Consider the following 143,561-nt stretch of genomic DNA (forward strand, 5'->3'; position numbering starts at 1 on the left):
TAGTAACAGGTTCCCATGGTGGTGAGATTCAAACTGTGGTGTAGCGCCATTGGGGCTGGGCGGGGCCCGACGTGGGCATAATCGGGCATTCAAGGGGCGGGGCATCCTCTGCGCCGGTCCTTGGGCGGGAAACGAATGCACGCAGGCGCAGGCTGCCACGCACGCCGGTGCACCTCCTGCTAGACTGCTTCCAGTTCTGCGTGCTACTGCTGAGAGGAGGGGCGTAACCACTGGCATAATGCCCATTGGGCAAGGTGGGCAGCTGCCCAGGGCATCACCTTGTGGGGGGCATCAAAATGCTGGGTTCGTTTTTGGGTATTTTAGTGGTTTTCCATTTTTGGCCTGCAGGGGGCGCAGTTTTTAGGCTAGCGACACCAAATTTTCAGCGTATCATCAGGGGTCTGTCCTTATGCTACCCCCCAAGTTTGGTGAGGTTTGGTTCAGGGAGTCCAAAGTTATGGACTCCCAAAGGGGGTGCCCCATCCCCCATTGTTTCCAATGGAAGGTAATAGGAGATGGGGGCTACAGTTTTGAGGGTCCATAACTTTGGCCCCCCTGAACCAAACTGCACCAAATCTGGGGGGTATCATTAGGGCAGTCTCCTGATGAGACCCTGAAAGTTTTGAGACTGTGCCTTCAGAAATGTGCCCCCCACAGCCTGCAACCCCCATTGACAACAATGCAGAAAACTCAATGCAGAACAAAGATTCTTGGGCAAATTTCGGGATGTTCTTGAAGGGAGGGCATTCTTGGACGTATCAGCACCAAAATTTCAGGGTATCATTTGGAGACTGTCATGATGGCAGCCCCAAGGTTTGGTGCAGTTTGGTTCAGGCGGTCCAAAGTTATGGATCCTCAAAAGGGTAGCCCCCATCTCCTTAGCAAAGAATGTGGGATGGGGTACCCCATTTGAGGGTCCATAACTTTGGACCCCCTAAACCAAACTGCACCAAACTTGGGGGGGGGGGTCCCATTAGGATAGTTTCCAGATGATACCCTGACATTTTGGTGCTGATACATCCAAAAATGCGCCCCCTTCAGGAACATCCTAGAAATTTGCCCAAGAATCTTTGATCTGCATTGAGTTTTCTGTATTGCTGTCCATGAGGGGTTGCAGGCTATGCTGAAATTCCGGTGCTGATATGTCTAAAAATGCACCCCCTGCAGGCACCAATGTCCTGGTGCAAAAAAAAAATTTGGTCGTGGTGGAGTGGCCGCCCATGGGGGGGGGCATGCAACTCAGGTTTTGCCCAGGGCTACAGTTTGCCCAGGTCTGCCTTGTTACGCCCCTGGGCGTAACTAAGGCAAAAATCACTTGGCAAAATCACCAATTAGTAACTCCCTCTCGGCACACACAAATAATTAGTAACCTACTCTCGGGAACCTGTGAGAACCTGCTGGATCCCATCTTTGCTTAGTATCCACAGTGCCTCCAGCAACAGGAAAATTAGACATTTGGTCTAATTAAGACTCCTGGAGAACTCAGTTTACTTTCCTTTGATTGGTCCTAAAGGGATTTTTGTTTTAAAGTACTGTTCTTACTAAAATGTTGACCATTTCTGGGCTCAGGCACCCTGCGATTTACAGAGGACACCACTTGGCAACAGGAAAATGATGGGATGGGGAGGCTGAAGTCTTCTCTCTCATTGTGGTCCTAATCCAAATCTGGGCTCACACGTGCTGCAGGAACAATTCTGTTCCCCCCCAGCCCTTAAAATATTCTGGTTGGATCCTGCAGGGCTTTTGTTATGTTATGATTTTGCAGTGCTGTCGAATTTTGGATTCCACAGAGAGTGGGAGATGCTAGCTCAGGGGTCTTCAAACTATGGCCCTCCAGATGTTCATGGACTACAATTCCCACCAGCCCTGCCACTTGGCCATGCTGGCAGGGGCTGATGGGAATTGTAATCCATGAACATCTGGAGGGCCATAGTTTGAAGACCCCTGAGCTAGCTTGTCAGGTGGAGTCATTGTTTCCTTTCAATTTGATGGTTGGGGTGGATTGGCTCTGGGCCATGTGTAGGATATGGGCAGGGGTATGTGTCAGGCTGGGGGGAAGTTGTTGGTCCATGCCATCTCCTACAAACGTCATAAACAGGTAGCCAGTAAACAATTTGAATGCCATGCTTGGTTACAGACACTGGGTTTGCTGGTTGCAACGTCTTGGGAGTTCTTTTACTCCCTCTTCATGTCTGCCTGCTGCTGCCCATCTTTCCTCCTTTCTTTCCACCTTTCCAACTCCACCCAACCCAGACTCCTCTAGACCGCTGCTTTGAGGAACCTCACCAACATCGGGAGTTGCCCTCTTGACTGGACCCCTCCCTGGCCTTTCCAGGTCCTCCTCAGAAAGCCATCTTCGCCAACCGTTGTAGTCATGGCCAACCAGCCTCTTTTGACAGTGTTGGGCCTCGGTTTGTTGCCAACCTCCGGGTGGTTGGTGGAAATCTCCTGCTGTTACAATTGATTTCTAGATGACAGAGATCAGCTCACCTGGAGAAAATGGCAGTTTTGGAAAGTGGATTCCAGGGCATCGTACCCTATTGAAGCCCTTCCCTTCCGTAAACCCCACCTCCTAAACTCCACTCTTAAACAGGTGTTTCCCAATTCAGCACTGGCAGCTCTAGTCCCTGGTCACACCCCATCCACAGGATCCCTGCTGACCTAGTTCTTAGCCAGGGCTGGTGAATGGTCAAGGACCCCTCCCTGTAAAACCCTTCCCTCCTTCCAGCCCTTCCAGATTGTAGTCTTGTCAACGGAAGGTGAAGCAGGACTCCTGTTGTCCACAGGTGTATATGTACATTACTCCCTTTGCTTTGCCACACCCGGTCACACATACCCAGTCTGACTAGTTCTTTTAATCTTGTGTATGGTCTCCATAGTACAATAACACACCCATCTCTTATAATGCTAGGCTTTTTGATATCACTTTGGAGCAGCAGTGGCATAGTGGTTAAGAGCAGGTGCACTCTAATCTGGAGAACCGAGTTTGATTCCCCGCTCTGCCACTTTTGCTGTGGCAGTTTATCTGGAGAACTAGAGTAGCCTGTGCACTCCAATACACGCCAGCTGGGTGACCTTGGGATAGTCACGGCTCTGCGGAGCTGTGTTTGTTGTGTGGGGGGCGGGAAGGGCAAGGAGATTGTAAGTCCGTTTGAGTCTCCTACAGGAGAGAAAGGGAGGGGGTATAAAATCCAAACTCTTCGTCTTCTCTTAATATATAATTACTCTATCCTATCCAGAAATTAGTTCCTATAATAAATGAAGAATATTAGTAGGATGTATCGTCGAAGGCTTTCACAGCTGGAATCAGCTGGCTGTTGGGGATTTTCTAGGTTGCAGGGCTGTGGTTTTAGCTCCTAGCATTTTGCCTGCAGCTGTGGCTGGCATCTTCGGAGACATGCAATGGTAAGATGTGTTTTTCTCTGTGGCACTGTGTGGATGCCAACCACAGATGTGGGCAAAACGTTAGGAGATAAAAGCATCAGACTGTGACCATATAGCCTGGAAAGCCCGGAGCAGCCAGTACATACATTTGAATAGCTAAAAAGACCGAGTTATTTTGTTCCTGGAGCACATAGACTGTTTTTGCACGGCAAAATTGCATTGGTGTGAGCATGGGACAAATCCCTGTGCATTCGAGAATTTGGACTTTCCTGTTCACAGTAGCCTTGTGCACTGTGCTAAATTGCCAGATCCAGAATCTTAACAAGTTCAGGGGACAAAATTCTGAATTAACCAATGAAGCCCAGACCAACAAGACTTGGTGCCAGATTATAGCAACCGTCAGAAGAGGAATCTGCTTCTATGGATCATGTTTCTCTGCCCAGCCCTGTAATTTTTTTTCCTGCACAAGTCACTGAAAACATTTGCAAAACATTTTCAATCCCACCTACCCACCTGTTGGTCTGCTCTCACCCCCTCAAAACAATTCCTGGCTGCCATTTTGTCATTTTGTGTGTGTGTGTGTGTGTGTGTTAATTTTTCATGGGTTCAACGGTTCAATGCTTTGTGCTGCGATTTGCCATAGCGTGTGTAATAAGTCCTTCATAGATGTCACCCTCCCCCATTAAAAAAACACACCCAGAACTGATTAAATGAACAGGGAAGATGGCAGGGACCGAGCTCAGAAAATGGCTCTGAAGAGGAATTCCAGAGACTGCAGAGAGGCATGGGAAATGTCTTAAAGAGATCGCACAGCAAGTGAAAACGTTTTGAAAACATTTCAGCGAAAGAATTGCTGGTCCTGAGGATGGGTTTTAAACGTTTTCAGCCTGGAAATAAAACGTTTTAGGGTAAAAACTATATAGAAACTCCTCAGAGGAAATGTTTTATCTCCTGCCTCAAAACATTTTAAAGTGTCTGTGTGGAAAGGACCAGTGGGTTGACAGTGCTAAGTAAACATTAATATCAAAACTCAGAGGGAAATCACCATCCCTGGCGTATGTGCCGAAATCATTTACAAAGGGCACAGCGCAAATAAACTTTGAGTGTAAATCTGTCTTCCTCTAACAATTCCTTGGCTGCACGGAAGCATACTGTGGTTTTCAGGCTGTCCCTTCACTCAGTTCTACTGCCTTAGCCAATAAGAGCTGTATTTACCCACAGCCGCCCTGGTTTGGGCTGACTAATTTGGTGGAGTGCAAAGCTAAACTCTGCCCTAGCTCTGTTTCCCCAGTTGCTACGTATGTGCTGAAACAAGAGTCAGCTCCGTTCCTTGATCCAGGCTTCTGTTTCAGATGGACACCTGCTGCTTCAGGAATTAGTGGGCTAAAAAAACCCCCATAAAGGAAACCGCTGAAGCAAATGGAGTTTGGTTGTTGTTGTGGAACTGATTCTTCAACTGTGCTGCCGCCTGATTCTCCGGCAACCCTGGACTTCTCGATTCGACAGCGTCCATCCACTATGCTAAAGAAAAGGGACACGTATGTTGGTGGTTTGTGACCCTTTTGGGACGGTGGTTTACAGTGAAAGGGCATTCAGAAGGAAGGAGGATAGCTTCCAGTTGCTGGTAGGTAGTCCCTGTAATGTCATTCCACCGCCCCATTATTAATTTCCTTCCTGCTCTTTGAAAGAAATTGTAGCTGTGTAGAGGCTCACTTTACTGTATCTTATTATGGGGGGTGTAGTGGTTAAAGTATCAGTCTAGGGCAGGGGTAGGGAACCTTTAACACTCAAAGAGCCATTTGGCCTGTTTTCCACGGGAAAAGAAAACACTTGGAGCCGCAAATAATTTTTGACATTTAAAATAAAGATAACACTATATATATATATATAGGGGTTTTTTTACCTTTTACTCCGCTCATTCTGAGAAGCGCATGGATGTGCCCGCCCTGCTGCCTGCAGGGTGGGCAAGGATGAAGCCGGCGGCTCGGCCTCACCGGCTGCCGGGAAAGCACCCGCCCCACTCTAACGGGGCGGGCGAGAGGGGAAGCCCGCAGCACAGCCCAGCTGACCGTGGGCAGTTGGTGCGCCCGGCCTGCTGCCTGCAGGGCAGGCAAGGATGGGGCTGGTGGCTCGGCTCGTGGAGCCACAGTGCAAGGGCAGAAGAGCCGCATGCGGCTCTCGAGCCGCAGGTTCCCTACCCCTGGTCTAGGGGCCTTTCCCCACTTTTCCCTCTACCACTGTCACTGCGCGCTACTCACTGCGCGCGTCATTTCTGGCGCGCTCCCGGGCTTCCCCATCAAAAGGCGCCATTTTCTCCAGCGCCAGGAATGACGCGCACTGAGGGGGCGTGACAGCGGCAGCGTTGGGGTGGCTGCTTTGTCGCCGCCCCTGTCGTGGGGAGTGCCGCGGGACCCCGCGCTACTTGGCCCGAGTAGCGCGCAGCAGAAGCTAAGTGGGGAAAGGCCCCAGGATCTGGAAAACCCAGGTTCAAATACGCACGCAGTGCTGGATTAAGACGAAGAGGGGTCCTAGGCAGTGGTGGGATTCAAGTTTTAACAACCGGTTCCGGTGGTGGGATTCAAATAATTTAACAGCTGGTTGTTTACAAGCACCATTTTAACAACCGGTTCTGCCAAAGTGGTGCGAACCTGTTGAATCCCGCCACTGGTCCTAGGCCATTCCTCTTGTGAGAATCCCTCACCCTCACGACTAGAGGAAGACGGAAGACTGTTTTAAACAAAATGGAGTAAAGCCAAGGATGATGATGGGTGTTTCAAATTCCATAATTCACAATCCCTCCTCTAACAGACATAACATGTCATTGTTAAACACTGTAGTGATGGGGGAAGGGGCACAACTGTGTGAGAAGGTGGGGTGGGAATGAGTGCTCTAGATCTGGAAAAAATACATACCAGGGCAGGGTTGGGCAAGGGAAAGAACAGATCTCTTTTTAAGAAAGAACCGGTTGTGCTGGGATCCAGTATCATGAGCTAGAGGCCAACTGTTTCCTGAAAAGGCATACACAGTACCTCAACCACATTTGTTTCTTGTAAAATTGACTCAACGGGTATAATAGTTCGAAACTTAAATCCTCCAAGGGCGTAAACCTATTAGACGGTTCAAGGTTGTTAAGCAAGGCTTCTGCCTCCGACTGACCTTGTAAATACAAGTTTATTTGGGTCTGCTTGGGAGGTTTTTGCTCATGAATACCAGGCGAAGACCGACTCCGCTTTTTATTCGGCATTTTGTTTTCTCTCAACACTGTGAGTTATCGGCTTTAGATAGTTGGTAGAAGTTCCAGGAAGGGAGAATATAAACTAATGAGGCTTATCTGCTGAAAAAGCCGTAGGAGACACCGCCCTCTTCGTTCAGGGCGTCCCTTTGTGCCGTGAGTCACAGCCACTCATCATTAATATTCTCTTTAGAGTCAAGCTCGTCTTATGATTGTTAAAAATTTAAAACTTATCTTAAAATGTGGAGGAGCTCAGGAAAGATTGCCTGCACTGCTTGTCTACCGGAACCGGAACCCCGACTCAACGGGTATGAGTGCAAAAGGAATATGTCTCCGTACAATATTGTCAAAAATATCATATACCTTGGCTGGAGACCCCCAAGATTTTGAGGTCTGCCAAGCCTATTGGTAAATCCAGCACTGCTGCCATGGAAACTTGCTGAGTGACATTGGGCGAGTCATACACCCTCAGCCTTGACCCTGGCAGCATTTAGAGACCTCCAAGGAATGTCAGGGGGGTGGGACATGGAGGCAGGCAACAGCAAACCGCCTCTAAAGTCTCTTCCCTAGAAAATCCCTCCAGGAATCGCCAGAAGTCTGCTGTGACTTGATGGCACTTTACACACATAGGACTGACCAGAGGTCCAGTAGAAACAGTGGGAGCTTCCCAAAAGCCCACGATATATTAGGAGCCAGGAATGACAATTGGTTTAACTGGGCTCTGGGGAAACACACTGAAATTCTGTTGAGGGGCAACTCCAACAAGCAACAGATTAAGAGGATACTGGAATGAGGCAAACCCAGTCCCTGGAGAAGAATCATGGCCACTGAGGCTGCAGTGATGGCCACTGGATATTAGGGTTGCCAGCTCTGAGTAGGGAAATATCTGGAGATTTTGGGGCCGGAGCCTGGAGTGGGTGGGATTTGAGGAGAAGGTGGACCTCGGGATGGTACATAGTCATACAGTCCACCTTCCAAGCAGCCTTTTTCTCCAGAGTACTCAATACACAGAGAAGCAGCAGACTCACTGATTAAAGATAAAGTTAACTGTTTATTAGAGAACTACATTTCAGATATGAAAGATGAGACGAGAGACAGGGACAGCCTTCAACTACCTCACTAGTTAAGGAAGGTGGGAGAAGGAGGCTTCCAAGATGACGGAGGAAATTAGACCTGAGATTATCAGTCTAAGGCAGAGGTCTTCAAACTATGGCCCTCCAGATGTTCCTGGACTACAATTCCCATCAGCCCCTGCCAGCATGGCCAAGTGGTAGGGCTCATGGGAATTGTAGTCTCTGAACATCTGGAGGGCCATAGTTTGAAGACCCCTGGTCTAAGGGATTGACAAGAGGTGACACAAAAGGACAGAGGGGATCTCTAACCTTACAGCCCCAAGTAGCTGACCCCCTGCCTGCCACCTTCTGGGTCTTCTTCTCAGTTCCTCTGCACTGTAAATGTTACTTCCAACATTCTGGCGATCAGTTCTAAAAGCAGAAGATCTCCAGTGATGATCCTAGGGGGGTGGGAATTAAGGCACTGGGAGCCGAGTGATGGATTTGGGGTCTCTGGATCCAGACTGACAGTCTCTGGGAATGGAATGAGACCCCTAAAGGTGGAATTGACAGTCTTTTTTTGTGGTGGTGGTGGTGAGTGCTCTAGAAAAATGCATAGCAGGGCAGGGTGGGACACGAGAAAGATCTCTTTTTAAGAAAGAGCCACCGTTGTGCGGGGATTAAGTGTCACATGTTGGAGGCCAAGTGTTTCCTGCAAAGGCACGCGCAGTACCTCAACCAAGTTCCTTCCTTGGAAAATTGACTCATCAGGTATGAGTGCAGAGACTCTGTACAATAGGAAACCAGCCATCACCCGCTGCTGGGGAAAATGATTTAGGACCCCCACCCCAATTTCCTGTCTCAGGATTGCAGTTAGCATTCATTAGGCTCCCAGACTAAGTCCCAGTCAGCTACTGAGCACATGAAGCTGCCTTCCACTGATTCAGCCCATCTAGCTAGGTTGGTATTGTCTGCTCTGACCGGCAGCAACTCTCCAAGGTCTCAGTTATGATCCTTTTTAATAGGAGGGGTCAGTGACTGAATCTGGGACCGCCTGCTTGCGAAGCAAATGCTCTACCGCTGAGCCATGACCCTTCCCAAGGTTAGGACCACATAATGTCTTCCATATGGCTGTACCATGCGCCCTTCAACCAAACATTGAGAGCAGGGTATAAAAAGTGACTGCCAGCCAGGGCTGTCCAACATTCATAACCCTTTGGATGGGTTCTGGCCATGCCTATTTTAAACAAATTATTAAAAAGAAAGGACAGAGCAACATGTTTGTGTCATCTCAAACTCTCAGGGTTGTCCTGGCTTGAGCTGCCAGGTAGAGATATCAAGTTACAGCAGGGAGCTGAATCCAGTCCGAGAGTTAAGTGTCAGCGTCAGAAGTCCAGTCCAAGGGTCAGAATGTACAGAATCCACAAGTCAGAGGAAGCGTTGCAGCTGTCACAATCTTTGTTGCATTCAGGCCAGGATATTCTGCGAACCTGCTCTTCCTGCATGTTAGGCTTCATCCTGTGAAGACTCTGCCTCCCCCTGCTGCAGAAGGTGCCTGAGCTAGTGTAACCTCAGCTTGTGGGTTCTGTGGGGCAGTACTTGGAAGGAGTTGCAAAGAACCAAATTTAAACAAAACAGTTTACTTCTTTTTACAAATAACATTAAACATCAACATTTAACATTACAATTCAAGGTCCTGTTCAGGTTGCATTTCAAGTCCTTCTAGTTACAGTCTACTGATACTGCCAAGTCCAATTCTTCTTTGCAAGTGGGTTGGCTCCTGAAGACTCCAAGGGCTTGAGGAACAGGATGCAACATGATGAAGGTTTCCAGGAGAACTCTCACCCATTACAACCACAAACAGAAGCCCTGAAACAATAAACTCCAACATTTGCAACATAGCAAAAATAAACAACTACCTTCCCAGTAGTTCCCAACAATATTGTAGTTTACCTTAACAAGGTGTTAAGGGCTTATAGAAATCAAGGTCCGAGTCTGGTAGCCTTGTCTTCTCCAAAGAGCTCTGCAGCCTTTCTGCTGCTCTGAGTCTCCACCCCCTTACTGGGTCAACCCATTCTGGGCATGGGGGTTACACTAGCAGGCACACGCTTTTTCAATAAATACACAACTCCCTCTGGCCGAATTCCCACTGGAAATTTAATCTAGATACAACCACGCTTCAAAAGAATCGGCACCTTTTCATCCAGGTTCCAACATCCTCACTGTATCATGTTTCTCATGAAGATGTTTAGGCTTGCCCCTTGGGGGGGGGGGGGTGCCTGCCGTCAGGGGTGCAATTGTTAAGCTATCAGCACCAAAATTTCAGAGTATCTTTAGGAGACCCTCCTGATGATACTACCAAGGTTTGGTGAAGTTTGGTTCATGGGGGCCAAAGTTATGGACCCTCAAATGTGTAGCCTCCATCTATTAGCTCCCATTGGAAACAATGGGAGATGGGACACCGCCTTTGGGAATCCATAGCTTTGGACCCTCTGGACCAAACTTCACAAAACCTGGGTCGTAACAGCAGGAGACTCCCCTGATGATACCACCCAGGTTTGGTGAAGTTTGGTCCGTGGGGGGGCAAAGTTATGGACCCTCAAATGTGTAGTCCCCATCTATTAGCTCCCATTGAAGTGTGTTTTTCCCCCAAAAAGGTGCATATACAAGCAGGTCCAGGAAAATCCTGTGGAAAGGGGGTTGGGGGGCACCAGAAACGGGACTGATCTGTGTTCTGTGGTTCGGCAGTGGGGAAATCACAAGGAAACCAGGATATTTCGGGTGACTATCCCAGGATTAATCACCAGTGGGAAATCACCCGCTGTCTCTGCCTTTGCTGACATGTGGGCTCAGGTGAGTTAGGTGCTTGAGTCTCTGCAGCTGGAGCAGGGCTGGATGCACGGCCTGTTTCTGCAGGCACATCTGGAGTTTTGACCTGGTTGTTGTTCACCCTGTAAAGCCTGCAGGGGCCCTGGCTGCTCCAAAGTGAGTGAGCACCCCTTTGCATTGGGCAAAGTTGGTCTTGGTTGTGGATATACCTTCTTTCAGGACCCGGAGCTTCTGTTGGCCCCAAGGGTCATGGAGTTGTTGTTCGCACTGTTGGTTCGCAACCTGGTCTGGGCTTACTGGGCTCTGCTGTTGGAGGAGGAGCAGCAGTGGCGTAGGAGGTTAAGAGCTCGTGTATCTAATCTGGAGGAACCGGGTTTGATTCCCAGCTCTGCCGCCTGAGCTGTGGAGGCTGATCTGGGGAATTAGCCTGTGCACTCCCACACACGCCAGCTGGGTGACCTTGGGCTAGTCACAGCTTCTCGGAGCTCTCTCAGCCCCACCCACCTCACAGGGTGTTTGTTGTGAGGGGGGAAGGGCAAGGAGATTGTAAGCCCCTTTGAATCTCCTGCAGGAGAGAAAGGGGGGATATAAATCCAAACTCCTCCTCCTCCTCCTCCTCCTCCTCCTCCTCCTGTTCCTGTTCCTGTTCCTGCTCCTGCTCCTGCTCCTGTTGCTCCTGCTGCTCCTGCTGCTGTTCCTGCTGTTCCTGCTGCTCCTGCTGCTGCTGTTCCTGCTGCTGCTGTTGCTGTTGCTGTTGTTGCTGTTGCTGTTCTTCTTCTTCTTCTTCTTCTTCTTCTTCTTCTTCTTCTTCTTCTTCTTCTTCTTCTTCTTCTTCTTCTTCTTCTTCTTCTTCTTCTTCTTCTTCTTCTTCTTCTTCTTCTTCTTCTTCTTCTTCTTCTTCTTCTTCTTCTTCTTCTTCTTCTTCTTCTTCTTCTTCTTCTTCTTCTTCTTCTTCTTCTTCTGCTCATCCCCTGAAGACCCATTGCTCTCCAGGGAGACGGCCCATGACAAAGGTGAGAATTCATCGTCTGGGACCATCTCTCATGTCATCACTGAATCTGCTGTTTCTCCCCTCAGGAAGTTGTCAGTGAACTCTGCAGTAGAGGCACAATGGCCTCCATCCGAGAGGTGTCCAGCATAGCCGAAGACCTGCTCTGCTCCATCTGCCTCTCCATTTTCCAGGAGCCCCGCATGCTGGGCTGTGGCCACAATTTCTGCCTGTCTTGTTTGGAGAGCTGCGTCATCGCCAAGGGTCAGCCTGAGGGGACGTGCCCTGAGTGTCGATGCCCTTTCAGCCTTCAGGATGCCGTGTGCAACAGAGTCCTGGCCAACTTGGCGGAGAAGGCCCGACTCCTCAAGTTGGAGGAGGGAAGCCAGTCCGATGGGCCTAGGTATTTTTGTGAGGAGCACGAGGAACCTCTTAAGCTCTTCTGTAGTGAGGATGCGGGGCTGGTTTGTGTGATCTGCCGGGATCTGCCACAACATCAGGATCATCACTTTTTGCCTGTCAAGAATGCGGTGAAAGAATGTCAGGTAGGAGCCGGTGGGCATCTTTGTGTGTGAGGTGTCCGTTAATGCGATCTGCTTGTTCTGCATATGGTGTTTGATACATGATGAACCATCAGCATGGGGGGAGTAGTCGATGCTCTAGTCACCAAACGATGGACATAGATATGTGCTACAGCCCTGAATAAGTCATGAAGCATGATTCTAAGCATGTTTGGAAGTCCCACTAAAACCCAGTGTGTTATTTGTGCAGTCCTAAACAGAATTATACCTTTCCTTCTGTGCAGGGGCGTAATGCCCATTGGACAAGGTGGGCAGCTGCCCAGGGCATCACCTTGTGGGGGGCACCAAAAATGCAGGGTTCGTTTTTGGGTATTTTTAGTGGTTTTCCATTTTTGGCCTGCAGGGGGTGCAGTTTTTAGGCTAGCGGCACCAAAATTTCAGCGTATCATCGGAAATCTGTTCTTATGCTACCCTCCAAGGTGAGGTTTGGTTCAGGGAGTCCTCAAAGGGGGTTCCCCCATACCCCATTGTTTCCAATGGGAGCTAATAGGAGATGGGGACTACACCTTTGAGGGTCCATAACTTTGGCTCCCCTGAACCAAACTGCACCAAACTTGGGGGGTAGCATAAGGACAGTCTCCTAATGATACACTGAAATTTTGGTGGCAATATGTCTAAAAAAGGCACCCCCTGCAGGCACCAATGTCCTGGTGCAAAAAAAATTTGGTCGTGGTGGGGTGGCTGCTCATGGGGGGGGGGCATCCAACTCAGGTTTTGCCCAGGGCTCCAGTTTGCCTTGTTACACCTCTGCTTCTGTGTTGAATAGAATAGACTCAAAAGGGCAGAACTACTTTGGATTGCATAGCCGCTTCCCCGTACATTTATTGTTCGGATTGTAATAATGCTCTCCAGAAGGATGGTGGGAATTCTAACCCAACATATCAAAGGGGCTGAGGAATGTTCGTGTCATTTACCACCGAGATCTCTTTTGTCCTGATTTTTGTTTATTGGTTGCCCAGGGTACACTGAAGACGTCTCTTGAACCCTTGGAGGACGGCATGAAGTGGGCCACAAATAATAAGTCTCGCCAGCAGGAAGAAATGGAAGAACTGGAGGTAAACCCGAGTCCGAAAGAGAAAAGCTGAGAAAGATATCACTGGAAGAGGTGGGCTTAGAGCAGTGATGGCGAACCTTTTCGAGACCGAGTGCCCAAATTGCCACCCAAAACCCACTTATTTATCGCAAAGTGCCAACACGACAATTTAACCTGAATACTGAGGTTTCCATTTAGAAAAAACGGTTGGCTTTGAGGCGTGCGTTACTCAGGAGTAAGCTTGGTGGTAGTCGGTGGCTTTGCTTTGAAGCAACCGTGCAACTCTTCCAACAGGCGAATCATGACCCTAGGAGAGTTTCCTCAGAAGCAAGCCCCACTGCCAGCAACCGAGCTTCCTCCCAAGTACAGGATTGCACTTTAGTTCTTCGCATGAAAATCAGTGGGGTTTAACAGCGCTTAACCGGGTGACCTACACTGCTTCCCCAAAACTAGGTCTTAGGTTTAATGCTAATAATTGAGCCCAGCGGCCCAGGCCAGCCTAGATGTGGGGGGGGGACACTCTGTGCGTGCCCACAGAGAGGGCTCTGAGTGCTACCTCTGGCACCCGTGCCAATGTTCGCCACCACTGGCTTAGAGGCAGAATGGAAGAGGATCACAATCTTTGGCCTGAAAGTGGCTGGCCATCCAAGTCCTGGGAGATAGAATCCTGCACAGTACACAAGAACTAGGGTTGGCGACAAGTCTGAGGAAAAACGTCCTGCCCTTTTTACCAAAGTTTAATGGGCTGTTATTCACTTGCCGGTGATGTTATTTTCCCTCTGTGTCATGAAAACCTTCAACTGCCCATTTCTACACATTATTCCTCTCTTAAAGGGGCAAGACATTTTTACTCTAGGCCAGCTGCCCACCCTGTGCAAGCTCTGTAAAGCAGCCGAAATCTTCCGTTCTTTTTGAGATTACTCAGTCTCTGATTAGTTCCCAGTTCAACCTTCCCAATGGTTGGGGCATTGTGTATGTAAATCATGGGGCAGGTTCATTCCAACTAAAACATGGGTTGGGCACAGTGTGGACAAACAATATAAAGAAGAAGAGTTTGGATTTATATCCCCCTTTCTCTCCTGTAGGAGACTCAAAGGGGCTTACAATCTCCTTGCCCTTCCTGCCTCACAACAAACACCCGGTGAGGTGGGTGGGACTGAGAGAGCTCCGAGAAGCTGTGACTAGCCCAAGGTCACCTAGCTAGCATGTGTGGGAGTGTACAGGCTAATCTGAATTCCCAAGATAAGCCTCCACAACTCAGGCGGCAGAGCTGGGAATCAAACTTGGAGAAGAAACCACCGAACCCAGGCTGCTTGAAATATACGATTGTAGGCAAAATACAAAGTGCAATAAAGAAGCGCATCCCATAAATGATACAATAAATATAAATTGCACTGTAAGGGACACACTCCCGTTAAAATTAATCCAGCTGGGGTTGTACTGCATAAAGTCCTATAATCCAACAGTTCAATGGTAATGCAAACAGGACTGCAGTAACCCAGCCATAGATGAGACTTAAAAGTCCTATTGGAAGGATGAAGTAGATTCCCCTAGGGCAGGGGTCTTCAAACTATGGCCCTCCAAATGTTCATGGACTACAATTCCCATCAGCCCCTGCCAGCATGGCCAAGTGGTAGGACTCATGGGAATTGTAGTCTATGAACATCTGGAGGGCCATAGTTTGAAGACCCCTGCCCTAGTGATTAGACAATCTCCCGGTTAGTTGGCAAGAATGTGATCTGCAGTATGGCCACATTTTCAGATGATCTTCATCACTATGCAGGTAAATCTTGCCGGTATTATACAAGAGGTTAGGGGGGGAAAGCAACCTGCAAATCCCTGCCCCAGCTAAGGACACACCTCCTATTGAGTGGTTTCTCAGCCTTTTGGCTAAGATCAAGCATAGTGACGTGTCCATTCCGGTCATGGACGTTCATGTATCAACTTGACTGTGTTTGCTCAGTAAACACACACCCTCTGCTACAGTGTTTTTTCATTAGGTACCGAACATAGTTACTATTTGATATCCTCACCTCAGAAATCAATGCCATGTGAACCACGGTGTCCTGGCCTAGTTTCTAGCCACAGGTCAACACTCCAGTCAAGTCTTTTCAGATGCCTACAAGACAAGTTACCGAGGGGTCCAGTTCTGAATGAAGCGATAAACATTCCCTGTCGTCTTGCAGCCACCAAAAGTCTCTGGAATCAGTGAAGAAGGAGGCTGAGCTGCTAACCTGTGTCTCTGTTGTCCCATGGCCATCGGCAAGGTCTAGGGTGCCCACCTCCCCCCAAGACTCCCCCTGCCCGCTGGGCTCCCAGTTGGCAGCCTGCAGTCTCTTCTGACCTCCCCTCCAGGCAGGCCAGAAGAGACTTTAGTCCCGGCCTTGGAGACCTGCTTTTATAAGCACTGAGGCCAGGGGTGGGGCTTGGGGAGCAGGAAGGGGTGGGAGGGGGGAAGGAAGGGAGGGGGGAGTCAAGGGTGGGGTTGAGGGCACTTGGAGGCAGCAGGAAGTCCTGCTGCCTCGTCCTTTTTGCGTGCCTCCAATGGAGTCGAGGCACGCGAATGAGGCAGCAGGACTTCCTGGTCATGTGGGGGGGCCGATTTTGCGCCCCCCATGTGACCAGAAGAGTGGCGCCCGGGGACAAGGGCTACCCCTTGTCCCTAGGTAGATGCGCCACTGCTTGCTGGCTCAGTCTATCTTATCATTCTGTTGCTGCCAGGTTCCCCTTCCCCTTGTGGCAGAGAATAAACTTAATCATTTCCCACAAGAATAAGATTGACACGATTTGTACACCATTGCAAGCCATCTCAATACAATTGTCAAGTTGGTGCTTGCAAACCCACCGCTTCTGATGCTTGATTCAGAAAGCCACAAGCAAGAAGAGAACGGCCAACCGGCAGCCCAGGTCACCCTGAATGTAGCTTTTATGTGGCTTTTGCAGAACTTGAGTCAACGTTTGTATGGCCAAATCTACATCGAGTTTGAGAACCTTCGCCAAATCCTAGATGCAAAAGAGCAGAGCATGATGGATACTGTGAAGCAAATGAAGGAGGACAACCAAGCCGAAATGGAAATGAGGCTGGGCTACCTAAAAGCCTACAAGTCCTCTCACGCCGAAACCATCTCCAGGGTCCGAGCTGCACTTGAGGAGTCAAATGAATTCGCTTTGCTGCAGGTGAGCCCCCCTTGAGCTGCTCACAGACTCCATAGCTCCTAGCACTTGCAATATTATTTTATAGGCACTCTGCATTTCCATGCTAACTCACTGAATGGTGCTGGGCCATATTTTTCTCCTATAATGATCAGTATTTTCAGTATCGTTGCTTCCTCTGTCTAAACCTTGCTGTGCTGCTTCCTCATTCCAGCAAGCGCCAACCTCAAGAAGACCTCTCAATTGGCAAATTGTCAGAAGGGGTGTTTCATAAAGGAGGAGATTTACTCTACCTTCACTGTATGTTCTTTCAGCTCCTTGATGTGTAGGGAGTAAATTGGCATTTTCATTGCAAATAGCAGCAGGATATTCTGGAGCTAATCTGAGCCAGGATGTTCCAGTTCTGTTCATTTTGGCCTGGCAACTCCCATGATCCCTCTGGAATTGGAGACCAATTTTCAAATGCCTGTCTTTATGTCCAATGAATTGTGTGTGATGCAGAGACAGGTTGTAGAAGGTTTTTCCCTCCCCTTCTCTAGGCTAACATCAGAGATGCAAAGTACACATGATCAATTAAACGCCTTTTGGTAATTAAAAAATTTCCCTCAAGAAATCAGTGGTTTATCGGCTTGCCGGATGGATTTACAAAAACATTTTCTTAAAGATGCAGGAGGGAATCCATCGTGTAAGATGATGCTTGGTGCCATAGACACATGCATGTTTTGTGTGTCTGTAGACACTCATTATTTAAAATTTCTGCAGATTGTCAAAATTCCTGTCACAGACTGAGACTTGTTGAGTCAGGTGACAGTCTTAGTGAGCATGAATGTCTGCCACAGTCTTACTTACAGTCTGGATGATGGATTAGGGCTGGACTTGTGGTTGCTCTGAAACAGGTATATGTTTTCATGGTCTGGTCTGAGGAAAGTTGGCTTGGTAGGCAGTTCCAGGGATTGACTCTCTGTTTCTCTTCCATTCAGGGAATCAAGGAACTGATGGCACGGTGAGTATCGGTTTTGCACCCTACACTATAGATGACCATGGAACAGCAGCAGCTGAGATAGTCAGTGTGGTCAGAGTTTTGGACTAGAAGCTCGATTCAAATTCCTGGATGACCTTTTAGCCAGTCACTTTTGCAGCCCAACTTACCTTGCAGGGGAAGAAGGAAGCACTGTGTATCCCCCCCCCCCCCGAGCTTCCTGAAGTAATTGTAGAGGGAAATGTGTATGATTAGCAATTCTTAACAGTGGCTGGGCAGGTCCCCCCCCCTCCAGGGGCAATCTACAAATTTAAGAATTTAAGAACATAAGAACAAGCCAGCTGGATCAGACCAGAGTCCATCTAGTCCAGCTCTCTGCTACTCGCAGTGGCCCACCAGGTGCCTTTGGGAGCTCACGTGCAGGATGTGAAAGCAATGGCCTTCTGTGGCTGTTGCTCCCGAGCACCTGGACTGTTAAGGCATTTGCAATCTGAGATCAAGGAGGATCAAGATTGGTAGCCATAGATCGACTTCTCCTCCATAAATCTGTCCAAGCCCCTTTCAAAGTTATCCAGGTTAGTGGCCCTCACCACCTCCTGTGGCAGCATCTTCCAAACATCAATCACACGTTGCGTGAAGAAGTGTTTCCTTTTATTAGTCCTAATTCTCCCCCCCAGCATTTTCAATGGATGCCCCCTGGTTCCAGTATTGTGAGAAAGAGAGAAAAAGGGGGGGGGGCAGTTAGAAACTTTGGGGATAAATGGGGGCAGATTTTAGACAGGCCCTTCTCCTGACTTACAATAACATCTGACAACTGACAGGGGGAACTTGTATATTTCTGAACACACCCTGAGGAAAGAATCCTGACTGTTTCCCCTAAGTGGTACACACCAAACAGGAATCAAATGGAACATTAAGTAGTCGGTTGATGAGGCATAAATGTGTGCCTGAGGACTATGTATCATAAGTACACGATGACTACGAGATTGATGATCATTTTGCTGTCAAATTGCAGAGGATGTATGGCAATCCCTGGTGTGGTTTTCAAGGCAAAAGTCATTCCGAGGTGGTTTTACATTGCCTGTCACACCCCTGGCATTCCTTGGAGGTTTTCCTTCCAAATACTGACCAGGGCTGACCCAGTTTAGCTTCTGAGATCTGACGAGATCAGGCCATCCTGGGGCTATCCAAGTCAGGGCTGTTAGGATTTGCAAGTGTCTGTCACAATCCTGATAACAAGAGGTTAACTGTGTGCATGTTAATTAGCTAGTGAGGTCAGTGTCTTGCTATCTATTCATTGATTAGTTATTGGGCAGTTAATCCGACATTGCTTATGTGAGGCAAAGCAGGTAGGTCAGAGGTTATAAAGTTAACTATGTATCTTTGTCTCACACAGACACCAGGTGTGCATCAGCACACACTGTTCGTTTTCTTTGCTACCTGTAAGATGGATTCACCTTAAGAGGTGAATGCCTAGGCCACGTGTGGGCTCACATGTGCCTAAGTTCTGCAACTAAGTTTGTACTAGAATAGTAAGGATTTGTTATGTTTATTCCATGTGTACCCTACCCTGATTTAGTTAAGTAAAGTTTCTTTTTATAATCACAGCAAAAGTCTCCTGGTCTTTCCTCTCACTCTGCTTATTACCCAAATAGGGAAACAATTCCCCAACAAGGGCATATTGTAAATATGCCCGTGTTAATGAAGTTCCCTTTCCTGGAGTGTTGTTGTGATGCCCTAATATTTTACTTCTGACTGGTGGAGGCGTGCAGTGGTAATGTTGTATACTTAAGGAGGATTGGTTGATAGTGGATTAAAGGTTAAGATTAGGTAGGTGGGAGAAAGGTTACCAGAGGCTTCCTGGAAAGTGGATTCCTATGGAACTACTGATCCCCGCCCAAGAGCAAACAAGCAGTTTGCTCAGGGTTTGCTGCAGCTGGATCATCAAGACGACCTCCTCCTGCTGTGGGGTTCAGTGGGAGCTTTTATAATATCACACTAAATATAGATTACATTTTGCATGCATAGTTCTATTTCCAGCTGCTGCTTCCTGTTCTCCAGTTCAAAGCTGACTCCAGCATCATGTGACAGATGACATAGGAATTTCTAGTTCAGCAGGATTCTGAGGCATAATGCATACAGCCAGTGCAGAGTCAAATGGCTGTTATCTGGCTAACTTCTCGTTCATGCCTTCTCTCTCTAGTGGTGTGCATCCAGCCAATCCACTGATTTCATGGAATGGGACTTTCCTACTTCTCTCTCTTGATGCCTCTTATGGGGGGTTCTGCAGTATGATTGGGGAATTGATGGAAATCACTCCCTTTCTGCCAGAGGCGTAGCTCCAAGGGGATGGGGTGTGTGCGATGCACTGTGCGCGCACCCCTTTGGGGGCATGGCGAGGGCGTTCCAGGGGCATTCCGGGGCGGTGGTGTCCCAAGGCGGGATAGGGGCGGAGGATGCACTAGTTCACCGGGCACTTTCCCCCCTTGCTAGCCTTTGCCTTCTGCAAAGAGACATCCCTTTTAATTGGCTGTACCGTGTGGTTGGATACATGTCTTGTTCATGTTCTTCTCCATGTGTGTTCCAAACACTTACAGACTGTAGGAAGCTGCCTTCCTGCTATCAGGTTAGAGCCCTGGTTAGCTCATGGCTGGGCCTTACCAGGGTTTACTTCCAGCCACACTCTTAGAGGCTTTCCCCACTACAGAAGGGAGCTAAGGTCGACTCGGTTCCCTTCAGTGGAGGGCGATTCCAGGCTGTCCCCACAGCAACTGAGTTGGCCCCCTGGAACCGAGCTAAGTGGGTGGGATCATCTTGGTGCCTGTTTCGCTCCTCGATCGTGATTGGCGCTTGTGTTACGGCGGGAAACGGGAGCGTTCTTTTCCCCCCCAGTTTTTACAATTTACAGTTTACAGTTACATTCCCACCACGACTCTCCCGTTCCGCGCATGCCACAAAAGCGGCTCGTGATTGGTTGAACGGATGAGGTGTCATTTCGATGCTTCCCCACTTCGAAGCTTCGAAGCGGTATCGACCTTGTTCTGGCAGAAAAGTGTAGTTCATAACTGCAACAAGGATGTCACAGTTCTGAGGGGGGGGGGGAACTGAGACAAAACAACGTTGAGCTCGGTAGCAGTGGGGATTCACTGAGGCGAACCTAGGTAAAAACCAGTTCAACTCTGCCAGTGGGGAAAGCCCCTCAGTGATAGATGCTGGACCTAGCACCTTTTCTTAAAGTGCACAGCGAATGAAACAAGGATGTCTCTTCTCCACCCTGCAGGATCCAGGATTGTCTCGAAGAAAGAAATAGAGAAGCAGAACATGAGGTGTCCTTTCATGACCTGGAGGCCGAGGAAGCTGAGGACAATGATATTGAAGATGAAAAGTCTGTTGTAGATTTGCCCGAAGGAAAGGGAAATGAAACAAAAGATGATGACAGGGAAGCGTATGGCGAATACCAGGAGGCTGAGGAAAGTCAGGATACTGAGGAAACTGAGGACATAATACCCGTGGATCCTGCTCTTGGTGAGCTGGAAGAGTGGCTAGATTTTGAGACCTGGAAAGAAATGTTAGAAAGCATCAGTATTGGTGAGGACTACAATGCAGACTCGTCCTACTGGTTCCCATCATCCCAGGAAGACATGCTCCAACCTAGAGAGGACAGTACCTCTGAGGCAGCTGAGGAAAAAGCAGCATCTCCGAAAGGAGACCCAACTTGGATAGTAGATGTTGTCACTTCAGTACCAGATAAAGTTGCCTCAGATCAGCCAAGCAGCTGCTCTGTCACAGCTCTGCCCACAGAAACGGGCCTCCTTGGTCAACCACCCAGCATCTGCACAACTAACTACTTCCCAGTGCCTGTTTTCCAACCAATACCACTTTACAATGCAGTGCAAAGATGGAGTTCCCCCTATAGAGGGAGGCAGAACACCAGAAGGGGCTGGGGCATGCCCCCAGGCGGGGGAGCCCCAGCTAGGCCTCGCTTTTGGTCCAGACAGGGACAAGGCAGATCCTTTCCAACTACACAGAAACCCCAACATGTTGTGGGGAGCTGGAGCTCACCCAAGAAAGACACATTCAAAACTCAAGAGGCTGGTGACTCAGGACGAGGAAGGGGTTGGTTCAGTTACAGGAAACCTCAATCTAGTGGGAGCAGCATCTCAGGTCAGAGAGGTGGAGGAGGGACACAGTCACCCAAGCCCAGAGGGGCTCAGAATTCAGGGCAAGGAAGTTCAGGGCAAGGCCGAGGAAGTTCAGGCCAAGGTCGAGGGTCTGCCCATCCACTAGGCCGAGGAAGTTCAGGCCAAGGTCGAGGACCAGGCCGAGGAAATTCAGGCCAAGGCCGAGGGTCTGCCCATCCACCAGGCCGAGGAGGTTCAGGGCAAGGTCGAGGGTCAGCCCACCACAGTGGAGGACAAGCTTCCTCAAACAAGGGAACCAATTGGCAGACATCTCACCGTGGAGGTCGTGGCTCTGGTTCAGCCAAAGGTTCTGGCAGGAAGTAGTCACTTTCCCACCCATTACCCCCAGAAGAGGCTGCATGTGAATGAGAGGAGGAACAAGAGAAGGCTGGGATGACACACCAAGGCACCTGATATTCATTATCTCATTCTGACCAGGAAATGTTTGGGTCAACATTCTCTCTGAGTCATCAGTCTGAAAGCTGTAGCATTTAGCTAGAGGTTCATGAATTCAGAACCTTTGGACCAGCTCCCTACCCACCAACCACCGGTTAATCAGGTAACAGATTTTAAAAAATGTTTTTCTTACAACTAAAAATGCTACTGGCTGATGCCATCTTAGGGGAAATGCCTATTGGGGTGCTGTGTGGTTTCCGGGCTGTACGGCCATGTTCTAGCAGCATTCTCTCCTGACGTTTCGCCTGCATCTGTGGCTGGCATCTTCAGAGGATCAGATCCTTTGAAGATGCCAGCCACAGATGAGTTTAAGTAAGGCTTTCGTGAGACGCCTTTTCTGGAAACAATTACTGTTTTAAGTGTATTTATGGAAATTGTATTCATGTTGTTTTTATATATACTGTTTTATGTTGTACACCACCCAGAGTCCTTTGGGGATGGGGCGGTATATTAAATAAATAAATAAATAAATAAATAAATAAATAAATAAATAAATAAATAAATAAAAATAGATGATGATGTGCAGTTTGGTATTAATGTGGAGCAGACACTACCCTTCAGATGTTTTTCACAGTGATTAAAACCGTCTCCCCAGTTCCATCAATAAGCATCCCATAAAAGAGATTTGAAGGTTCAGCAACCTATTAATTGACTCTAGAAAAGAGATGGGGTATTCTGAAAATATTCATGCCAAGGAAGATTCACACCATTCATTTTTATCTGAATGAACAATTGAGGTGATGCGGAGATCACATTCATACCCTCTTTCAACTCCATCTTTATCTCCTTTTATTATGAACTGAGTCCGACCATTGGTTCATCTAGTTCAGGCACTAGGAGCTGTTCTCCAGGGGCTCAGAGTAAGGTCTTCCTTAAACAGATGCTACCTGAGATGCCAGGGACGGAATCTGTGGTCTTCTATATTCAAGGCATGTACTTGACCACTGAATCTCCCCCACCCACCCCCTTTCTGATTATCTGCCCCTATGCCCCACCCAACAGCATGGTGTAGTGCTTAAGAGCAGTGGATTCAGATCGGGAGAATGGGGTTTGGTGGCTCTAATCTGATGAATTAGGTTTGTTTCCCCTCTCCTTCGCATGAAGCCTGCTGGGTGACCTTAGCTTAGTCACAGTTCTCTCAGAACTCTCTCGGCCCCACTGACCTCACAAGGTCTCAGTTATGAAAGCGGGGAGGAAAGGCAATTGGAATCCACTTTGAGACTCCTTAAAGGTAGAGAAAAGAAGGATATTCAAATTCTTCATCTCAGAAGTCAAGCAGGGTCAGCCCTTGGAAGAGAGACAACCAAGGAAGACTCCACAGAGAAAGAAAATGGCAAACTACCTGTGCTTCTCATTTGCCTTGAAAGCCCCTTGCTAGGGTTGCCATAAGTCTGTTGCAACTTGACAACACTTTGCATGCACACAAAATACCAGTGTTACAGCATGTTGGTCAACTGATGTTGCATATAAAGTAATTATCTTCCTCTTTCCTACCCTTCCCCCACCTTAGTAAAGTGCTTGCCCAGATCTTGTGGCACTGCAGCTGATATCCCCTTGAAGATGCTGCTGCAGAAGGTCAACAGTGAATGGTGTCAGTTTCCTACCCCCATAAATTCTGCTGTCGTATGGTAGGGTGGCCCTTGCCCAATTTGTCTCAATTTAAACTCAAACAGCCCCTCGCCCCCCGCTCCAAACATAGAGGCCAATTCATGCAAAAAATACTGTACAAAATGCAAAGCGCTTTTATTTACCACGTAGATGGAAAGGTCTAAAAAAAAAAATTCCAAGCATCTATATATTAGTGTAAAAAAATCTGTCTATTTTCTCTGCTCTTCAAATATGTACACATCCTGATGCAAAATACAAACAAAGAACTACAAATATCCTGGAGCGGAGAGACAAACACACAAAAAGGCATCTGACAGGGTAGTGTGGAGGAGGTACAATTAAACAGAGAAGCAATTAGAGGCAGGACTCTTGAGCGCTGCTGATTTTTTCCCCAAATAGAAATATACATCTAGATAAAATGAAGCATTTCACACCACTGAAAATAGTCCCAAAATTAGTCTGCCCCCGCAAGCCAAAGTTTGTTCCAGCAGAAAGCAATGAAATACTTGTTAAATACCAGGATTGCTTCCTTGGGAATAAGTCCCACGGAACTTAATGGGAGTTCTGAGTAAACATGCCTAAGGTTGTGTGGAACATCATAACTTCCAAAGGATGTTCAATTTATACAAGTAACACTTTAAAAAAATGGGGAGGGTGGGCTTGATTAAAGTGGGAAAACTGTACAGAAAACCCAAATTATTTCCAAACATTCTGAATGATATTTTTCAAAAGACTCCCCCGTCCCTTCCCTCCCATGAAAATAATATTCGGCTTTCTGCAATTATTCACTTAAACGAACAATACCCTTGACGCCTGACAAAAGTCAATGGTAATGCATTATTGTGGAGGAGGGCAGGCTTTTTGTAATTAAGAAACCAAACAATAGAAGGAAACAATGCATCTCCCCCTGCCTGCATCTCCCCCTGCAGCAGTAGCGTAGTGGTTAAGAGCAGGTGCACTCTAATCTGGAGGAACCGGGTTTGATTCCCCGCTCTGCCGCCTACAGGAAGGCTTTGTGGAAGAGCTTATCTGGGGAAATTCAGATGCTTGCACTCCCACAAAACCAGTTGGGTGATATGGGCTAGTCACAGCTTTTTTAGAGACTCTCTCCTGGCCCCACCCACCTCACAGGGGTGTTTGTTGTGAGGAATCCCTGAGGAGATTAATAAACCCAACTTTGAGGTCTCTCCCTGGAGGAGAGAAAGGGGGGATATAAATCCAAACTCTTCTTCTTCTTACTGTGTAGGCTATTTAGGACGAACTACCTGCAAGCCAAAAGATTGATCCAACCCCAATTACTGGGTGGGCTTGACAAGGCACAGACTCCATTGCTGTGAGTTTAACTCTGCAGATGAGAATGTTGAATTTTTTTTGGGGGGGGGGGGCGGCGGAAAGATTCTTTGTTTTGTCAGGGGCGGGGACAGCTTCAGACAGAGTTGCAGAAAAACAAAATAATCCCCCAGCACTCCAGGTTGCTTTGGGGAACGGCGGCTGCTTCTCCCTCCCTGCGCTTTGTAAAGTACAATATCTACAATTTCGCCGCCTCCACTTACAAAGAATGGGCCACATTCCCGGCTGATGAGAACCCAGAGGTCGGTGAGGCAGCAGCATCCAGTGAATGGGAAACCAGTCCTTTCAGAAAACCCACCCAGCTTCCAGTCTGGCCTCCTTTGTTTGTCAAAACAGACAAGAGTGAGGTATTCCCCAAGCCCCTGTCCCACAAGAGCAGCTATTACTGGGTTCGCCCAGTCGACGACGGGTTTGCGAAGTACCTTCAAAGCCACTTCTTCCAGCCTCTCCAAGTGTCCAGTGCTCAGTTTTTTAAAAAATCCCAGTGTGCTCAGACCAGGAGGTCCCGTTTGTTTAGCCAGTGTTAGCCCAGTCATAGTCAAAACTTGAAAAGGTAGGAGAAGTAACCCCCAGCGTCGGATACACTAAACGTTCCAGATGCCTCCATCCCCATTCTTTGTGGGACGGAACGAGCACCTGGAGAAAGAGCAGAAATCAAAGGAACGGGACAGAGGTAGACTTCCCAAAGTTGAAAAGGAGCAGCAGTGGCGTAGTGGTTAAGAGCAGGCGCACTCTAATCTGGAGGAACCGGGTTTGTTTCCCCGCTCTGCCTCCTGAGCTGTGGAGGCTTATCTGGAGGATTCAGATTAGCCTGTGTACTCCCACACACGCCAGCTGGGTGACCTTGGGCTAGTCTCAGTTCTTCTGAGCTCTCTCAGCCCCACCCACCTCACAGGGTGATTGTTGTGAGGGGGGAAGGGCAAGGAGATTGTCAGCCCCTTCGAGTCTCCTACAGGAGAGAAAGGGGGGATATAAATCCAACTCTTCTCCACGTGAGATGGAAAAAAAGACAGCCCTGCTCCCTGAAGTGAATTTCACTGTGCCGCAGCAGACTATTCAGCCTTTACTCAATAGAACAGCATGAGAGGAAGGACCAAGGGGTGTTTTAAAGCCAGGGTTCTTAACATATACCCTTAACCTCTAAGTTCCCTTGACCCAGGGCCACCTATCTCTTCCACAGCATAGTGTACAGGCCAACACGTGCAGCCTGTAAAAGGTCTGTGAACAGAGCCCTTCAACAAGATGCACACCCAGGGCAGCCCCAAAGCAGGGGCCCTTCCCAAATCTGGATGGGGCGACAGGGCAATCTATCCACCCCACCCCACCAATCCAGAGCGGTTCAATGAGGATTCTCTGCTGGAATTGGGGCTGGGGCAAGAAGACTCCATCTGTTTCGAGATCTTGTTTCTCCCCGTCATTCTGTGCCCGCGTTTCCTTTTTGATCTCCCCTTCGCCCACGTCACCCAAGACGGCTTTCCCCTCAGTTTGTGGCTTTAGAGCACAGGTGTCAAACTCGCGGCCCTCCAGATGTTATGGACTACAGTTCCCATCATCCTCTGCCAGCATCATGCTGGCAGGGGATGATGGGAACTGTAGTCCATAACATCTGGAGGCCCACGAGTTTGACACCTGTGCTTTAGAGCATTTGGGAGAGAGAGCCCAGAGACTTAAAAGTAAAAAATCACATCGAAATCACATCAGTATCAACAACATAACATAATCGCCTGCATGAATGGTAATAGAAACTGTTGAGGGCGCTTCATGATCGTCATCGTGGCAATCCTTACGACGGCTCTGTATGGCAGGTCTGCACTATCACCCCAATACTGCAGATGGGAAGTGGAAACTGAGAAAGAATAGCCTGCCATACAAAGGCAAGATCTTAGCCACAGGCTCCGAGCATTTTAGATCACTGACTCCACCAACTCTCACAGAACTGACAGGGTTGCTAGTATTGAAATGACTAAGAACTGATTGGTCCAGGATGTGACATGCTCATCCAATCAGAGATCAGGTTATGCCTCAATTGGAGGACTGAGGGACAGGGAGGAATTCCTAAGATATTACCTCACAGCCACCCATTTCCCCTTTGGGAATTCTCAGTTCAAGGGAAAATAATAGTGTGTGTGCAGGATACACCATCAGGAAGAATCTAGAAGGACCTGAACGAGAGCGGAGGTTATGTATACAGTCAAAAGGCAGTCTTGGTGTAGCTGGCTTGATGAGGATAAAGCGGATTGGGCAGAACTGGGTGAGACAGCAGCAGACGTGTCAGGATAGGAAGAAAACAGGCGGAAAAGTGAGCTGAAAAACAACGGGGGGAGTGTACTGGAAAGGCGTCTCCGCTTGGCAGTTCTGGATCGTTCATCGAAAGGATCAAGAGGAAACTGGAGACAGGCAGAAGAAGGCGAGAGACAGAACAGATGGACAGTGGTAGGCTTGGGGCGGGTGGAGGAGAGTGATGGGCAGTGCCCCACCACAGGTGCCCTGCCATAGAGCAGCCTGCTAGAGAAGATTCCGGAGCAAACTGCCCCCTCAGCCTCACTCTGCCCCTCAACAGTCTCTGAGGCACTGCCCAACTCCTGAACGTCGCCTCCTCTGCCCATCAGCAGCCTGGTTCACACCATGTTGAGGGCATCCTCTGCCAGAAAACGGTGCAGGTGCTGGAAAGACGGCCGATCCTTGGCCTCCTGGGCCCAGCACCTCAGCATCATTTCGTACACGGCCAAAGGGCAGGCGGGAGGACGGGAGAGATATACCTGGGGAAGGAGGAGAAACAAGTTACGTTTATGAGGATGAATGAATGGGAATAATGATGGGGGGGAGGCAGAGGTGGGATCCAGCGGGTTCTCACAGGTTCCCGAGAGTAGGTTACTAATTATTTGTGTGTGCCGAGAGGGGGTTACTAATTGGTGATTTTGCCACGTGATTTTTGCCTTAGTTACGCCCCTCCTCTCAGCAGTAGCGCGCAGAACTTGAAGCAGTCTAGCAGGAGGTGCACCGGCATGCGTGGCAGCCTGCGCCTGCGTGCATTCGTTTCCCGCCCAAGGACCGGCGCAGCAGCTGCGTCCTTGCCACAGCCATGCCCCCAGAATGTCCAGCCACGCCCCCGGAATGCCCCGCCACGCCCCATTGGCGCTACGCCACAGTTTGAATCCCACCACCATGGGAACCTGTTACTAAAATTTTTGGATCCCACCACTTGTGGATTCTGAGTTTCTTGGATGAAGGAAAAGATAATAATATTTGGTTGACAGATTACGTGTCTGTGAGTCTGCCTTTCCTCCTGTCTGACTGAAAGAAACGGTCTGACAGACAAGTAGGTTAACACTCCCCTGTTTCTGAGCGGAGTGGATTACAGAGTTTAAGAGGATATTGGGGGGAAAGAGAAAGAGCAGGACATACAAAACTGACTTTTATATATTTTCTGCTGAGACTGGTGGAAACAAAAAACAAATAAAATGTTTCCAATAAACAAGGGAGATCACATGTCCCTAATGAGTTACAGACTCCGCACTGTTTTGAAATTTCAGACTGGGAACAAAAACACAGGATTTGAGCCCCTTATGGTGGGATAGGCCATGTCCCATTTAATGGGTCACAGGCTGTTGGGGACCTGCCCTCTCCTCATTATATGTCCATCTTCCAATGCAGCAGAATACCATTGATAACCTCAAAGGCACAGGCTCCCTGAAGTGCAATGGCTCTGTTTCTTGTAGTGGCAAGAGCTAAGAGAAATAGCATCTCCCCATAGATAGAATTTCCTCCCACTTCCCCTGCCCACTTGGGGCCCCTGGCCAGGGCTCCTAGTTGATACCTGCTTGCCCTGGTGCCGGAAGAATTCGCCAGCGTTCTCAATGACAGCTTCGTCAGTCAGTTGGCTGTAGGGCTGCTCCTGACACAGCATAAGCACCTCCCACAGCGTGACACCAAATGCCCAAACGTCGCTGGCTGTGGTGAATTTACCCTGAGGAGAAACAGAGCTTGAGTGAAAACATACAGGGGCAGCAGACAATACATACACACCCTATCATCTCTCCTTATCTGTCTCTGTCATCATTGTTCCTCCTAGTCTCGACACTCAAGAGTGATCCAAATGCTTGGGAAAACATCCCAGACGCTGCCGAGATGATTTCCACAAACCAAAACCTTCCAAGCCTAGTTCTCCCCTGTCACACAACTCAGACCCAAATCCATGTTGTGACTCCACAGAAATGCAAAGACTTCAGTTTTCTGGAAAGCTCAGGCTTCATTTTTAAAAAGTTTCTCAGCCTTAATGACTGTGAAAATATGTTTGACAATGTATCAGCTGTGCCTGCTGAAACCTCAGAAGCCGGACAAGCAGCTGAATCACAGCTGAATAGTGCAGTGGCAGTGACGCTCCATCAGTGGCGGAGTGGCAAGGGGGAAGGGGGTGCGTTGCACACCGGGCGCACGCCTGAGGGGGCAGAAAATCGCCCCCGGCCCCCCCTTATCCTTGCGACCCCCCGCGGCATACCCCTGCCCCCTTCCCACATTTACCTTATTTCCTTTTCTTTTTCTAGTACTTTTTCAGGCTTAAAAAAGCGGCCTCTTCACAGTTCAGGCTCAAAAACGGCCTGAGGAACAACAGTTCCCAAGAGACCATGGGGCTCACAAGGTCTCCTGGGAAGTATAGTTCCTCAGACAGTTTTTAGCCTGAACTGTAAATAGGCTGCTTTTTTCAGCCTGAAAAAGTACTAGAAAAAGAAAAGGGACTAAGTGTGGGAAGGGGGGCGGGGGTGTGTGTGCTGCAGGGGGTGCCACAGGGGGTGGAAAAAACCACACTGCGCACCGGGCACAGTTTGGCCCAGCTACGCCTCTGCCCTCCATCATTTCCTACTTCTCAGCTCATCCTCCATACCAGTAACACTTCAAGTCTAAATAGTGCCTGATTCATCCACTTAAAGATCCATTGAACTCCCTGTGGGAAACCATGATGCTACACAGTTCCTCTCACAAACAAGTCCCACAAAACTGTCCTATATATGCATGTCATTAGAAAGAAAAGAACTGTGGCCAACACCGAGGAGACAAATGAGAACCCACAGCATTTTGACGACCTGTTCTACCCTTCTCCCACAAGCCCTACGAACTCACCATGAGGATGCACTCCCAGGCCATCCAGCGGATAGGCAGCACCGCCCGTCCCTGGATGCGGTAATAGTCCCCAGCGTAGAGGTTCCGACTCATGCCAAAATCAGCGATCTTGATGGTAAACCCTTCGCCCACCAGGCAGTTTCGCGTAGCCAGGTCCCGATGCACAAAGTTGAGGGAAGCAAGGAAGGCCATTCCTGAGGCGATCTGGGCCCCTATGTGGACCAGAGTTGGGTAGCTGGACGGCAAGGAGACAGAACAAGACAAATCAGGGACTTTCCCCTCTGCGATGAAAGAGAAGTGAAGGATATTCCCTTCAGGTATGGGGAGTAGTTGGCTTGCTGAATAGCCATGTAGTTGGCTGAGACCCATGACACACAGAAATTACCTCAGGAATACCATAACTTAGTGCAATATCACAACCTCTCTTTGCTGTCTTCTATCTTGGTCCACAGTTTCTATCTTGTGATCGGACTCTTTGTTTTTTTTTAGTGATTCTTACTATTATTCATTCATTCATTCATTCATTCATTCATTCATTCATTCATTCATTCATTCATTCATTCATTCATTCATTCATTCATTCATTCATTCATTCATTCGATTTATAGACCACCCCATCCCCAAGGGGCTCTGGGCGGTGCACAACATCAATATGTATACAAATAAATAGAGGTTCACAATAGTGACCACATGACGATCAATACATTAGCTAAAATCCATTAAAATCTATTAAAACAGCGGTCAACATAACATTGACAGGCCTCCTATAACCCAGTTTGTTAAAATCTCCCGAAAAAGAAGGAGAGGCCAGACTCCTCTCTAGGCGGGTAACATAGATGGGACCAGAATTAAGATGGTAAATAAATGCATAAAAGCATAAGGGTGTGTGTGTCTTTTTATTGCCAATTACTGTCTGTTTTTATTGCCAGTTTGTATTGCTGCTACTAATGAGCTGACATTGTGTTAGTCTTTCAAGAGCTGCATTGACTTTGGCTGCTGTTTGTTGTTGCTGTTTGTTTTGTGGGTTATTTGGATGTCATGTTTTAAAACATTATTTTCATTACCAACCTAAACAGGGTTATATCTTTCTAAGCTAACTGATTTCAATGGACATAAGACAGTGTAACACTACTAAGTATTGTACTGGTTATCCTCATTTAACCTTACTTGAGTACCATTTCAGTAGAAAGACAGGCTCAAAATTGCAAAATAAAAATGCCTGAACCAGAAGTTCACAAATAGGGTGGGCGGGTGGGTTTCAAAATACGCTTGTATTCTTACATTTCAAACATGGCTCTTAAAATCTGGCTTTGGTGGCTATTTTGAAACACTATAATTGGGAAATTGTCTTCATGAATTCTAAGGCAATTATGAATCCCAGAAAATACTAAAGACTACTCTGGACCCAGTGGTGGGATTCGGCAGGTTCGCACCACTTTGGCAGAACCGGTTGTTAAAATGGTGCTTGTAAACAACCGGTTGTTAAATTATTTGAATCCCACCACTGGAACCGGTTGTTAAATTATTTGAATCCCATCACTGACTGGACCCCAACATGGAGAATTTATTTTAGAATGTCCTTATTTGTTTATTTGCTGGAAAGCTTTTGGAGTCCCTATGAGAAAAGCAAAGCGTATATTTATATCAAAGGCTTATGAAGTATCAGCTTGCCAAATTCAACCCCTTTCTTTATTGAAATGGCACATATCACTTTTTTATTCATATTCCAGGCAGATTACAAAGGAGCACAAACCCACTTTTCGAAGGGTGTTTTTGGTTGGAGAGGTGGACTGCTAAAATGCTTAAACAAGAAAAACAAGAATAAAACTGAAAATAAAATCTTGCTGCATCTATATACATTTTTAAAATAAAACTCAAAAAATCCACCAACAACCGCAGTAGGGAAAACGTTCACATAAAGTTGGGTTTTGCTTCCGGCTCGGGGTGTGTGTGTGTGTGTGTGTGTAAATACCTGATGGTCGGCTTCCCGCTCGGGCTCCCGCCCATCTTATCTTCCAACTCGTGGCCGCTGAGGAACTGGTTGAGGTCCCCATTCTCCATGTACTCCGTGATCATGCACAGGGGGTCGTCCCTCACGCATACGCCCAGCAGCCTCACAATGTTGAGGTCCTTTAAGCGAGACATAATCTTCACCTCCTTCAGGAAGTCGTTCCTTTGTAGGCAGGAGAGGACACATGCAAAGAAACGAGGAGTGTGACATTGGTTTCAAGCAAGAGATTCCCACCCCCACCCCAGCACATAGTTTTGGATAATGTAAAACAATGTATTGTCGAAGGCTTTCACGGCCGGAATCACTTGGGTGCTGTGTGGTTTCCGGGCTGTATGGCCGTGTTCTAGCAGCATTCTCTCCTGACGTTTTCACCTGCATCTGTGGCTGGCATCTTCAGGATCCTCTGAAGATGCCAGCCAGTCCCAAGCGTAACTTTAAATCAGGAATGCTAAATACTGACCATACAACTCAAACTACTAAACACCAAATAAAACAATCTCCAAATTTATGCTATAGGAAGCAGAATTTTGGAAGCAATATGATTTAGATGCAGGATTGAGCCTGTGGCACTTATGAGGTTTTGAGGAAGTGCTGATGGCGCCAACATGAAATGGCTGCTGTGGGGTCCATTACAAAATGTCTGTCATGGGGCAGGGCAAATCACAAAATGGCTGCCATGGGGCAGGGCAAATCACAAAATGGCTGCCATGGGGCAGGGCAAATCACAAAATGGCTGCCATGGGGCAGGGCAAATCACAAAATGGCTGCCATGGGGCAGGGCAAATCACCGGGTGGAACAGCTCTGTCTGTCAGGCCCTGCAGAGCGGTACCACAGGGCCCTGGTCTCACTGGACAGAGTGTTCCACTAGACTGAGGCTAGCCACATTTCCTTTGGCCCAGGGACCACCAGTAAATTGTTATTTGCTGATCTACGCACTCCTGGGGGAACGTACCAGGAGAGACGGTCTTGCCCTATCTCCATGTGCAAAGTCCTTCTTTTCTACCGATTCAACAGTTATCAGACAATAAAGCTAAAGAAAAATCTTGCACGAGAACCTGAGACAGTGAGATTCACCATACTTTTCTAGGTCTGTTGGCTTAGTCTAGGGCTTAAAGGGACACAACTCTTAGGACTGACACAACCAAGATACTAAATCAATGTAAAGCAGATCCTTGAGGCTTTAACTGTATTTTCACTACAGAAGGATGGAACAAAACTTGGGACGTTTAGCCTTACAATTTAGTAGCCAGGTTGCTCTTTTGTACATAGTGGTCAGAGTGGGGGTCTAGACCCTGGGAGAGCTGGATTCGAACGCCCGTTCCATCATGAAGTCTGCTGGCTGTCCTTGGGACAGTCACTTCCTCAGTCAAATCTACATCACTGGATTGTTGTGAAGATAAAATAGGAAAGGCAGAATCATATTAATTCAGCAATTTTGGGGAAGTCTCTTTCTCAATCTAGCCTACTCCACGGGGCTGTTGCAAAGAAAAAGGGGGGGGGGGAAGACAGAACCATGTGTGCAACCCTCAGCTCCGTGAAAGAAGGGTGGGATAAAAACATATAGTCAGATAGGTGACATACAATCAGGCAGACAGAGTTATACACTTACCTAGCATTCTTAGTGGCATCAGAGCGTAGAATCTTCACTGCTACCAGCAGAGGGCGGCCTTTGCGCACATTAAACGGGAACTCCAAGCTTGGCAGGTCCTGGGGATTCTCCACTTCACACAAGTGAACCTTGAAAGGAAAGATAAGTCCAGCCAATCAGATTGTGCAGTCAAAGAAGCCAGTCAAGAACGTCAAGGAAGATCCTTCCATCACAAGCATCCCTCAATCTTCTCATCACAAACAGCAGGGCTAAGCAGTATGACCCTTGAAGCAAAAACAAGCAGGCCAGCTGCCTGTTCCATTTCATACAGGTTGTTTTCCTGTAAGCAGCCTTGCAGATACACTAGAACAGGGGTCTTCAAACTATGGCCCTCCAGATGTTCATGGACTACAATTCCCATCAGCCCCTGCCAGCATGGCCAAGTGGTAGGGCTCATGGAAATTGTAGTCTCTGAACATCTGGAGGGCCATAGTTTGAAGATCCCTGGACTAGAATAAAAGGCAGGGCACATGGGTAAATCTAAATGAATAAATTTAGCACTTTCGCTCATATTACTGAAGAATCCACGTAACATTTTGGCAAGGGCGAGTTAATTATTCTTTTCTATTGACTTCATCTCTTGGACTCCGTCCTGGCATTTTCAACATTACAAATTAGCGAGTCATAAGAACATAAGAACAAACCAGCTGGATCAGACCAGAGTCCATCTAGTCCAGCTCTCTGCTACTCGCAGTGGCCCACCAGGTGCCTTTGGGAGCTCACATGCAGGATGTGAAAGCAATGGCCTGCTGCTGCTGCAAAAGCATCCCAGAGTCACCTGGTCTGTTAAGGCACTGTTGCAATCTCAGATCAAAGGAGGGATCAAGATTGGTAGCCCATGAATCGACTTCTCAGCTCCATAAGCCAAATCTTGTCCCGGAAGCCCTTTTAAAGCTATCCAGGTTAAGTGGCCTATCACCACCTCCTGTGAAGTAGCATATTCCAAACACCAATCACACGTTGCGTGAAGAAGTGTTTCCTTTTATTAGTCCTAATTCTTCCCCCCAGCATTTTCAATGTATGCCCCCTGGTTCTAGTATTGTGAGAAAGAGAGAAAAATTTCTCTCTGTCAACATTTCATTTTATTTATTTATTTATTTATTTATTTATTTATTTATTTATATATCAAATTTATAAACCGCCCACCCCCGAAGGGCTCTGGGTGGTGTATACTGGGCCAAACATACAATGGGCCAAACATACAATTTTCTACCCCATGCATAATTTTGTAGACTTCAATTATATCCCCCCTCAGACGTCTCCTCTCCAAACTAAAGAGTCCCAAATGCTGCAATCAGTAGCAAACATTCAGAATACAAAACACGCCGTGACTTGAAGAATCCCCCTCGCTCAGAATTGTCTTGTTTCCGTCCGTCAATCCCTTGGCCAATGGGGTTGAAGCTGAGAAGCTGGGCCTGACTATTGGGGCCGTGGTGCACAAATGGACCTACCTCTCCAAACTGCCCTTCTCCCAGCTTCTCCCTGAAGAGGAGCCGCTCCCGGGGGAACTCGCCCAGGGCCATGTCCTTTCCGGCGAGGGCATCGACCGCGACAGCTGGCACTGCATACGTATTCCCACCAGTCACTCCCTGCAGGTTGATGATGTCCGCTTCGGCATAATGTGGCACGTTGTTCTGGAAGCCAGGCGGGCAACTGGTGGCTTCTGGCTCCATGTAGTCGGCCCCACACACTGCAGAAGGAAAGAGGAAAGGAGAAGGAACTCACTTCAACAGTTAACCATAAATGCTTGTTCCACCCCTAGGGGTGGCTGCTTCGTTAGGATACCCAGCAGCCATGGCTAGCTCAGAGGTAGCAGCATCTCCGCTTTGGACCAGGGAATACTGCTGAATTTCCTGCTCCCAACCTCCCATCCGTCCCCAGGAGCCGCTGCATCTCACAACCTGCAAAAGCTGAAGGTTAAACGTTGTCTGAGCAGGAGGGGGGTTAGCCATGTGGAGGATAGACAAGAGGGAGATGAACTGGTGGGGAGGGCAGACACAGTGGAAGGAGAGAGATGGGAGACAGACAGCACCCCCTGTTGGGGGGAAAGAGAAATTGCAGTAGGCAGAATGATCCTAGCTCGGGAGTGTGGCCACCCAGGTTCCCAGCCGCGCCACGTAAGGTCGGGGACCCTCCTTACCATTGGTGTTGATGGGTTTAACCCGGTTGGGTGGCGGGAAAGCAGGCCTTCCCATTGGCTGGGCATAAGTGGCCAGGAAGAGGTGGTAAGCCGGGTTGCTGAGCAGCAGAGCTGTCGGGAGAAGGGGAGGGCGGGTGGGTGAAGACAAACGGGACGGATGAGGAACAGACAGACGGATGGAGGAACGGATACGGAAGGGGAAGGCGTGACACAGAGAAGAGGCAGTGCTTTAGGGGATTCCTGTCCCCCTCGGGCCTCTCGTCCCAAAACACAGCAGCAAAAGACACGGACACAAAACAACAGAGAGTATAATGATGGAAAGGCGTCATCATCAGCACTGAGGGTAGGAAGTTTGGCCCTCCCCTGCTCTCGCTCTCATGCCCTCCTCTCAAAGGATTCTAGTGTTTCTTCCTCCGTCATGTTTCCAAATAAGAAAAAAAAAGCCAAATTGTGTGTAACGTAAATGACAGAGGAACAAGACAGCGCGTCACACACTGAAGATGGAGGATCAATATATTCAATAAATGTATTTATATTTATTATTATAATTGTCCAGTTACTGAATCCAATGATTGTACATCCAGTTTTTTAAAAAACAAGTAAAATATTTTTTCAACAACAAAAGTTCATTTTTGAGATATGTAATCCATATCTTCAGTATCTACTGAACGAAAATAGTTCATTTTTTTCAATATCTTCAGGATAATTATATTCCATATAGAAAGTACTTCCCAAACGCGACTGCAGGCTTGCTTTTAAAGATCATCGCGGAATTTTCACTGTAGTCATTGAAAACTGAACGTTACAATCGATTGGATTCGAAAAGTAACTGGACCAATTATAATGGCCATCATATATACTAAAATACATTTATTGAATATATTGATCCTCCGTCTTCAGTGTGTGACGCGCTGTCCTGCTCCTCCAAATAAGGAAACCAGGCAGTCACCTTCAACTCCGCAAGCAGGGGGAAATCACATCGTCAAATGCTCATTATTCCTCACCCAATAAAAAACACCTCCTTGCAGGTAGAAATGCAAACGTCAAGAAGAAACAACTCTAGCTAGCCTTTCCTTCAAAGGATTTCTTTCTGGGCACAGGGAATTATTTTTGTGACCAAGCCTTCAGCCGTGTGATCCTCGGCGGTTTGGAATCCGGAAAGAGTTTCACGACCTTTTTTTCTCTTTGTGCAACCTATACCACAGGTAACTTGAATACTGGGTAATCCCCAAGTAATCCTAGGGACACTCCCGGAAATGTGCTAACATGAAACTGCAGGGTTGGAGGAACATACATGCAAATGTGAAATGAGGCAAAAAAGAGAGGGATGAAAGCTACTTCCCTCCTGCAGTGGTTTACATGGTGAGTCACAGGAAAGATCTGCCAGTATATTTCATCATCCCACACTTGTGAAAAAGATGTTGATACTAGCACTCAGGGTCAAACGCACCCCCAAAAAATAACAATGTTTTTGAAATGTGGTATTTTTAGCAATGGCTTAATATAGAAATATGACATTGTATTTCAGATCGTTTGCAGTACAAAGATTCAATTAAACAGGGATGACAGGTGGCATTTGCAATGACTTCCAAAAACTCCTCCCTCAGGTGTGGTTTACTCTGACTTGAAATCCTCTGAGGGAGTGAATTTTAAAAAGCCACTGAAAACTTAATGCTTCCTTTTTTTCTATTTTTTAAATTTTTAATACAAAACAAAAATATGAAATACAAAAGAAAACACACACACACCCATAACTCTTATAATAACTAGACTCACTCAACCTATTATAATCAACTAAACTACACGCCATAAAACCATACAATGACTTCCCGCTATCTCATTGTTGAATTCTAATCTATTCTAGGTGCAGGCATCTATTTAAAATGAGACAATTTATCAATTACACATTGTATCGTTACTAATATTCTAATTCAATCTGCTGTTTTTTTAAATCTCAAAGCTTGCAATTATTTCTCTTCTACCATATTTTTTCAATGGATACTCTGTAAAAGGTTTCCAATTTTCTGCAAACGTCTCCGTATGACTGTCTCTTAATAAAGTTGTTAATTTTGCTATTTATAAATATTCTGTGACTTTCTGTATCCGATCTTCCTTTGTTGGAATTTTTTCATCTCTCCATTCCTGCGCATACATTGTTCTTGCAGCAAAAAGTTAATGCGTCCTTAATCACTACAACAACAGAAAGTAGCCACGGCTAGGTTCAATCAAGTTAGTGGAATTTACACCCCCCAAGATGGGATGGGGTTCATTGGATTCTGTTCACTTTAATTGTGGTCTAAACGTTCTCAATGCCCGTAAAGGAGAAACTTCCACATTTTAAACAAAACACAAGGGCTTAAAAAAACCGGCAGGGCAATTCATCTATTCATTGTGAGAACACATGAAATGTGAAGTGGTTGCGGAGAAACACTTAGCTACTTTATACTCCTTCGGGCATAAAAGCCAATGCAGCGCAGTCATAATGGTGAAAGGCTGAGAAGACACAGGTCCCAATCCCCACTCGGCTATAAAAGTCCACTGGATGACTTTGAGCTAGTTTCACTTTCAGCCCAGATGCCTAACAAGGTTGTCGTCAGTACAGGATGTACATAAACCATGTACACCAACCTCTGCTCCTTAAAGGAAGGAAGAGTAAAAAAAGTGGCAGATATCTATGAGTCTGTTCTGGGCCTTTAGAAGAGTTGGCCTATTGATCAGTGAAAAGGAAGGCGATCCGCTAGGAAAACTTTCTTGTCTATTTCAGACATATTCCTAAATAGTCAAAGCTCTTCAAGAAACTTTATCCCTCACCAATAGATCAAGAAACCTTCCCAAGGAACCTGATTCTTTCAGCACCAGGTATGAACACCTGCGTCACCCACTCCATAAACCAGGCTGCATCTATCAGGAAACTCCAAAACCACGGGTTTGGTACTGGGCACAGAATTCAGCATCCCCCAAGAATCTCACCTTCCCTTAAAACACAGGTGTCAAACTCGCGGCCCTGCAGATGTCATGGACTACAGTTCCCATCATCCCTTGCCAGCATCATGCTGGCAGGGGATGATGGGAACTGTAGTCCATAACATTGGAGGGCCGCGAGTTTGACACCTATGCCTTAAAAGAACACAAAGAAAAAAGTGAAAGAAAAAGGAAGACAAAGAACAACGAGAAAGAAGAAGCGAATCCTAATTTGTATGAATACAAAGACTGAATGTGACACCCCCCCCCGTCTACAGCTGAGGCAGAGATCCTGACAGACGAGCAAAAATGCTTTGCACAGCTCCACACGTAGTCAGCACAATACATTAGGAATCTGTTTTGTGAGCTGCTTCTGCAGTATTTTCTCCTTTGTGCTTTAATTGTTGATTTAATTGTTGATTTAATTGTTTAATTGGGCTTTAATTGTTGATTGAAGAATTAGGACTAATAAAAGGAAAAACTTCTTCACACAACATGTGATTGGTGTTTGGAATATGCTGCCACAGGAGGTGGTGATGGCCACTAACCTGGATAGCTTTAAAAGGGGCTTGGACAGATTTATGGAGGAGAAGTCGATCTATGGCTACCAATCTTGATCCTCCTTGATCTCAGACTGCAAATGCCTTAGCAGACCAGGTGCTCAGGAGCAGCAGCAGCAGAAGGCCATTGCTCTCACATCCTGCACGTGAGCTCCCAAAGGCCCCTGGTGGGCCACTGCAAGTAGCAGAGTGCTGGACTAGATGGACTCTGGTCTGATCCAGCTGGCTTGTTCTTATGTTCTTATGATTTTATGTTGTAAATATTTGACCAGCCCAATTTGTGGGTGGGGTCAGACCGCTCTCTGGAGCAGGTGCAGCCCTGCGCCAGCATGAGTGCCCACCCAGCCAGCACAAGGGGAAAATGTGTCAGCTGAGGTGCAACTTACCCAGAAGCCGCAGCTTGTCCTTAGACACACCCCCACCCCCAGCCCTCCATGCAAAAAGCTGTGCCGACATGGCTAGGGAGCTGACCTTAGTCAGCTTTCACTGCCCGCCCAACCCCTGTGCACCGGCACAGCCATCACCGAAGATACTCCATGTTTTTTGTGGCATATCTCCGTTATCCCTTATGAGGGATTCTCAGTAGGGTTCCCAAAGTCCATCCTGGATTGGGCTATACCTCTGTTTTTAAGTGTTTTATTGTTTTTTTTTAATGCTTTATAAGATGTGATAAGGCAGAAAGGCGGGATGTAAGTAAAATAATAGGTAAACATTGTTAATCAACTGGTAAAATTGATGTAAAACTGCATAATTTACCTACTTGCCACCATCTTTAAATCTGTACACAGCAAAACCTCAATGTGGCAGAGCACATCCTTTGCCATTTTTAAGAGGAAACCTAGAACCTTAAGCCCGGGTGCGAACGAACAACCTGCAAGGCAGATTCAGCTCCCCGAGCAATTATTTCTAGCAGAGGCGTAGCAAGGGGGGAAAGAGCCCGGTGCAATGGTGTGTCCTCTGCCCCCATCCTGCCCCAGAATGCCCCTGTCCCGCCCCGGAACACCCCCACCATGCCCTTGCCACACACAAACAGGGGCGTGCACAGTGGTGGGATCCAAAAATGTTAGTAACAGGTTCCCATGGTGGTGGGATTCAAACTGTGGCGTAGCGCCAATGGGGCTGGGCGGAGTACGACGGGGGCGTGGCCGGGCATTCCTGGGCAGGGCATTCCTGGGTGGGGCTGTGGCAAGGACACAGCTCGGCCTAAGCGCCGGTCCTTGAGCAGAACGGAGACGAATGCACACACAGTAAGGAAACGCAAGCTCCGCCTTAGCGACCCGGTGCACACCTCCTGCTAGACTGCTTCCAGTTCTGCGCGCTACTGCTGAGAGGAGGGGCGTAACTAAGGCAAAAATCACGTGGCAAAATCACCAATTAGTAACCCCCTCTCGGCACATGCAAATAATTAGTAACCTACTCTCGGGAACCTGTGAGAACCTGCTGGATCCCACCTCTGGGCGTGCACCTGGTGCGTCATGCCCCCCATGCCTCCTTGGAGCTACGCCTCTGATTTCTAGGGCTTCTAGAGAGGTGGTACAGCAATAATCCTGTTCGTTTCATTTGCAAAGGAAAGGATGAATGAGCCTTTGTAAGTATTTCATATGGTAATATGTCGGCATTCCTTGCGTGTTCTGGAAGGGCACAGGGCTGCTGCCCATCTACTGAACACACCCTTTTTCAAATAATTTTTATTTGATCAACAACAAGTTGCAAGAAAGGAAAAGAAAGTCAATAATAAAAAATAAACTAATGGTAATAATAATAATAGTAATACATTTTACGGGTGAGCAAAAAGAGTAAAAAGGGGAAAATATAAGGAGAGAAAGACGAACGAGAAAAACAAAACAGAGAACAGGGAGAGGAGGAAGGGAGGCTGTTTCCAAGATCTCAAGAGCTCGCTCACACACTGATGCTTCTGGATATTTTTTAGAACCGGTGGGTCTGAATCCAGACCTCTGCAGCCCACCTGTCAAATGTTAAGGTCCCCAAGTCCCAAGAGCTAAGAAAAACTTGTCCTGCAGCCGGCGTAGTGGTTAAGAGCAGGTGCACTCTGATCTGGAGGAACCGGGTTTGATTCCCCGCTCTGCCGCTTGAGCTGTGGAAGCTTATCTGGGGAATTCAGATTAGCCTGTGCACTCCCACACATGCCAGCTGGGTGACCTTGGGCTAGTCACAGTTCTTCTGAGCTCTCTCAGCCCCACCCACCTCACAGGGTGTTTGTTGTGAGGGGGGAAGGGCAAGGAGATTGTCAGCCCCTTTGAGTCTCCTACAGGAGAGAAAGGGGGTGGGGATATAAATCCAAACTCCTCCTCCAAACTCTAAAATAGCCCCTATCAGCAGTGTGTAGCCTGGGAGCAATCACAGGCTCAACGAGAGTGATATGCCATTCTGACGGAAGTCCAATCTACTTGCACATAAAGGTACTTCCAACTGACTCTTGGTTTACCTTTCACCTATCAAGGTCAGTCATGTCCCCTGTGATGGACAGCGGTTCTTAACGATGAAGATCTTTCGCCTCACCTGATCCTTTTAACTGGGGGCGGTGCAGATTGAACTTGGGACCTTCCGCACGCAAAATTGTGGCTCTGCCACCGAGCCCATCCTTTACTCCTTCAGACTATCTTCCAAAAGCCCCTTTTGCTTGTCAAACTCCTCTGGCTGATGACCTCAGAGCCTCCAAGTGCACAGCTGTAAGGCTCTGACGGGTAGCTTTTAAGGCTCTATAGCAGTGGTGGCGAACCTTTGGCACTCCAGATGTTATGGACTACAATCTCCATCAGCCCCTGCAATTGGCCATGCTGGCAGGGGCTGATAGGAATTGTAGTCCATAACATCTGGAGTGCCAAAGGTTCGCCACCACGGCTCTATAGCCACCCTCGAAAATGGCAGCTTTTTCAAACTCACAGACTAACATGTGGATCCACAAATACAAAAAACTCGCCATCCTTAGCATCCCGAAACAAACGTCCTTATTGATTCAACTCACTCCCTTTCCACCTCCTAAGCAGCTTTTCCCCTCCCGCCCCTGATTCCGTTTTGCCCCTTTCCACCATCCCACAATTTCCCCCTCACCGGAGTTCTCCGCGCTGTGGGGCAGGTCTGGCAGTTTCATGCGAGCCCGGTTGGGCTCTTGGTACTCCGTGTCCCCCGAATGGATGCGCTCGTAGCGGTTGGAGTGCCGGTGGGAGCCCATCGTGTTGTTGATGACGATCGTGTCGCTGGGCGCAGAGAGCCGAACGGTGAGGTCGTCATCTGAGATTCGGCGCTGAGCCTACAGAGGAGGGCAACAATAGCGACTACAGTGACAAAGACTGATAGAGTTGGCATCCAGATTCTCAGTCCAGACTTTCAAGTCTCAATCCACCAAGTCATATTCCTTGACCAACCACCCTAGAAACTTTCCATTTAATTCTTTTTCCTCTAGGACAGTGATGGCGAACCTTTTCAAGACCGAGTGCCCAAATTGCAACCCAAAACCCACTTACTTATCGCAAAGTGCCAACACGGCAATTTAACCTGAATACTGAGGTTTTAATTTAGAAAAAACAGTTGGCTCCGAGGCACGCGTTACTCGGGAGTAAGCTTGGTGAAGCAACCGTGTGACACTTCGAATGGGTGAATCACTACCCTAGGAGCGTTTACTCAGAAGAAAGCCCCATTGCCAGCAACCGAGCTTACTCCCAGGTAAAGGATTGTGCCCAGGCCAGCCTAGATGTGCGTCTGTGTGTGTGGGGGGGGGTGATTTTCCGCCCCCCTTACATGACAAACTCTTGTGCATGCGTGCCCACAGAAAAGGCTCTGAGTGCCACCTCTGGCACCCATGCCATAGGTTTGCCACCACTGTTCTAGGAGCCAAACTGGGAGAGTCAAGCTCATTCTTGAGCCATCGGGGGAGTCAGTTGGAAGGGCGAACTGTGGGGGTCCCCCATGACAGCCCAAGATCCTCCCTGCCTAGGAACTCATGCAATACTAGAAGGCCAGTCCAGTGCCCCTTTTTGCTTGACCAATGGGGGTCAATTACCTGGTCACTGACTTCTAAGAACATAAGAACATAAGAACAAGCCAGCTGGATCAGACCAAAGTCCATCTAGTCCAGCTCTCTGCTACTCGCAGTGGCCCACCAGGTGCCTTTGGGAGCTCACATGTAGGATGTGAACGCAATGGCCTTCTGCGGCTGTTGCTCCCGATCACCTGGTCTGTTAAGGCATTTGCAATCTCAGATCAAAGAGGATCAAGATTGGTAGCCATAAATCAACTTCTCCTCCATAAATCTGTCCAAGCCCCTTTTAAAGCTATCCAGGTTAGTGGCCATCACCACCTCCTGTGGAAGCATATTCCAAACACCAATCACACGTTGCGTGAAGAAGTGTTTCCTTTTATTAGTCCTCCAATTTCTTTTCCCCCAGCATTTTCAATGAATGCCCCCTGGTTCTAGTATTGTGAGAAAGAGAGAAAAATGTGTCTCTGTCAACATTTTCTACCCCATGCATAATTTTGTAGACTTCAATCATATCCTCGTGTCAGCCGCTTCCTCTCCAAATCCAAAGAGTCCCAAACGCTGCAGCCTCTCCTCATAGGGAAGGTGCTCCTGTGTCCCTCAATCATCCTTGTTGCCCTTCTCTGCATCTCTTTTTTTTCTATCTTCCTCAATATCCTTTTTTGAGACGCGTATAATTTAAATCCGGACATTAGTAACGGCATGTGCGGTCGCATCACTGCTTTATATAAGGGCATGACAATCTTTTGTGTTTATTATCAATTCCTTTTCTACGATCCTGCATAGAGTTTGCTCTTTTTCACAGCTGCCATGCATTGAAGGTTGGACATTCCCATGGAACTTCATCAACTAAGAGGCGGCCTAAATCCCTTTCCTGGTCTGTGACTGATAGCACTGACGACCCTGTATGCAGTATGTGAAGTTTCTGGATTTTTTTGCCCCTATGTTGCATCACTCATTTAGCTACATTGAACTGTGCATTTGCCATTTCTGAGCCCACCTCATCTAATTTATCAAGGTCCGCTTGGAGCTCTTACGCCAATCCTTTGTGGTTCTCACCACCCTACATAATTTGGTATCATTCTGCAAACTTGAGCCACCACGCTACCCACCTCCTACTTCCAGGGTCATTTATGAATAGGTTAGCGAGCACTGGTCCCAAAAGCGGATCGCCGGGGGGACTCTCACTCCCGACATCTCTTCCATTGTGAGAACTTCCATTTACTAACATACTCTTTGTTTCCTGCTTCTCAACCAGTTTTTAATCCATAGGAGGACTTCCCCTCTTATTCCTTCATTGCTGAGTTTTCTCAACAGTCTCTGGTGAGGAACTTTGTCAAAAGCCTTTTGGAAATCCAAGTAGACAATGTCCACTGGTTCACCCCTGTCCACATGCCTGTTTACACCCTCAAAGAACTTCCTAGTAAGTTTGTAAGACAGACGGTGCCTCTGCAAAGCCATTGCTGACTCTTTTCTCAGCAGGTCTTGCTTTTCTACATGTTTAATAATTTTATCTTTAATGATAGATTCTACTAATTTACCAGGAACAGATGTTAAACTGACTGGCCTGTAATTTCCCGGGTCCCCCCTAGATCCTTTCTTAAAGATTAGTGTGACATTGGCCATCTTCCAGTCTTCAGGGATGGAGCCTGATTTCAGGGATAAGTTGCATATTAAAGTGAGAAGATCAGCAATTTCATGCTTGAGCTCTTTAAGAACTCTTGGGTGAATGCAATCTGGGCACTTCTGACCTCACTAACTAATTAGCATGCACAACATTAACTCCTTCATTACTGTACTGTGTGACTGGCACTTGCCAAATACCAACACATTATATAATGTCTGTACCTCTTAATGTGTCAGTGTTAATACTTATGCTGTGCTTCTGTTTCTCACTGGTGGTTTCAGACTTCTAATCTCCTAATGCATTAATTACTCGATGTTCCTTTTTTTATTGTACTAGCTCACTTTGTGTAATTTAGCCTCGAGTCCTTGTGAGAGAGGCAGACTATAATTAATGTCAGTCCATTTACATACGTACAAAATTTTAAACGGCCCGCTGCCAAGCAGTAAGGCTGATTTGAACACTGACAGTTAAAACTGTGGTGCTAACTGTAACGTCCGTACCTTCCCCAAGATCTTCTGCCAATACTGCCGCCAGAGGATGAGGAATATGACAATCAACAGGAGCAGGATGATGGCGACCAGGCATCCAATCAGAATGGCGGTGTTGCTGTTGTCGTCCTTTGCGATTGGCAGGCTTGATTTCGGTTCCCCCGGATTCTCCTGGTCTTAAAGAGACAGGAACAGAGGAAAGAAGTCACGGGCTGGCCATCCGGCTCGGACATTTTGAAACAGGCCACCTCCGCGGTACGAGCCAGCCCTTCTTCTCAGGTTCATCAGCTTCTCACCGGGGATTGTGACGTTTTGGCTGACGCCGGTTTTTTCATTTATGACGGACACCAGGGCGGGGGAGTCGGGGTCGTGGCTAGAGGAATGAGGAGGGGCCACAACTGGAGGCCGGCGGCTGGCTGCCGAAAGAGGGAGGTCGTCCACAACGTCTAGAGGAAAAGAAACAGGGGGATGAAAAGTGAACAAAGGGAAGCATGACAACAGCACAGAATTGGGAAGGTGGCCAGAAAGTGGCCGTTCCTTCTAATGCTGGGGATCATTAGGAAAGGAGTTGATAATAAAACTGCAAGGATTGTCATACCCTTATATAAAGCAGTGGTGCGACCGCACTTGGAGTCCTGTGTCCAGTTCTGGTCGCCACATCTCAAAAAGGATATCAAAGAGATAGAAAGAGTGCAGAGAAGGGCAACGAGGATGATTGAGGGACTGGAGCACCTTCCCTATGAGGAGAGGCTGCAGCGTTTGGGACTCTTTAGTTTGGAGAGGAGACATCTGGCGGCGGGGATATGATTGAAGTCTATAAAATTATGCATGGGGTAGAAAATGTTGACAGAGAAATTTTTCTCTCTTTCTCACAATACTAGAACCAGGGGCCATTCAGTGAAAATGCTGGGGAAGAATTAGGACTAATAAAAGGAAACACTTCTTCACACAACGCAGATTGGTGTTTGGGAATATGCTGCCACAGTGAGGGTGGTGAGATATATTACTAACCTGGATAGCTTTAAAAGGAGCTTGGACAGATTTATGGAGGAGAAGTCAATCTATGGCTACCAATCTTGATCCTCCTTGATCTCAGGTTGCAAATGCCTTAGCAGACCAGGTGCTCAGGAGCAGCAGCAACAGAAGGCCATTGCTTTCACCTCCTTAGAATTGAAAGGCTCCCAAAGGCACCTGGTGGGCCACTGCGAGTAGCAGAGTGCTGGACTAGATGGACTCTGGTCTGATCCAGCAGGCTAGTTCTTATGTTCTTAAATGCCACTCTCCAGCCCCGGCCCACTGACCCCCAACTCACCGGAGAGAAAGGCTATCTCACTGAAGAGCATCCACTCGCCGGCAAAGTGGAAATGGCACTGAACGAACAAACCGAGCCGTCCGTCCAGGGGCACCGTGAGGGAGCGGGCACTGGGGTCCCTGACATCCAAAGTCAGTAGGTGGGAGACAGGGGTGGGCTCCCAGGCCGTGGCCAGGCTGCGCTTGAAGAGACAATCCACTTGCCGGAAGACGGTGACGCCATGGGTGTGCATGTTGTTGCAGTGGACCTGTGGAGGCAAGGTGTAACAAATCAGTAAGGTCCAGACCAAAAGTAACAGTTGAAGTTCTTTATTGAGCTGGAATTCTAGATCGACTACAGGCAATGTGGGAACTGAAGCCCCCCCCTTGACGTATCGCCGCTTTTACGGGCTCCCAAACAGTTCCCGCCAACTCCGGGATAAACAAACCAAGTTTCCCATCCCAAGCTTCCCCGAGACAGTTTCGCACAGGCAGTTTCACACAGACAGGCAGAAACAAGCAAAGCAAACAGTAAACAGTATTGATAACGAAAGTATTCCCATCCTGGGCATTCGGCCAACCTCGGCCGGAGGAATCTACTCAAGGTTACTCAGAAACCTTACACAAGGGGCAAGAAAGGTTAAAATGTGCAAATGAGAGCCTCCAAGCAAAGTCATTTCTCCGCTATCCTCATCCATGTCTGCTTCGAATATGAGTGTGTTTAGCCTAAAGAACAGACGACTCAGGGCAGACGCAACTGTCCTCTTCAAATATCTCCGTGACTGCTTCATGGAAGAGGGCAACTTCTGTCATTCCAGAAGGCTAGACTAGATCTCAGGCCCACACATGCAGAATAATGCACTTTTAATCCACTTTCACAATTGTTCGCTAGTGGATCTTGCTCCTTTGCACAGTAAAATCCAGCTGCAAAGTGCATTGAAAGTGGATCGAAAGTACATTATTCTGCCTGTGTGGAAGGGGCCTAATAGCCTTCAGTTACAGGAGGGCAGATTTGGGGTGAGCAAGAGTGCAAGACCTGACCTGGATGTTCCAGGATAGTCCGATGTGGTCAGATCTTGGAAGCTAAGCAGGGTTTGGCCCTGGTTAGTACATAGATGGGAGATTACCAAGGCAGTCTGGGGCTGCAAGACAGAGGCAGGTAATGGCAGGCCTCCGGTTTGACACTTCCCTTGAAAAGTCTACAGCAGGGGTCTTCAAACTGTGGCCCCCCAGATGTTCATGAACTACAATTCCCATCAGCCCTGCCACTTGGCCATGCTGGCAGGGGCTGATGGGAATTGTAGTCCATGAACATCTGGAGGGCCATAGTTTGAAAACCCATGGTCTACAGGGTCGAAGTAAGTTGGGAGTGTGGCCACCCTCAGGAGAAGGTTCCTAATGGTAAAAGTGGATTGGCAATGGAACCAGTTACCTACAAAAGGACTGGTGGGCTCCCTCTTGCTGAAGATAGCAAGGACAACTATAGACAATAGCAACCAAGGAAACAAAGACCAGGATACTTCTATTCAGATGCATTCACCTATTGACCTTGCTATCTTCATTGTTACTCCCAGGCTACAGACTTCTTTGTGACTCACATACCAGTCTACTCTATTCAGAGAGCCTCCCCTTTTGACCTCACAGTATATATACTCCACTTGCTTTCCATTCCTACTATCAGATCCTCTGAAGATGCCAGCCACAGATGCAGGTGAAACGTCAGGAGAGAATGCTGCTAGAACACGGCCATACAGCCCGGAAACCACACAGCACCCCAGTGATTCCGGCCGTGAAAGCCTTCGACTATAGACTCATGGGGTATTTTAGGCAAGGGAAGAGCAGAGGTGATTTGCCAATGTCTTATCTGAATCTTCCTCGATTGTCCCCCATCCAACTTCCAACCACGGCCAACCCTGCTTAGCTTCCAAACTCTGATAAGACCAGGCAAGTCTGGGCTATTCAGGATATTATGACTCTAGCAGTGGCGTATTTGCCTAGGGACAAGGGGTACCCCTTGTCTCCGGGCGCCACTCTTCTGGTCACGTGGGGCCCCCGCAAAATTGGCTCCCCCATGTGACCAGGAAGATGGCAATGGGGGGCGGAGCTGGGCGCACTTGACCCTGCACCTGTTGATGACACATGGGCAGGGTTGAGTGTGCTCAAAGACAACAGGTGCAATAATATCTCACATTCCACAGACAAAATTGGAATCAGGTTGTGCTGTCTCTATCCCTATTCCACCTGTCTTTATCCGCTCCGGCCACCATCCAGTCTCATGAGGTTTGGTGTCTTCCACCATGGTGAATCCATAAGTCTTGGCATTCCACTGATGTCCTACAGAGATTTTCAAGAAGGGTGCTGAACTATCCCCCCGTACCTTCATGTATGTGAAGGCTCTTAGGTGGTCGAATTCAAACTCCATCTCGATGAAGCCGCTGGGGAAAGAGCTGTTCTTCCATCCCACGTAGTCGTACCCTGGCCAGACACGCAACTCCTTGGTCTGGGTAAAATCGTCCAGGCCCACTACTCCATCAGTCAACTGACCGAGGCCCCCAAACTGCAACCTGGAGTAAAAAATAAAGGCATGGTGACAAAAGAAATAAACAGAGGAAGGAAACTTGGGATATGGACAAGGGATATAAACAGAGGAAGGAAACTTGGGATATGGACATTTTCCATTTTCTTCCTGTATCTATTTGCAAGACAGTATACCCAACATACAGGTTATAGTCACCATTATATGACATTTCTGACACAGCTGTACTTCAGTTTTGAAAATATTTATCACCCCACCTTTCCCTGGAGCTCCAGGTAGCATCCATTGCTCTTTCCTTCATTTATCAGTCACAACTGTTCTGGAAGGGGGGCTTGGCTGAGAGATGCTGATCATCTGAAACCACATTGCTCCAGCCCTGGTCTGTATTGTTAATCACGCTAGCTGATCCACCAAATGGTGGGACACACTAGCTCAGTGGTGGCGAACCTATGGCACTCCAGATGTTCATGGACTACAATTCCCATCAGCCATGCTATTGGTCATGCTGGTAGGGGCTTATGGGAGTTGTAGTCCATGAACATCTGGAGTGCCATAGGTTTGAGGAACTACAGTTCCCAGGAGACCTTGGGGCTCACAAGGTCTGACAACTATCTGACCTCATGACAACTATCTGACCTCACGGGAGTTTTCTTTCAGTTGACGAGGGGGGATGAAAACTTTAAATAAGCGGGTTACTGGGGGATAACTGTTATCCACAGGCGACAGAACGAAGCTGAAACTACGGGCACAAATCATCACAATTTAGAGCCATCGATGCCCCAGAATGCAAAAACAGGTGGGGACTGTTCACTCACTCACTTGCTGATGGTGTGGCCGTCATAGGTGGAGTCGTTCAGGTAGGCCGGTTCTGGGATGAGAGGCACAGTCTGGCCTAGGGGAGCTGTATAAGACTGAAGACCATCTGTAGGGAAGGGACACAGGTCATCACATACTCAAAACAGTGGTCTTCCTCTGGAACACAACAGTGTGAAAGGCCTCACAGAGCAAAAGAAACACCAGCAATCCTGGGACTCTTGTATCTTCGGGATAGCATCACCCCATACGTCCCGGTACGGCCTCTTCGCTCAGTGGAGGCCAATTTACTGGTGGTCCCCAGCCCCTCGATGATGCGGCTGGCCTCCACGCGGGCCAGGGCTTTTACGGCTCTGACCCCGGCCTGGTGGAACGCTCTTCCTCCAGCTGTCCGGGCCCTGCGGGACCTTGGTGAGTTCCGCAGGGCCTGTAAGACGGAGCTATTCCACCGGGCCTTTGGAGGGACCGGCCGCTGATGGTGCCCCCCCCCTTTGGCTTTTTACATCTGAGCCTTTTATCATCTCATAGGACTCGCCATCCCTCCCTCTTAGGAGAGGATTTTATAAAACTGAGGTTGTCGGACGCCACCTATAATTATTCTATCTCTTATAGTTAGTTTTCATTGTTTTTATCGCTGCTTTTATAGGTTTTAGCTACTTTATGATTGTTTTATGACTATATTATGATTGTCTGTTGTTCACTGCCCGGAGCCCTCCGGGGATACGGCGGTATAAAAATCGAAAGAACAAAAAAATAAATAAAATAAAGTACAGAGGAAATTAAATATGATGTACATGGCAGGTGTAGCGAGGTTAGAAAGAGTATGGACTCCTGCCTCAGCTTTGAACTTGCCAAATGTCTCAATTCAGACATCATGCCAAATCATGGTTAAAGAGGCTGAAAAGAGAAGCCATTTATCTGTTAACACTTATATGTTGACATTGTTAACATCGTTAACATCTGTGGATCCTGCCGTCCCTCCCCTCTTTTAGGGGGATTAGTTAGTAGGTTGCCTCCTGTTGTATTATTTATTCTATTTTGATACTAATGCGCTGCTTTTAATGGGGTTTTAATGATTCAAACTGTATAGAGCCATTTTATTAGGATTTATTTAATTATCTGAGATTTATTGATTTTATTTTGTGCTCTATCCGTATATTCATGTTCACCGCCCTGAGCCCTCCGGGGGAGGGCGGTATATAAATATAATAAATAAATAAATAAATAAATAGTTCCATCACAAACTTGCATCTGGCATTCTGTGGTCAACTAGATAGATTCGGGCAAACATGATATTCAGCGTGCTATGTGAATTTACATACTTATAGCCAGGGGCGTACGGCCCATGGATACATGGGGTACCCAAGTCCCTGGGCACCAGCCATTTGATCACGTGGGGGCGCAAAATCTATCGGAGGCTGCAGCTCGCAGCCTCTGATGGAGGTGAGGGGGGCAGCAGCTGGAATCAAGCCAGGAGCCTGCTGTGGGCAAGGAGGCAGTGGGCACAAAAACAAGGTCTTGCCCTTGGGCACCGTTTTATGCCCATACTCCTCTGCTTACAGCCACCAGAAGCCTGTAACTGATAAATGGAGTGCTCGGGAGACCGTAAACAAAAACAGCTATCAGCTCAAAGCCCAGGTTTGCTTGAATGTCTGGAAGTGCAAGACATGGTTTGGATGACAACATATGGCTAACAGTGCAAACCACGGTTTGTCATGATGCCTGAACTCAACTGCTGATAGCTTGGTTCAGATAGAAGCTGTCCCATAATAAATCAGACTACGGATCCATCTGCCTGTTCTGAATGGCAGCCTCTTTTGAGGGGCTCAAGCAAAGACAGGCTCCCCCAATCCTGCCACTTGAGACCTTGAAACTGGGGATCCCAGAGGCTGAATCTGAGACATTTAATGCGATGCTTATGCTGTTCCATAAATGTGCACATGGCCATCTGGAATTACCACAACGCTCCCTAGTTAAGGACTTGTTCTCACCCACTTGATCAGAGCGGCATCAATAATCTGCATGCATGCCCTGAATCTCCGCAGTATCATTTCACACAATCCACCTGCAAGCCACCCTGGTAATTCAATGAACACACCCGTAGGAATCAACTTGAAGGTTAAAGGCATGGAATGAAGCAAGAGGTGCTGAACAACAATCATTAAAGTGGGAACAGATTTATTTATTTACAAACAAGCAATAAGAGGAAACAGCTGAAACGCAGCAGCCCGAAGGGTGCACCAGCTCCTTTTCTTACCTCTCCATACACAGCCGTACAGCTCAACACGCAGGCAGACGCTCATGACCCGGTCGGCACGCGGGTAGAAGCGGACGTAGCGTGTGATGATCGGCGGGCCCAGGTCTTTCAGTACTACATCCTCTGTATTTTCATTACCTGAAATCACCTGAGAGGAGTGGAGGATTAAGGGACATTACTTTTTTGGCATTTTCAGGAGAGGGGACAGCGGCAGGTTTCGATACTGAGCAGAGTCATGATGTACCAGCGACTTTTGTTTTCTCCGACGTGCTTCTGGGGCGTGGCGCAAATGATCAGCCCCAGCCTATTTGTGAGATGCAGGGGCAAAAAACTTGTTATATGGGAGACATCTGTTTGGATCCCCCAATTTTTAATTTTTTTTTACTTAAAAGCTGCCATGGGAGACTTGAAGTTTGATCAGATGTACCCATATTTTTTCCAAGAACTGGTTTGCTATTTTAATTACCGTATATACTCGAGTATAAGCCGACTTTTTCAGCACATCTTTAATGCTGAAAAAAACCCTTGGCTTATACTCGAGTATATATGGTAATTCCAAGATGGTGGCTGGAGCTGGGGCTGCTGTGGGGATCCAGTAAGCATGTTGCCGCTTTTTTTCTAACTCACCAGAGAGCCGTAAAAACAAACTGTAAGGACAGCCTGCATAGCATTACAACTAGGTTGTGTGTGTGTGTTAAAAGTAACCGAGGCATTTCTCTCCTAAGGGTTATTGGTGCGTCACATTCTAGATGAATACAATTCTTCATACAGTAGTTTACTGCCGAATACTGATGTTGCTGAAGACAAAGACTTTCTTTGGAGCAAAGTTTAGGCTGGCATGGCTACGAATCCCAGAATTATTCTACATTTGGAGGAAAACAGTGGTTCATTTGTGTTCCTAGAGTGCTGGAAAGCTGCTCATCCCTAATGCAAACTCTGTTAAGCAACTCTATCTCATCTTGCTCCCAAATCTTCTGTTTTTAGCTGCTATTGAGTCAAGTTCGAAGGCTTATACTTGAGTCAATAAGTTTCCCAGTTTTTTGGGGTAAGATTAGGTGCCTCGGCTTATATTCGGGTCGGCTTATACTCGAATATATACGGTATGCTTTGTGGTTTTTATTCTGTATTGGTTTTGTGTTGCCGCCCTGAGCCCTGTTGGCAAGGGCGGGATATGTATGAATGAATGAATGAATGAATGAATGAATGAATGAATGAATGAATGAATGAATGAATGTCTGGGGGAAGAGGGCAGAATTTATGCAAAGAAAACAGTGATGTGAAATCATGATGTTTTAATCCCTTCCCAAAGGAAGAGATTAAAACCTCATGATTTCACATCACTGCTCGGAGAGCCCCATCACTGCTACTTTTTATTAAAAACATAGATTTCTGGAAATACCCAGGAAACACTCGCCTTTTATCACTAATGACACTAATAACTCCATCAGACATCACATCCTATAAATTGCGCTGTTGCAGATTCCTTGGATGCCACACAGCCTGCCAACTTACCCTGCCCCAAATTTCACTGGCTGCCTCCCACCATACTCCATCCGTTGCTCACCTCATTGCCCCACCGGTCACGCCACGGCATCCAGCGGTGCCCGTCGCGGCTGTAATGGAGCCGATACGTGCGAGCAAACTCCTTGCCGTGGCCGCTTGCATGACGGCCCTGCGTGCCCACCAAAGTCAAAAAGTGCAGCCGGCGCAGGTCGATTTCCAGGTACTCGGCATCATTCGGGTAGACAGGACCTGCCGGGCACCACGCCCCGTCCCCTTCACTCAACCCCAGCCTGTACAATAGAAAGAAGGACGGGTTACTGGACCATTCGTCATTAATAGGTGTAACTGGCCTGTTACGGGTCCTTCCTTTCATGAGGAGGAAATCGCCATCAAGCTTCTCGGGCACTGTTTACCATCAAATCACAGAGCACGAAGAAGAAAAAGCGGCAGCGAGGTATTTGTAATGCAAGTGGGAATACTGCTCCGTGCAGGCTGAAACCTTCATGTGACAAACCTGCTTGAAGCAAGAACTTCTTTAAGCAAGAACTTCTTTAAGCCCGACATACAAAAAGTATTCATGGCTGGTTCGTTAAGAGACAGTTTGAAAACCAGATGATTACATTAGTGCATAGATACAGGGGTTACTGCTTACATACACTAAGGTGACCAGATTGTCACCTTTGTAAACCGGGACCCAGGTGGGAAACAGGGGAGCGCCCCAGAAGGCAGTGCGCTCCTGCGGCCGCGTGCGCGGGAGGCTGCCGCACTGCCTTCCGGGGCACGCCCCCGAAGGCAGTGTGGCAGCCTTCCAAAAATCGGGACGGTTCAAAAAACCCGCAGGAAGTGGGACAAATTGTTTTAAGGCGGGACTGTCCCGCCAAAAGCGGGACGTCTGGTCACCATAGCATACACAGGCACAGGGAGTTAAAACTGAATGCAAGAAGAAGGTCTTCTGCAAATCTGCATACATGCTATGCAGCCGCCAAAATCAATACTGGGCACACAATCATTTCTAATTTTTTAGCAAACACTGCAATGACATTCTTAAGACTGAGTGGGGGGGGGGGGGAATGGTGAAATTACGTGCATGTGTATGTGATTTGAAGATTACCAGCTCTCAAAAAGAGGAGTCAGTATCATACATAACTCCATGACCAAAGGATGCAAATAAAAAATGCAAGATATGCAAATTGTATGTGCAAATTAAACTGAGCAGCAACATATTTACTTATTTACCAGATTTATGTCCCACCTGCCTGCCCCCACAAAGGTCATCGAGGTGGCTAACAAATTAAAAACATGCATACAAAATAACAGCCTAAAAAGCATTAAAACCAAGAAAAACAATCAACATAAAACCAGACCTAAATATACATACAAAAACATAGATGCAATTAAAACACTGGGCAGGAACGAGGGATTATTGGCTGAGTACGCACCAGGTATCTGGTACATGATGGGGGCAAACGGCCATCACAGCAAGATTTCTTAAACAGATGTATTTCCTTGAACCCTGCTTTCACTTTCCATTCTTTCTGTGGCAAGCAAGACCTCTTCTAGTGCAATTTTTAACTCTCTTTGTTGCCAGAGCGGGTAGATTTGCCAGTGAGGACAGCTTTGCTCCGGACTGCTTCCCTCTGCACACGGTAAGCCTACCTAGCTCCACCTTTCCCACTCCCTCGCACTGCTGTCCATGCCTTCCCCCTTGCCCCCCTTTCCATGGTACCAGCTACTTCCTGCTTCTCTAAATGTCCGTATCAAGATGCTCATTTCGAGATATCAATATCTTGATATAGTAATAACAAAGAGTTGGCTTTTGCAAGGAACAATTCAAGCAGGGTCTCTTTTGGGCTCTAACCCAGCTCCCCCACTCTGCTTCTGTGCTCCCTGATGATTGGGAGGGCTTTTTAAAACTTTTTTTTTCAACCGACTCTCTATTTTAAAACAAGCCTCACTCTTCTCCTGTGGCAGCAGGAAGAAAGAGAGAAGGAGAGCACAAGTGTGTGTCTGTGTGTGTGGAGGAAAAGGAGGGGAGGGGGAGAGAAAACCAGCACTAAGACACGGTTCCCTTCTTCAGCAGTGGGGGGCCCAGGGAGTTGTTTTGCTTCTTTCATAGGTGAGGAGGGGGTATTTTTGGGACAACTACAATACTGATATAACTGCAGCAACAGAAATATTGCTATGGAAGTAATTTAAAAACTTTTACAAAGCCAACATGGATTATCATGTGTGATGAGATCTGTGCCTTTAAGTTTGGACATCTGTGCCTTTAAGTTAAAAGAAGCAGAGGCCCAGCAGAGCTCAGCAGACAAGCTGAATGGCAAGGAGGGAGTGCTTCCTCACATGTAAACAGAGAAATGTGAAGAGACCCCACTACAAGTCCACTGCACACTGAAAAGCCCCAAGGCAAGTGTTCTATGTATAATGGGCCATTGAGGTGACGCCAAAAGAAACAAAAAGTTTTGACCCACTGACAGAAAATGGCAATAGAAGGGGACAGATGACTCTCTCTGAGGAGAGAGTTTCAGAGTTTTGGTGCCAGGACTGAGAAGACCCTCTCCCAGGTCCTCCGCCTAATCTCAGAAGGTGGGGACATGTGAAGCAGGATGACTGCAGTGATGGGATACGTTCATAAAACCGATGTACCTTGATTTTGTACTACTGGCCGCTGACTGTAAATGAAATGACTTTGGACTTTGGATAGGTTCATAGACAGTCCTTCATGTATGCAGGTCCCAAATCAGATAGGGCTTTAAAGGTCACGACTAGCACCTTGAATTGTACCTGGATGGGAAGCCAATGGAGATAGGCTGGAGCGATACAGTCCCTACAGCTTACTCCAGCAAACAGTCTGGCTGCAGTATTTTAATTGTTCGGGGGCAGCACCATGTAGAATCCGTTGCAGTAATGTAGCCTAGATGTAACCAGGGCATGCACCATTGTGGCCAGATCTTTTCTGGCCACAGCCAGAAGGGGCTTGGACAGATTTATGGAGGAGAAGTCGATCTATGGCTACCAATCTTGATCCCCTTTGATCTGAGATTGCAAATGCCTTAGCAGACCAGGTGCTCGGGAGCAACAGCCGCAGAAGGCCATTGCTTTCACATCCTGCAGGTGAGCTCCCAAAGGCACCTGGTGGGCCACTGCGAGTAGCAGAGAGCTGGACTAGATGGACTCTGGTCTGATCCAGCAGGCTTGTTCATATGTTCTTATGTACCAATTGAAGCTGGTAAAGGCATTCCTGGCCATAGCTACCACCAGCTTATCCAGAGGTAGGACTGAATCCACAAGCACCCTCAGACTAAGGACTTGTTGCTTCAAGGGACTGCATCAGTGTGTTATTAAAAATAATGATAATTTTTAACATTGGATTAAGAAAGACAGGTGAGGAGTAGTTCAAAGGCGGCCCTCACCTGCTGTGCTTCGCGGCAGTCGAGTCGGACCACGCGCTGGAGGCTGAGAGGGCATCGTCTGGGATGGTTCGGTCTTGCATCCCCAAGGCATAGCGGCACTTGGCTGTACGGAGAAGGAGAAGGAAATATTAAAGTGCACGTTCTGAAGTCAGCATTGCCCCCTCTTCATCCTCTGGATGCATATTCAAGGGCTGACCCCCCTGCGCGAACAACAATTATAATAGTTGTTATCAGTACACTGGACGTCATGCCAAAAACCCTGGACACAGAGGTGGGATCCAGCAGGTTCTCACAGGTTCCCGAGAGTAGGTTACTAGTTATTGGTGTGTGCTGAGAGGGGGTTACTAATTGGTGATTTTGCCACGTGATTTTGGCCTTAGTGACGCCCCTCCTCTCAGCAGTAGCGCACAGAACTGGAAGCAGTCTAGCAGGAGGTGAACCGGCGTGTGTGGCAGCCTGCGCCTGTGTGCATTCGTTTCCCGCCCAAGGACCAGTCCTTGCCACAGCCCCGCCCAGGAATGCCCCGCCCCCGGAATGCCCGGCCACGCCCCCGTCGTGCCCCGCCCAGCCCCATTGGCGCCATACCACAGTTTGAATCCCACCACCGTGGGAACCTGTTACTAAAATTTTTGGATCCCACCACTGCCTGGACAGCACTTGAACCACCTACATATTGATAAAATCTCCATCTATCTAAGGCCACTTTGCTTGGATCTACATATATACTGTGCTGACACCTTATGAAAACCTAGGTTCTTGGGAAGAACCCAATATACATGAAGGCCAGCACCAGCTGAAGATCTGGTGGCTGTGAATAACAACAACAACAATAATGATCACGATTCACCAACTATGGCACAAACTTGCTGAGGTGGTCCCAGTAGTAATTGGTACCCTGGGCGCTATTCTGAGGTCGATTCCGCACTTGCATTATCGGTAATTCCTAAGTTCGAGCTGGCGTTTCGATTCCTAAGTGCTCCGCACAATCACTGGGATAGATGTGGTTTTGTACCAGCTTCACCCCGTGTAACGATCAAGTTTCCGACTCCAGTTGGGAACGACTACTTTTTCATGGGGAACCACTTAACTCCAGTAAAGCGCGGAATCTCTGGTGCCAGGAGTCCCCCATTCAGCCAATCACAGCTGAGTGTTTCGGCATGCGTGCAGCTAGCCATTAATCAAAAAAAACGCCACCTTCGTCCCTCCTCCATTCCTGTGGCAGTTTCTTTATAACGCGGTGTGTGGGGATATATTGGCATCATGGCCGTAGAACAGTAGCCAATCGAAACGGAGCGGCGAAGAGGCACAGGATGATTCCACCCTCCGAGCTGGGATCAAGCTGGTTGCAGTGGGGAACAACAATGGCTTCGACCTAGGTCAGTACCCTTTTCAGGGAACTGCGTCGAACCTATTTTACTCGGGTGCGGAATCGCCCTGAAAACACTTGGGACATCTTCAAATCAACAAAATCAATATCTGTGCAATTCAGAAGGCAGCCTTGCTGGGATCCACACAAATACTACGCCGATACATTCCAACTTCCTAGGCCTCTGGGTGAGGCTCGGATTGTAATGAAAGGCCAACAACCAGCTAAAGATCTGGCAGCTGTGATATCAAACATAATAATAATCATAACAATAAATCCAGCCTCAGCTTCAAACTCAGGGGCTGCGTGCACACACACAAAATCTACCTAGTTTGATTTTAAGGGGCAAGGGAAAGAGAGGAGAAGTCAACATGAAAAGAGAAAGCATTTTTGGTTGCCAAAATGGCAGCCAGAAAAGATTAAGGGAAGGGAAGTGGAGTCAGCCGGATGGATGGGGGAACGAGGGATGGCAGGTGAAAAAAAGTCAGTGAAGGAAGGAAGTGAAGTCAGTGAAGGAAGCAACAGGGGGGAATGAAGCTGGAACCTCGAAGTAGAAGATGTCAGGCGTTTCCTTCTCTGCAAGTCTGTGCAAATCTCTCTTATTTCTCTCTGTGAAGGTATCAATGCCTTTCTCTTGGCCTGATCCCAGTCACAACTTAGTCATGTTAAGCCCTACAGGGAAAGTTTTTCCCACGAACATTAACCCTCACTAGGAGCAGCAGTGGCATAGGAGGTTAAGAGCTCGTGTATTTAATCTGGAGGAACCGGGTTTGATTCCCAACTCTGCCGCCTGAGCTGTGGAGGCTCATCTGGGGAATTCAAATTAGCCTGTACACTCCCACACACGCCAGATGGGTGACCTTGGGCTAGTCACAGCTTCTCGGAGCTCTCTCAGCCCCACCTACCTCACAGGGTGTTTGTTGTGAGGGGGGAAGGGCAAGGAGATTGTAAGCCCCTTTGAGTCTCCTGCAGGAGAGAAAGGGGGGATATAAATCCAAACTCTTCTTCTTCTTCTTCTCTTGGGATCAGAACAAAACATCCTGCTTTGTGCATAAAGTGCCTTCAAGTTGCAGCTAACCAGTGGTGGGATCCAAAAATTTTAATCACAGGTTCCGATGATGGTGGGATTCGAACAGTGGCACCGCCGCACACACGTACCTCCAGTCCCTATTGGGCAGGGAGGTTGCTTTAGTGACCCCTTTTCGGCACTCAGAAAAAATTAGTAACCACTTCTAGAGAAGTGGTGAGAACTGGTTGGATCCCACCTCTGCAGCTATCTTATGGCGATCCTGCAGGGAAGGGGTGTCAAACTCATTTGTTATGAGGGCCAGATATGACAGAAATGGGACTTGATCAGGCCAGGGCCTGTGGGGGGACGTTGCTTCCTCGGCTGGCCCCAGAATGGCACTGGGGGTTGCCTGGACTGGCGAGTCCACAGCGGGGAAGGGTGGCTGCCTAGAGAGGGCTTATCAGGTCCACGAACCAGTTGAGGCAACTCCCACCCTGCTCCTGACCAGGCTAGATCGGGAGCGAGGGGAGTTGCCTCAGCTGGCTTGTGAGGCCTGATAAGTCACCTCAACTGGCCCCGGGCCATGTGTTTGACACCCCTGCTGTAGGGTTTTAAGAACATAAGAACTAGCCTGCTGGATCAGACCAGAGTCCATCTAGTCCAGCACTCTGCTACTCGCAGTGGCCCACCAGGTGCCCTTGGGAGCTCACCTGCAGGAGGTGAAAGCAATGGCCTTCTTCTGGTGCTGCTCCTGAGCACCTGGTCTGCTAAGGCATTTGCAATCTCAGATCAAGGAAGATCAAGATTGGTAGCCAAAGATCGACTTCTTCTCCATAAATCTGTCCAAGCCCTTTTTAAAGCTATCCAGGTTAGTGGCCATCACCACCTCCTGTGGCAGCATATTCCAAACACCAATCACACGTTGCGTGAAGAAGTGTTTCCTTTTATTAGTCCTAATTCTTCCCCCCAGCATTTTCAATGAATGCCCCCTGGTTCTAGTATTGTGAGAAAGAGAGAAAAATTTCTCTCTGTCAACATTTTCTACCCGGCGCCATATGGAGGTTGGCAAGTCTGCAGAATAACACCCCACAGAGTCTTTGCATCTGATTCCCTCTCATTCTCAAACAGTGGGGCTGGACTGCCTTGAAAAAGGGTTGCACGGCCTGGCTGAAGAGGCGCAAAGGATCACCCGGGAGAGGAGATGCCGGGAAGCTCCTCTGAGCTGGGGCCGCCTCTGTAGAATGTGCAAAGCAGCCACGAGATATGCAACTTGTGGCTCAGCATGTTTAAAAATAGCCAAGGGGTTAAGTGATGGGAGACTGCTGAGTTTTGGGTTGGGGAGGGGGGGGACAGTCGTGTGGAGCTGCAAGTGGTTCCCAGAAAGTACAGTTAATTTGGAAGAGGGTCCCATTTCAACACACCGGAAAGAAACAGTAAACACTACAACCGTACAAAATAAATTACATCAGCGATCGCAGGATAAAAGCATAGTTACAACAGCAACAAAACCAGATAGCAGGAAGTGGGCACTATCACAGGAAGTGGTGCCAAACCTCCTCATGGAGTTTAGAAACCTCCAGGAATTACAATGGATCTCCAGACTGCAGAGATCAGTTCTCCTGGAGAAAATGGATGACTTGAAGGATGGCCTCTAGGCATCACACCCTGGCTGAAATCCTCCCCTCCCCAAAACCCACCTTCCCCAGTCTTCACCCCCAAATGTCCAGGAATTTCTCAACCTGAAGCTGCCAGCGTGTTGTTTAAGAGCAGGTGGATTCTAATTTGGAGAACGGGGTTTGATTCCCCCACTCCTCCACCTGAGTGGCAGAGGCTTATCTGGTGAACCAGATGTGATCCCTCGCTCCTACGTTCCTGCCGGGTGACCTTGGGCTGGTCACAGTTCTCTCAGAACTCTCTCAGCCCCACCTACCTCGCAAGGTGTCCGTTGTGGGGAGAGGAAGGGAAAGGAGCTTGTAAGCTACCTCGAGTCTCCTTACAGGAGAGAAAGGTGGGGTATAAATCCAAACTCTTCTTCTTACACTACCTTTCCCTTTGTTAAGTAATGTCTTTCTGTAAATTCTCCCACGAAGCCAGCCATCCTATAATCCAGTGATGGCGAATCTATGGCACGGGTGCCAGAGGTGGCACTCGGAGCCCTCTCTGTGGGCACTCGCACACAGAGTTCATCATGTGGGGGTGGAAAATCATCCCTCACACACACACACAGACATCTAGGCTGGCTTGGGCCACTGAGCACAATGTGCGCGCACCACGGTGAGCAGGGAGGACTCGGCTGGCGGGTCTGGTGCCTGTGCTCTGGGTGGCTGCTGCCCGGGGGGTGGGGGCAGAGGAGGCAGAGATGCTAGAGAGGCACAGAGCGGTGCGTGCGGGACTTGCTGGAGGCTAGAGCAGGCTGGCCCCTGCTCGAGCTGGTGTGGCGGAGGAAGAGGGAGCCAACCGGTTTTTTTCCAAACTAAAACCTCAGCATTCAGGTTAAATTGCCGGGTTGGCACTTTGCGATAAATGTTTGGGCACTCGGTCTCAAAAAGGTTTGCCATCACTGCTATAAACTTTCCTAAACATGCTTTTGTCAAAATCTGCTTTCTCTCCAAAAGAACCATCTGAGTGGATCAGATCAAAGTTCATCTCAGCCAGGAGTCAGGTGCCTCTCCTAGGGTTGGCAACCAGGCCACGAATGCAAAGGCCAACCTTTGTACCAAGCACTTCGCAGCTTTGCGTTTCTAGGCAGATCCCGATCATTGTTTTACAATCCCTCTGATTTTATTGCTGCTGCTAATCTTCATTAAGTGTGCTGTCACTTTCTGATATTTAATTCCACATGGAGGTATCTGATGAAGAGAGATCTGACTGGAATAAAACTTGTTATACTTTTATGGTGCCATTAGACTCCTGTTTACTCTTTTGATATTTGTTGTCGTCCCTTTTAAACATATTGCTATTGCTGTTTTAATTGAGCTGAAGTCACCTCACAGCAGCGTGGCTGAGAATGTGGGGCTTTACCAGTTTAAAGAAATAAGAAATAATCATGCAAAGAAGGGGTTTTTAAGCCTTTAAATATTATTGAGGTCTGTTTCAGCACAAGTGTTTCAAAATGCCCCCGTCTCCAGCGGATAGAGGTTTTTCCATTTAAAAAAATGGTTTAAAACAGAAATTAGAATGTATTGTCGAAGGCTTTCACGGCCGGAATCACTGGGGTGCTGTGTGGTTTCCGGACTGTATGGCCGTGTTCTAGCAGCATTCTCTCCTGACGTTTCGCCTGCATCTGTGGCTGGCATCTTCAGACATCAGGAGAGAATGCTGCTAGAACACGGCCATACAGCCCGGAAACCACACAGCACCCCAGAAATCAGAATGTTCAGTCTCACTTTTGAAAAATCCAAGAACAGAAACACCCGGCTTCCGGTATGAAGGTGTTTTATACTGAACCAGGCGTTTGATCCATAAAGATCAGCACTGTCTATTCAGATTGGCAGTGGCTTTCCAGAATCTGAGGAGGAGGTCTTTTAGATCACCCACTGGCAGATGCCTTTTAATGGGAGATGCTGGGGACTGAAACTGGGACCTTCTTGCATGTTAAGCAGGTGTCCTACCACTGATCCACAGCCCTGCTTTAAATAATAGGCCAGTAATAGGCTATTTTCCCACCAGAGGAAACTGAGTACTGGTACACCACTAACTTTTCCACCAGAGGGCATATCAGTTTCTCGCAAGAGGGGAAATAGAGGATGCCCACATGTCAAATATTCTGTAATCTTTCGAGTCCATCAGCATCTCACTGGAATACTTAGTATTGTCTGAAAGACAGAGAGAAGGGCAAATTCTATGCTAGGCTGTCACCAGAAAGTTGCAGGAACTTGGGGCAACAGCTGCTTCACACATGCAGTTCCTCACTTCAGACACCATATTGTGTCCAGTCTTGTTCCTGGGGTCCAGAGGTGGGATCCAGCAGGTTCTCACCAGTTCCTGAGAGTGGGTTACTAATTATTTGTGTGTGCCAAGAGGGGGTTACTAATTGGGTCTGCTTTTCTGTTAGAAATTCCATTAGGTCCAAAAATCATAAAGTCCTGTTGTTTCCTATGTGGCTGGTTAGCGAAGGTAGAAAACGGGATAATTCTCCCTGTTGGGCTGTTTTAAAAACATGTTTTAGCAATATGGTAAAGTTCCATGTTTAAGGAAAGTATCCTTCTTTTGATTTCTAGAAACAAAATTAAGTATTTGAAAGTATTAAGTATTTGACAGGCAGTCAGTTAGAGGAGAAGTAGTTGTTTCTGTTGGCAGTAGACGATAGGACTTGCTAGAATGAGTTTAAATTACGGACAGAAAGATACCAGTTGGAAATTAGAAACTTTTTTTTTACATTAAGAGTTTTTTACAGTAACAGAGAAATTATTAATGCCCCACCCCCAGAATGCCCGGCCACGCCCCCGTTGTGCCCCGCCCAGCCCCATTGGCGCTACGCCACTGTTTGAATCCCACCACCAAGGGAACCTGTTACTAAAATTTTTGGATCCCACCACTGCTGGGGTCCCCCGCATTTCATGAGGAATAGTGCCAGCAGCAGGAACACAGGGAGACAGCGAAAGTCCTTTCCTCAACTTGGAACACTGCTCAGATAAAACTCATTCAGAATAAAGGGTCCAATAACACAGCACCTTACACATTTTCTACTCCTGTGTTTCGACTAGTCAAGACAGGCTGAAAATATGCAGGAAAAGTCAATCAAAAAGTATCAGTGAATGCTAAATTCTTTCGGGATTTCTACTGACAGGGAGAAAAAAAAGATGATTCAACTGTTCATTACGTGGGAGATCCGTGAGTGGTTCTCTCAATGTACTTTGCAATTTCTAACAGGTAGCAAAGAGGTTGCCCTTTTCCCTCTGCTGGTTTCCTGACAGAAGCCAGGCTCGTCAAGTTGTTGGTAGCTCTGAAAAGCCTGGCACCTCAGTTTTCCCCTCCTGAGGATAACAACAGCTGGGAAAGTGGGAAATTTCTACTGCAAAAATTGTGATTGGAAAGGATTAAATTTCCCACCTCAGTGTAAAGATGTCCAAATCATCTCCCCACCCTGGTTTTTCAAGGTGAAGAAGAGTTTGGATTTATACCCCGTATTTCTCTCCAGAAAGCAGTCTCAAAGCACCTTACAAACTCCTTCCCTCCTCCCCACAAAAGATACCTTGTGAGGTAGGAGGGGCTGAGAGAGTTCTGAAAGAACTGTGGCTGGCCCAAGGTTACCCAGAAGGCTTCATATGGAAGAGTGGGGAAATAAAACTCAGTTCACCAGATAAGAGTCCCCCACTCATGTGGAGGAGTGGGGAATCAAACCCGGCTCTCCAGATTAGAGTCCGCTGCTCTTAACCACTACACCATGCTGGTTAAAAAAGCTGGTAGAGGTTCTGCCACAGATCTCCTCCAGAGTATATAATTCAGCCACATCGGGATAGGATAAAAGCTGGACTTTTAAAAGATTATGAATGGTATACAGAAATAGTCTAAAAAGAAGTTTCTCTCCCTCTCACATAATAGGCTCATCCAATGAAACTTATTGTTAATGTAACCCCCATGCTCAGAATGGGTTGACCCAGAAAGGGATGGAGACTCAAAGCAGCAGAAGGCTGCAGAGCTCTTTGGAGGAGACAAGGCTACCAGACTTGGACCTTGATTTCTATAAGCCCTTAACTAAACCTTGTTAAGGTAACTGCAATGTTGTTGGGAACTACTGGGAAGGTGGTAGTTTATTTTTGCTATGTATGTAATTGATGGGAGTTCGTTTGGGGACCTTCATCATGTTGGATCCCATTCACCAAGCCTCTGAAGTCTTCATAAGCCAACCACCAGCAGGAAGAATTGGACTTGGCATTTATCAGTAGATTGTCAAGCTAAGGACTTGAAATGCAACCTAGAAGGACTGTAAATTGTTAATGTTAAATGTTAAGGTTAAAAGTGTTATTTGTTAAGGAAGTAAACCATTTTGTTTTAAAATTTAGTTCTTTGCAACTCCTTCCAAGTTCTGCCCCACAGAACCCACAGTTAGAGGTTACATTAGCATACAGGACAGAGAAAAAAAATTGTACTGCAAGAAAATTAACACTGGCTTAAATGCCTTTTTAAATGCCTTTGAAGGCAGACAACTTTTTGGAGTATTGGAAACAGTTGCTGAAAGAAACCTCCATGTTCAGATGCTGCCTACCCCCTCAGCAGCAGATGCTGGAGCCTAACTAGAAGGGAGGGATATTGCCTTCAGGACCTGTTTATGAGCTTCCTAAGGGCATTTGGCTGATGGAAACTGAATGCTGCACTAGACAGACTCTTGATAGGGTCCAGAAAGGTTCTGTTTATGTCCTGATGATCATACAATGTCATGCAGAACTTTGTTCTGACACATTGAACGTAAATTAATAGTGTTTGACAACTACTTGTTGGTCTAAGGCTTAAAATAAGAAAAAGTGGAAATATAACACCTGGGTGGTTTCCTCACAGGGAGACGCTTGCGTGATTGCCACATTCGTTCATGAGCTTTGTGTTTTTAAATGTCACCGAAGTGAATTCATATGGCCCACCCCTTGGCATGTTTGTTTGTTTGTTTGTTTGTTTTTTCAACTTGATATACCGCCCCATCCCCAAAGGGCTCTGGGCGGTGAACAACACAAACAGTGTACATAAAATCATTAAAACATAATTATCATAAATATCAATTAAAAACAGCGAATACTTCCTAACCTAGGCATCCCACAAAAGTCAGTGCTTACCATAACTAAATCTCCCCCAGGAAAAGAGGAGAGAGAGGAGATGATAAAACCCGATGATATTAGGACTCACATGGAACAAAGACCCATATGGAACAGTAGCGCACACTCAGCCGGGCTGGTCTATCCAAAGGTCTCGGTGGAACAACTTCAGTCTTACAGGCCCCCCATGGAAATCACCCAAATCCCCGCGAGAGAGGGCTGGACAGCTGGAGGAAGAGTGTTCCACCAGGCCGGTGCCAGAGCCGTAAAGGCCCTGGCCCAAGTGGAGGCCAGCCGCATCATTGAGGGGCCAGGGACCACCAGTAAATTAGCTTCTGCCGAGCGCAGAGGTCGGACTGGGACATATGGGGTAATGCGGTCCCAAAGGTACGAGGGTCCCAGGCCGCGCAAAGCCTTAAAGGTCAACACCCACACCTTGAAGATGATTCGGAATTCCACTGGGAGCCAATGCAGGTCCCACTGAGAAGCAGTTTAGAAGCAGGTCCCACTGAGATCAATAAAACATCGGGCGGGGGAGGGTGCTATCAAGTCACAACTGACTTATGGCAGCCCGAAGGTTTTTTAAGCAAGAGATTTTTTGAGGTGGTTTACTGCTGCCTCCTTCTGCCTCACTGTCCGGGTATTCCATGGAGGCCTCCCATCCAAATTCTAGCCAGGGTCAGGGCTGAGTGCGTGTGACTGGCCCAGGGTCACCCAGCACATGTGGGGATTTGAACCTGAGATTTGAATCTGGATTCTAGTCTGATCCCTTAACCACTACATTATGCTCCCAAGTAATTTAATCAGTATGTTTACATCCCGCTTTTGATCCAAGGCGTGCAAGACAGCAACACGGAGTTCCCCGGCAGTCTCCAGGTACCAATTAGTCCCAGACTTGTGTACTTTCAGCAGATCGTTATATCATGCATTTAAACAACTTGGGCCTTTTATCTGGAGCACAAAAACCATTTTTGTCGCTGACAAAGACTTCTACCAAATTCAGTAGTGCTGCATGTTGCCACAGGAACAGAAATCTACTCAGTGCCCATTTCTACGTGCCTTGTTATTTCAGCCCGCCTGTCCTCCTTTATCCCAGGCCGTTTAGCTTTCCCTTCCGTGCGTGCATTCCTTTACTCCTGTTCATTGCTTAATCAGTAAAAGGAGAGAGCTCAAAACTGTGTAGAGACTGTGTGCTGGAAGCTTGGGAAAGGGGTCATAGCTCAGGGGGCTCAGTTTGTGCCTGGGCTTAGTCCCGCTTTCAATATTGGAGTTAAATCCTAGAATATGTGAGAGAATGCTGACTTTGCAGGTTCTTATTTGCATGTTCTGAAAATGAAAAGAGGAACGCTGCTTCTGTCAGACAAAATGGCAACCGCATGTATCACAAGGCGCCTGTACATTAAGCTGACCAGCCGTCCCACTTTTGGCGGGACATTCACGCCTTGAAAGAACTTGTCCCACGTCCCGCGGGTTTTCCCCAATGTCCTGGGTTTTGGAAGGCTGCCGCACTGCCTTCTGGGGCGCAAGGCAGTGCGGCAGCCTCCCGCGCGGCCGCGGGAGCACACTGCCTTCTGGGGCGCTGCCGTTTCTCGCCCTGTCACAGGGTGGGAAACGGCAGCACCCCAGAAGGCAGTGCGCTCCTGCAAATGCGCGAGTGTGTGTGTGTGTGTGTGCGCGCGCACGGGGGGCTGCCCACCCGTCCCGGTTCACGAAGGTGACCATTTGGTCACCTTACTGTACATAGCACATTCTCCCCGTATGTGTGCTAAAATGTAATGACTGAGAAGGTTTCCTCTCAGCCTAAACCACTTCACAGGAGTGTTGTGAGGATAAAATAGATGGCAAGAGAGCATGTAAGCTGCTTTGGCCCCTCTGGTACTTATTGTGCAACCCTCTATCTCTTTCTCCTGCCTGAAACATTTTTTTTAACAGTAAAAAGGATTAAATCGGGATGTGGGGTGCTGTTAGGCTTGGGGACTAGTACTCTTCTCAAAATAGCCATCTTGAGATGTACACAGTGGTGGGATCCAAAAATTTTAGTAACAGGTTCCCATAGTGGTGGGATTCAAACTGTGGCGCAGTGCCAATGGGGCTGGGTGGGGCACAAAGGGGGCGGGGCATTCCGGGGGTGGGGCATTCCTGGGCGGGGCTGTGGCAAGGACACAGCCACTGCGCCGGTCCTTGGGCGGGAAACGAATGCACGCAGGCTCAGGTTGCCACGCACGCCGGTGCACCTCCTGCTAGACTGCTTCCAGTTCTGCACGCTACTGCTGAGAGGAGGGGCGTAACTAAGGCAAAAATCACGTGGCAAAATCACCAATTAGTAACCCCCTCTCGGCACCCACAAATAATGAGTAACCTACTCTCGGGAATCTGTGAGAACCTGCTGGATCCCACCTCTGATTATAAGCCACATTTGTGCTCCCTTCTGTGGAATTCACCCCCACGCTCAGCATCACACCTTTCCCTTCTGTCCCATTGATGATTCCTAGTCTTTCTCACCTGGATCAAAGTGTTCTTCCAGCTCCGACGCACCAACAGAAGCCAAGAACAGCAAACCAAGCACTGTGGGTCCCATGGCGCTCTCTGGGCTCACAGGTTACACCAGCAGCTGAGTCTTCATGCCTTTCAAACAGAAGAAAACGGCAGTTAACCACACGTGGGTCCCTTGTGCAGGGCTGACAGCCTTTGCCTGGCTGACTCAACATGAGCAGGCAGTCCGGTCTCTCTTTTGCCTGGCACTTTCCCTTGGCCCCCAAGCTATTAAATAATTCACATTCCACGCACCAGAGTCAACAGCATCCTGCTATTGTCCTTATTTCCCGATCCCGGCCAGAAAAGAACAGAATGACATATTGGCAGCCAAGTGACACATAATCACATGGAAAGGAAACCTGTGGTTGAGCACATGCTGTGGTAAAGGAGATCCCCAGCTCGATTTTATACAGCGAGTCCTTTGACAGGCCAAAGCCAAGGAAAGTTTATTTGCTGTCGTGTTCGAGCAAATGTTAGGTGTGACTGGACTTCTGTCCTGTTTTTTTCAAAAACACTTGGTCAGTTGGCCAAGTCAAATGTTGACAACCGGTGCTCAAGTAGTGGTTAGAAAACCCCCCCATGTTTAAACGAATCGTTCATTCAGAAACAAACAAAAAATGCTAATGAATTTCACAATTAAAAAGGTAAAGTTTCCCCTTCAGTCGTGTCCGACCCTGGGGTACCAGTGATTTTATAGGCAAGCTGCTTTTGTGGGGTAGTTTGCCATTGCTTGCCCCGGCTATTCTTTACTCCCTAGCTATGAGCTAGGTCCGTGGTGGCGAACCTTTGGCACTCCACATGTTATGGGAATTTTAGTCCATAACATCTGGAGTGCCAAAGGTTCGCCACCACTGAGCTAGGTACTCATTTACTGACCAAGAAATGGATGGATGGCTGAGTTGGACTTATGGGAGCCAGCTGCTGACATTCCTTTAACCTGGCTGTGGGTGGTTTCGAACTCCTGACTGTGTGAGTGCCAGTGCAAGCACTTAACCACTACACCATTACTTAACTCCTAATTCTGCAGGCAGCTACTCCATTTAAATCCCAATGAACATGCATGGAAATTAGGTAAGGTGAAGTAGGGTGAACTTTACAACCCACACAATAAATAAAAAACCGAAAAGACTAAGGAGAAAAATTAACCCCGGTTTTGTTCAGGAAACAGAAACAAATCATATCCCTTAATGAATAACAACATCACTAAATACATAAAAAGTAAAACACTCCTCTTGTTAATAGTGAATCAGAAGACCAAGCTTGTTTTGACATACTGTCTTTGGAAGTGATCCAAAACACAATTCGGCATATTCCTATTGTCAAAATACGTGCCAAAAATTCTGTACAGGGTTCTCTCAGCTTTCATAAATCCTTTATACAAATGTTGTAAATTTTTACACGAAAACAGAATTGATCTTTTGACATCCTTCTTTTAGCCTGAGAACAATGCAAGATATATTTGAAGGTGCTCAATGTTTTATTCAGACTGGCATTTTAACGCTGGGTTTTAATTAAGATGTTTTACGTTCGTCTGAGGGGGGATATGATTGAAGTCTATAAAATTATGCATGGGGTAGAAAATGTTGACAGAGAGCAAGTTTTCTCTTTTTCTCACAATACTAGAACCAGGGGGCATACATTGAAAATGCTGGGGGGAAGAATTAGGAGTAATAAAAGGAAACACCTCTTCACGCAACGTGTGATTAGTGTTTGGAATATGCTGCCACAGGAGGTGGTGATGGCCACTAGCCTGGATAGCTTTAAAAGGGGCTTGGATAGATTTATGGAGGAGAAGTCGATCTATGGCTACCAATCTTGATCCTCCTTGATCTGAGATTGCAAATGCCTTAGCAGACCAGGTGCTCAGGAGCAGCAGCAGCAGAAGGCCATTGCTTTCACATCCTGCAGGTGAGCTCCCAAAGGCACCTGGTGGGCCACTGTGAGTAGCAGAGTGCTGGACTAGATGGACTCTGGTCTGATCCAGCAGGCTAGTTCTTATGTTCTTATGTTCATACTATGTTTTATTCTGTGAACCTCCTCAGGCAGGTTTATTAATTAAATTTATTTATTTCATTTATACTCCACTTTTCTCCCCAGCAGGGAGAGCCAAAGTGGCTTACATCGTTTTTCCCTTCTCCATTTTATCCTCACAAAAGGTAGTTTGAGAGGGAGTGACTGGCCCCTGGTCACTCACCAGCAAGCTTTCGTAGCACAGAGGAAATGGTCTGAACTTGGGTATACCAGATTTGACCCAATGATCACTACACTGCACTAATCCACCCCGTGTTTCCTGGAGATGCGGCATAATTTTTTTTTTTCTAAATCAATCTATCAATCAATCTTCGGCTCACTTGTTCAGACCCCCTTCCCCGACCCTTGTTTGTGGACTGGAGAGAAGTTGGGAGCTGTGGGCTCTCTCCTGCCTTTTCACACACCTTTCCTTCCAGAAGAAAAAGACATTGTTTTTGATGTTAGTTTGAAAGGAAAGCGCTATTTGCCAAGTAGGGCGTAATGGCCAAACTGAAGGGGAACTTGAAAGGGGAGCCAGGGGCCAGAACAGACAATGGAGAATGCACCCCATTTCACTTCCGGTGTGTAGAATGGGAGATCATCTGAACTGAGCCACTTGGTTCCACGCTCATCACCTGCCTACAGGTAGACCTGAATCCTGGCTGCTCTCTTTTTAGCAATTTGCTAACAGTATCCCAAAACGCATGGCCTAAGATGGCAGGAAATCAGGGATCAGATCTCTGAAAGCTTTTTAAAAAAAGTTTGAGAGAGTTTGCACAGAACAGGAGAATCAACTGGATCTGGCGAGCAGTGCTGGGGTTGGGGGGAATCACACAATTCCCCTAAGGAGTATTTTCCTGATCAAACTGAACCCAACCTGCATGTATCTGCTCGCTTGGAGATGGAAAAAAAACAAACACAAGTACTTGCCTGCTTTTTTCCCAAGCAACCCCAGAATGGCGGAAGTGGAATTCAGGTCAGGAAAACCACAAGAGAAAAAGCAAAAATATCCCATAACCAGCAGCATTTCCCTAAAGCAATGCTAGCTTTGACCATTGCAAACATAGAAAAAGTGACCATCATACATTCTCCCAGTCTCGTCTAAATTTGGCGTGAAAGTGTCTGCAGCTCATAAGTGACTTGGATCGCCTCATAACTATGTCAAACAGCAGATTTGGAATATCACTCCTGCAATAAGGATTTTATAGGGACGGCACAGAATAGTTCCTAATGTGACAAATACACACACGAAGTCCCCCCTCCGTGAAAATCCCTCTTATTGTGAGGTGAAAGCGCCTCAAATGACTCCCCTACAGCTCTGTGCGGTGTCCCATCTGTGGTTGCCTAGCTACCAATGTCACACACCCCACTTCAGTGTTCTCCGGCCAGTGGGATGTGTGGAAAAGGCCTGTGTGGGTGTGAAAGGGCTGTGGGCCAGCTGCTCCCACAATCCTTTGCTGGAATGTCCCTTCCAACAGCTGCCTTGATCTAAAGGCTGGTAAACAGCAGCTGACAGGCCACAGCGGGGAGGGGGAGTGCCAACATGGAGGGGATGAATCAAGGCATTGATCGGACACCCCCTTTGCACCGAGGGGAACAAATCCTGTACGGAGGGGGATAAATCCTGAACGCAGATCAGGAAGCTCAAACGGAGATACCCAGTGCAAGAACTGGAATGACTGCCATTTGTCAATTGTTGGAAATGATTAGGGGTTGTATGGAGGAGCTCATATGACTATGGTTTAAGAGAGCGTTGAGGATCTATGAGGCCACACGCTGAATCTGCTGTGATAGAGACTGAATGCAGTAAAGCATCAAGGGGCTACGCCTTTTTGGAAGCCATGCCTTCTGATAACCTCAGTTCCTCTATCTAATCCCAACAGAGCGAGGGAACGTACAAGCAAAAAGCAGGCACACCTTAGAACATAGGTGTCAAACTTGCGGCCCTCCGGATGTTATGGACTACAGTTCCCATCATCCCCTGCCAGCATCATACTGGTAGGGGATGATGGGAACTGTAGTCCATAACTTCTGGAGGGCCGCGAGTTTGACACCTATGCCTTAGAACAGTGGTGGCAAACCTTTGGCATTCCAGATGTTATGGACTACAATTCCCATCAACTCCAGATGTTATGGACTACAATTCCCATGGCCAATTGGCCATGCTGGCAGGGGCTGATGGGAATTGTAGTCCATAACATCTGGAGTGCCAAAGGTTCGCAACCACGGTCTTAGAACATTACAGCAAATTTCCACCCATCCACTACAAAAGCCTTTCTGCCATCTTTCCTGAAGCCTAAAATGGCACCCCAGGATCCTAACGTTAAAAACATATTCTCAGGCTAAACTGCGGCTCATGTTAAGCCGGGTCAGGATTAAAACGTATCCACAGCGGCATGAGCGGACATTGTGTAATAATTCTGTGGAGTGGGGAGAGGAGAACGATTCCTCTGCCCCTTTCCTCCATTTCTGACAGCAGCTGAAGGTGTCCTCATGTTGCCCAGCTAGTTTTTAACCCCCTGCAGCCCAGGGATCTCCCACCGCATCCTCTCTGTTCTTGGAGAAAAGACAAAGGCACTGAAGGCGACAAGGAAGGCGAGGAATCCCAGCTATGCCGCAAGAATGCAAGGCAGCTGGGATCCCTGTGCCAGCCCAGCTTAATTGGCCTGCTGTGGAAAGCTGCAAAGCCCAGTAGATGCCCCCACAGTTCTGACTGCCTGCCAGCAGTACATTAACTATTAGATTGAACATACCATAGGACAGAATGCGATCACGAAGTCCTGGCTGCAAGGAGGCCGCATAAGCAGAAACAATGTCTGAGGCCCTCAAATTGAGTTTTGATGTGTCCTAGGTCAATTCCCGCGACTTGGCAAGTTATTGACCTTAAGTTCGAGCTTCACGTTAGACCTAGAGTGCGTCTTCATCAAACTTAACTGGGATCGACGATGGTTTTGTACCAGCTTCGCAGCTGAGTGTTTCGGGCATGCGTACAGCTGGCCAATCAAAAAATGCCACCTTTGTCCCTCCATTCCTGTGGCAATTTTCTTTTAACGTGTGTGGGGAGAGACGGAACATGGCCGTAGAACAGTAGCCAATCGGAACGGAGCGGCGAAGAGGCACAGGATGATTCCGCCCTCCAAGCTGGGATCAAGCTGGTTGCAGTGGGGAACAACAATGGCTTCGACCTAGGTCAGTACCCTTCTCAAGGAACTGGGTCGAACCTATTTTACTCGTGTGCGGAATCGCCCCTATAGTACTAACTGGGAAGTATATGATCCAGCCATCGTGGGTTAATCAAAACGGAGATTTTGATCTGATTTGGTGATCCAATTGGAGCGCTTGTGTGGGTGGGTGGGTAATATGGGCATCCGCATGACACCTTTCTCCATTTTACCCACTGTCAGGTTTGCCCTGTTTTTGCTCAGTTCTCTCTCAAACGTGCTTTGCTGTTATCTTTCCTGAAAGGTTACTGTGAAAGCAGATTTGCAGCCATGTGTACGGGGAGGTGTTATAGTGCCATAGCGCTGTTAACAGAATAGGGGTATATCAACAACAGGTTGTTTTTCTAAAGCCAACAAAAAGCCCTCTGGTGGGTGGGGATGATGGGCATAATGTCATGACAAAAGAAACCACGAACAAAACCCTGGTGGGGATGCTCTGCTTTTGACAGGAGAACTTCAGATTGGCGGTTCATCCGCCATTCTGTTCGGGTTGCCAGCTCAGAGCTGGGAAATTCTTGGGGACATGTTGGTGGTACCTGGGAAGGATCAGGTTTAGGGAGAGGAGGATATAATGGCATGAGTCCACTCACCAAAGCAGCCATTTTTTCCAGGATAACTGATCCCCGTGGCCTGGACTGCATCTGTACATCCAGGGTATCTCCAGGCCCCATCTGGAGGTTGGCAACCCTATGTTCTGTGCTGGGAACGCAGTTCTTAGGTGCACGGGGACCATATTTAGCCACCATTTGTTTTATTTACTTCATTTGTAGCCACCGTTTCTCACTGAGACTGGAGGTAGATTTACAAAGTATAAATCCCCTGGACGCCCCCGTGATGTTGACGTGGTTCCCAAATCACCATCACCATCACCATCACCACCACCACCACCATCACCATCATCATCATGGGACAGTACTTGCAACAGCATCAATAAAATAACTGCCTGTCAAATGCAGAAAGCTGCTCTACTCGGCTCTGCAAACATTTTACGCCGACAAAAAACTAAGGCACGACCTACCAGCAACACAGAATGTAAATTCCAAAGGCAGAAGACAGGGCGATAAAAGAAAGACAAGAGTGGCAAGAAACAGAGACTACAATCTAAAGAATCTGGCCACACAGTTTTAACTGCCTGCATTTGCTGCCGCCTTTTCGACTCCTCTGCATTCTTCCGAAAAGTCCACTTTCCAGCTCTTCTCAGGCACACCCTGGCATTGCTGAACAAAACCGATTCCAGGGTGTGACTTGTCTGGTACTCCAAAATGGTTTCAGATACACAGCCTTCAAATTGCCCATTAAACAAGCTGTTATTATTGCACATCATCCACGACTGGGCAGGAAAAAAACAGAAAAGGGAGGCAATCTTTTCACTTCATGCAACAGAGCAATTACCTGTACTTGCAGCCACACGGTAGCTTTTCCTTTACAGGGTCAGGAGGTCTGTCTGTCTCCCCATCTGGGGCAGACGCTGTGGACTTCAGAAACTGCTGAGCCAAGGAAGGTCCACTCCAGACAGCACTTTCCCACCAAGCTCACATTCCTTTTTCGCATTCAACAAGTCTTTCAACCAAATCCTCCGGCCTGAAGAACTCGCTCCAAGCATGCAAATGTTTGTTTTCTCTACTTTATTCACATCCAAAGTTCTCAACTTAACGGGGACATTTGTATACATTTTGCTCTGCAGCTTCTACAGATGCAGAGTTAAGCCCAAATTCTCCCCACACAATAAGCAAAGACTGAGAGATGGTGAGGGACGGATTTCTTTCACAAGGCAGAACGGTTTGTCACCAGATTTTCTAGTTGCAATCAATGATGAAAAAACCTGCTCAGACTGACCGATGAAGGGAGAGGTTGCTGGTAAATGTCTTGTCCCTTTAATAGAGGCTAAATGGATGTTATCTACCAGATGATGATATTTTGACGATATTTTGATGATATTACATGATATCTACCAGATGATGATATATTGGAGCACCTTCCTTATGAGGAGAGGCTGTAGCGTTTGGGACTCTTTAGTTTGGAGAGGAGACGTCTGAGGGGGGACATGATTGAAGTCTATAAAATTATGCATGGGGTAGAAAATGTTGACAGAGAGCAAGTTTTCTCTCTTTCTCACACTACTAGAACCAGGGGGCATTCATTGAAAATGGTGGGGGGAAGAATTAGGACTAAGGAAACTCTCTCTCCTCTCTCTCCTCTCTCTCCTCCCTCTCCCTCTCTCAGGGTGAGAGGGTGCGTACTCAGATGTTCAGAACTACAATTCCCATCCTTCAGCATGGCCAATTGTGGCCATGCTGACGAAACTGATGGGAATTGTGGATCCCTGAAGGCTGCAGGTCTCTCTATATATATATGATCCTCTGAAGATGCCAGCCACAGATGCAGGCGAAACGTCAGGAGAGAATGCTGCTAGAACACGGCCATACAGCCCGGAAACCACACAGCACCCCATCTGCTTGTTACTTTCTTTATGGCCGATGTGTCAAAGGCACAGCAGCCTGTGAGGACGTTGGCAGACCTGTCCCCAAAATGGCCATTCAACACTAGCCACCAAATCTGCCCTAGAATACTTCTCTTCATGCTCTTTCCCCTTCTGCCTAAGAACTGCAGTTGGATCTGTCTTGATCCATAGATCAAAAAACAAACAAGTCAGCAGAAAAGTAGAACATTTTGACCTGACGTCTCAAGCCCTGGCCACATAAAAGCTCCAGCCGACCAGAGTGCAGATGTCTTCCGCTTAATTAGATCGCTCTTCCATTTTCTCCGCACTAAGTTTGGTAAACGCTGACAAGAACTTGGCTTATTGCACAGATTATTTTTTGTAAAAAAAATCGATGGAGGGGGAGAGAACCTATTACAGCCTACAGGAAAGTGTTTAAATTAGCTGCATTTGCGGAGTCCAAATTGCAGGGCAGAACTAAAAGAACCGCAACAGGAAGTCAACGAGAACTGGCAAATTAATCAGCTGGTGCCCCAAATGGGGGCAGAGGGTCAATATGGGGTTTGCTTTGGTCCTGGGAAAGCACAAAGATGCACAAAACTGAGGATCACTTCCCCCTCGAGACTGGCCGCACTTTGTTTTCAAGCCTTGCTGCTAAGTATTTTAATAAGGTATTATTCATTCATTCATTCATTCATTCATTCATTCATTCATTCATTCATTCATTCATTCATTCATTCATTCATTCATTCATTCATTCATTCATTCGATTTGGTAAACCGCCCTACCCCCAAAGGGCTCAGGGCAGTGCACAACAAACAACAATACAATAAAACAAATTGAATAACCCCAGTTAAAATACAAAGCCTTAAAACTATAAAACTACGGCAGCAGTAGTAGCCTTCAATAAATAATTTGATTAATAATAGAAGACGTCTGGCACCCAACCCCAGTGATCAAACCCTGGGAAGGGAGGGGATTGGCAGATGGTCCAATATAGATAGCCAGTGTGCAGGACAACACGAGGGGCGGGCTCAGCGGCTGGCCCCCTCAAAAGCCCGGTGGAACAGCACCGTTTTGCAGGGCCTGTGGAACTCTCCAAGGTCCCGCAGGGCCCTAACTGCTGGAGGAAGGGCGTTCCACCAGGCAGGTATTAGTAGCAGAGATGTAACAGGTAACATGCAGAAGCTTCACCTGCATAATTGCTGCATATCAGGCTGTCGTTAAACAAGCCCACAGTACCTGGAACTCACTGAGTCAACTGTAACCTAGTAGGGATCCCCTAAACTTTGGGGTGCTAACAGTCTGGGAATGCAAAAATAGGGTCTGTATTCTGCTTTTCTCCCACACAAAGACCCAGAGAAACTTACAACATTGTTCTTGCCTCCTCCATTCTGGTCTCACAACAGCCCTCTCAGGTAGGCTAGGCCAAGAAAGACCGGTCCATGTCAGAGCGAGGATCCGAACCTGGCTCTCCCTGCTCCAATGATGTAATCACAAAATCACAGTGCCAAGAACAAAACTCGAGGATCTGCTCTCGGTTCATCACAAGCTCTGCAGGACTGCCTTAAAGTGTCCTGCAAAAGGGCAGCTGAGGCCAGCTTTCCTCGCTGTACCTTTAGACCGCCCACTGTAGCTCAGTAAAGCATCCCACGTCACCACAATAGCATCATTTTTCATTCCTTTAAAAGTTCTGGAGAGCGAGAAGCAAAAAGTCTCAAGAAATGAAAGGAGCCAGTGATCAAAAAGAAAGGGCAAACAACACGCAACTTCCAGGGCAAACACAGGGAAGTTTGGACTTTTATAATATAGGGCCAAACTGCTCTCTGTCAGATATGCTATCTTCGAAGAGATCTCTCTTCCTGCCATTTATTGCTGATATGTGGGGTTCGGCTGGACCAAGGCTGGGGAGAAATTAACCACTGCCATTTTCCCCACCTGAATCAGCCCTTGGGGTTGTTATTTACCCCAAAGGGAAGGGGAATATAGATGCTGGTATGATACCTTTGGGGTTATTTACCCCAACGGAAAGGGGAATATAGACACCGGTATGATACCTGCATTTATTTTTCTCCCAGCATTTATTTTTCTCCCAGCGCTCGGCAGAGGCCAATTTACTGGAGATCCCTGGCCCCTCAATGATGCGGCTGGCCTCCACTCGGGCCAGGGCCTTTACGGCTCTGGCCCCTGCCTGGTGGAACACTCTCCCTCCAACTGTCCGGGCCCTGCGAGACCTTGGGGATTTCCGCAGGGCCTGTAAGACCGAGTTGTTCCACCGGGCTTTTGGAGAAACCAGCCACTGAGTGTGCCCGCCCCCCAGGTTGGAGATCCCAATATTAATGGGATCCATTATTAAGATCGATGGGTCCCAGTGGACATTGTCTACTTGGGGGGAACCAGTGGACATTGTCTACTAAGGGGGAACCAGTGGACATTGTCTACTTGGATTTCCAAAAGGCTTTTGACAAAGTTCCTCACCAGAGACTGTTGAGAAAATCAGCAATGAAGGAATAAGAGGGGAAGTCCTCCTATGGATTAAAAACTGGTTGAGGAACAGGAAACAAAGGGTGGGTATAAATGGGAAGTTCTCACAATGGAGAGATTCGGGAGTGGTGTCCCCCAAGGATCCGTATTGGGACCAGTGCTCTTTAACTTATTCATAAATGACCTGGAAGTAGGGGTGGGTAGTGTGGTGGCCAAGTTTGCAGATGATACCAAATTATGTAGGGTGGTGAGAACCACAAAGGATTGCGAAGAGCTCCAAGCGGACCTTGATAAATTAGGTGAGTGGGCTAAGAAATGGCAAATGCAGTTCAATGTAGCAAAATGTAAAGTGATGCACATAGGGGCAAAAAATCCAAACTTCACATACATCGCTAAGCAGGGGGTCAGTGCTATCAGTCACAGACAAGGAAAGGGATTTGGGAGTCTTAGTTGATAGTTCCATGGGAATGTCAACTCAATGCATGGCAGCTGTGAAAAAGGCAAACTCTATACTGGGGATAATTAGGAAAGGAGTTGATAATAAAACTGCAAGGATTGTCATGCCCTTATATAAAGCAGTGGTGCGACCGCACTTGGAGTACTGTGTTCAGTTCTGGTCGCCACATCTCAAAAAGGACATCGAAGAGATAGAAAAAGTGCAGAGAAGGGCAACGAGGATGATTGAGGGACCGGAGCACCTTCCTTATGAGGAGAGGCTGCAGCGTTTGGGACTCTTTAGTTTGGAGAGGAGACGTCTGAGGGGGGATATGATTGAAGTCTATAAAATTATGCATGGGGTAGAAAATGTTGACAGAGAGAAATTTTTCTCTCTTTCTCACAATACTAGAACCAGGGGGCATTCATTGAAAATGCTGGGGGGAAGAATTAGGACTAATAAAAGGAAACACTTCTTCACGCAACGTGTGATTGGTGTTTGGAATATGCTGCCACAGGAGGTGGTGATGGCCACTAACCTGGATAGTTTTAAAAAGGGCTTGGACAGATTTATGGAGGAGAAGTCAATCTATGGCTAACAATCTTGATCCTCCTTGATCTCAGATTGCAAATGCCTTAGCAGACCAGGTGCTCAGGAGCAGAAGCAGCAGAAGGCCATTGCTTTCGCATCCTGCATATGAGCTCCCAAAGGCACCTGGTGGGCCATTGCGAGTAGCGGAGTGCTGGACTAGATGGACTCCCGTCTGATCCAGCAGGCTATTTCTTATGTTCTTATGTTCTTATGTCCCTCATACCATCGGGACCCATTACCCCCCTCCTTCTAAGAGGATTAGATTCAGGTGGGAAGCCATCTTGGGTTATTATAACTGCTGTTTTTATTATAATTTATGGTCGCTTATGATGTTTTTATGTGATTTTATGTTGTACACCGCCCAGAGCCCTCCAGGGATAGGGCGGTATATCAAATTAAATAAATAAATAAAATAAATACATTCTTTTATAGATCCAATTATATCTGGACTGGCCCTTAATTCACTTGCAGGATCAAGAGGTCCTTTCTTCCACTTTTAATTTTCTTTCTGTGATATATTGTTAGGTGCATTCCGTAGTAATACACAGACATCAGTACATTGAAGTTGTTTGTTTTTATTGTATATCGTGTTGCAATATTTTATACCGATGACACTCATTTAGTCGGCTCTTTGACAGGCCATTTGTGGTTTTCTGAGCACCGTTTCCCAATATGGCACCTGCCCCTTGTTTCAGGAAGGGATTCAAAGCTATTGCTATTGAAGCAGCGGATTTACTCGGAGTAGACCACCTTGTAGGACGCAATGTAGACAAGAACTGATAGATACACAGTCACCAGTGCAGTTCTATTTATTGCTATCTACTAACGAAGTGCTTCGCCAGACCACAGGTGTTTTTAGGCACACATCACATTGCTGTCTGTGCTATCTTATATACAAAAGTGGTACCAATCAGGTGCCCTCACCTTATCAGGTTTGCACACAATACAAGCTGTGCACTCGGTACTAATCTGCACACGGCACCTGTTAGAAGGAGGGTCCAGCTGTCATTTAGATTTTGCTCATCTAAACATTTACACATGTTCTGACACCCCTTCCAAAATCGGTATGACAGTATGTACAGTATTTACAACATTGACAGACACCACATTTAGCTGTTCACACATGTTCTGACAATTGCATGGCGCAGGTTGAAAATGGCAGCTGGTTGCCATTTGGCACAGAGGGAATTCTAACCCCCTATCACACATTTAATATCAATATTTCCATCTTGATGTAGATGTCTGGGGGGTTGGCAGAAGCGTAGCTGGGCCAAACTGCGCCCGGTGCACAGTCTATATTTTCCGCGCCCCCCTCCGCAGCACCCCCTTCCCCCCTTCCCACACTTACCCTTAGTCCCTTTTCCTTTTCCTAGAACTTTTTCAGGCTGAAAAAAAGGCCGATTCACAGTTCAGGCTTAAAAATGGCCTGATGGTAACTATACTTCCCAGGAGACCTTGTGAGCCCCAAGGTCTCCTGGGAACTGTAGTTCCTCGGGACGTTTTTAGCCTGTATTGTGAACAGGCCTTTTTGCAGCCTGAAAAAGTTCTAGGAAAAGGAAAGGAACTAAGGTAAGTGTGGGAAGGGAGGTGGGGGGCGCTGTGGGGTGGCAGGGGAGTGGCCTGAGGGCGATTTTCCACACACACCCCAGGCGTGCACCCAGTGCATGGCGCACCCCCCTTCCCCTTGTAGCTCCGCCACTGGGGGCTGGTGAAAAAGCATATAGTAGTCCTGTGGCTCTTTGGGTTGATGGTAACTAATTATGTGGCTCTTTGCGAGCCACAAGAGCGAGTACCACATTGCTGTTTTCATTTTCGCAACACAGAGACTCCTTTGACCTAGACTTCTCTCTCTCCAACGACAACTCCAAATTTAACAAAAAAAAAGAAGACACCAAATTTACTCTACCATCTTTCAATATACATATGCATTCGTGTGGTTTGTCTTGCCTCGCAAACAAATGGCAAGTTTAGCATCGGATTTCCAAACATCCGTATGCCGTTAGCCGTTTTCTCGCTGCAGGCAACTGCTTTACCAACACCACCTGCCAAAGCAATTATGCCACGCCTGAGTCAACTAGTGTGAGCTAACATTGCCTCGGGTTCTAAACACATGCATATACGTCTGAGGCAGAAGAGACCGGATTCAGTAATGGGACTCTCCACGCAAAGGATCTAAGGATCTAAGACCCCAGCTGCAGACAGCCAATGCCGGGTACCAATCTAGACAGACGATTGATATAGATTTCATATGTACAGTTCTGTTGAATGTTCTCAGACCACTTCTCTGCTCGTCGCCCTCCTTCACGCTAGAGTTCAAACGCATGCCTACCACAGCAATCTGTAGGACCGAAGGGAAACCTCTTGCTATTTGTCCTGCCCTCCAAATTTGTTTTGTTCCCGGTTCACTGACAATCCCTGAAAACCCACAGTACCTTATTGTGGAAATTATTAGGCAATGTGGACGATAATGAACAGATGTCACAGAAATAGAAAATATTCTCCCAACTCCGGAATGGTTACAGACGAAGACGAAGAAGAAGAAGAAGAAGAAGAAGAAGAAGAGGAAGAGGAAGAGGAAGAGGAAAAGTAGTAGTAGTAGTAGTAGTAGTAGAAGAAGAAGAAGAAGAAGAAGAAGAAGAAGAAGAAGAAGAAGAAGAAGAAGAAGAAGAAGAAGAAGAAGAAGAAGAAGAAGAAGAAGAAGAAGAAGAAGAAGAAGAAGAAGAAGAAGAAGAAGAAGAAGAAGAAGAAGAAGAAGAAGAGTTTGGATTTATATCCCCCCTTTCTCTCCTGCAGGAGACTCAAAGGGGCTTACAATCTCCTTGCCCTTCCCCCCTCACAACAAGCACCCTATGAGGTAGGTGGGGCTGAGAGAGCTCCGAGAAGCTGTGACTAGCCCAAGGTCACCCAGCTGGCATGTGTGGGAGTGCACAGGCTAATCTGAATTCCCCAGATAAGCCTCCACAGCTCAGGAGGCAGAGCTGGGAATCAAACCCGGTTCCTCCAGATTAGATACACGAGCTCTTAACCTCCTACGCCACTGCTGCTCACATACTAGAGAAAGGGTGCTAATTATATGGGGGGAAAGCAAGAAAAAAATATAAAGCCTTTCTAAAGAAACCAGGCTCTTTTAAAAATAAATGTTTGGAGCCGTACGAAAAATTTTTTTTGAAGCCAGACAGTTATTAATACTTTGCCATTTCAGTCTCTCTCAAGTCGTATCTTATCATTTGATTAGAAAAATCAATTTAAAACAAAAAAAAGTTGAAAAAAAAGGAAAGGTAAAGAAAGGACCAGACAGAGCTCCATGCCGAATTATTGGACGCCAATGTACGTTCACCAGTGGAGTGTTTCTATCTAGCAACATGGTCTCTAATTATAGGCCGGTCTTTGCAATCCCAGAGCAAAGGTGGCCTCTGCATCTAGTTCTGCAACTCCATTTTTGGCCTCTCCCAACGTTCCCTCTGCGAAACTGTCTGGCTTCAAACAGGGAAAGGATAGGATTAGTGGCAGGAGTTTGCAATCGCTCAGTCAAACCGCTCCGCAATAAAGCCCACAGGAAACAAGTAATCCTCCCAACTGACTGCCCCACCTGTTTTTCTTTTACTTTTTTTCAAAATGCCCCCCTCGAGCCTCCGCCGTTTCAGTCATTCACAAACTCTGTCTGGCCTCAGGCGAGAGATCTAATTTTTTTGGTCTCCGTTTGAATATAGGGTTCACAAGAAGAACTGCTTAGCATTTATGGAGTGCTTCAAGTGTTCAAATTACTTCGTATCCATACATTATTTTCAGACCACGGTAGACATGACTGGGGAGGCCGTGTCTGTTCAAACGTCTGCCCCAGTCCCAGAGAAAAACAGAAAAATCTAATTTTAATATTGAAAGGGACAACCAGATTGGGGGCAGCTAAACACTTCCCTCTTCTTCTTGGAATCTAACCCATGAATTTTCCCCACCCAGCTCTGACTGATCCAGCTGTCCGAATCCAAGTTGTCTGATTGGTCTATCAGAGAAGAAGAAGAAGAGTTTGGATTTATATCCCCCCTTTCTCTCCTGCAGGAGACTCAAAGGGGCTTACAATCTCCTTGCCCTTCCCCCCTCACAACAAACACCCTGTGAGGTCGGAGGGGCTAAGAGAGCTCCGAGAAGCTGTGACTAGCCCAAGGTCACCCGGCTGGCGTGTGTGGGAGTGCACAGGCTAATCTGAATTCCCCAGATAAGCCTCCACAGCTCAGGCGGCAGAGCTGGGAATCAAACCTGGTTCCTCCAGATTAGATACACGAGCTCTTAACCTCCTACGCCACTGCTGCTTTATTCATGTCGTGCATGAATAAAACCAATGCCTCAACAAACATGGCTGCCATCGTCACATCCAAGTTGACCCCCAGCAAGCTTTGGAACAAACTCTTGTTCTTGCTGCAAAGCTTATTTATTTATTTGTTTTTTTGTTACGCTTTTATACCGCACTCCCCCAAAGGACTCAGGGCGGTGTACATCAAATTCCAACAATTCCCATAAAATCAGTATAAACCAGTTTAAAATTATCAGTATAACAACTTATACAAACACTCGAGGCGACTTATACCCTTCCATCCCTCTCCCCACCTACGGGAGGCCTAGGTGGTCCGAGGGCTAACCCATTGGACAAAAGCCTGGCGGAACAGGTCCGTTTTACAGGTCCTGCAAAAGCTCTGAAGGTCCCGCAGGGCCTGGGTCTCTTTAGAGAGCCTGTTCCACCAGGTGGGGGCCAGGACTGTAAAGGCCCTGGCCCTTGTAAAGACCAGCCGGATCTTCTGTGGGCCAAGGATCTCCAGAAGGCAATCCTCCGACGAGCAGAGGGACCTAATAGGGCAGTGCAGGGAGATGCGGTCCTTCAGATACATTGGCCCAACACCACTAATGGCCTTAAAGGTCAAAACCAATACTTTGAGGATGGCCCCGGTTTGAAGCTGAGAGGCTGCCATTTGAGGTAAGACTTCAACCAGGGATCTGTGGATCACCACACAAGTCTCTTGGCTACTATTTTTCACCTTTTATTCGTGTTTACATCTCTTGCATCCTCCCTTTCCACACAATGGGCCCACAAGGCTGCTGACGATAGCAAGCAACCAAATTGCTCAAGGATAGTGTCAGTTAAAACCAAAGTCAAATATCTAAAACGTGACTGAATACGTTACATATGAAAAAGACCAGCAAGGGAGGGGGGGGGCTACATGAACTACAATTCCCATCAGCCCCTGCCAGCATGGGAATTGTAGTCCATGAACATCTGGAGTGCCATAGGTTCACCACCACGGACCTAGGTGGAGTCTTTGGCCCATGATTCACAAGGCGTCTGCATGGCAGGGGCAACTGTCCATCACAGCAAGATTTCTTGTACAGATGTCTTTCCCCGAGAGCCCCTCTTTCAATTTCCATTCTCCCCACACCAGGTGGCACCACTTTAAGCGTGACTTTAATTTTCTTCGCCGTCAGAGCAGTGAGCACAGCTTTTGCTATGGATATCTTCCCTCTACCCACAGCCTTCCCTCTCCCTTCCACCCTTTCCCAGATTTATTACTTCCATTTTTGTTATTCATCATACTGATATATCGATATACACAGAGAATCACTGCAAAATTGCTGTCTTTTATTGCATTTGGGAACCAGGAAGTGTGTGCGTATATGTGGGGATGGGGGAGAGATATCAGTTCCAGGACTTGTTCCCCTTCTTCAGCAGAGTGTGGTTTAGGGAATTGCTTTGCCTCTTTCTTTTTGGGGGCTAGTTTTGGAAAAGGTTGCCAACTGCCTGGAGAAAATGACACAGCCCTTTAATAGACACTTAATGGGATATTTTTTTGCCTGCATGCCTGTTTCCATAAATTAAGCCTCCATTAAAGGAGGTTCAGGGTGGTCAGAAAGCTCTGCTCACAACCCAAATTTGATTCCAACCGAAGTCTGATTCAGGTAGCTGGCTCAAGGTTGACTCAGCCTTCCATCCTTCCAAGATCGGTGAAATGACTACCCAGCTTGCTGGCTGTAAAGTACAGATGACTGGGAAAATCAATAACAAACCACGCTGTAAACAAAGTCTGCCTAGTAAATGTTGTGATGTGACACCACCCCATAGGTCAGTAATGATCCAGTACTTGTACAGGGGATTATCTTTATCTTAAAAGAACAGGATTTTTTTCCCTCCAGCCTTGGTGGCAACCCTAGACTTTAATCATTCATTCATTCATTCATTCATTCATTCATTCATTCATTCATTCATTCATTCATTCATTCATCCATCCATCCATCCATCCATCCATCCATCCATCCATCCATCCATCCATCCATCCATCCATCCATCCATCCATCCATCCATCCATCCATCCATCCATCCATCCATCCATCCATCCATCCATCCATCCATCCATCCATCCATCCATCCATCCATCCATCCATCCATCCATCCATCCATCCATCCATCCATCCATCCATCCATCCATCCATCCATCCATCCATCCATCCATCCATTAATTCGTTTTATATACTGCCCTCTCCCAAAGGGCTCTGGGCGGTGCACAACATATAAATCGAAGTAGAGCACAGTTTAAAACATAAGAAATACAACTATAATCTATATATATAAAAATCTAACAGTGTGTTTGTCCTGTTTGTCCCTGATGGTCTCCCTCAGAAGCTGCTGGACGGATCGCCCCCAAATTTTCACAGGACATCCCTCCCTGTTGCTGGCAGGTACTTGGACCTTCAAACCGCCGAAAGTCCATACCTGAGCCAGTAAAACGTCTTTTTCCTGGCGCACCAGACCATGAAGCTGCCTCTGTTTAAATGTCACCCTTAGAATGTTCGTGCAGCCTGTCTGTCTATGGCTTAGAATGAGGGCTTAGAATGCTCGTAACATATATATGGCTCTATAGGATTAAATAGTTAAAACCTCTATTACAGTGGTGGTGAACCTTTGGCACTCCAGATGTTATGGACTACAATTCCTATCAGTCCCTGCCAGCATGGCCAATTGGTCATGCTGGCGGGGGCTGATGGGAATGGTAGTCCATAACATCTGGAGTGCCAAAGGTTCGCCACCACGGCTCTATTAAAACACAGCGTTACAGTATATAATGCCTCGTGTCTGGCAGCTAAAACCCTCCCGAGAGGGGAGTGGTAGGTCCCTCAGATGTCATGAGGACCATGGAGGGGGGATCCCCAAAAGGGGGGGGCACTGCATCAGCGGCTGGTCTCTCCAAAAGCCCGGTGGAACAACTCAGTCTTACAGGCCCTGCAGAAATCACCAAGATCCCTGTTGTCTCTTGCTCACTGATCTACCTTCCTTGCACTATTTTCCCTGGAGCAGACCTTCATGGCTGTCATGATCTCATAGAATTCCCATGGATGGAAGGATTATGCTAAAAGGAAACCTAAGGAGGGAGAGGCTCTGAACAGCCTTGGGCAAATCTCCCTCTCTGTCGCTAGGAGAAGGCAGAATACAGCACAACAAAAACAGCCCTGGAGTTTGGCGCTCTGGTGCACTTGATAAAATGGAAGGTCGGCAATCCCTGGGGCCCCATTAACAAAGGGTTAATGCTTGTGGGGAGGGGACCTTGGAAGACCAGCTGTCAGTCATCAGCCTCAAGGTCAATGGGCTCAGGAGTCAGTCTGAAACTCGGCTATACAGGGGAGCATCAGGTCAGCTAAAGTCAAAGGAGGAAACGTCTTTGAATAGATAAAACACTGGTAGCTAACAACATAATAGACTTCCTTTCTGCCGAGCCAATAATACAGAAGAATCTATCGGCTCTGATGACTATGCTCTTGCTAAAGATTTGCTGTGATAGAGCTTTATTAGTGGGGGGAAACCCCAAAACATTGCATCCATAATCAGAAATAATTGTATTGTGGTACTGAAAAAATGCCATCCTGGAACGGCTTCAAAGGGGAGAGCAAGTCAGAGAAAGAGGAGATGCCCAGTTGCTAGTGCCTAATCGGAGACGTGATGGGAACTCCAGGCTTCAAAGACAGCAATCTTAGGCATGCTTATTTGGAGGTCAGCCCCCTTGAACTCTGTGGGTCTTCCAAGTAACCAGGCACAGGGTGAAGCTGACAGAACTATCCACCCCCTGAGCTTTGCCTATTAGGTTATAACTAGGCATTGAAGAAGAAGAAGAAGAAGAAGAAGAAGAAGAAGAAGAAGAAGAAGAAGAAGAAGAAGAAGAAGAAGAAGAAGAAGAAGAAGAAGAAGAAGAAGAAGAAGAAGAAGAAGAAGAAGAAGAAGAAGAAGAAGAAGAAGAAGAAGAAGAAGAAGAAGAAGAAGAAGAAGAAGAAGAAGAAGAGCAGGAGCAGGAGGAGTTTGGATTTATATCCCCCCTTTCTCTCCTGCAGGAGACTCAAAGGGGCTTACAATCTCCTTGCCTTTCCCCCCTCACAACAAACACCCTGTGAGGTAGGTGGGGCTGAGAGAGCTCCGAGAAGCTGTGACTAGCCCAAGGTCACCCAGCTGGCGTGTGTGGGAGTGTACAGGCTAATCTGAATTCCCCAGATAAGCCTCCGCAGCTCAGGTGGCAGAGCTGGGAATCAAACCCGGTTCCTCCAGATTAGATACACAAGCTTTTAACCTCCTACGCCACTGCTGCTCCTCTTTAAGCAACAACCTCCTTAAGCAACAACATGGGGAAAAAGTCACAGAGCACTGGACATAGCTCTAGACAGGAGAGCCAGCAGGTGCAGTGGTTAACAGCAGTGGACTTTAATCCAAAGTACAGGTTTGATTCCTCACTCCTACACATGAAGCCTGCTGGGTGACCTTGGGCCAGTCACAGTTCTCTCAGAGCTCTCTCAGCTCTATCTAACTCATAAGGTACCTGCTGTGTGAGGGGGGGAGGTGATTGTAAGCTATTCTGGGATTTCTTTAAGGTAGAGGAAAATCAGGTTATAAAAACCAACTCTTCTTCTTCTAAACAATATCTCATGGAGAGTAAGGACATGTACAGGAGAAGCACAGGATTCTGGGACCTCTTATCACATGTAGAGAAGGGAATGTCAACAAACCTAGCTTATCATTTATGGGAAAGCAGCAAAGAGAAACAAAGAGCTTTTGTTTTTTAACTTTCTGAAGTTCCCAGTTCGGCATCACTATAAAAGGTGAAGAACTCCAGGCTGTTCAGATCTGCAGGGGTATTCAGCCAACAGCTGCGAAGCGGCAAACTGGCTACGAAAACGCCTGATAAGACAACAGCCTCCGTCCTTCCCACAGCCAGGGCCCACTAAGATGAAACGTCTGTGACGGGACGTCAGAATCAAGTGACAGAAAGACAAGAAGGCCATGTTAGGACCACACCGCTGTCAATTCATGCTTACTGGCAGTTCGAGCAGGGATCATATTACACCGATCCTATACCATCTGCACTGGCTGCTGATTGAGTTCCGGATTATGTTTAAAGTGTTGGTTTTGACCTTCAAAGCCGTTCGCGGTCTCGGACCTGCATACCTGAGGGACCGCCTCTCCCCATATTGCCCCGGTAGGCCCCTCTGCCCCTCGGAGGAGGACCTACTCGTGATCCCTGGCCCCAAAATGATCAGGCTGGCCTTGACGAGGGGCAGGGCCTTTTCAGCCCTGGCCCCTACCTGGTGGAACAGGCTCCCTAGGGAGACCAGGGACCCTCAAGGGCCAGGGACTTACAGGGGAGTTTCCGCGAGGAGCCTGCAAGACATGAACCTGTTCCGGCTGCAGGCGTTTGGCTAGCCTGGTTAAAAAAACAAAACAAAACATCTACCATGTCATCTGGCCTCCTGTGGGCACAAGGGGGGGGGGAGGGGAGTAGTCAGACGCCATCCACATTTTAAAATGGGTTCTGTTTTTATATAATTGATATTAAATTATGCTTTAATGTTTGTTTTAACCTGTTGTGAACCGCCCCGAGCCCTTAGGGGGAGGGCGGTATATAAAACTAATAATAAATAAACAAACAAACAAACAAACAGATAGGAAGCACAAACCAAGGAAATAAACTGTACTAAGGGACAAGTCAAGGCTCAGATCCTGCCCACTGCAAAGTGACTTCGCCTCACTATTCCGCAGCGTTTCTCAGCATGCATGTAAACAAGAGGCAGGAAATATGGCTCTAGGGTTGCCACGGACCTTGGGGGCAGGGATTGGAGAGGGCACAAGGTGTCACATGTGCCAGAAAGCTTCAGGTGGCTTCAGTGTCATGATCTGGCTGATCCTGTCATGACTCCCGACCAGGATGTAAGATCCTCTGTCTGGGACTGCTATCCCTTGCTTGTGTAACCTCAGCTTGTGAGTTCTGTGGGGCAGTACTTGGAAGGAGTTGCAAAGAAACTAAATTTAAAACAAAATGGTTTACTTTCTGAACAAATAACACTTTTAACATTTAACACATTACAGTCCTGTTAAGTTGCATTTCCAAGTCCTTATATTTACAGTCTACTGATATTGCCAGGTCCAATTCTTCTTTGCAAGTGGGTTGGCTCCTGAAGACTTACAAGGGCTTGATGAACAAGATTCAACATGATGAAGGTTTCCAGGAGAACTCTCACCCATTACAACCACAAAAACCCTGAAACAATAAACTCCAACATTTACAACATAGCAAAAACAAACAACTACCTTCCCACTGGTTCCCAACAACATTGCAGTTACCTTAACAAGGTGTTAAGGGCTTATACAAATCAAGGTCCGAGTCTGGTAACCTTGTCTCCTCCAAACTACATGAGCTCTGCAGCCTCCTGCTGCTTTGAGTCTCCACCCCTTTCTGGGTCAACCCATTCTGAGCATGGGGGTTACACTTGCTCTTCAGTTCTGATTTTAGGCAGGGGTTAAATTTGCTTGTTATAGACACCTGCTGGTTTTTGCGCTTCAACATGTTGGGGAGTATGGATTGTTTTGCTTTGGTGAAGGCCGTGCTTCGCCTTCCTGTGAGAATGGAAGGGTGTGTTCCCCCCACTTGGGAACTGGCAACAGAAACTGGTGCCAAACTGCATGGGGGAGGGGGGGGGATGAGTGAAGGTATACTGGAAGCTGTTTTGGTACCTAATTTTTAGTTCTGTCAGTAGACGTCTGAATGCTTAATCCTGACGCTGTTTTCAATAAAGGACATCGTTCGAACACGTCTTATTGAACAGGCCAAGACACGACAATCAGTTCAATGTAGCAAAATGTAAAGTGATGCACATAGGGGCAAAAATCCAACCACATTGCCACACTTCACAGGAGTCAGTGCTACTCAGTCACAGACCAGGAAAGGGATTTAGGTGTCTTAGCTTGATAGTTCCATGGAATGTCAACCAATGCATGGCAGCTGCTGTGAAAAAGGCAAACTCTATGCTGCTGAGGATCATTAGAAAAAGGAATTGATAATGGGGAAACTGCAAAGATTGTCATGCCCTTATATAAAGTAAGAAAAGTGGTGCTGCATCACACTTGAGTACTGCGTCCAGTTCTGGTCACGCGATCTCAAAAGGATATTGAGGAGATAGAAAAGTGCAGAGAAGGGCAACAAGGATGATTGAGGGACTGAGCACCTTCCTATGAGGAGGAGGCTGCAGCGCCTGGGGACTTCAGGCTTGGAGAGGAGGCGGCTGAGGGGGGATATGATTGAAGTCTACAAAATTATGCATGGGGTAGAAAATGTTGACAGAGAGAAATTTTTCTCTCTTTCTCACAATACTAGAACCAGGGGGCATTCATTGAAAATGCTGGGGAGAATTAGGACTAATAAAAGGAAACACTTCTTCACGCGCGTGTGATTGGTGTTTGGAATATGCTGCCACAGGAGGTGGTGATGGCCACTAACCTGGATAGCTTTAAAAGGGGCTTGGACAGATTTTATGGAGGAGAAGTCGACATGGCTAACAATCTTGATCCCTCCTTGATCTGAGATTGCAAATGCCTTAACACACCAGGTGATCGGGAGCAACAGCCGCAGAAGGCCATTGCGTTCACATCCTACATGTGAGCTCCCAAAGGCACCTGGTGGGCCACTGCGAGTAGCAGAGAGCTGGACTAGATGGACTTTGGTCTGATCCAGCTGGCTTGTTCAAAAAAAGTTAGCTGTCGGAAAACTGTACAGTTTCCCATGGTTCCTAGAGCTACTCGACATTACTCTGGGGGAATTACAAAAAGTGGTGTCGCAGCGAACACAGTGGCAATGCTTCTTTGAAAAGCACGCTCCACTCTGAGTAGTAGCCAGGCAACCCTGCCTGGCTCGCTTCTTTTCTACACAGCAGGGTCGAAACACAGCAAGAAAAGGAAAAAAGGCTGCTTTGTAGGAACTTCTGACCCAGACAGAGTAGCTCCTTCTGAGGCTCATATGTTGACCCACATTGAAGAACACTGGTCTGAAACCACACCACAGTCAAAGTCAAAACCCTAATTCCAAACAATTGAACCACATGATAGCACCCAGCTATGGTATCTGGTCTCCATACAGACCTAACGTCTGTTTATTATTATGATGTAGCCAGAGGTGGGATCCAGCAGGTTCTCACAGGTTCCCGAGAGTAGGTTACTAATTATTTGTGTGTGCCGAGAGGGGGTTACTACCGTGTTTCCCCGGATATAAGACAGTGTATGCGCTATGTCTTATTTTTTCAGGGGATGTCTTATTTTTCTGTGTTCTGTTCGTCGGGCATGCTTCCAAACAAAAAAACTTTGCTATGTCTTACTTTCGGGATGTCCTTATATTTCGCGTGACTCCTCAGCAAAACCTCTACTATGTCTTATTTTTCGGGGATGTCTTATATTCGGGGAAACAGGGTAATTGGTGATTTTGCCACGTGATTTTTGCCTTAGTTACGCCCCTCCTCTCAGCAGTAGTGCGCAGAACTTGAAGCAGTCTAGCAGGAGGTGCACCGGCGTGCGTGGCAGCCTGTGCCTGCGTGCATTCATTTCCCGCCCAAGGACCGGCGCAGCGGCTGCGTCCTTGCCACAGCCCCGCCCAGGAATGTCCTGCCCCCGTCGTGCCCCGCCCAGCCCCATTGGCGCTATGCCACAGTTTGAATCCCACCACCATGGGAACCTGTTACTAAAATTTTTGGATCCCACCACTGGATGTAGCATTTTGCAAGATAGCATAAGCAAGAGTCAGATCCCTACCCCGACAAACTTCCAGTCCATATTTTGGGTGACAGGTGGTTCCGCCAGTGTAACAGGCCTGTGAAAAATGTTCTGCCCCCTTAACAGAGGCTTAATGTGGAGAAACAGGTAGCTGAACCTTTCTATAGTATGGAGGTCAAATATGCCACCTGATAAATAACGTGCCATTAAGCAGGACCAGATATATCCCTCCAGGTTTGTCACCAGCACCACATGCTTTGTTGGTCACACAAGAGGAGGGCTGCTATAAACTTTTTGTGTTGGTTTTCCACGGCTACAGTGATGTCCAGTGATGGTCTCTGTGATTTTTCCCACCTGGTAGACAAGCTGCGGGCCAAAATTACCTGTACTTTCAGGAGGCTGATACTGCCACAGAGGCTCTGCAGATTGTGAGGGCCATGGTGGTAAATCAACATATGAAAACAAGCCAAATTGTGTGTAACGTATATGACAGAGGAACAAAACAGCGCATCACACACTGAAGACGGAGGATCAATATATTCAATAAATGTATTTATATATATTATAATTGTCCAATTACTGAATCCAATGATTGTACATCCAGTTTTTTGAAAAACAAATAAAATATTTTTTCAACAATAAAAGTTGTTTGGGAAGTTCTTTCTATATGGAATATAATTATCCTAAAGATATTGAAAAAATGAACTATTTTTGATCAGTAGATATTGAAGATATGGATTATATATCTCAAAAATGAACTTTTATTGTTGAAAAAATATTTCATTTGTTTTTCAAAAAACTGGATGTACAATCATTGGATTCAGTAACTGGACAATTATAATATATATAAATACATTTATTGAATATATTGATCCTCCGTCTTCAGTGTGTGACACGCTGTTTTGTTCCTCGGTAAGTCAACATAGACAGACTGCTCCAGAAGGCCTATACAAAGCCCATGGAAAAGGAGGAGGTTTTCATCTATGGGTTTACACTCACTGCATGACAATGAGAGTTGTATTTTAGGCTGTATGCTATTATAATCAGTGCAGACATGAGATGTGATGTCACACATCACTGGATGTCACTTCAGGCCCTTGGTCTTTCTCTTGCTTCTCTAAGGAGCAAGGTGGGAGGTCACCCACTACAAGTGGGCTATTGGAATCCATAACTGGAATACAGGCAGCCCCGGATACTTGATTTTAACCTGACTCCCGTCCAATCTTTGTGAATGAAGCAGAATTCGGAGACTGCAATCCTAAGAACACTCCTGTGGGAGGAAGCCCCATTGAGTAAAAGTCACTTACTTCTGAGTAGACAAACTTAGGCCAGATCCCTCAGAGGGAGCGCAGCTGCACAACTGATGCATTTGTTTATCTATATTCTGCTTTTCTACCCAGGTAAGACTCAAAGCGGCTGGCTGGATCATATTTTCTCAGTTCAGCACTCTAAATCTCATTTTGCCTGGTTCCTTTCATTGTTTTTTGTCTAATTGTTATTGTGCCATGAATGTGTTAAACGTGTGTGTTAACTGCCCTGAGTACGGCCTTGGTTGGGGGAGGGCGCAATATGGAATAAAATAAGGAAAGTGCAGCAACTCTTAACCTGGAAGGCCCCAGCTAGCCAAAACTCATCAGCTGTCAGAAGCTGATCACGGCCGGCTGTGCAGAATAGCTGAATGGGAAACCTCCAAGTCTGTGGTGGCGAACCTTTGGCACTCCAGATGTTATGGACTACAATTCCCATTGGCCATGCTGGCAGGGGCTGATGGGAATTGTAGTTCATAACATCTGGAGTGCCAAAGGTTCGCCACCACTGCAAGTGATGCTAGGGTAGCCTCACAGAGGCAGGCAATGACAAACCACCACTGGACGTCTTTTGCCTTGAAAATACTATGGGGTTGCCCTCAGTCAGCTGTGACTTGATGGCATTTTCCACCATTGGGTTGTCAATGTCAGGACTGCAATTCCCAGCAACCACCAGTTCCCGCCTTTTTTGCAGCAGAGATGGAAAACAAGCCAGGGAGCTATACCAGATCGAAACGAAGTAGCTCCGTCAGAACCAATGAGAGATCAAGGTTCAGGCAGAAGGAAAGGGCCGATTGGTTGTTGTCTGTTTTGAAAATAAAATAAATACTGGAACGGAGGACAAGAATCCTCAGCTCCAGCACCCTGTAGCTAGGGCGAACCAAACCAATACAGTTCTCCTTTTAAAGCTGACTAGGGGGCTTTCCCCACTACAGAAGGGACCTAAGGTCGACTCGGTTCCCTTCGGTGGAGGGCAATTCCAGGCTGTCCCCACAGCAACTGAGTTGGCCCCCTGGAACCGAGCTAAATGCGGGCGGATTCTCTTGGGTGCCTGTTTAGCTCCCTCGATCGCATTGGATTGGCTTGTGTTACCAAGCGGGAAACGGGAGCGTTCTTTTTTTTTTACAGTTTTTACAGTTTACAGTTACATGCGCTTTCTGCACACCACGACTCTTCCGTTCTGCGCATGCCACAAAAGCGGCTCATGATTGGTTGAACGGATGAGGTGTCGTTTCGATGCTTCCCCGCTTCGAAGTTTCGAAGCGGTATCGACCTTGTTCCAGCAGAAAAGTGTAGTTCATAACTGCAACAAAGATGTCGCAGTTCTGAGAGGGGGGGGGGGGGGGGGGGGCTGATACAAAACAATGTTGAACTCTGTGGCAGTGGGGATTCACTGAGGTGAACCTAGGTAGAAACCAATTCAACTCTGTCAGTGGGGAAAGCCCCTGTCTGAGTGGTGTTCAGCCTTACAGGAGGTGGCTGGAGATCTGATGTCCAGGTGACAAAAATCAGTTCCCCCTGAAGAAAATGGCCGCTTTGGGAAATGGACTCAATGGCACTACACACCGCTGAAGTCCCACCCTAAACCGCACCTTCCCTAGGCTCCACCACCCAGAGATGGCAACCCTGCTCTACCACACCAGCTACACTTGCAGGCCTCAGGACAAACCTTTCCTCCTGCTGAGTGCTTGGTTCCCACCTGGAGCACAAAAAATTGGGACAAGGCTAATAGTGCATCTCAGCCCTTTCTGTGCTGACAACTGCCAGTCAGACGCCTCAGGGGAGTTCACTAGTAGGGTACAATGGAGACACTCTTCCTTTCTCTATATCCCCAGCATCTGGTAGCATCTGGTAGGCAGTCTCTGGAAACGGAGGCTGTACTTTTCCTGTCCTTCAGGGCTGATTCTGATATTGTTAAAAATTAATTTAAGGTGCCTGTTGACATTACAGGGGTGGGGGAGAGAGACTACTGAAGACGGACTCCATTCTAGGCTGCTGCTCTAAATGCACTTGCATACACGGAGATCTTTGTTATTATAATTCATTTTGCTTTTGCAATGGCAAAGAGCTATGCTGCTTGATCTCAGCTTTGGGCCTGTCCTTGCAGCCAAATGGACTAGAAACTTGCTCCTTTTAATTTTTTTAAAATTTCATTACGAAAGCTGAGGATGGTGAGTTCTGTAGTCAGGACTGACAGAACTCGATTGCTGTGGAAAAGTTCAGCTCAAAGGAACTCGGACCCCCCTCATAAAGCTTATACAACAAAAAGTGTAGGTGATTTACATGACGATAACGTTTCTGGAGTAGAACTAAGGGGGCCAGATGACTGGCCGGTCTCCCCAGAAGCTTTTAGGGTGGAAATGACATCATATCTGCCTCATCATCGGGATGTGACATCAATGTGTTGGGCATGCTTAAGCTGTCCCCAAAAACTCTATGGAACTTATCATGGAGTTTTTGTGAATACCTAGAGTGTCACCTGAAGCGCGGATGTCACCACTGAGTTTTCGGTTGTGATGTCACATGTCATTGGATGTCATTTCAGGCACTACGCCTTTCTCTTGCTGCTCTGAGGAGCAAGGCGGGAGGCCTCCCACTACAAGTCGGCAAATCTTTGGATACTTAAATCCAGCGACTCGGACTATGAACCGGCAGGACAGATCTTTCTACAAATCTGAAGAGAAACCCAGATTTGCAAAAAAAAATCTGAAACCTTAAAAAAAAACACAATGGGGAGCTTTAGAAACCCAAAAATTATATTAAAAAGAGTTCCTGTAGCTTTAAGCAGTGGCTGTTGCTAGGCAACACAGATTCCAAGCTTGGCTCTGCCAGTAAAAGGTAGGAGGGATCGGCTGGCCCATTTCCAGATTGGGAAATTTTGGAGTGATTTTTGAGTGACGTCTGAAGAAGGCAAGAGGTATAAAGCCATCTATAACCTCCAAAGCAGCCATTTTCTCCAAGGGGGCAGTCCAGTTGTAATTATGGGGGATCCAAGTTCCCCCCCTGGAGGTTGGCAGACCTGGGCCTGGAAGCAACCTCTGGCTGACTTGATACCACCTGACTTGAATGACTCAACCAGACCTGGCAGCTTGCTATTGTTCAACAGCAGCCACCCTACAAAAAACCAGCGCAGCCTAATCTAAGTGTAGTACTTACGAGTTTCAGAGCAGGATATGGGAGACTCAAGTTCGATACCCTATTTTGCTAAGGAAGCCCACCCTGTGATTAAGAACCAGTCACATACTTTCAGCCTAACAGGTTGCTGGGTTGATAAAAAGGAGGCGAGGAGACTAATACTGGCCACTTTGGTTCCCACTTGGGAGAAAACCCACAGTTTTCCAAGGCAGAGGCTGTGTGTGGGAGGAGATAGAAAAACTTAAGACAGAGGGGCAGATCAATGGGGGTGGGGTGGGGTGGGGGGGGGGGGGGTTGTTTGTCTGCTGTTGGATGAGAGGGAGATAGTGTTGCCCACTCCAGGTTAGGATATTCCTGGAGATCTGAGAGGTGGAGCCTGGAGTCTGAGATGGGGAAAGACCTCAGAAGGGTATAATTGTTGGAATTTCCAGCCTTGCTTTGCATGCAGCAGCAGCAGAACCAGCAGGGAATTCTGGGAAGCTGCACGGAACATTCTAAAGGTGACAGATAAAATCTGTTGGTAGTGTTCTGTTCCCTCACCACACACCCACTAGGAGACTTCCTGACTGACTAACTAAAAGAAAGATGCTCTTATACTGCTCTGTAAACCAAATGAGATATAAATGTGCTCTGACTAAAAGATATTGTAACGCAACCAAACTGCAACTAGCCATGAGCCGTGCATGTAATTATCATTATGTGATACTTTGCTAATGTATATACTGTATGTTTTCTCTCTCAGTTCAAGTTAAAGTTCTGCTTATGTTTTATTATGAACTTCTGAGGTAAAACGGCCAGTCTTTTAAGAGATAAACTATTCTAATTTGAATGTGCCGCACAATCCACATTTCCGCTCGTTACTTTGCTTGACAGGATTATATATTCCAAATATACCTGTTGCCCTTCAATAATGCCACAGGCTCCATCTTTCAAAGCAGCCGTGGGAACCGGTGTTGCCAACCTCCAGGTGAGGGCTGGGGAATCACCCAGAATTATGACAAATTCTAGATAATGCTCAGTTTGGAAGATTTTTTGGACGATGAGGTCTATGGCTGCTTCCCTCCCCAAACCCTGCCCCCCAAATCTCCAGGATTTCCCAACCCAGAGCTGCCAACTTAAGTGGGGTGGATCTTGTTAGTTGGGAGATTTGTTGTGGTTCCTGGAGAGCTGCTAAGCCACTGCTGCTGGGGGGGGGGAGGGGGCAGAGAGGGTGATGGATGGGGAGGCAGAAAGAGAAAGCGACAGGCATGGAGGAGAGGGAGAGAGTAAGGAAAGGGGTGGTTGGAGGGAGGAAGAGTGAGAGAACGAGAGAAGCAGGGGGAGAGCGGAGGAAGCAAAGAATGGGGCAGCTGCTCTTGCAGGTCCCCGCTTGTCCCAGGTCGAGTCCCGTTCCCCCACAAACACACTGCTGTCTATATACACATGTGCTAAGCGAATAAACCAGTGTGCTTCTTGAAGAGCAGGGAATAGATGCAGTCCCCAGATAAAAGCAAACTTGATGTTTGCCATGACACACGCCGTGACCTTCTACAAGCTCAGCTTCTCAGCCACGCTTACATTTGTGAAAACAAATCAGTTCTCAGTCATGTTCCAACCTCCTGCAAGGATAGGGCATCCCTGTGGCCTGAGTGCCAACCCCCCCCCCCAACATCTTCCTGTGAATACGTTTGTGAGCCAGCTAATAACAAAACAAGTAATGGTCGGAAAACAGAAGGAGGAGGAGGAGGAGGAGGAGAGTTTGGATTTATACCCCACCTTTGGATTTATACCCCACCTTGTAGGCCACTGTGACCAGCCCAAGATCACCCAGCAGGAATGTAGGAGTGCAGAAACACACCTGGTTCACCAGGTAAACCTCCACCTGAGTGGAGTGGGGAATCAAACCCGGCTCTCCAGATTAGAATCCACCTGCTCTTAAACACTACACCACGCTGGCTCTCTCAGAGATAGTATCCAGCCCCGAGTATACAGGGAGTAAGCTGAGCTGCAGTGATGAAAGCACCTGTGTCTCCAGGGTTCACCTTGGTCAGAGAACAGGTCTTAAGTATTGAGTAAAATGGCTGTGTTCACTGCTGTCTGGCCCACATGCTGGAGATGGGTGACCCTTTCTTTAGCACAATACAGAAAACAGATCCAAGGACACACCGACACCAAAGAAGGACCGGGTTGTACACAGATTCTCAATGGTTCAGATCGCTGGAATAGCCAAGATGTAGCTTCTACTCCGTGAATACCCAGACTGTGCACCCCAATCGCCTTACAGAAACGAGTGGCTGTCATGCACTCCCAGGCCGAAAAAGTATTTTACTTGGGGGTAAAGTTTTGGGGAGGACAAAACCTGACCTCAGGAAGATCTGGAAATAAAATTTCTTCCTTCTTCAAGCTTTTTTCCTTCTTCAAATAAAGACTAAAAGTGGCCAAAGGAATAGATTCAGGTTGGGGCTAGAGGGATGGGATAAGAACAGTTGGGTTTTATCCTGCTTTTCTCTTCCTTTAAGAGGGCCTCAAAGCTTATAAACTCCTTCCCTTCCCCGCTCTACAATAGACATCTTGTGAGGTAGGTGGGGCTGAGAGACTTCTGAGAGAACTATGACTAGCCCAAGATCTCCCAGCAGGCTTCATGTGGAGGAGAGAGGAAAACACACCTGGTTCACCAGATTAAGGTCTGCTGCTTATGTGGAGGAGTGAGGAATCAAACCTGGTTCTCCAGATTAGAGTGCACCACTCTTAGCCACTATACCCGTGGTGGCGAACCGATGGCACTCCAGATGTTCATGGACTACAATCCCCATCAGCCCCTGCCACCATGGCCATGCTGGCTCTCTAAACCACCAAATGCCATTTTCCAGATCTCAGTCCCATTATCAACCCAGCTCCTGAATCTGTAGAGTGTTTTACATGGAAAAAAGGAAAATGGCATCATGCAAATATCTATATACTTTTTTCCGACTTGGTGTAATGATGGTCATTTTGCTAATAGTACAGATAACAATTATAGGTTTGAATCCCCACTTGGGCCATGGAAGCCCGACAGGTGACCTTGGGCTAGTCGCACTCTCTCTCAGTCTAACCTACGTCACAGGGTTGTTGTTGTGAGGAAAAATGGAGAACAAAATGATGTAAGATGCCTTGGGGAGAGGAAGGCAGCTCACACCATTCTGTTCTCCATCTTTCCTCACAACAACCCTGTGAGGTAGGTTAGACTGAGAGAGTGCGACTAGCCCAAGGTCACCTATTTTTTAAAATTAAATAAATAATTAAATGGGTAATAAATGCTTCCCAGAGAAAGCTGTAGGGACGTCCGCTTGGGGAGAAAAGACTGCCTTTTTAATGCCTGTTTGCATTTTCTAAAACATAGATTTTATTTCTCTACCTCATTCTTTTTTTAAAAAAAAAAAATCATTGGGTCGCTCTCGTACTAAAAAGTATTTAATTATTTAGGCGGCTAAACCTAAAACCCTGTAAGTTGCTCTGATTCTATATGCGGTGCAGTGGGATATAAATTAAAAAATCAATTGCTCAATAAAGGTGGAAGCCGGAGCAGTTACTCCATTTAAAGCAGCGTGAGCCGCACATGCAGTTTTTAAACCCTGCATTGATTAAATTCTGAACAAGCATGAAAACCCAGACATTAACCACAAGAAGGGACATTCTCATTACCGGGATGTTGTGTGGTTTGTGGGCTGTATGGCCGTGTTTTAGTAGCATTTTCTCCTGACATTTCACCTGCATCTGTGGCTAACATCTTCATAGGATCCTCTGAGGATGCCAGCCACAGATCCAGGCAAAAAGTCAGGAGAAAATGCTACTAGAACACAGCCATACACCCCAGAAACCACACAACATCCCAGTGAACCCAGCCGTGAAAGCCTTCGACGATACATTCTCACGACCCTTTTCCAATCCATTTTTATTCAACCTTTCCGCAGAGCTGTTCCCCAGTTCTCGCCCTTCCCAATTCAACCTCATTTACAAGTCGATTAGGCTGATCTTGGCCTAGGTCACTCACAGTCCAATTATAAGCAGAGTTACTCCAGCCTCACCCCAGTGAAATCAGTTGGTTTAGACCAGTGGTGGCGAACCTATGGCATGCATGCCAGAGGTGGCACTCAGAGCCCTCTCTGTGGGCACACGCGCACAGAGTTTGTCATGTGGGGGGGGGGCAGAAAATCGCTCCCCCACACATCTAGGATGGCCTGGGCCGCTGGACATGACGTGCGCGCACCGCGGTGAGCAGGGAGGACTCGGCTGGGAGGGCTGGTGCCTGTGTTTACTTCTTTACCTGGGAGTAAGCTCGGTTGCTGGCAATGGGGCTTGCTTCTGAGTAAACCCTCCTAGGGGCGTGATTCACCTGTTCACAGTGTTGCACAGCTGCTTCAAAGCAAAGCCACCAACTAGGGGCACCCCCTTTGGGAGTCCATAACTTTGGACTCCCTGAACCAAACCTCACCAAACTTGGGGGGTAGCATTTTGGAACCAGTCTCTTGGAAGCTGATGCATGCTGAAATTTTGGTGCAGCTATGGTACAGGGAACCTGCGGCTCTCTCAGATGTTCAGGAACTACAATTCCCATCAGCATTTACCAGCATGGCCGATTGGCCATGCGGAAAGAGGCTGATGGGAATTGTAGTCCCTGAACATCTTGAGAGCCGCAGGTTCCCTACCCCTGCTTTAGCCTAAAAACTAAGCAACCCCCTACAGGCCAAAAATGGAAAACCACCAAAATACCCTAGCTTGTTAGCATTTTTGATGCCCCCCACAAGGTGATGCCCTGGGCAGCTGCCCACCTTGCCCAATGGGCATTACGCCAGTGGGTTGCAGTTTGGGCACTCGGTCTTGAAAAGGTTCGCCACCACTGGTTTAGACCAAAGTAGCTTGGCCTAGGATTGAAGTGTGGATCCGCATTATGGCCAAGCAAGGATCTGAACCAGTAGTAGCCTCGTCGCTCCAAACCCCATCCTGGCTTCCTGCCGGTCAAAAAGTACCTGAGGGGGAACAAATCTCCATCGTGATCTCATGCATGCGCTCATTATGTCCAATAAATAATAATGCTAATCATCAAAATATACAACATGCATATAAAGAGCTTTTCCTAAGTGCCTCCCATACATTAACTGAGCGATAAATCTTATAATAACCCTACGCGGTAGAGCTAGTATTACTATCCCCAGGCATTATATTAAAAGTATTGCTTGGTTTTTTTTAAAGTAAGTATATGGTGACTCCGGCATCCTCTCTATACACTCCGACGGGTTATCCGTCACTGTTATAAATATTGCATTTATCAGACTTTCAGCCGACCGAACACAGTTCCTTCCTCTCCTGTGCATTAGTGGGAACGCTATAATGCATTCTCCGCACATAAGCAGGAAACACATAAAGCTCCTATCCCCACCTGCCTTTGGGAAGCAGCTGGCGTCACCGCTGAGAAATGGGGGACGGAGGGGAACTTCGCACATGCTGGGGTCAGCCGCCTGGTCCTGTTGGGGGAAACCTCGCAGCCGAAACCCGAATAAGAAAAAGGCCAACAAAAGGTGAAACCTGATCTCGGTTTTATAAGATTCCCATTGTGGGAAAACTACTTTATAAGATTCCCATTTGTTGGGAGAAACCCAACCGAGGGCCTCCCATGTGCTGGCTGGGGCAGTGGTGGGCGTTTGGCACTCAGATGTTATGGACTACAGATTCCCATCAGCCCACCTAGCAGCCAATTGGCATGCTGGCAGGGCTGATATGATCCTGCTATCTGGAGATATAAAATTCACTCCTGAACAGGAAAGGTGTAGAGGTGGGAACTTGTGAGGTCATGTCCAGCTCACGGTTACCCAGAGAGGTGCAAAAATCCGTGTCTATTTCATCAGGTAAGAATTAGCACTCCGCTATGTTATCTAGAGTACATGTTTCTCCACTACGGCGTTGTGACTTCCCTTGGTGTCCCTAAAACACTGCCAAAACCCACCAAAGAAAGAAAGAAAGAAAGAAAGAAAGAAAGAAAGAAAGAAAGAAAGAAAGAAAGAAAGAAAGAAAGAAAGAAAGAAAGAAGAGTTTGGATTTATATCACCCTCTCTCTCCTGCAGGAGACTCAAAGGGGATTACAATCTCCTTGCCCTTCCCCCCTCACAACAAACACCCTGTGAGGTAGGTGGGGCTGAGAGAGCTCCGAGAAGCTGTGACTAGCCCAAGGTCACCCAGCTGACGTGTGTGGGAGTGTACAGGCTAATCTGAATTCCCCAGATAAGCCTCCACAGCTCAGGCGGCAGAGCTGGGAATCAAACCCGGTTCCTCCAGATTAGATACATGAGCTCTTAACCTCCTACGCCACTGAAAGAAAGAAAGAAAGAAAGAAAGAAAGAAAGAAAGAAAGAAAGAAAGAAAGAAAGAAAGAAAGAAGTCGGACAGTCACAGATACTTTCACATGTGTGCCTTTTGCCGCATGTCCACAACCTCTGAAAATTGCCAATCCTAGGCAATTATGCCAGCCAAAGCCCATTGAAATGAATGGCCTTAAGACTACTCTCTTCAGGAGTCCACTTCAAAGGGCCTCTGCTAATACTCGACACAGCTTGTGAGTCAGAGGCACTCTGCCCATTCTCAGAGGCACACTTTTCTTCTTCCTCCCTTAAACCTCCCTGGAGGGAGAGCCTGTTCAGATCCAATCCCGTTAAGAAGAAGGCTGCACTCCGAAGAGCGTCCCATAAATATCCACGCCGGCACCTTCGGGCAGGCAGCAGGTGACTGGCGGCTGGCGACCCGGGGGCGGCCGGGCACGTCCCCCCGCGGCTCCTTTCCCTCCCTCTCGCCTCTCGCCGTCCACCCACCGCACGATCTGACACTCCCCGCCCCGCTGCAAGGTGGCCACCAAGAAAAGCAGGCGATTACCTTTCCCCGCTTTCCCCTCTGCGAGCGAAACCGCGATAAATCCACCAGATCGCATAAGTGGGAGAAGCGCCGCGCCAAAGGGCAATGAAGTAATCCGCGCGGCTGGCTTGGTTAAATCCACTCGCCGCGGGCGTGGGAACCGGAGGGGGAGCGAGTCCGGCCCCGAAGTTGCAGCGCCGCTTGCTCCGGGCTGATCTCACGCGGCGTTTGCCCAGCTCGCCTTCTGCCTGCCTGCCTGCCTCCCTCCTGCTGGCGGAGCGGGGCGGAGACTTGGCCGCCAGCAGACGGACAGGCGAAGTTCCTCCCTTTCTGCTTTGCTTTGCTTCGCCTTCGCTCCCGCCCCTCTTCTCCCCGCCGGCCTCTGAAATTAACTCACGCCTTTTTGCTCAGCTGTTGGCAGGCGGAGTCCGCCCCCAGCCTCTCTCCGCCGGCCTTTCCCAAGAGAGGCCCCCTCGCTGCCTGGTGCCTGCAAAGAGAGCGAGGGAAGGAGGGAGGGCAGCCGCCGTCTCCGAGCCCTACCCCGAGGGAAAGTTGGGACTCTCCGCCGGTCAAAGATCGCCTCCCCTCCCAGCTCTTTGTCTCGGCGGCAGGGGTTTCTTTTGTGAGAGGAGAGAAAGCCACGCTCAAGGCTCCTTGCCTTGGCCCTGCCGGGGGCGAGGGGAGGGGGTGAATTAGCAGCACCCCAGTCAAGAGCAGAGGATTCAAATGTGGCATTGTTGTTTCCCTTACCAGCTGACCTAGCAACCAAAAAGGACTGCCATTGATAATGGGGGGTTTTGTGTAGCAGCCAGTAGCAACGAGGTCCGAGTGGAACCTCCATGTGCCAGAGCAGTCTATCTGGGAGCCAACAGCAAATGGGTGTTGTTGCTTTCATGCTGGGCTGGTCTGTTTCCCAGAGCACTTGGTGGACCCTAAAGCAGGGATGGCGAACCTTTTTGAGACCGAGTGCCCAAATTGCAACCCAAACCCCACTTATTTATCGCAAAGTGGCAATTTAACCTGAATGCTGAGGTTTTAGATTAGAAAAACCCTGTTGTGGGAGGGTGATTTTTCCGCCTCCCACATGACGAACTCTGTGTTTGCGTGCCCACAGAGAGGGCTCCGAGTGCCACATCAGGCACCTGTGCCATAGGTTCGCCATCGCTGCCCTAAAGCATGCTGGGCTATAAGTTCCCATGGTGCTCACTATCTGAAAGATAAAGCTTAAAAGCCAAGCACCTGGGCTTGAAACTTACATTACAAAGAGGTGTTTGGGCCTTCAAAGGAGAAAACCAAAGGTATGCAGAGGTACACATGCTAAATACTTGTTAACAGCTCTGTAGGGAAAAAACACACCATGTAATTAATTTGATTCATGTCAACCAAAATATCATAACACTTTGGCCCACCTTTCCAGAACTCTTAAACAAGGTGAAAGTTTAGAAAGGGCAGGGCATGGGAGATTTTTCAAGCAATGACTCTTGCCGGCACAGTTAGGAAGTTCCCCATCAGAATGCACCTAGACTTTTTATTTCAGTGGGGCATACAGGAAACTCCCCGGGCCGGAGGGAGTATATCAGAGGTGGGATGCAGCAGGTTCTCACAGGTTCCCGAGAGTAGGTTACTAATTATGTGTGTGTGCCGAGAGGGGGTTACTAATGGGTGATTTTGCCACGTGGTTTTTGCCTTAGTCACGCCCCTCCTCTCAGCAGTAGCGCGCAGAACTTGAAGCAGTCTAGCAGGAGGTGCACCGGCGTGCGTGGCAGCCTGCGCCTGCGTGCATTCGTTTCCCGCCCAAGGACCGGCGCAGCGGCTGCGTCCTTGCCACAGCCCAGCCCAGGAATGCCCGGTACGCCCCCATGTCGTGTCCTTGGCCTGTTAGTGGCGCTACGCCACAGTTTGAATCCCACCACCATGGGAACCTGTTACTAAAATTTTTGGATCCCACCACTGGCAGTATATCCAAGGCTTAGACTTGTCTCTGCGGCCTCAACAGCAGCCAACATGAGCTGCCAAAGACAACCTACCGCTTCCGCCAGCATAGTGTCATGGCCGGAGAACCGGGTTTGATCCCCCACTCCTCCACACGAGTGGCAGACTCTTATCTGCTGAACTGGGTTTGTTTCCTCGCTTCTACACAAGAAGCCTGCTGGGTGACCTTGGGCCAGTCATAGTTCTCTCAGAAGTCTCTCAGCTCCACCTGCCTCACAAGGCATCTGTTGTGGGAAAGGAAGGGAAAGGAGTTTCTAAACCCCTTTGATTCTCCTTTCAGGAGGGAAAGGTGGGATATAAATCCAGACTCTTCTCCTGCTTCTTCCTCCCAACCACCATTGGTTGCCTATTGTCTATTCTTTGTGTCTTGCTTTGATGCTTTTTCTTGTTACTGAGGGTTGTGTTGAGAGTTGACTTTTCAGGAGCTTTCAGCCAGGGGACTGCTTTGGTGTATGTAAAGTCTTCACCTAGTATCAGGAAAATCTACAAATTATTTAATACCACATTAAGAACATAAGAACTAGCCTGCTGGATCAGGCCGGAGTCCATCTAGTCCAGCTCTCTGCTACTTGCAGTGGCCCACCAGGTGCCTTTGGGAGCTCACGTGCAGGATGTGAAAGCAATGGCCTTCTGCTGCTGCTGCTCCTCCTGAGAACCTGGTCTGCTAAGGCATTTGCAACCTCAGATCAAGGAGGATCAAGATTGGTAGCCATTGATCGACTTCTCCTCCATCAATCTGTCCAAGCCCCTTTTCAAGCTATCCAGGTTAGTGGCCATCACCACCTCCTGTGGCAGCATATTCCAAACACCAATCACACGTTGCGTGAAGAAGTGTTTCCTTTCATTAGTCCTAATTCTTCCCCCCAGCATTTTCAATGGATGCCCCCTGGTTCTAGTATTGTGAGAAAGAGAGAAAAATTTCTCTCTGTCAACATTTTCTACCCCATGCATAATACATTCCCCACAAAGAGGTTGGGCACCACATTGTTTGAGCAGCTACTGGAGAGGTGAAAGGTTTGAATGATGGTTATAATTTATAGATCAAGTCTCTTGTAATAGATCCCACTTGAAGGATATAGAATTGTTAAAGGATGACTATAACAGGAGACAATGATCCCCAATTAACTCTAATAAATTGTCTTTTAACAAACTTAGAAAACCTTCTAAGCTTCTCTGACTTTCAGGAGGGAGGGAAGGTTTTTGTGAGTCTAGAGCAGTGATGGTGAACCTATGGCACGGGTGCCAGAGGTGGCACTCAGACCCCTCTCTGTGGGCACGCACAAAAAGAGTTCATCATATGTGGGGGGAATCCCCACACACACACATCTAGGCTGGCCTGGGCCGCTGGGCTCGATTATTAGCATTAAACCTAAGACCTAGTTTTGGGGAAGCAGTATAGGTAACCCTGTTAAGCACTGTTAAACCCAATGATTTTCATGCAAAGAACTAAAGCATGATCCTTTACCTGGGAGTAAGCTCGGTTGCTGACAATGTGGCTTGCTTCTGAGTAAACCCTCCTAGGGTCGTGATTCACCCGTTCGAAGGGTTGCATGGTTGCTTCAAAGAAAAGCCATCAACTACCACCAAGCTTACTCCCGAGTAACGCACGCCTCAGAGCCAACCGTTTTTTCTTAACTAAAAACTCAGTATTCAGGTTAAATTGCCGTGTTGGCACTTTGCGATAAATAAGTGGGTTTTGGGGTTGTCGTTTGGGCACTCGGACTCAAAAAGGTTCGCCATCACTGGTCTAGAGAATTACCTTTTGTAAGATAAGATAATCAGAGGTATGAGAAGTGAGGTTCCTTGAGTAGTCTTGAGTATTTGCATTCTGTCTCCAGAACTGCATATTTATTTGCAAAGGCAAAACGTGGAAGGTCACTTACTATCTCGGTCCAGGTAATAAAACCATCCAAGTGAAATTGTTTGGCTGACTTAGCTGGAGAACAAGGATCAGAGGAAATTCTTTGGCAATTCTTCTTATCCAGGTCTCTATCGAGAAGCTCTCCTTCCTTGTTTAGTCAGACAAGATGCAGAACACGAGCTGTGGAAAGAACTCTTTGGTCTTCGACGAAGATAAATCCATGTTAAAAGAAAACCCGATAATTAAAATGAAGCTGTCAAGTTAAAACTAGGTTTTAGCCAGGAGCAACTTCCAGTTGGTTGATGGGAGATAGGCTTTATTCTTCTGTCCCACTCAATTTATGTTTGCTGCTTTATATTTGTCACATTATATGCCTTTCCTTTTATTTTTATTCTGACTATTAATCTTCTGGAGCTGGTTTTGTATCAAAATAAATTTTGATGACGGTAATGCTGTGCTGGGATGACATGAATTGGCAACGGCCACACTTTCTACACATTTTCCAAACATTCAGTGCTGCGAGTCAATTACTGTAATAAGGTTAACCACGAGCGTGGGGCTCCCTGCATGTTCTCTGCACAGAAGCAACCTGGTTGAATTAGCCCTTCATGCATAAGTTATTTCTATGCTAGTGACCCCCATTATAAAGAGTATTTTGCTCTATGCTGTATTTGTCCCATACAGAAGCATTTCTGTATCAATACAGTCACCATCCCAGCCGATGACTTAACCTATGAACCTCTGAACTATGTATCAATACATCAATACAAATGCCTATACTCCACAAACAACATTGTGTTATTGTTGAAGGCTTTCGTGTCTGGATTCAACTGGTTGTGGTGGGTTTTCCGGGCTGTGTGGCCGTGGTCTGGCGGATCTTGTTCCTAACGTTTTGCCTGCATCTGTGGCAAAACATTGGTCGATTCCCCACTCACGATAAGATGCGTGCTTGTCACTCCAAATATCCAGGTTTCCTGCAGAACTCCCCACCATTCAGCCCGTTTCTGGCGCTCCCCCCCACCCACCCACCCAGCACGCGTTATTTTAGAACCTGGAAGGAAGTAGACCTTTTCGAAAAACGTGTGGTCAATCTGGAGTGGTGGGGAAGTTGGGGGTGTGTGAATCCAGATTCGAAGTACCCGCCCTTGCGAGTGATGTGGAGCCTCCCATCCAATCAGGATGCAGTGGGCTGAATGCCGCGATGCTGGCAGCGCCAGCCAGGACCAGAGATCCACGTGGATACGAAGCTACATGGGGCCGGTTTTGACACGGGATTGACTGGAGCGAGGCGGCAATGAAGCAGTGCTACATATGCGCATCCGGCATGGATCCGAGTACACGGAGATGCACGGAAACAGGACTTTGCTTTAAACGCCCGTTTCTTCGTCTCCGCGTAGCATCGTTTTGCGCATGCTCGCGCAGATGTGGATCCGTCAGTTTGAAAATAAAAAAATCCCGCCCCAGCACAACTCTGCAGCCAATCAGGACAGCCCCTGAGCGGATCTCGTGTTTGACCTGCTGACAGTGGGAACTCCTGCGTGGCTGCTGCGTTTCTGGGAACAAGGGGCGGAAGCTGCAGTGGGGACCATGAAACCGTGTTTAAAAGGTCCTGAATCTAACCAAACCGGTTTGTATCTACTTCCATTTTTGAAGTGGGGAATCGACTGTTAGGAACAAGATCCACCGTACCACGACCACACAGCCCGGAAAACCCACCACAGCCCGGAAAACCCACCACAATCAGCATTGAGTTCGTTACATTTTCAGTCCCCAGATCCTGTATGTTGTAGGTGACAACCTACATGAAACAGATTCCATCTATAAAGTTATCATCGTTCTATAGCCTTTGTTCATGTTAGGAGCCTTTTCCATAAGCCGTCAAATAGCTTTCCATGATCTGGGCAAAACGTAGTTTTGTATTTAAGGCTGGAGCTAAAACGATGACTTACCTCATGTCCAAGCCTTTTGGATTTCCCCTTAGCACATTGGTAGAGCTCACGCTTTGACTAATCACAGTCCCAAGACTCAATTGCTAGTATTATTTTTTTTTTTAAGATTCTCAGAGTCAAGCCACAGAAGGTATTAATTACCCACCAGTGGCATTCCCTGGCGTCACCCCACTCTGGCACAAAAAGTCGCGCCAGAAATGCCTTCGCTTTTTCAGTGGAAAGCGAGAAGCATGTACGGGGCAAGAGCCCTCCGGGCAGTGGTGGGATCCAAAAATTTTAGTAACAGGTTCCCTCGCCAGCCCCCCCACCTCAGAAAAGGGGGCAGAGGCATACCTAGGCAAAGGCATACCTGACCCCTAGGCAAAACCTGAGCTGGATGCCCTCCCCCCATGGGCAGCCACCCAAATTTTTTGCACCAGGTCATTTCTAAATCATCATCACACTATAGAAAATGCCCCAACTCACAAATCTGAACACACCATGCAATGGTGAAACACACAGGTTCTTTGATAGAGACTGGTGAGATAAAAGGTACGAAAGGTTGAGAATCCATGAATTGCAGTACCTGAAAGGGATTCACCCAGTTCAGGGAGTTACATTATTAGTCGCAATTGCTATATGGAACCTTCACGTTCAAAGGCAGTCTGCCTCTCGGGGAGGCGAGGGCGTGGAGGTGGAAAAGCAGACCCAATTAGTAACCCCCTCTCGGCACACACAAATAATTAGTAACCCACTCTCGGGAACTGGTGAGAACCTGCTGGATCCCACCTCTGCCTCCGGGGGAGGGCGGTATACAAGCCTAATAATAAATTAAAAATAAATAATAATAAGGGGAAGCATGTCAGGACAAGAAATCGTGCCCTGACACGCCTCCTCTCTTGGTACGCCGCAAACAGGAAGAGCATCAGGACAAGATTTCTTGCCCCAATGCACTTCCTGTCCCACTGCGCTTCCTGTCCCACTGCCCCAATGCACTTCTTGCCCCAATGCACTTCCTGCCCCACTCTCTCTCTCTTTGTCTGTCTGTCTCTCTCCCTCCCAGTCTCATAAACAGAAGTGGTGGGAGATTCCCAGTTTGGAATAAGTTGAAGGATTGGGCCGTGAGGTTCGGCAGTTACACCGACCAGTATCTGTATGTTTCCTCCAACAAGGCCAACAGCAGCTTTAGTGAACCAATTCTGTTTGGGGCAAACAGTGCAAGAAAAGCTAAATCCACCCCCTTCCACCATAGTCCTAATCCAAACCAGGACCTCCCACGAGGCCTATTTATGAAAAGAAAATGTGCTACAAATCCAGTGACGGATCTTCCCAAGTTTTGTCGGACTCCACAAGCAGGTGTTAAGCAAGTCTATTTTTCCTGCTAGAGGCCTTAGATATTTGCTCTCCAGTACATAAACATCTGCCCACACCACATGCTTTCGATTAAGGGAGCTTTAATCTTCAAAAGCTTGTGTCGGAATAGAATCTTAGCCTTTTTAGATAGTGCACAGCTCCTGTTTTTACTTCATTTTGCCACAGGCTACTACCCCGTTCCTCTAAAACGGCTGCTGCTTAGGGTAGACTGTGGTCTGACGTTGATGGCCTGGGCTAGCCTGATCTTGTCAGTTCACAGAAGCTTAGCAGGGTCGGCCCTGGTCAATATTTGTGAAGGGAGACCACCAAGGAATACCAAGGGTCGCTGTGCAGAGGAAGAGAATGGCAAACCACCTCAGTCTCCTGCCCTGAAAACCCTTCTGGATTGCCGTGCGTCAGCTGTGACTTGACAGCACTTTGCACCCATACAAGGGAGACGGTGCTGGGCTAGCTAGATTAGGATCCAGTAGTATCTGGAGACCAACAAGACTTTGGGGGTAAGAGCTTTAAGGGTCAACACTCCTTTCATGCTGGGCTACACAGACCAATAGTCCAACTCATAGTTAAAACTGATTTAAATGACCATTAAAAATCATGATCTGGAACTGCAAAATAGTCCCCCTATAATTCAAAGTATACAATTACCGTATATACTCGTGTGTAAGTTGACCCGAAGTATACGATTACCGTATATACTTGTGTATAAGTTGACCCGAATGTAAGTCAAGGCACCTAATTTCACCACAAAAAACTGGGAAAACATTGATTCGAGTATAAGTCTAGGGTGGGAAATGCAGCAGCTACTGGTAAATTTCAAAAATGAAAATAGATGCGGTTGGGCGCTATTTGGGGGTCTCTGCCACTGACCCCCCCCTCACCAATCCCAAGGTCTCTGCCACCGACTGCTCCATCCCGCAGCTTGTCCAGCTCACCCAGGTCGACTGGCTGTCACCTGCCGAGAGCCAGGGGCCGGCCGCCGCTGAGAAGAAGGCAGAGGCAGAGAAAGCGGCTGAAAGGGGGAAGGCAGAGAAGAAGGCAGAGGAGAGCAAAGCAGAGAAGGAGGCTGAGAAAGCGGCTGAAAGAGTGGAGGCAGAGAAGAAGGCAGAGGAGAGCGAAGCAGAGAAGGAGGCTGAAAAAGCAGCTGAAAGGGGGGAGGCAGAGAAGAAAGCAGGAGAGAGTGAAGACGGGAGAGGGGGAACACCACACAAGAATTAAGTGGGACCCTCAGTTGCATATAAGTCGGGGGGGGGCTTTTTAAGCACAAAAATGTGCTGAAAAAGTAGACTTATACGCGCATAAGGTATGTATGAGTTTCAATGAAGCCCAAATTAGGCACATGCTCCTGATGACAGCTCCTTTGGAGAGCGAATTCTATGGCATTCATACCCTGTTGAGACCCTCTCCAAATCTCCAGGAATTTTCTGCAATCCTATTGGTGGTTGGCAACCCTCGTACTTCCTCATTCAAAGGTCACTCTTAAGGCCAAACTGAACTTAACCTGGGAGTGGCTGTTGCGGGTTTTCCAGGCTGTGTGTGGCTGTAGTCTGGCAGCTTTTGCTCCCGATGTTTTGCCTGCATCTGTGGCTAGCATCATCAGAGGCATGACGTGCTTCTCATAGGAGCAGCAGTGGCGTAGGAGGTTAAGAGCTCATGTATCTAATCTGGAGGAACCGGGTTTGATTCCCAGCTCTGCCACCTGAGCGGTGGAGGCTTATCTGGGGAATTCAGATTAGCCTGTACACTCCCACACAGTTTGGAAACCAAGTTTGGAAACCAGCTGGGTGACCTTGGGCTAGTCACAGCTTCTCGGAGCTCTCTCAGCCCCACCCACCTCACAGGGTGTTTGTTGTGAGGGGGGAAGGGCAAGGAGATTGTAAGCCCCTTTGAGTCTCCTGCAGGAGAGAAAGGGGGGATATAAATCCAAACTCCTCCTCCTCCTCCTCCTCTCCATGGCCCAGTGTGGAGCAACATCAGAAGCAAAAACTATTTGACCAGAACCATACAGCCTGGGAAACTCACAACAGCCAGTTTATTTTAGCTATGAAAGTCTTTGATAACCAGGCAGATTTTTTTTTTTAAAAAAAGGAGGGGGTAACTACGTTCTCCAGCATAGTTTTTCTTTATTTATAATTTGTTCATTGTTGGTTCCACATGTCTGCTCTGAAAATCCTTAAAGGTATTGTTACCCATACAGTTTTCTTGAGCTAAATCAGTCTAAGTGGATTTAGATTGGGGAAACAGGAAAGGTGAAACACCCTCTCCATGTGATTGCTAATATTATAGTTACTTTAAGCAGGAGATTCTTAGCCACTATGCCATACAACATTTTTATAGTTCCTCGTTACTAGAGGGGAACCTTTACACACAATGGGGCTTTCCCCACTTACCATTTGCAGCGCGCTACTCCCAGCGTGCTCCCGGCACGAGTGATTTCTGCTACGGGGTTGCGTTTCCCACTGCCCCGTGCATTTCCCACTGCGTTTCCCACTGCTTCATAACAAGAGGGCCGCGTTTATTCAGCGCCAAAAATGATGCGCGATGAAGAGGCGGGAGAGCGGCAACTTTGAGTGACTCGCGTGGTTGCAGCACTTACCGCAAGTGGGGCGCCCGCCGCTGGACCCCGCGCTACTTTCCCGGAGTAGCGCGCAGCAAATGGTAAGTGGGGAAAGCCCCAATGTCTGTTTTGGATGAGAACTACTTCCAAGCAAGATTGTTTTCATGAAGAGATGCTCCCCTCCTTCTTGGTTTCCAAACTGGAACACTTTGTTATTTTGAGACATCCGCACAAGATAGGGTTCTAGCTGCCATCTTGTCGGGTTTTGTTTGTGGTCCATATATTCTTTCCCAAACCTGCTTTAAGTGGATCTTTTTGGAACGAACACAATCCGAATACATTGGCGTGTCAGCACCATTTCCCAAGTACTTTGCTACCACAGAGGGGGTGTTTTTTTGGGGGGGAGGGGGTGTTAAAAAACCCAAAAGCTTTTTTTTTGACCCAAATACCTAGAATGGAATTAAGAGGGGAAGCTGTAGGATGGCCGAAGAGATGTAATTTGTATGTCAATATTGTCCAATAGCAATAGAACACTCATCTATTTTAGGTTAATAGAACTGTTACAGCTGGTAGCTCACACAGGCTGGGCACTTTCGCACATGTAGAATAATGCACTTTCAATGCACTTTGCAGCTGGATTTTACTGTGTGAAGTAGCAAAATCCAATTGCAAACAATTGTGAGAGTGGATTGAAAGTGCATTATTCTACAAGTGCAAAAGTGCCCAGGAAGAAAACGAAAAAGATCAAGAAAGCAGAGCAGCTGTAATGAATATGCCTCCAGCAACCACTACAGACTCGCTCCACAGCAAATATGGAAAAGAAAACTCACAAGTACAAGGAACGCTGTTACCAACACACATACATCATTGCGGTGGCAATTAAAGAAATTAGGAGAAAACTTGTCATGAGCAAGTGCCCAGGATAATTACGGGAGAGCCTCTCATGATTTCCTACAGATGCAAAAGCCGTTTGGTCTACTGGTCAAAATGTTGGGGAAAGATTGGCAGAGACCTAAGCAGAGGTGGGATCCAGCAGGTTCTCACAGGTTCCCGAGAGTAGGTTACTAATTATTTGTGTGTGCCGAGAGGGGGTTACTAATTGGTGATTTTGCCACATGATTTTTGCCTTAGTTACGCCCCTCCTCTCAGCAGTAGCGCGCAGAATTTGAAGCAGTCTAGCAGGAGGTGCACCAGCATGCGTGGCAGCCTGTGCCTGCGTGCATTCGTTTCCCTCCTAAGGACTGGTGCAGCAGCTGCATCCTTGCCACAGCCCCGCCCATGAATGCCCCGCCTCTGAATGCCGGGCCACGCCCCCATTGTGCCCCGCCTAGCCCCATTGGCATTACGCCACTGTTTGAATCCCACCACCATGGGAACCTGTTACTAAAATTTTTGGATCCCACCACTGGACCTAAGTTACCATGAAAGTTAATGAATGACCCTGGGCCAGTCATTTCCTGTCAGCCTATCCTACTTCACAGGGCTGTTGTGAAGAAAACACAGAGGAAGGGAGAACCACATGTGCTGTCTCAGCCCTTCTTGGAAGCAGTTTCTATCCACTGAGGGAAGGGAAGGAGATTCGCTTTTCTTTTTTTTACACAGAGGGTATCCCTTTCTCCCAACAATAACGTATCTAAATGGAATTTCTTCCCAGAAATAAGCAACCCGCGGAATCCATCAAATATTTTTCTTTTGGGCATGGAGTGAATGTCCAGGACGTGAGGTGAATCACGCTGTTATCAAACCCAGGATATCCTGGCTTCGGGAATGACAAAATTTCTGCTGCCCTCCTGACCCCGGACTTTCCACAATTGCTCTTTGAACTGGAAATTGCAGAATAGCAAGAGTGAAAATTTAACTGGGGCAGAATTAGAAACCAAGGATGGCAAATAATTTACCCCATGAGGACTGAAGCTTTCTTTTGTGGATGGCTCTGAGATAAGGTTGCCAACTGCCTGGAGATGCTAAGAAAAACCTCAACTTGCCATCATCATGTCTTCTCAGTTTTATCCGCACAACAACCCTGTGAGGTAGGTTAGGCTGAAAGGCATGACCAGTCCAAGGTCATCCAGGAAGCTGCCATGTCAGAGCGGAGAATCGAACCTGGTTCCCCCATATCCTGGTCCAACGCTCTAACCACGGCACCACACTGGCTCTCATATTAGCCTGCAAGCAGGTGAGGTTATTTAGACTCATGTCTTGAGAAGCTGGAACAGTGCATTTCCCCCCTGGCCTCCTGCCAACCTTATTGGAAATAGATGGAAACCAGTAGACAGGGTTGCCAGTTCTAGACTGAGAAATACCTGGGGGATTTGGAGGCGGAGGCTGAGAAGGGTGGCCTTAGGCTTAGGGCAAGGGACGAGCTTCAATAATGTTATGCCCCCATAGAGGCTTTTGTTATTTCCCCAGTAAGCTGTAGTTTCCCCTTAGCATGGTTTCAGTTCATTGTTAAGTCTTCTAAGGGAGGGTATTTTAGTTAGCCCCTGTCCCTTTAAGACATTTCCCAATAGGCAGTTTCCTTTCTTTACCCAGCAATCCCGTTTTAATTCTAGCCAGTCAGTCTGAGTGAGGTGCTAAGGGTAGTTGGAGACTGGAATATTCGTGACCTCCATATTACTATATTACTATTATATTACTATTAAATTTAACAGCAGTTAGAACACGACAAAGACTGAAAGAACTGAAAGGAAGCAAGACACAGTGGACTTTCTTGAAAGTAACCAAGAGAAGACACAGTCTACAGCTTCAAACCTGCTCAAGACAAGCAAGTACTCTGACTTAGATAGACCCAAGGGAGGAGTTAGGGTCTTGCTTCTCTCAAGTAATAAACCCATTGGAAGAACAGTTGAACCTGGCTTGTGTCTCCCCCACTCTGCCCTAGCCAAGTACAGGACACCTCAAACAGATTCACTTGGGGGGGGGGGCAGAACAATAAGGTATGACTCCATAGTGTCCAACTTCAAAAGTGGCCCTTTTCTCCAGGTAAACTGATCTCTGCTACCAGGAGATCAGTTGGAATAGTGTGAAATCTCCACCTACCCCATGGAGGCTGGCAACCCTTACGTTCTTATGTTCTTAACCCTACCCGTGGGTCTCGTTCTAATTGGTTTGCTCAGATCTCCCCACCACTCACCTATTTCTCCAGATATTCCTGTAGATTTTATTGTTACTTTGGCTCATTCTGCACATGGAGAATAATGCACTTTCAAACTGCTTTCAATGCTCTTTGAAGCTGTGCGGAATGGCAAAATCCACTTGCAAACAGTTGTGAAAGTGGTTTGAAAACGCATTATTTTGGGTGTGCGGAAGGGGCCTTTGACTTCATCTCTTCCAAAGGGAGCCCTACCAGAAGCCATTTTTGTACTCAGATAGTGCTGTAGGGCAGCAACAGGGAAAATAGGATTGCAAACTCCTGCTTTGGAAATACCAGGAGATTTGGGGAATCAAACCTAGGGAGGGTGGGACTTGGGCATAATGCCATAGAGCCCATCTCCCAAAGCAGCCATTCGTCCAGGGGAAGTGAACTCTTGTCTGGAGATCAGTTGTAATCCCAGGAGATCTCTAACTCCCACCTGGACATTAGCAATCTGAAGGGAACGTTTCCTGGCCCCATTTGTGGTCTGGGGGTAGGGGAGGACTGGTTGGCTGGTCACTGTGAGTGAGAGGAAGCGGGCATTTCCGTTTTAATAATCGTAGGAGAGGGACAAATGGTTCAAAATCGAGAAGAAGAAACAGGAGACTTGGTTGCTGCCCAGGTTTTTGTTGACAATAGACCATTCAGCAAGCGATCTGATGAAACCGTTTCCCAAGAAAGCAATAAACTGTTCTTTATCATGCCAGGGGACATCCGGCATTCCTGTCACCTGATCTCTGTGAGTGCAGGTATGTGCTACGGACTCTGGAGAAATGGCAAATGCTGCCGGGGTGGAGGTTGGGGATTAAAATGTGAAATGACCTCCGTGCGCCGGAGCCTTGGGCTCCAAGCAGGGAGAACCGCTGAGCATCAAATTCTGGCCTGAATTGCATTGATCGATTCGGAATGGAGCAGAGAAGGGTTTTGCCGGGCCTCGTTTCTGTTGTGACTTAATTGGATACATTACTGAGCATAGAAAGCACTTTTAACAACTCTAAGGTGACCAGATTGTCACCTTTTAAAACCGGGATGGGGTGGGTGCGCCCCGGGAGCACCCCAGAAGGCAGCGTGGCAGCGCGGGAGGCTGCCGGACTGCCTTCTGGGGCACTACCCTGTTTCCCGCCCTGTCACAGGGCGGGAACCGGGAGCGCCCCAGAAGGCAAAATCGGGACAGGTACAAAACCCCGCGGGACGTGGGACAGATTGGTGTAAGGCGGGACTGTCCCGCCAAAAGCGGGACGTCTGGTCACCTTAAACAACTCTTAAAATGGGTGTGTGTTAAAAGCCTTCAAGTCACTTCCAATCTATTGCAGCCTATGAATCAACGTCCTCCGAAACATCCTATTATTATAGTCTTATTTAGGTCTTGCAAACTGAGGGGCGTGGCTTCTTTTATTATCAGTCCATGACATTTGGATATTCTGCTTTCCCTACTGCCTTCAGCCTTTCCAAGCATGATTGTCTTTTCCACTGACTCTTGTTGTCTTCTCATAATGTGACCAAAGTATGACAGCTTTATTTAGTCATTTTAGCTTCCAGGGACAGTCCAGGTTTGATCTGATCTAGAGCCTGTTTGTTTGTTTGCGGTCCATATCTGTAACACTGTCTTCCGAAAGTCAAACCCCCATCTCCTAAAACAGAAGTGTCATTGGGGTTTGTGGATGGATGCCATCAGATGTATATCCGTGGCCTCTATATCTGACTTTCCTCCAGAATTCTGCCATACTTTGTGGAGAGTAGGCTGACCAGACATCCCGCTTTTGGCGGGACAGTCCCGCCTTCAAACAATTTGTCCTGCGTCCCGCGGGTTATTTCAATTGTCCCGATTTTTGGAAGGCTGCCGCACTGCCTTCTGGGGTGCAAGGCAGTGCGGCAGCCTCCCGCGCGCGCGGCTGCAGGAGCACGGCCTTCTGGGGCACTGCCGTTTCCTGCCCTGTGACAGGGAGGGAAATGGCAGCGCCCCAGAAGGCAGTGCGCTCCTGCGGCTGCACGCGCATGGCCGCCCACCTACCCGCTTGTCCCGGTTCACAAAGGTGACCATCTGGTCACCTTAGGAGAGAGGGAAATAGATATTCTTGTATAGCAAGCCCGCAAACACACGAGTCTGTCTGTTGCACCATCAGTCTCCTGAACCAGACACCACTGCAAATTGTATGCATAGGACAAAGAGAGAAGTGCAGTTATAAAACTTTCTAATTCGTAGCAATGCTGTTATGTTTAACAGTAGCCAGAGGACATGCCCTAAGATCGCATGACCTTAATTCTGGTAGAACAGGGCTTAAAGACTGCTGCACAAAATGTTTTAATTGGTGTGCCTCTCAAAGTTGTTGTTTTCAACCTTTCCTCATTCAGTTAATCTTTGTCTGGGACCCCAGAAATGTTTGTTTGTTTGTTTGTTTGTTTATTAATTATATTTTTAGACCGCCCTCCCCTCCTTCTGCTTGGGCTCAAGCCACACCATTTTATTCAAGCACCACAAAGATTTATGAACTGGAAACCAATTTTATGATTTAAGCATGATTAACTTCAGAGGGAAAGACCAGAGGGGAATAGCCTGGTGTAAAGAAGAATAAGAGACATTCGGGCAGTGATTTTGCAAGAATCAAAAAGCTTGCCATGGTCGATTCCGCACTTGCGTTATCAACCTAAGTTTGAGCTGCGTTCAACCTAAGTGCTCTGCACAACTACTGGGATCGACGTGGTTTTGTACCAGCTTCACCCCGTGTAATTATCAAATTTCCGACTCCAGTTGGGAACTGCTACTTTTTCAGGGAACCACGTTCCAACTCAGCTCGATTCCAGTAAAGTGCGGAATCTCTGGTGCCAGGAGTCCCCCATTCAGCCAATCACAGCTGAGTGTTTCGGGCATGCGTACAGCTGGCCAATCAAAAAACGCCACCTTCGTCCCTCCATTCCTGTGGCAGTTTTTTTGTAATGGGTGTGGGGATAGACGGAACATGGCCGTAGAACAGTAGCCAATTGGAATGGAGCGGCGAAGAGGCACAGGATGATTCCGCCCTCCGAGCTGGGATCAAGCTGGTTGCAGTGGGGAACAACAATGGCTTCGACCTAGGTTAGTACCCTTCTCAGGGAACTGGGTCGAACCTATTTTACTCGTGTGCGGAATCGCCCCATAAAACAAGAGACAGAGAGTGCTGCGGTTCTGCATGCTGCAGTGTTCTCTTGCTTTTCTTGCAATCATCTTCCGCTGTGTTGGAGCATCCCTGCATTGCAAGTGGACTTGTAGGATTGCCAATTCGGAGTTGAACAATTCCTGGAGATTTGGGGGCAGAGTCTGGGGAGGGTGGGATTTGGAGGAAGGGGAGGGAGCTCAGAAGGGATGTGATGTCATTTTGTCCAAGGGAACTTAGTTCCAGGCGCTGAGATTGCAAATGATTGGATGACTTGATCGCTCTTGATGCAGAAGTGTGGTAGAATCACCCACCCAGAATCACCCTGAACATGCGACTCTGCATGATTCTGGGCTCCAATCAGGACTCACACACAGAACAGCCACTCGGTCAGAAGCAGCAGGAATGCTCCTCTAAGGCCCCTTCTGCACATGCAGAGTAATGCACTTTCAGTCCACTTTCACAAATGTTTGCAAGTGGATTATGCTATTCCGCACAGCTGCAAAGTGGATCGAAAGTGCATTATTCTGCATGCTTGGAAGGGGCCTATGTGCAGAAGATTCTTATCCTTTCAAAAAGTAAATCTTCTGAGACGCAATGTAAAGAATGTGCATGTAATTGTTATTTATAAAACATGTAAGCTCGAGCTATCAGAGGCCTGGGCAATTCTGTTCCGAGGGGTGTTTCCCTACAGTCAGGAACAGGCTGTGCATGGAGAGCTGTCGGGATAGAGAGCAGAGTCTGTTATGCTTTCAAATGAGAGGAAAGGCGTTTTCTGCTGAGCGTTAGGACTCAGACCCCCCAGGGCCTCGTGGCAGGCCCCAGCAGGTAAAACATCAACCCTGAAGTGCTAATTTAACAGCAGAAAATTTTTAAACAGAGGCAGGTCTAGACGTCTCCTGGTGGATTAACTGAAGTGACTCAGAGCAGCAGCTGGGAGGGGAGAGGGAGATACCGAATCTGGAATTTCAAGTGGGTTGCGCAGCGCGGCGGAGGGAGTGTGGGAGAGGCCGAGAGGCACAACTCCCGGGTTCCCTAAAACCGGAGTGGAATCCGGCACATTAGAGCAAGGGGGAGATGGCTGAGATGCCTGAAAGGAGAAAGAGGGAGGGGAACCGAGACAGAAAAAAGTGTTTCATGATTTACAGCCAAGCTGGGAGACGCACAGACTGGTGTACAAGTCTGTACTTTGAGGTATGGGATTTTGGAGGCAGGTCTCCGGGAAGGGGCAGGGAATAGGCTGCTGTGAGGCAAGGTAAGGCAGGCCCCTTGAGGAACGGATTATGGAAGCCGTGGCAGGTTTCGGATTGGGAAAGAAAGCAGCGCTACCAGGAAGTTGCGCAAAACCGACTTCACGACGATGAACAGAAGGCCATGGCGGTGGATAGAGCTTCATATTCATGAGCAAAGGTGGGATCCAGCAGGTTCTCACAGGTTCCTGAGAGTAGGTGACTAATTATTTGTGTGTGCCGAGAGGGGGTTACTAATTGGTGATTTTGCCACGTGATTTTTGCCTTAGTTACGCCCCTCCTCTGCTCCTCAGCAGTAGCGCGCAGAACTTGAAGCAGTCTAGCAGGAGGTGCACCGCCTGCGTGCATTTGTTTCCCGCCCAAGGACCAGCGCAGTGGCTGTGTCCTTGCCACAGCCCCGCCCAGGAATGCCCGGCCATGCCCCTGTGGTGCCCCGCCCAGCCCCATTGGCACTACGCCACTGTTTGAATCCCACCACCATGGGAACCTGTTACTAAAATTTTTGGATCCCACCACTGTCATGAGTAGTATGTAAGTGGTGGTAGAGAGTGTCGCCAAGTCACAGGCAACCTGTGGAGACCTGTAAGTTTATCAAGGCAAGGGCTGTTCAGAGGTGGTTTGCCATTGCCTGCCTCTACGATAGCAACCATGGATTTCCTTGGCGGTCTCCTACCCTGCTCTGCTTCCAGCTGTATAACTGAAAGTGAAGTCACTGTGTCATACAGTGCAGGTCACTTCCAGATTCCTACCACTGAGCACTAGTGAGGGTTTCTTCCACCAGCACCCAGTATCTGGCAATGCTAGTCTTATGAGCAGTGGTGGGATCCAAACATTTTAGTAACAGGTTCCCATGGTAGTGGGATTCAAACAGTGGCGTAGAGACAATGGGGATGGGCGGGGCACGATGGGGGCGTGGGCGGGCATTCCAGGGGCGGGGCATTAATAATTTCTCTGTTACTGTTAAAAACTCTTACTGTAAAAAAAGTTCCTAATTTCCAGCTGGTATCTTTCTGTCCATAATTTAAACTCATTATAGCAAGTCCTATCGTCTACTGCCAACAGAAACAACTACTTCTCCTCTAATTGACTGCCTGTCAAATACTTAATACTTTCAAATACTTGATTTTGTTTCTAGAAATCAAAAGAAGGATACTTTCCTTAAACCAGGAACTTTACCATATTTCTAAAACATGTTTTTAAAACAGCCCAACAGGGAGAATTATCCCGTTTTCTACCTTCGCTAACCAGCCACATAGGAAACAACAGGACTTCATGATTTTTGGACCTAATGGAATTTCTAACAGGAAAAGCGGACCCGATTAGTAACCCCCTCTCGGCACACACAAATAATTAGTAACCCACTCTCGGGAACTGGTGAGAACCTGCTGGATCCCACCTCTGCGTATGAGGTGTTTCCAGGTGCCTTATCTGCTCTATATTGCTACTTAAAAATGGCTGTCGTTTGTAGGCCTCAGTGTGTCATTTGTAGGCCTCAGTGTGTCGTTTGTAGGCCTCAGTAAGAAATGCTGAGGTGTTAAGGCATGTCAAGTTAAAGAGACCCCCACAACATTACAGTCCCCCCCAAAAGTGGAGTTTTTGTTTTGTATTTAGAGGTCGTACATAATTTGTGGCCTTTACTGAAAGCCCTTCATGGCCTGGCACTCTTATACCTCTTGAACTACATCGCCATGTATATTCCTATATACCAATTTCATTCCTCAGATGGTCTCCTCATCGTGACCTCATTTAGGGTGGTCTGTTTAACAGCTTTTAGGCCATGGACATTCATGGTGAGAGCTTCATTCTTCACGAACAGCAGTGGTGTAGCACCCACGGAGCAGAGGGGGCAATGCCCTGGGCGCACCCCAGGGGGCGTGGCAGGGGCATGGCAGGGGCATTCCAGGACGGGGCGGGCTCAACTGGCACCTTCATTTGCTGTTTTCAGGAATGCATGTTAGACTGCTGTGTTCCAGAGGGCATTGGGTGAAGAGTACATTATTTTTAGACTGTGTCCTCTAACTGTATCATTTGGATTTCAAGGACACATAATGGTTTTTAACCCATGTTCGTATATTGGTTTTAACTTGTTGAGTCCTAATAAAGTTTTGACCTGGCAGGGTAGAAATATTTTAAACAAACAAATAAGTTTAGCTCGTGCTAGTCCAGCTCTGGTCAAACCTGAGCTAAAATTCACTCACGTCATGCTAGGGTTGCCAACTTCCAGTTTTCCAGAATGAAAACTGACCTCTGGGCTAAAAGGTTCGGTTTCCCTGGAGTATATAACTGCTTTGGAGTGTAGGCACTACGGCATTGCATCCCTCCCTTCCTAAACTCTGCCTTCTCCAAGCTCTACCTCCGAAATCTCCAGGAATTCCCTAATCCAGAGTTGACAGCCCTATGTGAAGCCCATTTGCTGCTCTGCCCTCTCAGCCTAACCTACCTCACAGGGTTATTATGAGGATGTATATATAACTAGGTGGCTCCTGGTATTACAACTGATCTCCAGGTGGCAGATCAGTTCACCTGGAGAAAACGGCGGCTTTGGAAAGAGGGCTATATCACATAATACTGCTCTGAAATGAAGTCCCTCCAACCCTTCCCTTCCCAGATTCCCCACCCCATCCAAAGGAGATGTCCAAATATGTTACTGTAGGCACAGTGGTGGGATCTAAAAATTTTAGTAACTGGTTCCCATGGTGGTGGGATTCAAACTGTGGCGTAGTGCCAGCAGCAGGCTGGGCCAGGGGCACAATGGGGAAGTAGCCCGAGGAGACATTCTGGGGGCGGGGCATTCCTGGGCGGGGCTGTGGCAAGGACGGAGCTGCTGCGCCAGTCCTTGGGCGGGAGATGAATGCACGCAGGCACAGGTTGCCACACACGCCGGTGCACCTCCTGCTAGACTGCTTCAAGTTCTGCGTGCTACTGCTGAGAGGAGGGGCGTAGCTAAGGCAAAAATCACGTGGCAAAATCACCCATTAGCAACCCCCTCTCGGCACACACAAATAATTAGTAACCTACTCTCGGGAACCTGTGAGAACCTGCTGGATCCCACCTCTGTGTAGGCAGCACGGACGTACGCCCTGGCAGAGAGGTGAATCTGCTGACAGGCAGCCACTGCCACCCACCAAAACAGCCAGATGCAGCGGCATACACCATGTCAGTGCTCCTACGCCCCTGCTGCTTGTGAGGGCACTGCAGGAGCGTTCCAGATGCATAGTCAGGGCAGAGGCAATGTTAGTCGGCTTCTACTCCTGCTCCACCCCCCGAAATGCCACCACCTGGCTCTTGGAGTTAATCCACCTTTTTGGTGGCATATGTCCATGGGAGCCCTATGGAGGACTTTCCAGCAGCGGGGGTGGGGGGCTTTTGTACCTTTTTGGCTTTGTGCACCACGAGAAAACCTTCCTGAGAATAGTGGGGCTATGGCGCCACATCCGGGTGCCCACCCACTTGTATGAAGCTGCCCACCCCCCAAATCTCCAGGTATTTTCCAATCTGGAACTGGCAACTTTCTCTGCCGCCCTGAGAGGTCCTTCGAAGAAGGCTGAATTTTATGTGTGTGTGTGTGTGTGATATCTAAATTGCCATCATGGGAGAAACTGTCTTTCAAACATAGTTTTGTACATCCTGCAGAATGAGAGGATTGGGGACAAGAAGGCTGATGATTTTCTTCAGCTGAAAGAAGAAGAAGAGTTTGGATTTCTAGCCCCCCTTTCTCTCCTGCAGGAGACTCAAGGGGGCTGACAATCTCCTTGCCCTTCCCCCCTCACAACAAACACCCTGTGAGGCAGGTGGGGCTGAGAGAGCTCCGAGAAGCTGTGACTAGCCCAAGGTCACCCAGCTGGCGTGTGTGGGAGTGCACAGGCCAATCTGAATTCCTCAGATCAGCCTCCACAGCTCAGGCAGCAGAGCGGGGAATCAAACCCGGTTCCTCCAGATTAGATACACGAGCTCTTAACCTCCTACGCCACTGCTGCTCCCTTTAAGAGCCTTTAAAATAGCTGACGGGGGCTTTGGAGTTATGTAGAACCCTTCCTCCACCGCAAGGTATACAGAGTGAAAACAAAAAACAGATATGCTGTAGCCGGGCTGCGGGTTACCTGAGAGTAGTTGTGGGTGATAGGTCTGTTTGCATGATCAGATGCAGATGGCTGGATGCATTCATGCAGGGGGGAAAAATGTCATCTCCACTTGAGAACAGAGAAGTTGCAGAGACAGGACCCACACTTGGTTGCAATCAGATTTTCTTCCCTGTTTAATATTAATGGGCCAGAAGTGTCCTGTTGATTGGGATGGAGGTGATCAGATGACAAACAAATGAACTCAGCCGTCGGAGGGACGGTGAGTGGCAGATATCTCAAATTTGCACTCTATTACTGATCCACCAGCAGTGATGAGGTCTTCTGGGATATGCTGCAAACAACCACTGGCTCAGAAGGAGGGGGTGTTTCTTAAGCACACTGATAACTTGCAAGGTCAGCATTTACAAATATGCATCAGTCAAAAGTCAGCTTGCAGACACTGAGACATCCACAGTCATTAGGTGGGTTCGTAGGAAGGCTACGTAGGAAGAAGGATAAGAATGGTAGTTGGAACATGGTGGTGGGATCCAAACTGTGGCGTAAGCGCCAATGGGAGCTGGGTGGGGCCGCGACTTGGGGGGTGTGGCCGGGCATTCCAAAGGGATGGGGCATTCCCACCAGAGGCGGGGGGGGGCTGTGAGCTGGGACGTAGCAGCTGCACAGGGGTCACTTGGGTGAAATGAATGCAGAGGCGCCCAGGCTGCCTGCGCCAGTGCACCTCCTGCTAGACTGCTTCAAGTTCTGCGCGCTACTGCTGAGAGGAGGGGCGTAACTAAGGCAAAAATCACGTGGCAAAATCACCAATTAGTAACCCCCTCTCAGCACACACAAATAATTGGTAACCTACTCTTGGGAACCTGTGAGAATCCCACCTCTGTTTATACCCCACCTTTCTCTCCTGTAAGAACACTCAAGACAGCTTACAAACTCCTTTCCTTTCTTGCCACAACAGATACTTTGTGAGGTAGGTGAGGTTGAGAGAGTTCCCAAGAACTGTGACTGGCCCAAGGTCACCCAGCAAGCTTCATATGGATGAGCAGAGAAACAAATCTAGTTCACCAGATGAGAGTTGGCCACTCACGTGGAGGAGCGGGGAATCAAATCCTGTTCTCCAGATTAGAGTCCACCGCTCCTAGACATTACACCATGTTGGAAAGGACCTCTCTGTGGTGAGTGATCCTGGCCCCAACATACTTCCTACCAAAGTGTGTGGGCGTTTCCCCACTCACCATGACCCCCTCTGTGCCGTGTGCTGCTCTCAGCACGCGTCATTTCTGGCGCGTGCCCAGGCGTCCCCACGACCCTGCGCGGGGGGGTCATCAAAAGGTACCGTTTACAAGAGCGGCAGGAATGACGCGCGCTGAGGGGGCAGCGACAGCAGCAGCATCGGGGCGGCTGCGTTGTCGCCGCCCCTGTCGTGGGGAGTGCCGGGGGACCCCGCGCTACTTGAGGAGAGTAGCGCGGGGCTTAAGATAAGTGGGGAAAAGGCCCTGGGTCTCTGCAACTCTTCCAACAGAACAAGGGGTCAGAACTTCTCCCATTTTAGTGTCTGGGTTAGGCAACAAGCAATGCTAAAGAAGTCCAACTTGGGAGGCCAAACTGGAATCATTCCTGTCTGACTGAAATCTGTTGTCCCTTTCGACAAAAGAAATGGAAAATGGAAACAGAGTCATGCTAGGAGCTAGTGGTAGACTTAGGTTGTCACTCCTGCCCTGGATGCTCTATGGAGTGGCAGGAGCAAAATGAGGAGGGGATGGCACTGCATGGCACCATTTGCCCAGTCTTCACTACCCCTCCCCACCCCCACCCCCACCCCGGCCCAATACTCCCAGCTGACAACCCTACTAGTGGCTAAGAGAGCAAAGCTGTGATCTCAGAGGCTGCTGGTACAAATCTCAGCCACAGACTCTCTGGTTGGCCTTGAACAAGCTATTCTGTCTCTCAGCCTTGATAAATAATATAGGCTCAGTCGACAACAATAGAAGACTGTCAGGGTATTATAAAATTACTGTGATATATGGGGTGTTTTGAATGCTAAAAGTGCTATACAATTATTCATGTCCAGTATTACTCAAAGACCGGGTTTCAGCTGAAGACCGGGTTTCAGGCAAGTAGACATAGCCGCTAGCCCAAAACACACAATGCAGTGAACGTGTGTAAAACTTGTGTACTTTGCACAGTTAGATTTTGTTTTATAGGCATACAAAGTATTACATTCAACACACAAATAGCTGAATGTGTGGTTTTAACCTCACATTCATCTAGATACTGGTCCCTGGTTTTATTTTTAAAGTGGATGTGTGCAGAGGTGGGATCCAGCAGGTTCTCACCAGTTCCCAAGAGGGGGTTACTAATTATTTGTGTGTGCTGAGAGGGGGTTACTAATTGGGTCCGCTTTTCCGTCTCCACGCCCTCGCCTCCCCGAGAGGCACACTGCCTTTGAACGTGAAGGTTCCATATAGCAATTGCGACTAATAATGTAACTCCCTGAACTGGGTTAATCTCTTTCAGGTACTGCAATTCATTGATTCTCAGCCTTTCGTACCTTTTATCTCACCAGTCTCTAGCAAAGAACCTGTGTGTGTTCACCATTGCTGTGTTCAGTTTTGTGAGTTGGGGCATTTTCTATAATGTGACGATGATTTAGAAATGACCTGGTGCAAAAAAAATTTTTGGGGTTGTGGTGGGGTGGCTGCCCATGGGGGGGGGGCATCCAACTCAGGTTTTGCCCAGGGCTCATGTTTGCCTAGGTACGCCTCTGCCCCCTTTGCTGAGGGGGGGGGGGCTGGCGAGGGAACCTGTTACTAAAATTTTTGGATCCCACCACTGGATGTGTGCTAGCCACCATAGAAGTCGTCAAAAACAGAAGACGCTTATCTAGTGAACTGGGTTTGTTTCCTTGCTGCTACACATGAAGCCTGCTGGATGACCTTGGGCCAGTTACAGTTCTCTCAGCCCTCTCTCAGCCCCACCTGCCTCACAAGGTGTCTGTTGTGGGGAGAGGAAGGGAAGAAGTTTGCAAGAGTCCTTGGGGTTGAGAAAAGTGGGATATACATCCAAACTCTTCTTCTTTGTGGTTGGGGGTCCTAAAAGGTTCCCTGTTGTCCCCAGTGAAGTTTAATATCTACATGAAACTATTGGGAGAGAACGTCAGGGGATCTAGACTACACCTTAGCAGCTGCGTCAGGTAGGTTTGTGGATGTCCTGAACAGGTGCCTGGAGATGGTATATGGTGCCGCCCCAAAGCCAATCGAACGGGTGAAGTGCTTGGACAATACTGAGTTGGTGCGTAGCGGGCAACGCCGCGTTGAGATAACTGAGTGATAAGGACTGCAAACTCTTGTTGGTGTTCTCGTTGTTAGTAACGGTAATGGTGAAGACGCTGCTACGTTCTATGCAGGGGAATTAGGAATGTGGGATATGATTGATCAAGGGGAACTCGGTGATGGCGTGGCTGCCATGAACAGTTGGGTTCAAAGGTGTTGTTCCAACCTCCTAACATTTCAAACAAAGCTTGAACACAAGAATTTGCACCAATTTAATTCAAAAGAGCCAGCATCAGAAATGTCAATATTCAGGAAGTGCCCATAGGGCATGTGAAAGGTTTATTCAGCACAAAATATCCCCAACATCTTTCAACGGCGAAACGTCGCGCTTCAAGAGACGAAAGCTGCTTTAAGGTGAGATTCTAAGCACTTCGCGTTATCGACCTAAAGGATTCGAGCTTCGTTCGACCTAGATTATCCGCACAACCACTGGGAACAGATGTGGTTTTGTACCAGCTTAGCCCCATGTAGCGATCAAATTTCCAACTCCGAAGTTAGGAACTACTACTTTTCAGAGAACCTTCGAACCAGGCTCAATACGATTCCAGTAAAGTCGCGGAATCTCTGGTGTAGAGGAGTCCCTCATTCAACAAATCACAGCTGAGTGTTTCGGAACATGCGTGCGAGCTGGCCAATCAAAAAAGCGCCACCTTAAGTCCCTCCATTTCCTGTAGCAGTTTTTTAAATAGCGATGCGTGGGGATAAGGCAGAACTTATGGCCATCGAACAGTAATAATCGGACCGGAGCGGCGAAGAGGCACAGTATGATTCTGCCCTCCGAGCTGGGATCAAGCTGGTTGCAGTGGGGAACAACAATGGCTTCAACCTAGGTTAGTACCCTTCTCAGGGAACTGGGTCGAACCTATTTTACTCGTGTGCGGAATCTCCCTTATTGTGGGAAAGGGATGGCCAGCGGATTCAGGCAGGCTTCTTGTGTTTGAGAGAGCACCCAGACTAAAGGGAAAACACCAAAAGCAGAGAGTGGGAAGAAAGCAAATCATGGGAAGGAGTTATATCAACCCGGCTTGCCCAAAACACTTGTTAGGCCAGGTCAGGACATCTCCTTCCTGAACTGTCATCACATCGTTTATGTTTCTTTTTCCGCTCCTGGTGAGGGAATATTTTCCACTTGTTTTGTGAAGAAGGTTTGCGTGTGTGTGTAAAGTGTCGCCAAGTCGCAGCCAGCCACGGCTACCCAGTAGCAAGAGCCTAGTAGAAGTGGTTCTATATAGAGACCCAGGAATTCCTTGGTGGTCTCCCATCCAAATACTAACCAAGACCACCCCTGCTTAGCTTTAGGAGATCTCACAAGATCAAGCTAGCTTGGGCCACTCAGGTAAGAAGCAAGGATTGCTTAGGGTTCAGGAATATCAGCCAAGTACTCCCATGGGTATTGGAAATATATGTGTACTCTTTGCTCATCCTTTTTACTGACCCTGCTCATGTTTCAACGGCGTAGAAAGGAATGAATTTGGTTGTAGAAAAGGAATGGTTGTAGAAATTCGGTGTAGAAAGGAATGAATTAGGAGCAGCAGTGGCGTAGTGGTTAAGAGCAGGTGCATTCAAATCTGGAGGAACCGGGTTTGATTCCCCGCTGTGCCGCCTGAGCTGTGGAGGCTTATCTGGGGAATTCAGATTAGTCTGTGCACTCCCACACACGCCAGCTGGGTGACCTTGGGCTAGTCACAGTTCTTCTGAGCTCTCTCAGCCCCACCCACCTCACAGGGTGTTTGTTGTGAGGGGGGAAGGGCAAGGAGATTGCAAGCCCCTTTGAGTCTCCTACAGGAGAGAAGGGGGGGGATATAAATCCAAACTCTTCTTCTTCTTCTCTTCTTAAGAATTTTTCATTTATTTGTTTTATGTCGAGGCCCTGCGTCACCTTTCCCCGGTAAAAAAAAGGAGCCCAAAGTATCGCGACATTGGTCTCCCCTCCTCCTCCACACAGCAACCATGTGAGATTAAGAACTAAATCGGAGTATTGTATCATTCGCCCATGAGCACCCAGCAAGTTCCATGGCGGAGTGGAGATTCGAACTTGGACCTCCCAGAACCTAGTCTAATATAGCCAACTGCCACACCACTTTGACTCTTCATGTGCTTCTTGCCATCAATGGTGAACCACATTCCATTTTTTGGCAAGGTGCCTGAGGGGGGAGTGGCTGGCCAGTTTCAGGCCGTCCTGGAGAAGACAGACTCTCTAGAACGATTGCAATCTGGATTGAGGGCTGGGTCTGAGACAAAAATAGTCTTAGGGGCTTTCCCCACTGACAGAGTTGAACTGGTTTCTACCTAGGTTCGCCTCAGTGTATCCCCATTGCTACCGAGCTCAACATTGTTTTGTCTCAGTTCCCCCCCGCCCCAGAACTGCGACATCCTTGTCGCAGTTATGAACTATACTTCCCACTCTGCGGAACAAAGGTGCGATACGGCCGGAAGCTTAGAGTGGGGAAGCTTATCAAGCGACACCTCATCCGTTCAACCAATCCGCGAGGTCACTGCTTTGTGGCATCGCCCAGAAGCGGGAGAGTCGTGGCAGGCAGAAAGCGCATGTAACTGTAAACTGTAAATTGTAAAAACTGTTTTAAAAAAAGAATGCTCCCGTTTCCCGCCATAACACAAGCTCCAATCACGATCGAGGAGCGAAACAGGCACCAAGATGATCCCGCCCACTTAGCTCGGTTCCAGGGGGCCAACTCAGTTGCTGTGGGGACACCCTGGAATCGCCCTCCACTGAAGGGAACCCTTCTGTAGTGGCGAAAGCCCTTTAGTTGTCCTGATGGATGAGCTTGGCCAGGAAAATAACAGGGTTAATGCATCCATATTGGTTCTCACTGACCTCTCTGCCATTTCTGGAACCATCGACCTTTTTGTGGGAGCGAGAGTGGCGTACCATGCATGCTTCAGTGGTTCTGTTCTTACTTGACTGGCCGATTCCAAAAGCTGGTCCGGGGGGGGGGGTTTGCTATGTGACCCCATGGCAAACAAGCACAGTGTAGTGGTTAAGAGTGGTGGACTCTAATCTGGAGAACCAGGTTTGCTTCCTTACTCCTCCATATGAAGCCTGACAGGGACCTTGGGCCAGCCACAGTTCTCTCAGAACTCTCTCAGTCCAGTCAGAGGCAGGCAAAGGCAAACCACCTCTGAAGGTCTGTTGCCTTGAAAACCCTAGAGCAGTGATGGCAAACCTTTTTGAGACCGAGTGCCCAAATTGCAACCCAAACCCCACTTATTTATCGCAAAGTGCCAACATGGCAATTTAACCTGAATGCTGAGGTTTTAGTTTAGAAAAAACCGGTTGTGGGAGGGTGATTTTTCACCTCCCACATGATGAACTCTGTGTTCGCATGCCCACAGAGAGCTCTCCGAGTGCCACCTCTGACACCCGTGCCATAGGTTCACCATCACTGCCCTAGAGGGTCCCCATAAGTCAGCTGGGATTTGACAGCATTTTCCACCACCAGAGCTTGCAAAGAAGAATTTTCTATTGTGGATTCCCCTCCCCCGCAGAAATTGAGCTCTCCTGATAGAAGCAATATCTGTCAAATCAGTTTAGATCCATGGTGTGAGTTCAGAAATTCCTGGAGGGACTTCAGCAAGACATACTGCCTTCTTAGAGTCTACCTTCCAAAGCAGCCATTTTCTTCAAGATATCTGATCTCCGTTGCCCGGAGACCAGTTGAAATCCAAGCTCTCCAGCCGCCTGGAACGTTGGCAACCCCAGGCAGGTGTACCTATGCTCTTAATCCATTCACATGACCCACCTGCCCTTTCTTTCCAACCCCCCACTCTGTTCATAAGTAGTGTCACGAAACCCAGACACTTCCCAAAGCTCAAGGTCGCCGCAGGGGGCTGATTGTTTGCCAGAGGCGGCCGAGTGCAGTGGCTTGATGGAGCTTCTTTGAAAACACAGCACAAAAGGGGGCCCATCCCAGCAACCCCTCTGAATCCCTCAAGCTGCCATTCCCTTCTCTCTAACCCAGCCCACATCCTCTTTTCATAGTACTCAAGGGGAGATTAAGCCCTCTAAACAAAAGAACTACTCCCCCGTCCCCCGCTCCACCCCAAACACGCACAACCTTGGATTCTATAGCACAATCCAGGTGCTCCCTTCGATTAACTCTATTGCATGCACTATCTTTATTGAAGCGTGTGTTGCGGAGGGGGGGAGGGGCTGTAGTTGTGTTAGTCAAAATCCAAGGCTTTTCTTATATAGAAAAAGCGGCAGAGGAACGGGGATCGCTTTGGTGGTGAAGGGGGTTGCTGTCAGAGGTGGGATCCAGCAGGTTCTCACAGGTTCCCGAGAGTAGGTTACTAATTATTTGTGTGTGCCGAGAGGGGGTTACTCATTGGTGATTTTGCCACATGATTTTTGCCCCTCCTCTCAGCAGTAGCGCGCAGAGCTTGAAGCAGTCTAGCAGGAGGTGCGCAGTGTGGCAGCCTGCGCCCTCGTGCATTCGTTTCCTTGAGACCAGTGCGGCTGGCGGCACTTATGTACTTACCACAGCCTCCCCCGCCCAGGAATGCCCCGCCCCACCCCCAGAATGCCCGGTTATGCCCCCGTTGTGCCCCGGCCAGTCCCATTGGCGCTACGCCACAGTTTGAATCCCACCATTATGAGAACCTGTTACTAAAATTTTTGGATCCCACCACTGGTTGCTACCATATTTTTGGACCGTGGCTGAAGTACCCACTAAGGTAATAGAATCCATAGTAGTAGAGGCCAGCGTGGTGTAGTGGTTAAGAGTAGTGGATCCTAATCTGGCGAACCAAGTTTGATTTCCCTACTCCTTCACATGAAGCCTGCCTGCTGGGTGACCTTGGGCCAGTCAATTCTCTCAGAATGCTCTCAGCCCCACCTGCCTCACAAGGTCTCTGCAGTGGGAAAGAGAAGGCACTTGTAAATCACCTTGAGACTCCTTTCGGTAGAGAAAAATGGGGTATAAAAGCCAACTCTTCTTCTTCTCTGGCTTAAGGGAACTGAATTAATAGAGGTGTCTGGACTTCTGAGATTTTCTTTGATAGGCATAGGGGTGTGAAAACAAGACCTGGGGAAAGTGGACACAGGGCTTGATTTAAGCTAGGCCTCTGTAAGATTTAGCCCTGGAGTTCAACATTGTAATGCGTGCAAAGTAATAGTGAGGAAGAGAATGCCGCTGGGCAAATGTGGAATGATTTTTCTGCCTCCGGGTGGTTATGCAAGTTCTGCCGACGGTATTTTATAATCTACAACACTTGGTTTATTATTTATTTTGGGGGAAGAATGACATTTCCCTAGGAACTTTCCCCAGGTGGCTTACAAAATTAAAAAGGAATAAAAACATGCAATAAAAGGTATAAAATCCAGCATAAAAACCCATTTCAGCATAAAAATACAGACTGCAAAAACAGACCACAGACAGCTTAAAATAAAAGCAACAACAACAATGAGTTTGGATTCGTGTCCCACTTTTCTCAACCATAAGGAGTCTCAAAGCGGCTTACAAACTCATCCCACAGCAGGGGCCTAGAGAGTTCTGAGAGGACTGTGACTGGCCCAAAGTCATCCAACAGGCTTCATTTGGCGGAGTGGGGAATTGATTGATTGATTGATTAAATTTATAGGCCGCCTCATCCCTGAAGGGCTAGAGGCGGCTCACAACATGACTGTTTCCAGAACAGTAAATCAATACAACATAAAATCTAACTCATTAAAATTCAGCAGCAATTAAAACAATAGATACAAATTAAGCAACAAGGTTGTGTTAAAACACACACACAGGCGCCCAGTCTAAAGGCCAAAAGAGAACGGAGGAGAAGGCAGGGCCCAGGATGGAATCAGGGCCCTACCCAGATGGAGAAGGCAGCTTAGTTCCAGTTTCAAGGGGGGGCAATAGAGCCGCGGCCAGCCCCTCCAGGAGCCCGGTGGAATAGCTCTGTCTTACACAGACCCTCTGGGAATTCACCGAGGTCCCACTTAGGAGGTTCGGACGACTGGAGGTGGGGAAACGTTATTCCACCAGGCAGGGGCCAGAGCCGTAAAGGCCCTGGCCCGGGTCGAGGCCAGCCGCATCGTCGCAGGGCCAGGGATCATCTAATCAAACTAATTATGTTCTTATGTTCTTAAACCCAGTTCTCCAGATGAGAGCCCACCATTCTTAACCACTACACCGTACTAGCTGTACACTACTTTTTGCTACACAAGGCATCCGGATAACTGCATTTGTCTGTCGATTCATTTCATTTTCACCACTTGATTTCCCCCTCCCTGGTCTTTCGTTTTCTGACATAATTGATGGAGCTTGTCCGTCGGCCTGAAGGCATGGATAGGAAGGCATGGTGGGTGTTAGGGAACTGAGTGTCATCCCCAGAGCTCAGCTGCATACACAGAGATGCTGGCCCTTGTACTCATTCTTCTTATCTTCAGGCTCACTACTACACCCCTCCAAGGCTCAGACGTCAGAGATAAGAGCTGCTGGTTCTAATTGGTTTGCTGGAAGCCGTGGGGGGATGGGGGTGGGGGTATCATTAATCAAAATCTCCTGAAAGGAGGGAGAGCTCATAAAACTCAGATTTTGAGCTGTGTAACTGCTGCCTTAATGCCTCCAAAGCAAGAGGGGAGGTTGTTGGGGTCACCCACTCTCAACTAATTAGGGCCTAACTATATGCTATGTCTTTTCCCTTGGGTCCCCCCACCCCACCCTGGACCATTCAAGCAACATGACTGGTTTTGCTACCTTTATTATGGAATACCAATGCATAGGCATTACTAAAACTGATGGATATCCTATTGCCCTTTTCAGAGATGTATAGGCGAAAAACCCATCCAGGCTGCTAGTGCCAATCCACCGGAGGGGAAAATTCCTACTCAGCCCCCATATGGGCAACCAGTTAGTGCCCACTCTGGGCGATTCCGCACACGAGTAAAATAGGTTCGACCCAGTTCCCTGAGAAGGGTACTAACCTAGGTCGAAGCCCTTGTTGTTCCCCACTGCAACCAGCTTGATCCCAGCTCGGAGGGCGGAATCATCCTGTGCCTCTTCGCTGCTCCGTTCCGATTGGCTACTGTTCTACGGCCATGTTCAATGTATCCCCACACACATTATAAAAAAAAACTGCCACAGAGAATGGAGGGACGAAGGTGGCATTTGCAGATCAGCCAGCTATGCGCATGCTTAGAAACACTCAGCCGTGATTGGCTGAACCGGAGGACCCTCCTGGCACCAGAGATTTCCGCTACTTTACCGGAATTGAGCTGAATTAAGCGTGGATTTCCTGAAAAAGTAGTAGTTCCCAACTGGAGTTGAAAATTTGATCGTTAACGGGGCGAAGCTGGTACAAAACCACGTCGATCCCAGTGGTTATTGGCCTGGAGCACTTAGATCGGCACTTGTAGCTAGAACTTAGATTGAAATAACACAAGTCACCGAATGGAAGCCTCTGAGAGAGGGGTGAGCTGGGCATATGTTGCCTTCGTCCTCCCCCCAACCCCAACTGCATCACACAAGAGATAGTGTCATGTTGTCTGGCTCTCCCCTCTGCCTGCTGATGCAAATCAGTTTCTTTCCAACACCTCTTTGCCTCAAGGATTCAGATGCTCTCTTTGAACCAGGGCTTAACAGGGGAGCCTGTGAGGCTCGCAGGAAAGAAGTACACAGTCCATAAGGAGCTGTGTGGTGCAAAGTGGTCAGCTGTGATACTGCAGTCAAAGCTCTGCTCACAACCTGAGATGGAAGCTGGTTTCTGGTAGCCAGATCAAGGCTGACTTAGCCTTCCATCCTTCTGAGATTGGTAAAATTAGTACCCAGCTTGTTGAGGTCAAAATGTAGAGAACTGGGGAAGGCAAACAGAAAAAGAGGAGGAGTTTGGATTTATACCCTGCTTTTCTCTCCCAGCAGTGGGAGTCTCAAAGCGACTAACAGGTTCCTCCTCCCATGAGTTAGAGATGGGACACCTGCTTATGACCGTGGTGGCGGTGCAGCACTCAGATGTTGTGGACCTGAGTTCCCATCAGCCCTGCCAGCATGGTCAGCTGGCTACATACTGGCAGGGGCTGATAGGAGGTGTGAATCCTGCTTATCTAGTGTAAGGATTCGCCCTACTACTCAAGGTAAGTGGGATTCAGAGAGTTCAGAGAGAACTGTGACTGGCCCAAAGTCATCCAGCAGGCTTCAAAGTCATCCAGCAGGGAGCAGCAGTGGTGTAGTGGCTACGAGCAGGTGCACTCTGATCTGGAGGAACCGGGTTTGATTCCCAGCTCTGCTGCTTGAGTTGTGGAGGCTTATCTGGGGAATTCAGATTGGCCTGGGCACTCCCACACACACCAGCTGGGTGACCTTGGGCTAGTCGCGGCTTTTCGGAGCTCTCTCAGCCCCACTTACCTCACAGAGTGTTTGTTGTGAGGGGGGAAGGGCAAGGAGATTGTAAACCCCTTTGAGTCTCCTACAGGAGAGAAAGGGGGATATAAATCCAAACTCCTCCTCCTCCTCCTCCTCCTCCTCTTCTTCTTCTCCTCCTCCTCCTCCTCCTCCTCCTCCCCCTCCTCCTCCTCCTCCTCCTCCTCCCCCTCCTCCTCCCCCTCCTCCTCCTCCTCCTCTCCTCCTCCTCCTCCTCCTCCTCCTCCTCCTCCTCCTCCTCCGCCTTCTTCTTCTTCTTCTTCTTCTTCTTCTTCTTCTTCTTCTTCTTCTTCTTCTTCTTCTTCTTCTTCTTCTTCTTCTTCTTCATGTGGAGGAAATGGGAATCAAACCCAGGTCTCCAGATTAGAGTCCACTGGTCTTAAACACTGCACTGGCTCAAGCACTACACACAAAATCTGTCGAACAAGCTTTGTGATGTAACGTCCCCCCATGGATCAGTGATGACCCAGTGCTTGCACAGTGGGCCGTCTTTACCTTTACACAGACCACGTGCATAATGATTCTCCTTACTGATTTACCACCACCCTGCCTGCGCATACCCAGCATCTGCATGTCCAGATCTCAGGCAGGTTTTTGTGTTTTAGCATTTCTCGTGTTGGAAAGAAAGAACATCTGAAGCCTCAGAGCCAGGGAAGGGCTCCACGTTAATCCCCTAGCGCCGTGGTGGCGAACATTTGGCACTCCAGATGTTACGGACTACCATTCCCATCCGCCCCTGCCATGCTGCCAATTGGCCATGCTGGCAGGGGCTGATGGGAATTGTAGTCCATAACTCTGGAGTGCCAAAGGTTCACCACCACTGTTTTCCAACCTGCCTGTCATGAATTAGAACCCGTGCTCTCCTTGCCAAGACCCAGCCTGTGCCAAATCTGTTGAATGCCTGCCAGTCATGAAGCAGTTAAAGTCACACCAGCCCTGCCAGAGAAAGGTGGAAGCCCCACCTATCAGGAAGCCCATATTTCAAAGAACTTGAATAACAAAGCCCAGGCTTGTCTTTTATCTTACGAAAGGAGGAGGAATTTTGGCAGATACGGCTTGTCTTGCAGTAAGAGTAAAAAAAGCTGCTCCTACGCAGCTATTTAAAAGCACAGGAGTCATCTGGCCGTCCTCACTTTACACTAGTGCAAACCTCATTGAACTGCATGCTCCGGATCAGAACGAGTACTTCCAACAGTGCATTGTTGTCAAGGTTAAGGTGCATTATAGCAGGTTTGAAATACCCACTGCCACAGAAAAGCTGTGTGACCTTTGGCCAGGCACACATGTTTAGGCTAACCTACCTTGGAGGATGTTTGTTGGGAGGACAGTTGTAAACATTGGGGACGAAACGTCGTGCATAAATACATCATGCATAAAATAAATGTATAAAAAAATAAAATAAACAGGACAAAGTTCCCAGCTTGGGACGACAGTTCTCCTGTTTGTCTTCGGCCTATACCAGCCACTCCTTGGCTGAAGTCCCTTTGCCAGGGAAGGAGTAGGCCGTGCCAAGCTTCTATGCCTGGCACACTCCTTCTGTACCCCCTTCTGTCTGGCATGTAGAGAATTGTGGCAAACAGGGGAAGGAGGAGGGTATCCCGCAGAGGGCACTGCCAAGAGAGGGCTCTGTTAGGAGTGAGCAGTGGCCAAAAGGAGAGAGCACAAAAGAGCGATTGTCAGCGTAGTTTGGCTCATGCGCATGTGACTAATTCAAGGTTTGGGAAGAGAGGGCAGCCCAGCAACAATGCACAGAGAAGCTGTCTGCCAGAGAAAGGGCAAGCGAGCTCAGAGGAAGACCAGGAATCAGGACGTGGGTTGAAAGGGAGCAGAGTCAGGCTTCCTGGGATAAATGAGCTTACGGAGCAACTCTATAGATCAGCGATGGCGAACCTTTTCGAGACCGAGTGCCCAAATTGCAACCCAAAACCCGCTTATTTATCGCAAAGTGCCAACATGGCAATTTAACCTGAATACTGAGGTTTTAGTTTAGAAAAACGGTTGGCTCCGAGGCCTGCATTACTCGGGAGTAAGGTTGGTGGTAGTCGGTGGCTTTGCTTTGAAGCAACCGTGCAACTCTTCCAACGGGTGAATCGTGACCCTAGGAGGGTTTACACAGAAGCAAGCCCCATTGCCAGCAACCAAGCTTACTCCCAGGTAAAGGATCACGCTTTAGTTCTTTGCATGAAAATCAGTGGGGTTTAACAGCGCTTAACAGGGTGACCTACACTGCTTCCCCAAAAGTTGGTCTTAGGTTTAATGCTAATAATCGAGCCCAGCGGCCCAGGCCAGCCTAGATGTGAGGGGGGGCACTCTGTTTGTGTGTGCCCACAGAGAGGACTCTGAGTGCCACCTCTGGCACTCATGCCATAGGTTCGCCACCACTGCTATAGATTGAACCTGTATTGATCTTGCTAGTCCAGTTTTATCTCTCCTGAGTGCCTAAGCCTCCGAACAGGAATCTTTCCCAGCCTAGCTCCCAGGAATTTTTTTCAAGTGGCGATGCCTGGCATTGAACCTGGGGCTTTTAAGATTGCCTGGAAATTGTAAAGACCTCAGTGGTGCTGATTCTCTTCACAGCCGTTTGGCCTTGACTGAATTCCTGGACACGGGCGATGGGCCAGAATCCGCAGCAACCACACTGCTAGAGGGCTTATCTCATAGAGCAAGATGAGGATTCCGTTCCCATGAGAATGGGATAGGAGTAACCGGGAGGGGGATGGGACGGGGGATGATATAACCTGTGGTTTAAGCGGGAGATCTCATTCCTGTCATGCCGTGTGCGTGAGCTTTCTAAGATGTCTGAATAAACGGTCTTTCAACCAAAAGCCTTTTATTTCTGCTCTTTGGAATTCCTTACATTATGACAGGAATCTCTCCTTATTATTCTTTTTAAAACCAGTGGATCTCTGGTGTTTTAACATGCAGAGGTTGAACATTCTTGAAACTGTGGAAGGCGTGGTAGCCCCCATAGAGGGTTCCGAGCCTTCCCTTCCAGAATCGGAGGAACCAGCGGGAGAACGGATCTCGCTGGTAACTCTCTCCCGTCCTCGTCCCAGCACGAGTCTTCCCCTGCTTCGTTGGGATGAGGGATGCGGATGCGACCATGTGGATTTGCATGAGTCGTTTGGGGCGCTGTCTATGGATCGAGCGCCTGTGGATCGGATCTCTACCCGTTTCCGTGTGGATTACAAACCCCAAATGCAACCTGTCTCGGAGGAAATAGGTCTGACTACGCTGCATGCTGCTACCCGGGAGTCAATTGAACGATTCCTTGACTCGTACTTCGATGATGCTCCTAAGGACCCGCAGTGGCATAGCACCGGGGCCCGTCCCAAATCCACTGCTGAGACCGGGACTATGACGAGATCGGGGTCGATGATCGGGAGAGGTTTCCGTGCTGGTTCCCAATCCGGACTTCCAGCCCCCGGACCGGGAGCAGATGATGGGCAGGAGGCGTCCCGTGGAGCCGTCGGAGGACTGGAGGAGCTACCATCCAGAGAGGAGGAATCCGAAGAAGATCTGACTCCCCATCCAGATTCATTTCCCCTCCCGTCCAAAGAAAGTTGGGAAGCTGAAGTGGCCAGACTGCGCGATGCCAAAGAAGCATGGGATCGTGAGCGCAGGTTCTGGGAGGAGGAGCGCGAAAGGTTGCAAAAGGACCGTGAATGCCTGCAAAGAGACCGTGAACAGCAACGCCAGGACGTCCAACTCGAGTTGAATCGAGCCAAGGAAGCGTTGCAACGGCAGTATCAGCAGAACTTATCGATCCATGACAAGGTCCTGGATCACTCCAAGATGGATCTGGAACGCCAGCGCGAAAGCATCAGGGCCATCCAAACGCAGAGTGAGCTGACTGCGGCCATACAATGAGATGAACAACCCAAACTGGATCGTGAAAGAACGGCCCTACATGCGCACCAAGATGCCTTAACACGCAAAGAAAGGGAATTGGCTACCTTGGAGCAGGAGCTGAAGAGGCAGCGGGATACGATGGCACGAACCCGGGTCGGTGCCTACACCTTTACCGGCGCACCTACCACCGCTCCCCCTGCCGTGGGGTCGGTGCTGCAAGGACCTACTTCAATCCCTCCTCGCGCACCTGCCGCCTCCTTCCTCGCCGGAGGGACGACGGTGCAAGGCCCCGCTCTACTTCCTCAACCGGCGGCACCTCAACAGGTCCCTGCTCACCCCGCCCCGCCACCCCACCCGTTGCAACCACAACCCCAACGGGTACCAAGAGCGGTTGAGAGAGGATATTACAGACCACCCATCCCAGCCCGTTTTGACGGGACCGCCACTAAACTCCCCTACTTCATCCTGCAACTTGACGCACATATGCAAGAATTTGATGATTTGTATCGTTCTGAACGTGAAAAGATACGGGACATCGGGTCAGTCTTGGATGGGGTGGCTGCTGAATGGTTTGTGACTCTTTACGAATTGCAAGCAGATGATACTCGCACAGTGGCCGGATTTCTCCAAGCCTTACATGTCCGCTTCCAAGATCCAGATGCTGAAAACGAGGCCATTCGTACCATAAAAACCATTCAGCAGGGCAACCGTTCTTTTGCCGAATTCGCCCGTGAATTTCGTGCGGCGGCTGCTAAACTTCCTCCCGACTGGCCTGAACGCATGAAGTGTGAATACTTCTTTGAGGCTATGGATATCAAACTTCGGGAGACAGTGCTTCTCATCCGCATCCCGCGCACCGTCGCTGAATGGATCGATCTGGGATCGCAAGTCGCGGCCCGTCTGGATTACGCTCGTGCCGGGGGCCGCCCACATCCGAAATCTACCACCCCAGCTACTCGCAAGTCAAGCCCGGCCACCGAAACCACCTCTGACCGCCGCCGCCGTTTGGGATTATGCCTCTATTGTGGTGGTCCTGGCCATCTAGCTGCCAATTGCCCGAAAAAACAGAAACCCACAGTTCCGGCCCCACGCACCCCCTCTGCCAAGCCTCCACGGAGGTCCGGTCCTCCGCCAACAGGTTCGTCCAAAGCGGTCACCGAAGGAGACTTTGAGGAGGGGGAAGTGGCAGTTTGTCTTTCTTCGGCGCCTATGGACATGGGTCCTACTCCAGACTCGGTGAGTGAAGGCAGCACGCCCATTACTATTCAAGCCTCTTTAGCCAACCCTGCTAAGCATACGCATATCCTAGCCTCCGCCCTCGTTGATTCCGGCTGCTCCCACTGTTTAATGCGGCCCCAGGTGGCTGAGGAGCTCGGCTTAGACCGTATCCCCCTAGTGAAGCCCATCCCGTTTACTCAAATGGATGGCAGCCCACTCGGAGCTGAGGGCCCGGCTCGGTTCAAAACGCAACCCGTACTTCTCCGTTGCGCTGACCATTGGGAGAAGATTAGTTTCATACTTGCTCCAGTGGCCAAACACTCCATTGTCTTGGGCATGCCATGGTTGTTGTTACATGAACCAAATATTATTTGGAAAGAGCGAATTCTAGAATTCACTGATCCTCCCTGCGGGGAGCACATGAAGTGGGGGGAAAACCCACCTCCAAGTGACATTGAACCGCTGGTTCCCGCAGCTTTGCATACCTCAGTGACTTCTAATCCCACAGATATTCCACAGGCTTATCAGGATTTGGCCAGGGTGTTTCAGGAACAGGAGTGCGATCGGCTACCCCCTCATAGGGATACCGATTGCAAAATTATATTGCAGCCCGGAGCTCAACTACCCAAGGGTAGAATCTACCGCATGAGCCCCACCGAAGAGAAGGAGCTCCGTGCCTTCTTAGATAAGAACCTGGCTCGCGGATTCATACGGCGAGCCACCAAACACACCCAAGCAGCCCCAGTTCTGTTTGTAAAGAAAAAAAGACTTTGGCTCCCCTGAGACTTTGTACTGATTACCGTGGATTAAAATGCTGTTTCCATGTCCAATAAGTACCCTCTGCCCTTAATCAAGGACCTCTTAGATGCACTGGGCAAGGGCCGGATTTTTACTAAGTTGGATTTAAGGGAGGCTTATTACAGGGTCAGAATTGCTGAGGGCTACGAACATTTGACAGCATTTAATACTAAATTTGGACAATACGAATACTTAATAATGCCATTCGGGTTAGCTGGAGCACCCAGAGCTTTTATGGCCCTTATCAACGAAGTTTTTGCAAGATTTATTGTATAAGGGGTGGTCGTGGTGGTAACTTAGATGATGTCT

General features: G+C 48.0%; 2 protein-coding genes and 1 long non-coding RNA gene across 4 annotated transcripts; 1 reads left to right on the forward strand and 2 right to left on the reverse strand.

The window, feature by feature from the left end:
* The first annotated feature begins 4,636 nt into the window (after positions 1 to 4,636).
* LOC125425280 lies at positions 4,637 to 22,434 on the forward strand. Its single transcript, XM_048482879.1, has 6 exons — positions 4,637 to 5,008; positions 11,575 to 12,030; positions 13,026 to 13,121; positions 16,043 to 16,276; positions 17,233 to 17,255; positions 20,512 to 22,434. Exons 1-6 carry the CDS (start codon positions 4,925 to 4,927, stop codon positions 21,734 to 21,736), a joined length of 2,118 nt encoding a protein of 705 aa, XP_048338836.1. The 5' UTR covers positions 4,637 to 4,924; the 3' UTR covers positions 21,737 to 22,434.
* LOC125425281 lies at positions 11,021 to 25,642 on the reverse strand. Its single transcript, XR_007243343.1, has 3 exons — positions 24,701 to 25,642; positions 19,485 to 19,488; positions 11,021 to 11,098 (listed from the first exon to the last, which is right to left on the reverse strand). It is a non-coding gene; the product is annotated as an uncharacterized LOC125425281 (long non-coding RNA).
* Positions 25,643 to 27,157: 1,515 nt separating this feature from the next.
* Positions 27,158 to 104,778, reverse strand: DDR1 (discoidin domain receptor tyrosine kinase 1). 2 transcript variants are annotated; one of them, XM_048482877.1, is made up of 18 exons: positions 104,403 to 104,778; positions 68,813 to 68,935; positions 57,190 to 57,292; positions 53,838 to 54,066; positions 52,274 to 52,421; positions 50,023 to 50,125; positions 49,045 to 49,231; positions 46,690 to 46,936; positions 45,674 to 45,823; positions 45,390 to 45,553; positions 42,338 to 42,536; positions 35,745 to 35,855; positions 35,056 to 35,294; positions 33,566 to 33,693; positions 31,917 to 32,117; positions 29,945 to 30,179; positions 28,644 to 28,793; positions 27,158 to 27,585 (listed from the first exon to the last, which is right to left on the reverse strand). In XM_048482877.1, exons 2-18 carry the CDS (start codon positions 68,886 to 68,888, stop codon positions 27,445 to 27,447), a joined length of 2,811 nt encoding a protein of 936 aa, XP_048338834.1. In that variant the 5' UTR covers positions 68,889 to 68,935; positions 104,403 to 104,778; the 3' UTR covers positions 27,158 to 27,444. The 2 variants fall into 2 exon arrangements, with proteins under 2 accessions (XP_048338834.1, XP_048338835.1); XM_048482878.1 differs by lacking the exon at positions 35,745 to 35,855 and having other exon boundaries at positions 104,403 to 104,777.
* Between the last annotated feature and the right edge of the window lie 38,783 nt (positions 104,779 to 143,561).

The sequence above is a fragment of the Sphaerodactylus townsendi genome, unplaced genomic scaffold (assembly GCF_021028975.2).
Source record: "Sphaerodactylus townsendi isolate TG3544 unplaced genomic scaffold, MPM_Stown_v2.3 scaffold_25, whole genome shotgun sequence".
NCBI classification, from domain to species: domain Eukaryota; kingdom Metazoa; phylum Chordata; class Lepidosauria; order Squamata; family Sphaerodactylidae; genus Sphaerodactylus; species Sphaerodactylus townsendi.

Bases quoted from the DNA above. Each gene is read 5' to 3' on its own strand.
- LOC125425280 (XM_048482879.1), top strand. From the start codon at position 4,925: ATGTTGGTGGTTTGTGACCCTTTTGGGACGGTGGTTTACAGTGAAAGG. The intron at 12,031-13,025 runs GTAGGAGCCGGT...TTGGTTGCCCAG, and splicing joins ATGCGGTGAAAGAATGTCAG to GGTACACTGAAGACGTCTCT. The intron at 13,122-16,042 runs GTAAACCCGAGT...TGGCTTTTGCAG, and splicing joins AAGAAATGGAAGAACTGGAG to AACTTGAGTCAACGTTTGTA.
- DDR1 (XM_048482877.1), bottom strand. From the start codon at position 68,888: ATGGGACCCACAGTGCTTGGTTTGCTGTTCTTGGCTTCTGTTGGTGCG. The intron at 46,937-49,044 runs GTACGGGGGGAT...TTGCCTCCACAG, and splicing joins GAGCCTTCACATACATGAAG to GTCCACTGCAACAACATGCA. The intron at 28,794-29,944 runs GTGAGTTCGTAG...GTTTCTCCTCAG, and splicing joins CCTGGGAGTGCATCCTCATG to GGTAAATTCACCACAGCCAG.